A 126,591-nucleotide genomic window follows, 5' to 3' on the forward strand; every position below is an offset into this window, starting at 1 on the left:
TTTTTTTGTATCATATCCGTCACAAAATTTCAATACTGTTCTTATCGAAGAACTGAAGTGAGTAATTCGCATCGGAAAATTAATTGTCTGGGCTGTGTTGTACAATTTATTGTGCTTCATTCAAATTGCAATTTATTTGTAAAGACATCAGTTTTGATTTGACTATATCTACACGCTGCTCCTAAATTGGAGGTACAAATAAAAATGTCAGATTTCTCGAATCATTTCAAGTAAAAAAGTCCTATAACATGAGTCTGCAATCGCTTTGTTTTTGAGATACAGGTGTTTTTTTCTCATAGTACCTTCCCTTCACAAGATATTTGACTTCGATTGGCATATATAGGATGTTTCAAGTTCGACGGCCTATTAGACGTTTCTGGAGAACGGAACCGATTTGAAATCTGAAAATTCTGAATATGACATTGTTCATGATGCCCTATTCAGCTAAAATATTTTCGAAGTTCCGGCACTTCCGGTTATACAAGAATTAAAACAATTTTTTTCAAAAAAAAACTTTTTTTTCATTTTATGTCTTAGATATTATCGATATTTCCATTTTCAATTACTCTTTTTTAAAGTTATGGCGTTAGTCCTTATAGGTCTCAAAATATTAAGGAACAACCGAAAAAAAGATAGAATTTCCATAGTCACTATTACGTGAATTATTTTTAATGTGATTATCCTATGCGTATACTCAATTCACTTTCTCAAACTAGAGTAATGAAGGAATATCGTGCATATCTTGAACTTGAGAAATATCATCACAGGGTGTTTCAAAAATTGTGAACAAAATTTGATCATAACTTTCGATTTTCAAATTAGAACCTTATATTTTTGTGATTTCGTTGGATTCTACGGTAAGAAATAAGGGTATTATACAAACATGTTTATGCTCTTAAATTGAATAATTCAAGAGTTATTCCAGATTTTATGAATTTATATGTTATACGTAGGGTCAATTTCATTCGATCTGTTTCCAGACAGACTAGCAATAATACTCTATGACCATAGAAATTTAAATATCTAATTACTGATGGGAGTCTTGATAATATGTGGGGCATAAAATGGAAAAAAAATTTTTTTTGAAAATTTTTTTTTTAATTCGTATAACCGAAAGTGCTGGAACATCGAAAATATTTTAGCTGAATAGAGCATCATGCACAGAACACGTAAACATTGACGGCACAGAACTTGAAAATGTAGAAGAATATATATATTTAGGACACTCAATAAGAACCGGCAAAGAAAATCAAACAGCAGAGATAAAAAGAAGAATCAGGATAACTTGGATGGCTTTTGGAAGGATGAAATATATATTCAGGAATAACGACATCCCGATAAACCTTAAAAGGAAAGTTGTCGATGCCTGCATATTACCGGTATATGGCCTGGAAACTATGGCAATAACTAAGAGGACCGCAAACCAGCTAAGGGTGACGCAGAAATCGATGGAAAGAACTATGCTCAATGTCAGTCTTAGAGACAGAAAAAGGAATGAAGAAATCCGACAAAGAACTAGAGTCGTAGATATTATAGCGCGTGTAGCGGAATTGAAGTGGCAGTGGTTAGGACACGTGGCTCGACAGGACAAATCGAGATGGACATATAAAGTAACCTTAGAATATAGATAGAAAGTAACACACTGGCGACCAAGAACGACGAAACGCAGTGTAGGTAGACCACAGAGAAGATGGCTTGATGATATAAAGCAGTATGCGGGAAATAGATGGTTTCAGATAGCGCAGGACAGGACAGCATGGTGGAAGATGAAAGAGGCCTACATCCAGGAGTGGATGAGGGAAGGCTGAAGAAGAAGAAGAGCATCAATGTCATATTCCGAATTTTCAGGTTTCAAATCGACCCCGTTCTCCAGAAACGTCTAATAGGCCGTCGAACTTGAAACACCCTGTATATTCCAACTCTGGTTCAGTACTATATTTTTTTTATTGTTGAAGTTTTGTCGTATCTGTAATTGATTTCGAGAAAAAAATTCTAACAGCTCTCTATAGTAATTTTCAGGAAAATCCAAATTATCCTATGAAGATCCAGTTAGGTAGCTGATGTGATGAATAGATTAATTATAAGTTTTGGTATTTATTTACTAACTTTTATTGATTTTCCTAGAAGGTAGCGTACTGTTCAGAGAACAGAAGTCGAAAATTTTGATCGCTTGTTCAAATTATCATATTTTTTTCATTAGATTTTGCTCAGGTAAATTTTTGCATCAATAGATATATAAATTCAGTTTTCTGAACATTAATCTGAAGTCAAAACTTCCTGGTCTATGACAAGTCATTAAAACAGAATAAACTTCAAGAAAAATACCATTTTTGGAACAATTTTCTTGAAGGAACGAAAATGCTCATCAAAAAATAAATGCATATTTGAAAGGTTAGAATTTGCCTTTTCGATAGGTATGATATTGAATTTCTTCACCAAATCATTGAAGAAGAAAATCGGAATATGAATGGAAAGGAAACGAAAACATTGGGAACAAAATGTATTTCTGAATCACAAATATTAAAACAATTGAAAAAGCTTAATTATAACTGTGAACTTTATTCTTATATTGTATTAAAAAAATGTTACCTAAACATAACTAATATTGCGATCTATATATATACATATATACACATAACACACAAAATTGTAGAATCAAAAATTTACATATCGAATAATTCAAATGAATTATTTCATAAAAATACCTATAATCTAGAAAAAATAGTATCAATAACTAGATCTCCACATGCTGTTGCAAAAATTTCATTTTTTCTTGCTTCATCACTTTCTGTTTCTATTCAACAATTTTTCTGATTTTTCTTACTTCATTATTCTCGCTTTCTTCCAACTGGTTGGCCTTCCGTTTATTCGAAGAAGAAGCTTCCTCGGCGATAGTTTCTTGCGGTAGACATTTTTCATATTTATAGTATTCTTTTGTTGGAATGTACTTCAAAATTTCTTTCATGCAATAAAAATTCAGCCTTCCGTTCGAGATCACACTGAGAAATTTTAAAGCATTTTCTTCTTCGTGAAATCTTTTCAACCCAGCCTGAAATTTGTTTTTAAGTCTTCGACCGTAAATTGGAAATTCTTGTTCATTGAATGTGATCATAGTTGACCTCAGAATTGGGTTATTGCAGAGTTTGGATATTTGATTTCTATCCGAGGTGAGGATTCTCAAATAAGAACAATCCAATCCGAATATTTTTCGAGACTCCAAAATGTACAATTCTGTTCTACAAGCTACTTCCAAATAAAACAATATATAATTATTACTTGTAAGGTTGAAATCCATTTGGCACTTTCCACTGACATTTAAAAGAACTAGATGTTTCAAAACAGTTCGTCTTCTAAAGTGGCAGTCCATTATTACATCAAAGAACGTTTTATTTTGAGAATTAACTATTTTCACGTCAATTCCATTTTCCATCAGTAAATTTAAAAACGGGATGAACTTAAATATATCACAATTGTACATTAATGTGTGCAGAGCTGTATTACCGGATTCGTCTTGTAAGTTGATCTTAGCTCCTCTTTGGATCAGTAATTTGGCACAGGATACTGCTTTACGTTTGTAGTGAAACATGGCAAGCAGATGCAAAGGTGTGAAACCAAATCTGCCAATTGAATTGATGTCACAACCAATGTCTAATAACATTTTAAACATTTCTAAGTTTATTCTTTTTTCTTGACGACATAGCTTATGAAGAATAGTATCACCGTTTTTATCCCTCACTTTGAAGTCAGCTCCTTCTTCTAGAAGAATTTTTACTTGCTCCATCAGGTTGCCTTCAACTGCGATGAAAAGCGGTGTTTCCAAATTTTTGTTCTTCACTTCAATATCGACACCGAGCTTTAATAAAGATCTTGTGATGTGTGGTTCAGCCATTGCTACTACTATGTGTAAGGGAGTGTTACCATTGCAAAAGAATCGATAATGTTGAATAGATTCAAATCGAAGATCGTAGAATTTTTTTAAGAATGGCAGGAACAAAATGATCAAATCCTTATCTGAAATTAAATGAGTAAATTAAATATATGATATTTCCCTTATGATCAATTAATATTTTGTTATAACTTATAACTGTTAATAGCCATTCTTGTCTAATGGAGAATATAAAAAAATCCTACAACTAGTGTTGGCATAGGATGCAGAAACACGAGATTAATGATCTAAAACAAATATGAAGACTCTTGAAATGATAATTAGTTATACTAAGTGAGAAGATAATAGGGTGATCCACCGAGATGGTATTAAACGTTTATGGAATACTAATCATAATTTTGACCTGGAAATTTGCATATGGATTTGAGACAATGATCTTTCTCCCTAAAATATTTTCAGATCTCTACAACTCCCGGTTATAGCGGAAACAGATTACTACTTCCTTATTTCAAATGGAACACCCAGTATATTATTGCATCATTAGATAGCTTTTTTGATGACAATTTCGGCAATATGCCATACTTTGGGTGAAAACTTAACGGTTCATGATTTAATTATATTCTTATGAATAAAAATGGTGACGATGAGGACTCATATTTTTTCGAATATTTCGGCAGAAGAAGCTTTTTTAAAAAAAAATTTTTCTTTTTCGATTTTGCAATTACGTGTTATTATAAGACTGTTCGCGGTTTGGACCAAAATTGTATAGGGTGTCCATAAGAAGATCATGAAATTGGTCAACTCAAATTCATCAAAACTTAAGATTTTCAAATTGAAATATTTTTTATTATTTCAGTCGATTCTACGTACAAAAATGGTGGGATTTATTTAAGAAAACCCTATACCTAAAATGAATACTGAATCGACTGAAATAATAAAAAATATAGGTTCTAATTTGAAAATATTATGAGTTTTGATGAATTTGAGTTGTCCAAGTTCATGATCCACTTATAAACACCCTGTACATTTTCGGTCCAAACCGCATACAGTCTCATAATACTACGTATTTGTAGAATCGAAAAAAACATTCTAAAAAAGCCTTTTCTGCCGAAATATTGAAAAAAAGTTAGTCCTCATTGCCACCATTTTTTTCATGAGAATCCCATTAACTCATGAACCGTTGATTTTTTACTCAAGGTATGGCATGTTGACAAAATTGTCATAAAAAAGCTATCTAATGATGCAATAATATACTGGGTGTGCCATTTGAAATGAGGAATTAGTAGTCTGTTTCCGGTATAACCGGAAGTTGTAGTGATCTGAAAATATTTTAGGGAGAAAGATCATTGTCTCAAACCCCAATATGCAAATTTTCAACTCAAAATTATGATTAGATTTCTATAAACGTCTAATAAGCCATCCCCGTGAATCAGAAGAACAAGAAAAAAAAAGAAAATATAAAATATTTTCGAATATGCGAATATGGTTAATTAAATGGAATATCAAATAAATGGCAAAAAGGGCCAGGCTATTCTTTCTACATAAGAGGAGACTAGAGATAATAAGGACGTCTTGAAAGATTCGAGAGAGAAAACCGCCAGTTTTGATATTGCAAATGAGAACATAGTTCGAAATTCGTTTCATTTTAAAAAATTATTAATAAAAATATCTATCATATTGAACACTAACCTACGATGAGTACGATGGATCAAAATATTGATGTCTCATTTAAAGTTTAAGTAACGTTGAGTAGAAATGATGATTGACGATGGGACACAGTAACGAAATCTACACAAAACAAAACTGCTTTTTATAACTCGTACAAGCTCTAAGCTCTCAGAGGTCTAGGAGAGTCGGGATAGAAAACATAAAACAGAAAATATGAGAAGTGCTTCGCGATGAAATATTTTATTAATATTTAATGATATCGCAAAATTAAATTTGTTAAAAATATATCAACTCACCATTATCTTCTATTGCCAAATTGATTAATGTATTGTTTCTATTATCATCTATTGCACAAGTTGTCATTGGATCTGCTCCATTTTTTAAAACACAGGATATCACTTCGAGGTCTCTCTTCCATCCAACATTTTCTCTCATTCTTTTCTTCACTAACTCAACCAAATACCAATTCAAAAATTGATAATTCTTCTTTTCAGATTCAATATACTCAACAGCATTTTCAGCTGAACATGTATTTACAATAAAATCCAAAAAACAATTTTCTGAAATATTATTTATCAAATTCATGATCTCTCAATTTTTCGGCACAAATTCAGAATAGATACCAACTAGTTCTGGTTTAGATAGCAACTGAAGCTTTCAGGCAAAGTGGTTCTTATAATCCCAAGATTCAGGTAGAATTTTGAAAAGAAGAAGAAATATACTGGTAATGTTAATTACATGCAATTAAATTTCAATTTTGTACATACTAGTCGTTACATTTGAAGAAATACAGATTTTTCAAAAAGTGATCAATATTCAACGGTTAACTGAATTTGAAATAATTGTAAGATAATTCCAAAATGTTTCATAATTGAGAAAATGTCATTTTCACTTTAGCTACTCCCTCCCAAGAATTTTACATACTAAGGCTGAAATAATTACAAGATCAGCAAAAAATGAAGTTGTCTAAAAGTTCACCTCACCCCCCCAAAAGTCGGGTCTGTAACCACGTCTGAACATTTGTAATCCACAAAAGAAGTTCACAATTTACTCTTTAGAATGTGTAGAATCCATGAATAGAATCGAAAAAATCCATCGAAGGTTTTACACGAGAAATATAATTTTAATTTAATTCCTCCTATCTTGAGTACGAGATCCATAATTTTTTAAGATTAAATATCGAAAAAATGAAATCGTAAAAATTGATTTCTCAACTTGCCTACAAAAAAAAATTGAACATATTTTATGTAATAAATCAACTTATTTATATCGACTATAGTAAATTGACTACCACACCCGATGTCCTCGAATTGTTTATATAATAAAGCCCTAAACTTGATAGTTTTGCTGTAATTTTTCTTTGAGAATTAGATATATTCATTACGCGTATTTTTATATTTTGTTTATCATTTTGTCAAAAATCCATACATTTTTAATACGAAATACTGAAGTCAAACATAAAAATCAGTTGCAAAATAGTGGAACGAATGTTCGTACATAATTTCGTGAAGATCATATAGGTAATTGGGATTCTAAATTCAGTAGTCAGTTATACCAAAATTGAACACGGGAAACAATAATAATTTTTTTTTGATCTGACAACCGGTTATGAACCGCAGAATATCTTTCAGGGAACTGAGGGAACGGATCTATTTATTTCCAATTTTTTCGGTTATTACCGAGTAGGGAGAATCAAAGATGTGACAGTATGTAAGAAGATGCAAAAAGGACGATATTTCGTGAAAAAATTCCATAATGCTCACAAAAGCCCTTTCTCATTTTTTTTGGAAGAAAGAAATTTCTGTAATCCCTTATTCTGATATAGATTGAAAACGATACTCATTTCAATCCTACCTTGTCCTCTTCTCTTGTGTCTTGGAATTGTTGCCTCATCTCTATCAAAGATGATTTCTATATGTAGGAAATCTTCTAGTTCATTTTCAGATCAAATAATCCTCATATTGCTTAAATTCCTGCCTGATACGAGTAGATGATTCTAAATATTTCATTCTCAAGTCTTAATATTGTCCTTGTACATCTTTGTGTTTAAAAATCTCTCAAGTGTAAATTTTCATGTTTTAACTGAATGTTTCGTACAAATCTAGACTCCAAATGTATGAGCTCATAAAGGCTAGTTCTCGGTCATATTATTCACCCAAATAGCTGCTTATGGTGGAAAATTCAGTCATAACAATAACAATAATAACAATAATATTTATTAATCTCAAAAATTATTCACAACATCAAAATCAATGCAAACGAATAAAATAGAGACAAGTCAATAAAAGAGCTTATTTTCTACAAAATGAAATAAACTCATCAACTGAATAAGGTTCACAATCCAAAATAAAATTGTAAATGCGCCGTCTAAACAAGGTTATATCTTCAACAACCTGTAATTGCTTAGGAAGCAGATTAAATAAACGCATGGCCATATAAAGTGGCCCTCTTTCAAACCTAGTAGTACTGTGAATAGGAAGAAGGAAAGGATAAACCTGTCGAGTATTATTTTTATTGACATATGGCAAAAAATAGTTTTTCCGTAACTTAAGGAAGATAAATAGGCGATAAATGTAAAGACCAAAGACGGTTTGGATTCCATTGGATCTGAAAACTCCGCGACAGGACTCACGAAAGCCCAACCTATTCATTATTCTCATCACTCTTTTCTGGATGAGAAAAATTTCATCGGCACCAGACGAACTGCCCCAAAAAATAATTCCATATGCTAGCACACTTTGGAAACTAGCAAAGTAGAGAGCTCTCACCACAGCACTCTCCAACTTGTCCCTGATCATGAAAATCAAGTACGCCGAAGAGTTGAGAGACTTTCCCAACTTAGACACCTGATGATCCCACCGCAGGTGTTTATCTAGAGCAACTCCCAGAAAATTAACAGAATCCTCTAATTTAATTTGACCGTTACCATGACACAAAAAAGGAGGATAGTTCTTCACCGACTGGCTGTCATAAAAGAAAATACCTTGAGTCTTGCCATGATTTAGAATAAGACCACTTTCATTACACCATCTATCAATAGACAAAACCGTATCCATTCCAGCCCTGCTACAGGACTCGACATCACCTGATATAATCAAAAAATTGCTGTCATCAGCATAAAGAATCGATTTACAATTAGCAGAGGTCTTAATATAACAAAGGGAATTCACAAAAACAATAAAAAGCAAAGGGCCCAGTACACTTCCCTGAGGAACGCCCCTAGTAAGAGATCGTTCCCCAGAGAAGTGGACTGCACCATCTAGAGCGAGGGCAACCCTCTGACGTCGATTGCTTAGGTAGCTCTCAACAAATTTCAAAGAGATATCCCTAATCCCACATAACTCCAGTCTAGCCAATAAGGTTCCATGCTCGATGGAATCAAAAGCCTTGGTCAAATCGAACATCAAAGCCAATGGAATTTCATTACTCTCAAGCGCCAAAAGAACAGAATTTAGCAACTCAAATATAGCAGTCTCGGTACTTCTATCTTTCGTGAAACCATGCTGACTATCAGCAAGAACATTAAATTTCCGAAAAAAACTGATGAGTCTGACGGCAAAAACCTTCTCAAATACCTTAGAAAAACTGGATAAAATACTGATAGGTCGATAGCTGCTGAGCTCACAGCTATTTCCCTTCTTGAAGAGTGGTTTAACCAGAGCAACCTTCAGCTCGTCAGGAAAACAACCCTCTCGGAAAGCGCAATTAATAAGATGAGCAAGAGGGCCTCCTATTATATGAATGGATTTTTTTATGATAGAAATCGGAACTCCATCGTGACCTGAAGAGTTAGAGGTTTTCAGCATCTTAACAGCATCACTAACATCTCTCTCTGTGACATCAAAGAAATAGAAAGACTTGCTCATACGGTGAGAAGATTTTAAGGATGAGATTGCTCCTGGACTCTTAATATTCGTCTGGTTGGTAACGTCTCCCACGAACATATCATTGAAACTGTTGCAAAGATCAACAGGATTTCCTGACTGAAAAGGCAAGTTTTTCTCAGTGCTCCTACCTGATAGTGAATGAATCACCCTCCATGCAGCCTTTGATTTGTTCTGAGAGTTTGCTATGAAGTTGCTGTAATGAGATTTAATTGCTTGGGTAATTGAGTTGTCATACTGTCTCTTAAAAGATCGGTACAGATTTTTGAACTCTGGTCGTGATTCAGAAATAACAAGAAGGTTATCCAATATTTTCTTTTTTTCGACAATATGCGGACTTAATTTACAAATATCACTCCGTGATCTGTATTTGACTTCCTTCAGGGGACAATAAATATTAAAAATTGATTGAAAAATAGAGATGAAAGAGGACCACTTCGTATTGACATCTTTTGATGAATCATATATGTTATCCCATGAAACATTTGACAATGCTTCAAGAAAGTCATTTACAACTTCTTCATTCATTTTTCTTATAGTAAACTTCTGTATCTGACACTTATCAACTAATATATCAGGAACTGTCAATTTCAAGGCAACATGATCTGAAATATGGTACTGCAATGTTTCACAGAAACCGCTAACATCCGATAATATATTATCCAAGCATGATCCTGATAGAGGACGAGTAACACATGCAAAACTTAAGCTAAAATTAAACATTTCAACTAAAGAAAGAAATTCTCTAGAGTCGCGGGAGTATGACAGAACGTCAATATTGAAATCACCAGCAATTATAAACTTACAATTTTCAGATCGACATTTTATAAGTATATTGTTAAATTTTTCAAGAAAAATATTCATATCAGCTAATGGTTTTGAATTTGGTCTATAAATACAAACAATTACTAAACTACTTTTACTGAGGTTTATTTGTATAGCTGAGCACTCGATCACATTAACTACACTCAGTTTCACATAGTCTGTTCTTTCAAAAGCATTCAAGGACTTACGACAATAAATGGCGCTCCCTCCATGCCTGCCATGTTGACGACAAAATTGGGAAACCAATATATAGCCCTCAATCTGATATAATTTTATTTCATCTAAGGATTTCCAGTGTTCAACAATCATAAGTACATCGACTTCATGTTCAGAAGCTAATAAATTCAATTTATTAAATGCGGTGCGAAGACACTGCACATTCTGCAATATAAGCGATAAAGAATTTGAAGGTTTTAGTCCCTTCTTTCTTGAGGAGCACCTATTTCTACTGGGGGTGCCTTCTTCTTGAATAAAAAATATTTAGAGACTAGAGACCCTTGGGGCCAGATTTCTTTACGCCAGGCATCCTTGAAATGTTCTTGATAAATAGCAACTTTCATAGAAGAGTAGATCTGAGGATGTTTAGATTGAAGGGGCTCAACTTCAACCTCAGGAAATGACTTCAAAAGCAAATTCTTCAGATCATCTGGCTTAGTTGTTGGATGAAGCCTAGACACATGCAGATAACTGAGCTTAGGAACAGTTTTTACTCCTGAACTGAATGAAGCATTACCCATGACAACATTTTTACTTCTTTGTTTGCTTCGTTTTTTGACCTGCTGCCATTTAAACTCTGATGACTCATTGTTTTGACTATCTATATCAATAGTTTGCAGCCGTTTCATTGTTGCTTGTTGAGCAAACTCTATTGCAGAATTCACCATTTTTTTATCAATGATTTTTTCATTTTTAGTGCTACTTTTACTTAAATGAGTCTTTGAAGTTTTTTTATCATAGATGGAAATATTAGTTTCATGTTTATTAGATGGTATTCTTGAAACACTGCAGTTCAAAGTCTCATTAGAAGGATTATAATGTTGAAAACCCATAGCAGGCTCAGGAGCAGGAAAATTGGCACAAGCCGGCAACCCAGCATCTCCTTCAATCAAATTCAGATTGTTTGCATTTTTATGTTTTGCACTTTTTGTATCAGGATGGTTGATAACAGTATTAGCATCTGGTACATATTTATTAATTGAAGAGAGCTGAGCCTCGTAATTTTTAATTAATGATTTCTGCAAACTTACAGTATAATCAAGATCTACTACTGATTTTTTCATCAGAGAAATCTCCCGATTAAGGCATTCTATTTCAGTTTTCTGAATAGTTACATCTGCCTTCGTGGTGGAAAACACCGGTGCATTACTTAATACCGTGTTTAATTTATTATTACAGGTATCACAAAACCATCTTAAATTTGGGTTTTCCAAAATTATTTTCACACATGTGTCCTTTATCGACACACAAGCTGAATGATAATTATCATTACATAAGTCACATTTAACCGATTTAGAATTTACAATAAAGTTATCGGAGCAACTCCTACACACTTCCGCACCGTTCGACATATTTATTATATAGATCTATATATATATATATTTATTATATAGATCTATATATATATATATATATATATATAGATCTAAATATTGCTCCTGTTTACCCTTATGTTTGAAAATATCTACAATATGTAACTTGTCGAATCCAATCTCAACAAGAGTAAACCACTAAAATTGCAAACTTCAATTATATTTAAATAAATAATAATTTATTGATCCTGTTGGACCCAGTGTTGGGAATAGAACAAGTTATATCAATACAAATTTACAAATCACTACAACAGATTTCTGTCATCTAAATACTCCTTTACACTATAATATTTCTTGCTAATCAACAGCGATTCAACTATTTTCTTAAAACTTAATGTATTCATAACTTTCACAGAATCATAAATAATAATAATAAATAATAAACCCAAAAATGCAGACGGAGGGCTGATTATATACTAATTTACTACATATATAAAAACATTTGAACGGGTAGAAATTTCAATTCATACGATAAACTCTGAGTCACATACAATATCCCTTAAGGACGTCATCATAAATCATCATAAATTATTACAACGGGCACCAAAGTCCCATAGACACATCCGAAACTGAATAGCTAATGGTTTTGAGTAATAAAGTAATAAGTATAAGGAAAATAGTATAGAAGCCCTTTAGGCTCATTTAGTTTAGAAAAACCACCAAGCTAATCGATATATTATGTAAAATCTGATTACACCATAATATTAGGCTCACGTTTGAACCCATTTCCAAATTTCTGAATTTACGTTTTTTTCAAAAAACACTGGATTCTGCTAGCTTTACCCTTATTTAGCAGAACTCAATCCTCAGAATATTTTGAATGACATAATAATTTTAGGCTCTATTCAAACTAATTTATTACGGAATTTTTTGCCCCTCTGATTACCGAGAACTGATGAGTTCTACTACTACATTCATCCCATTCCGGCATTACGTGAAAAATGCAAATCTCAAATAAATATGGAAAAATTGATTACGCCATAATTTTAGGCTCTATTCTAACTGATTTATTATCTTATTTTGAAATTTTTGTCAGATTACCGAGAACTCATGAGTTTTACTATTACATTCATCCCATTCCGGCAGTACGTGAAAAATACAAATCGAATATGAATATGCAAAAAATTATTACGGCATAATTTTAAGCTTTATTCAAACTAATTAATTGCTCTATCCCAGAATTTTTTGCTCCTCAGAATACCGAGATTCATGAGTTCCACTACTACATTCATCCCATTCCGGAGATACGTGAAGAATACAAATCGAATATGAATATGGAGAAAATTATATTGGCATAATTCTAGGCTCTACTCAAAATAATTTATTATGCAATTCCATAATTTTTTGCTCCTCAGATTACCGAGATCTCATGAGTTTTATTACTACATTCACCCCATTCCGGCAGTACGTTAAAAATACAAACCGAATATGAATATAGAAAAATTATACCGGTTTATTGTAGGCTCTATTCAAACTAATTTATTACCCTATTCCGGAATGTTTTGATCCTCAGAATACCGAAAACTCATGAGTTCTACTTCTACATTATTCTCATACCATACGCCATAATTTTAGGCTCTACTCAAACTAATTTATTACCCTATTCCAGAATTTTTTGCTCCTCAGAATACCGAGATTCATGAGTTCTACTTCTACATTATTCTCATACCATACGCCATAATTTTAGGCTCTATTCAAACTAATTTATTACGGAATTTTTTGCCCCTTAGGTTACCGAGATTCATGAGTTCTACTTCTATATTCTTCCCATTCCGGCAGTAGGTGAAAAATACAAATCGAATATGATTATTGAAAAAATGATTACGGCTTAATTTTAGGCACTATTGAAACTAATATATCACTCTTCTCCAGAATTTTTTGCTCCTCAGATTACCGAGAACCCATGAGCACTTTTACTACATTCATCCCATTCCGGCAGTACGTGAAAAATACAAATCAAATATGAAATTAAATGAAAATGAATATGGAAAAAATGATTACAGCATAACTTTAGGCTGTATTCAAACTAATTTATTACCCTATTCCGGAATTTTTACTCCTCAGATTACCAAGAACTCATGAGTTGTATTTCTACATTATTCTCATACCGGCAGTACGTGAAAACTGCAAATCTCATATGAATATAGAAAAAATTACTTATGCATAATTTTAGGCTCTATTCAAACAAATTTATTACCCTATTCCAGAATTTTTCGATCCTCAGATTACCGAGAACTCATGAGTACTTCTACTACATTTATCCCAGTGTGGCAGTAGGTGGAAAATGCAAATCGAATATGAATATGGAAAAAATTATTACTTCATAATCTTGGGCTCTATTGAAACTGATTTATTACCCTATTTCAGAAGTTTTTTCTCGTCAGATTACCGAGAACTCTTGAGTTCTCCAACCCATTTCGGCGGTAGGTACATGAAAAATGCAAATCTAATATGAATATGAAACAAATTATTACGGCATAATTTTAGGATCTATTCAAGCTCTTTTATTACCCTATTATGAAATTTGGTGCTCCTCAGATTACCGATATTTCATCGGTAGTACTGGACTTTTCCTATAGGGGGAGAACGTACCTATAATCCAAAACGAAATTATGGCGTAATCATTTTTTCCATATTCATATGAGATTTGCAGTTTTCATGTACTGCCGGAATGGGATGAATGTAGTAGAAGTACTAATGAGTTCTCGGTAATCAGAGGAGCAAAAAATTCCGGAATAGGGTAATTAATTAGTTTGAATAGAGCCTAAAATTATGGCGTAATCATTTTTTTCATATTCACATGAGATTTGCAGTTTTCACGTACTGTCGGTATGGGAATAATAATAATAATATAATAATAATAATAATAAACTCCTTTATTTCAAAACATCTCTATGTACATGTACACGAGTGAAAAGAAATGACGTCAGCACAGAAATACATATAACTCAAATATAATTCATCAGATTATCACAATTCAAATAATCCCCAACTGAGTAAGGTTCTAAAACAATTAACATTTTCTTTATGACATTTTTAAACTTTGGAAAGGTTAACATTCTACAGCAATTAGGTAATTTATTATAAAGTCTTATATAATAGGGTCCTTTCTCTGTCAATGTTAGTCTATGTATGGGACAGTTCAGATCTAAAGTTCTCGTCTTATAATGATGAGTATATTCACTCTCGAATTTATTTTTATGCTTGAAAAGGAAAACCAAACACTCATATATGTACAGAGCATAAACTGTCATTATACCCATATCCTTGAAAACACCTCGGCATGAATCTCTAAACTTCATACTATTTATAGATCTTATAGTTCTCTTCTGTACAACGAATAATGCTTGTATGTTGGAGTTACATCCCCAGAAAATGATTCCATATCTAAGAACTGACTCAAAATTGGCTTGATAGAGTATTTTCGAAGTTTCCTTGTCCATATACCTAGCCACTACTCTAATACCATATCCGATGCTACTCAGTTTCAATCCAGTGTTGACCAAATGTGTACCCCAGTCCAGAAACTCGTCTATATATATCCCAAGGAATTTTGTGCCTCCGACAGGCTTCACCTCAAGATTTTCTATACAAATACTGTCTTCCGCACACACTTGCGAATTTTTTGTACGAAATGTTACATAGTTAGTCTTTGTATCATTTATTGACAATTCATTCCTGTCAAACCATTGAGCAACTTCTGAAAGAGTGGTCTTAGCTCTTTCTTTAACCTCTGGGAAATTCTTTCCGGATACCAACAGGTTCGTGTCATCTACATATTCCACCAGTCCATCCATAGTCAGATCATTAATGTAAATTATGAACAGGATTGGACCTACCATACTTCCTTGAGCTAGACCTCTATTTTTGGCTACTGTACCTGACTTGTTGTTATTGATAACCACTTGCTGCCTTCTATCAACAAGATATGATTGGATCCATTGATGTGCTCCACCTCTTATACCGTATCTTTCAAGCTTCATCAACAAATATTCCAGATTTACACAGTCATATGCCTTACTCAGATCTAAAAAGAGTCCTATTGCTAAATTTTTATTCTCGAGTTCTTGTAAGATCATATTAACAAACTGATAGATAGCTGTGCCTGTCGATCTTCCCTTCAAGTATCCATGCTGAGAGTTTGACAGCAGTCCACACCCAGCAAAAAAACTCACCAGTTTTGAACACATGACTAATTCAAACACCTTGGAGAAAGCGGGGAGCAGACTTATGGGCCTGTAATTATCAAGATTCTCTGGGTCTCCCTTTTTATAGAGCGGTTTTATAATAGCGAACTTCAGCATATCTGGGAAAACAGAAAATTTCATGGAGTTATTTATGATATAGCACAATATTGATGCAACATGTTTCACTGTAATTTTGACAATACATGTTGGAATATCGTCATATCCACTGGAATATTTATTCTTCAGGTTTAGGGATAGCTGTATTAGTTCTCCTACATTTACTGGTCTTAAAAACAGTGACTGGTTATTCTCCGCTATGTTACACTCAAAAGGCTCATGTTGCTTGTCCACTAAATTTCTGACTACCTCAATTAAATGTTCATTGAAATCGTTTGGCAATGACATCCTATGCCTGAATACCTTGTGATCCACCTGATTGTTCTTTCCTGTTAGTTCTCTGCATATTGTCCACATAGATTTCATTTTGCAATCAGATTTTTTGACACGATCTTGAAGCATTTTTTGTTTTTCTTTTTTTAAAATTTGATCATAATATTTTTTGGTTTCATTGTACTGAGTTCTATAAGATGGTTGAGTTGTGGAAAGCAATAATAAAATATCCAGATGTTGTTTGATTTCCTCAATTTCTTTACTTTTTTTGTATTTTTTATTTTTAGTTGTACGTGTCAAGGTAAGTGGAAAGCACTGGTTGAAAATATTTATATAGTTGTTGATGAAAATCCGCCACTGTTCATTCACATCTCTTTTGTCAATTGAAAATACATTCTCCCAGGATTGTAATTTAAGTTCCTCTATAAACTTATTCTTAGATTCATCAGAAAAGAATCTTTTGCGTTCAGCTTTGACTTTGTTGCATTTTTCTATAGTGAACTCTAATTTCTGCCCATAATGGTCAGATATATGAGCTACAAGTATTTTGGCTCTCAGATTATACTGTATGTTCGTGCAAATGTTATCCAAGCAACTTTTCGAATGATCAGTGACTCTGGTATCCTCCATGACTGTTGTTCTTATGGAATAAAAATTATGTAGGTTTAGAAGACGGTGTTTATTATTATTTTCCCTAATCATTTCAATGTTGAAATCCCCTGCTATGAAAATAGTCTTACCAGTCATTATATTGCTGTTTAATATGCTTTCTAGTTTATCGAAAAATACCTCAATATGACCACTTGGAGGTCTATAAATGCAAAGTATAATAACATTTGTTTTATTAATGCAACATTCAACAGCAGCAGTAGAACGCATGACTTCTCGGTAATCTGAGGAGCAAAAAATTCCGGAATAGATTGATAATTTAGTTTGAATAGAACCTAAAATTATTATGTTATTCGAATTATTCTGAGGAATTTATTTGCGATTGGGTTCTGCTAGCTTAACCGTAAAGCTAGCTGAACTGAGTAGTTCGCATAGAAAAATTGTATGGGATGTGTTGTACCATTTCGTGTTTCATTCGAATTGCAATTCAATTGTGAAGACATCAGTTTGGAATTGACTATATCTACACGATGTTCCTAAATTGGAGGTTCAAATGAAAATGATATATTTCTTGTATCATTTAAAAAAAAATGTCTATTACATGAGTCCTTAAACACTTTGTTTTTGAGATACAGGTGTTAAAGTTTGAGGTTTTTTTCACTCATAGAACCTTCCCTTCACAAGGTAATTAATTTGAATTGACCATAGATATTTCAATTTTAGTTTTCATCATGTTATATGCTCATTTTGAATGCAAATTCAAGGTGATATTTCTTCTGGAAGGGTGCCTGATTATTTCCTTCAAAACTTTTTTTGGTGAACCGCTGGTAGTTTAAAAAGGAAAAAAAAAACTGAGGTCCAATAATACACTTTTTAGTTTGTTATAATTTTATCGTATCTGCTATCGATTTCGAGAAAAATATTTCAATCAACTGTTTAGTAATCCTCAGAAAAATCCAAATTATTATAAAGATCCAGCTAGTAAGCTGTAATGAATGAATTAATTATAAGTTTTGGTACTTATTTACCCACTCCGTAGCGAAGATTAATAAAGATTTGATAAGCTGATATAAGCATCGCTAAAAAGTACAACACACTATAGAAACACTCCGTATTTCGAAAACAAAGCGTTTGCGGGATTATATTCATGGGACTTTTTATTCCTAAAATTATCCAAGAAATCTCGCATTTTCCTCTGTAACTCTAATTTAGGAACATCCAGTATAAAGTAAGAACAACCAAATTGGTCATAAAAAATTATTTCGAGTAATTTGGTTCAAACTTCATTATCAAACTTTTTTTATCACATTACAGATATGAGTAAACGTTGTCGTCAAAAAAATTTTTTCGATTACCCCCTCAAGAAAAAAAAAAGATCTACGCCTTTGCCTCTCCTGGAACTGTTCTTTTTCTTTCATTTGCTCTGTCTGGTCCCTCTGACGTTGGCGATCACCATGGCAAAAGTTGTACGGTACTCCGCCAAGCGAAATATTTCACCAGCCCCTCTTATCTCGGTCCAATCCCGAACTGATCTATCTTGATAACAAAAAATGGCCCCCTTCTGAAAAGGTACCTAGATAACTCAATTTTTCCCATAAATTTTCCTAGAAATTTCTATACTTTTCACCCAGCTAATCAAAGAACTCTGTCTACGACAAATTTCATGATAACTTTCAAATCTCCGAATCCTTCACCATTCAGATACTCTGACCAATATGCGATGATACCTAAAGTGAATACGGCATCGATGATTAAACATCAATTAAGTTTCTCAACAGATTGGGGCCAATTCAAGGAATCAGTATGAAATACCTAAACTTCAAATGGGCAATTAAATTCAGTAAATAAGGTAGGCAAATGCAACTTGACAAAAACTATCAAATCCAGCCTGTATAGATATTCTAATAAAAAACTTATTCTACCGGATAAAACCGAAATAGACTTTCCATCTTATGTGAGCTTAAAAAAATCTTCAACGAAATTATAACAAAGATTCTTACCGGACAATAAAGAAATTCAGTAAATCAAATTAGAGAAATAATCAGCTCTCTCAAATCAAATCAATGGAAAATTAAATTTGAATTCAAAAATAAATTTTTCTTTAAACACAAAATTTGCAAAAAACTATCGACCCACAAGCCTTTTATCAACGATGCCCAAAGTTTTCGAGAAAATTCGTTGAAAACAGAACTTGAATTAGAAAATGAAAGCTACAATAAATGATCTAATAAATCTTATCACATACAACAAAACCCCAGCAATGTTAAATTTAGATATTGGGAAAGATTTCGACACCATTTGTCACAAAGAATCGATATTCAAACTATTACAAACAATATAACCCCCATACATCATTTCAATTATACATTCATATCTGACAGGGGTTGGATATATAAAGATAATGTCATTGTTTCATTGTTGAAAAGACTCAATCTCCATCACAGCAGGGGTCCCACAAGGAGGTCTAGTATCCCCAGTGCTACATAATTACTATACTAACGATATACCGCAATCAATACAAACAAAATTGAGAATATTTGCAGACCATACAGCAATTATGTCAGAATCGTCAAATCCTAATTAAGCTAAATATATTCAACAACACAGACTAATTGATGAAATATAAATGGAAGGTAAAAGTCGATTCAAGTCAAATTACTTCTCCATTTCACCCATAAAAGAAAACTAAAAAAACTTGGAAATAACGTGTAACGCTCCTTTTTGCGTCACTGTGCGCCTCTGCCAATTGCCCTTCAGCACTTTGCAGTAGTATCTCGAGCGCCAGCCAATTTTAGGGAGAAATTGACAAACCTTACCAGGGTAGCTTAGTGAAGACAGGATTCGGTGTCACCTAGGATGGTAGCGGTGACCAAGTAACAATCAACGCAAAAGATTTAATAGGTTTACTGATTCAATTCTACAATACAGACAATCTCAGCAAAACGGGAAATCAGAAAAAGTATAAACTGTATCAATATGTATACTTAAATTCGGTTACTGAGATAATTTGTACTGTCTACAACTACTGTGTCCTTACCTCACCAATTTAATGTCAGTCAGAACCGTTGAACAAGTTAGTCGGATCCGGGAGCCGGGATATGATAAATGGAGATTGAGAATCGTGGATTTTGTAGAGTCGGGAAGGGATGTAAATAATCCTAACGCATTGAAAAACTCCACCGGTACACCACCCTCTCGTTGTCTCTATCAAATCAAACCCTTGGATGTTCACTCGTGAGAAAGTCACTAGTAAAAATTGGCAAACTCCCCAGAAAAATGACTAACAAGTAAGTTAACTGATGAAAATGGTGATTTTCGACCCCAGAAACGGATTTGTAACTATTGGCGTTCAATTACCAATTTTACTATTGTCCAATCACTTTGTAACTCCTTAACCAAAATGTCTTTTTCTAAACTGAATATCTAAATCTACTGCCTAAATCTCTAAATCTGAATAACTAACTACTGTAATAACTACTAAATATGAATCTCTATACCGCCTAAATCTGAATAACTATCTGAATGCCTAAACATGAATACCGATTTTGGGCCGGTTACACCCTTTTATAACTTCGGTGCGGGACGATGAAAGAATTCAGCCCACGTGACTCCTCATGTCGACAAAAACCTCGTTTTTCGAGAAAATTCTCTCGGCGGAACGCAATCTAACATCTGGAAAAAAAAATATATCGGCGGTAAAAACGCCGAAATAAATAATTTCTTATATTATTTCATTCGGATTATTCGAGGCCCTGGTCGGTTGAAAAACATGAGGCATGGACTTTTTTCATTATCGCGGTGAACAATTAATAAATTAATTCCAATATTTACGGAATATATCAGAATGATTATTTTAAACGGAAAACAATGAAATATTCTTTAGACGGAGCCTGATCATTCTTATTGGAATAATCAGACTTCGTTACAAACTTAATATTAATAAAAATCGAAAAAACACTTGAATGAATGAGCCCAACCCTAAGAAAAAATTTGAATTTCAAAACATTTGAAAAATATAGCACAAAGAGGATACAAAATTCTGTGTTACATATTTCCATTGACCAACAAAAATTGTAAACAATCCAATCCAAGAAAATATCTACAAACAAATACATTTTTCGAGTTTATGTACTAATATGTATAATAAATTAGATGAAACGAAATATTTGTGCACTAATACATCCCAAAACGCTAATATCAAAATTAAGCAGAAATTAACACATCATGTCACCTTGACGTGATAATCTTCAACTATAACTTAACCCCACCTGATAAGTATTTATATGTGTTTTATTTGGCCGATACACTTCTAGAAAAACATTAAAATTACATAAGAAAATCAATAAACAATCTAAAAATATAGTCCATTTGATATGACCAAGAGTTAGAAGCTAATTATAAATTAAATGAATATGTCCTATTTCCCCTTGTAAATAAACTTGTAGATATACTATGAAGAAATTAATAATACAAAAAATGCAGTAAAGCAAAAAAAAATTTTTCATGAAGCTTTATGAGTTGGTTTTTATCTCTGCAAAATATTTTGTGGTATAATCTGTGGAAAAAAAGATTTAGCAGGAGACAAATTTAAAGATATTGAAGTGGCTTCACTTTTGGAGGAGGCTTATAGTTTTTTTCCTGAAATGAGGCATGCACTCCCCATTTTAAATGTTTTCACATCCATTACGGTCACTGTTGGACGATCTTTCAATACACTTTGAAGTGTGAAGTCCTTGCTGAGAAGAACCGGGTTTTCACCATAATTTGACCCCCCCTTTAACTTTGTTACTGAAAGAGGTACAAAAAAATGTTTTCTACAAGAGTATCACGAAATCGACTAGTGTTTTTTAAAATGATTTCACAAAACGAAATATACAGGGTGTTTCATCATAAACTGGACAAACATATATATTCGTGTAGAGGACATCGGGAGAATCAGTTTTGCCTTATACAATATATCCCGTTTTCGACGCATAAGCGAGATACAGGGTGTTAAACGTCAATTTTGAGCAATATTCTTATGGGTGTGGTCAGTTTTGTATAACACTCAAAGAAACGGTTTTTGGTCAAATCTCAGTAGTTTTGGGTCCTCTATTCAGAAAAGTTGATGAAATCCGAAAAAAGAATTACAAAATGGCGGAAAACCTGCAACGTTCCTAATTTTTTTTTCCGGTGGTCAAATCGAATTTTAGTTTCTGAATGAACACAATTTTCTAAGAATTTCTGTGCAAAAATTTTTTCAAAAATCGAACACAAATTTTTTTTTACATGTCTACAGCGATAAAAAAATTTCACCCGAAATGGATGAAATTTTGTACAATTGTACTCCTTCAATTATCAATCACGATTATGAAAATAGAATTGTAAAATATTAAACGGTTCTGTTACTACAACCATTCAAATGCCATCTCGTTGGAAACGATATGGCATTCGTTTTCCACTATGAATTGGAATTCGATGATTTGGATGCAACTCCATATATTCTCTCCTTGTAGCTTTCTTATTTTTATTGTTCTTCACATAAAGTGAAAATATTTCAAATTTTTCCGCTTCTGTGTAGTGCATATTCCATGAATAGTTTCAATCAATGACAAACGTATGTCATATATCGTTGCCACGATATATAAATATCGAAAAATATACAGGGTGTTCAATTTGAAAAAATGAAGTTGCAATCAATATGTTAACCACTCTGTATATATTTCATTTTTTCAAATCATTTTAAAAAACACTAGTCGATTTCGTGATACCGTATTTTAAAATAATAATCTAATATACAGGATGAATTACTTTCGAATAATGAGGTCACCTTATTTTTTTTAAATGTAGCACCCCTTTTTTGTCTCAATTTTCCGATTACTCTAGCTGAGCTGATTCCAAAAATGTATCACATGTTGATTCCAATTGGTACAGGGTGGACAAAAATACCATAGTTTTGTGTGTGCTCATAAAGTAACGCGTAACATTCTCTATTATTCAAATTCGACCATGTACCAATTGGAATCAACATGTGATACATTTTTGGAATCAGCTCAGCTAGAGTAATCACCAGAGATTACTCTGAGAAATAGTCTGTTCCAGTTCCAGGCCAGGAACATGCGTTTGGAGATGAAATGTTCCTTTGCTGGGTGTCCAAAATTCTCACGATAAAGCTTGATGTTATGACCACGTAGCAGCAGATCATCGTTCAAGTGTTATGAGTGACCTGGTGTCGTAGAGTTCGGCTAAGTGAAGTTTCAAGTAGTGATCAGAATTAGTGATATACGTTACAATCCGTATCGAGGGTCCGCCCTCACAAAAAGCTCTGTTGAACGCCTAGCGCGTATCAACAAGACAACCAATATGAATAACATGACGTCTTTGACGGTGAACTGAAATGAAATTTCGGAGTTCCAAACTCCAACTAAAACGGCAAAACCTCCTTAACAAAATAAAATTATATCTTCAAATTCATTTGAGGTACTGGATCCCGAATCAGAAATGGAAGTTGAAATCTCGGCCTCAGTTCCAGCCCCAAAAATAATCCAAAATCCGGTAGTGAAAAAGTGTCCACCAGTGATAATCACACAGAAAATAGAGTCTTATACCAGATTTCACCAGAAATTGAAATCAGTAATGAACAATAAATACACAATAAGCTACAACAAGAATGACATTAAAATAACCAACTTAGAAGAAAGAGATCACAAAGCATTAATAGCAGGCCTCAAAGAAGAAGACATGGAGTATTTCTTCCACACTCCTAGAGATCAGCAGGGCCCCCGCAAGGGTCATCAACGCCCGCGTGCCGAACATATTTTGGCGCCCTTTCAAGGGGGGAGGTGGAGAAAAGCGCTGCTGGGTGATTATAGAATTTAGCGCAGAATGGTTTAAAATCTGTCAGCAATCTTCATTGCCTTAAGAACTCAATGCTGTCAGTTGTTACATAATACATTTTTTCAAATTTTTCATTATTTCATTTAAGCATACGACTAAAAGCGCATTATATTTTGATTTTATTATGAAACTACAGATGTTTCAAAACTTAAGATTTATTCTTCTATAAATTATTCATAAAGGCATAAACATTGCTCTATCTCCAGCAAGTTTTTCCTGGAATACATTACCTATCATCTCTATAATTTTTGAAATTATCAACTAAATTCTTCAAATAGTTTTGGTGCACTTTAATGTCAATCGCTACACTTTGCTCAAAATATTAATCTGGAATGAAACATCATATCAAATTATTATACTACAAATAAATTTAAAAGATTGAATATTTAATAAAAGAGAACTTGCTTTATGTCTAGTTTCTATGTTGAAAGTATCATTTTCTGCTATTTCTAAAAAGCTATCACATATTTGAATAAAATGAAACTTTAACATCAATTTTACTTGACCATTTAGTATCACTCAGGGGTTTTAGATGTAACTGAGGTTCATGCTTTTTTAAAACATTCCAATCTTTTTGTGGATGAAGAGAAAAAGAAGAGAAGAGAAGTTCTTGTACAATATTAAAAAAGTCCACTTTTTCATTTGGAACCTTAGCAGCATCATTTTCAGTTAAATTCAAGCTGTGTGCAGCACATGGCGTAAAAAATGCCCTAGGATTAGCATCGAGTGTGCGTTTTTGTAAACCAATATGTTTTCCGCGCATATTCGCCCCATTATCAGACCCTTGACCTCTCATGATTTTAATATCTAAATTTAATTTTATTTTGTATCTGGTAGCCTAAATAGGGTAAATGCACTGGTTCTCAACCAGTTAACAGAAACATCGATTTCGAGCACGATTTTTTCACACATAAACTTATCAAATTTTAATGGTGTTGGTGTTAATCGATTCTTTGGCGAGTTTTAAATGATTTGTCATATAATTTTAACCGTTCTTTCCGCATTTAACCTATGAAATGTGAAAACATATAGAAAATCTCAATAACCTTCGGTTCTCGACCACGCCGCAGAGTTCTCGACCATTTTTTTTTTTCGACCACTAATAATAGTGGCCGCTCCACTTAAAAATTGTATAAAAAACTTTAGAGCGAGATGAGTGATTAGTACTTACTTTCGTACCGTACCATCGACATCACTCAGATGGGTTTCAGATGAGTTAATCAAGTAAGAAACACTCGGAACGTAAAAAAAAATTATTTTGCAAAAGTTTCCACTTCCTATAAATATTTCAAAATAGCAACTCATACAACATTATTTGGTTATTTTGCTATTAATATCTATTAAGAAACTAATGAGTAAATAAAATATAAAACACCGTTCACCAGTGGTCGAGAATTAAGTACAATCAAATTGGTTCTCGACCGCGAATAAATAAAGGGTAGAAAAAGTGTTTCAACGTTAATTCGGTGGTCGCAAACTAATATTCAGAAAGTAGATATATAAATGAAATAAGGTATCGAAAAAAAAACGAAAATGATCAAACAGAAATATATCGGTTGAAATAAACAATTTTTGAAGTAACATATTGGTTCTTGACCACTTTGGTCGAGAAATAAAAGATACAAATTTTCCAATACCAGTTCGCGACCGCCGAATATTGAACAAAAAAATATACATTTATTTGCTTTTTGATTGAAATACACTCAAAAATATATCTTATAGTTGATATGGAACAAAAAATACACACCTAATTCATTTAAAATAAGGAATAATTACTATTTTCTGGTCATATATCACAAAGCACTTTTCTAAGAGAGGACGAGAAAGAACCCTATTCTATGATAGACGATTATAAACTAATTTTTAGCGCGAAAACTTTGACCTATACCACTACTATGCAAACTATCTTGGAAGGGTAGAATGGTCGAGAACACGTACCGCGAAAATATTTTGCACTATATGATATATTTTTATTATTATTTTATCTCAAATCACGGAATGGTCGAGGACCAGTGCCGGTCGGCTAACCAGTGCATTTACCCTAATGGGTCATTCTTAAAGAATTTTTTTGTGAGTTTTTCACTCGACTAATGTGCTCTCTCATCACAGGATCAAAAGACGAAATCATCTCAGACAGTTTTGGGAAAGTTCTCATTATCATATTCAAAAAGTATTTTAGAAAAACCTTGGAAAGGTACTTACCATTTCATAAAATTTTATTTGATCACAACAAAAAACAGTTAAACAAAACACAATTACACAAAACACAAATATTTTCAATTTTTAATTATTTCAGTATTTAAATTCTTGACTCTTAAACTTGGCGAAATAAAATATCTATTATTTAATTACGCCGCCTTTCGCTGTTATAGCGCAGCAAGTAGATTTTGGTAGTTTCAGAAATTCTCCGTAACTTGTAATATTTTTCTTACAGATGGTGTCGAAAGTGAGTTTGAGTAATTCCCCTAGCTTAAGGCCGTCGTTTCGGTATTTATGATTGTTTATGTTTACCATATGCGTGTGTTAGTGATAATCGAAGAAATGGTGCCCGCCGTCCGGTGCAAGTGGCCTATAAAGAAATCCCGTACCGACAAAGGGATGATTATTTATGATTCATTTACTCATAAAGAATCGTATAATAGAAATCTGGCTATTTCATACCGATTGCGACGTGAGGAAATTTGCATAAATTGCAAGAAAGAAGTTGGAAAAAAAATTGTGGAAAAAATTTGAAAGAATCTTTTTCATAAACCTTCGGTTCTTCATGAGGTCTATAATTGGATTTGGCGACCGCGTGCGGTGCACGCGCAGTTGCGGGGGACCTGGAGATCAGATAAGAAAAAAAAAATCTTAAAAGCAGCCAGCTTCATGACGGAAAATTACATCATACAAGAATTGGCCAGAGACGGAAAATTTATAGCCGAAGACATTCAATGCACAAATATAAGGGAGGAATCCAGATTCACACTCATTTTTAGTGAATATACCCAAGGACGGTCAAATCCAAGATTTAAAAAAATCAAGGAAATAGACCATGTGAAGGTACATTAGGAAAAATACACACAGCTCACTACTCCAAGTGTCCCGAAATGTTAAGGTACGTTGAATTAATGAAAACAAATCGTCTCATATTACGGAATCGAATTCCAAAATTACTGAAAAGCGAACGCCATCCCTTTCAATTAATTCTATCAAAAACCCAATCAAGAAATATCTTATGTAGACATGGTCAACAGAAACCTGCCAACATATTCTCAACAAACAAAAATTTCACCGGAATCTAATTCAGATAATGTAGATGAATTTCAAACGCTCCTGAAAGAAATCCACGAATTGAACTCAATATGCAATTTAGCTCATTTAATCTCAATCGTGAGAGAAATGAAAGAACAATTTAAAGCCATCGTTTCGCCATTAGACAAAATTATGATACTCCAAAAATTGGCTGAAAAATGGTTTATAAGGCCCAAAAGAAAGACATCAACATAATTTCCTGGAATGCCAATGGTATTACAAACAAAGTTAACGAACTGTAAATCTTGACTAATGAAATAAAATCGGAAATTATTTGCATACAAGAATCTAGACTTAATAAACGGAAACCGCCTAAAATTTCAAATTTTTACTTCATAAATAAACCCAAAACAACCAGTGGAGGGCTCTTTATTCATTACAGGAAACATCTCAAACCTATTGAAATTCTGAGTCACAGGCTATTCAAATTGAAAATGTTACCATCATAATTTTTTATAAAGGTCATCAAACACCAATGGATATCTCAGAAATTGACTATCTCTAAGGCCTAGGTAGCAAAGTAATAATTGCGGGCGATTTCAACAGTAGAAACCCTTCTTGGAATTGTACTAACTCTAACCGTAATGGCACCATCATTAAGGATTACCTACTTAGACAAAACAAATTTCATTTTAAACTTCCCAAGAAACTCTTTCTCTTATTATCCGACCCATCAAAGTTCACCCTCTACAATTGACTTGATGTCAACAAAGAACCTGCAGATTTCTCAACCTTTTTCTATTCAGGCATTATATTCAGACCATTTTCCGGTATTAGCAACAATTATATATATATATATATATATATATATATTTGGAATCTAACTGTTAACACGTCTTACGAGCTACTCCTTAATCGTTGCATATTTTCTTCAAGAAATACCGATCTTTTTATAGTGAATTTTTGAGTGATGGTTCCTGTGCTTCCCGAGGTATGGAAACCACAGATAATCTGAAGAATATAACCTTTTAAATTGGGTTTTTTGTATTCTATTTTTTCTTGTTCGCCCTGACTTGTTCATTGTTTACTAAATATACGCAGTTCCATTGCGTCGATAACCCCTCCAGCTGCGCGTGATACCTACGTTGCGTCGGTACGCTTCGCTTCGTTTTCCGCTTGGTTTGTTTGCCTGCCGCTCAGTACCTTTCTTGCTTTGACGGGAGAACTATACAAGTCTGCTTCCAAACTCAACAGCGTGGGCGTCGTAAGTCTTCGCACTGTTGGCAGGGTCGTTTTCACATTGTTAGGTCATATAAACTTAAATCCTTCATCTATTTACCTCCCTATTCCTTCCCGTGGCCAACCTTATCTGTGTAAGTCTCTCTTATCGGCCCAAGAGAGTGAAGTTCGTAAATTCCCTTTCCACCTTTCCATTTAACCCAGAATATACAGTAGGAAAATGGCTAAATGCCATATATGCTCGAAACAAACAGCCTCCACCAAATTCACAAATTGTTCTAAATGCAAGAAACATTTTCATGTGGAGTGCTTGTGTTTGCTGCCTGATGAGTTGGGTCTGATTGATAAAGATTGGATCTGTAGCTATTGTAAGAAGGAGGGTCGTTCACTTCGTAGTGGATCGGTATCATCCCCTTCCCAGCATCTAAATAAACCGGTCTCGACTTTAAACTCACAGCCTTCCTCGGCTTCCTCACTCAGTGGTGATCAATTCGCTGCCATTATGGCAAAATTAAACGAAATGTCTCTTGATATGTCTACCATAAAATCCACCCAACTAGCGATACAGTCAGATTTATCCGAGTGCAAGTCTGTTTTGAAGGAACATTCTGAGGATTTGCGCCGTCATGAGAGCCTTCTCGATGAACATTCCAACTCCATCATTAAGCACGAAACTGATATCAAGGCCTGCACTTCTAAAATGCGGAGTTTAGAGGAATCGAATGAACAACTTTCCGTCGCGATTGATAACGCCAGCACCAAGATATCCGAGATTGAGATTCAGCCGGCTGAAATGTTGGAACGCTTACGTAGGTCCCACAATATACTGATTCGCGGAATTCCTGAAGCTAGCCCCGCGGATGACGAGGCGAGTGTTTCTCAAGTTCTCGACCGCGTGAATCCAGATGCTAATTTGCAACGTACCTCCATCTCTAGAATACGAGTATCGACTAACAACCGTCCAAGAATTCTCAAGGTATCTTTCAACAACCCACTGATAGTCACGAGAATTCTCAAAGACAGGCGAGTCATCGCCAGCGTACGCGACTGGCGGAAATATAGCATTACTGACGATAAAACACCTTTACAAGTAAAAGAGCTCAATGATTTGCGTGCCGAACTAAAGCACAGAATCGACGCGGGCGAGTCTAACATCAACATCAAATATATCTCCGGTAAGCCTACTATCACAAAGATCTCCACTTCTAAGAGCGCAAAAAACTAGACATTCTCCATGAGTGGACCATCCTTTATACCAACGCACAGTCTCTGTTCTCCAAGTACTTGGAATTGTTAGCTTATGTGGACGTCCATCATCCAACTTTCATCTTGATTGCGGAATCCTGGCTTCATCCTGGTATTCCAGACTCACTGGTTTCCATACCCGGTTATTTGATTTATAGGCAGGACAGTACAACAACTGTGGGTCATGGTGGTGTTTGCATGTATGTGGCCACGAATATCTCTTTATCTTTTTCTCTGAAAGTAACTAACCTTGACCTGCCAGGAATTGACAATATATTCCTTGATCTGTTGGAGGAGAAGTCTTGCTTCTTTACCATCGGCTGCATTTATCGACCTCGCCCTTGCCAATCCGATACTTCACTGGCTGCTCATCTGGGTAGTCTTTCCACGACCAAGCGCAATCTATATATAGCTGGTGATTTCAACATGCCCGATGTTGAATGGCCTATGACATCAAAGACCTATAATTCGGCATCTAGCGTTTATGTAGACGCTATCCGCGACTACAACCTCTTTCAACTGGTGGAGTTTCCTACGCGCTTTCGCAGTTTGCAGACTCCTTCTCTTCTGGATCTATTGCTAACGAACGATACTGACCTTGTTTCCAAGATTGAACAATATCCACCCTTAGGCAAATCAAACCACATTATCTTACTCTCCACCATTCATATGAGATCGCGTACACCATCCAATAGGTCAAGAAAACATTTGAAAATCATAGACTATCATCAACTTTGTCTGAGACTGGGGGACGTCGATTGGAGTACACTTCTTGCGCCCAATACTGATACTGAGGAGATGTGGGCTGTTTTTACCACAACCCTTCTAAATTTGACCAATGAATGCTCATCTGTGAGAAATATTGTTTACATACCAGCTAAGCCCTGGATCGGTCAAAATATCCTTAGACTAATACGTCACAAGAAGTCCATATGGCAACGTTACCTACGTCGTAAGCAAGTAAGAGACTACGAAGACCACCGACGTTTCTCCAATTCACTTTCATCACTAATTGCCGATTCCAAAAGGGAATTTGAATCCAATCTAATACATTCTAAGAACAATAAAAAGTTTTTCAAATACGTCAGATCAACCCTTAATTCTAAAGTTGACATACCATTGGTTCGCAATTCTAGCAATACTCCCTGCTCCTGTCCCGAGGAGACGGCAAACGTCCTAGCTGATTCCTTTGCTGCCTCTTTTACAAGAGGAGCCCACCAACTTCCAAGATTGAACGTTGAGAGGAATTCTTCTGAAATAACAGAGTCTTCTTTCGACCCTGCAGTCGTTGAAGCCCATTTATCTTCACTCAATGTTAACTCCTCTCCTGGTGCGGATGGTATCACTGCTAAAATACTCAAGGAATGTGCCCAACCTCTTTCGTATCCTCTTTCTATTTTGTACAAACGTTCACTTCAAACATCCTGCCTACCCTCTGCTTGGCGTAATGCACTTGTAACGCCAATTTTCAAGAAGGGAGATAAACGTGACGCAGAAAATTATCGTCCAATTAGTCTGGTTCCGATTGTGGCAAAGGTGTGCGAGAAGATCATCTTGAGTGGTGTCCTTGAGTTTGCAATTAGCGGTAACCTTATTCCCGAATGTCAACACGGCTTCCTTCCTGGTAGATCAGTCATTACTAACCTCCTTGAATGCGTAAACTCCTGGTCCGAGTCCCTTGATAAAGGCTTTCCAGTCGACATTGTTTATCTGGATTTTTCTCGGGCATTTGACCGTGTACCACATGATCTTCTCTTACATAAACTCGAACATCTTGGGGTCCGCGGCCGCCTGCTTTCTTGGATTGAAGCATTTCTTACCGATCGAACCTTCCAGGTTCGAGTCGATAAATCTCTCTCTTCGGCGAGACCTGTTGGAAGTGGAGTTCCACAGGGTTCTGTTTTGGGTCCACTACTTTTTCTCCTCTACATCTCTGATTTACCCAAGATCTTCAACTCTCAGTGTTCCCAATTTGCCGACGATACCAAATTATTCGGTAACCCCAACGTGGCAGCTCATCTGATTCAGGAAGACATGGAGAAATTGAACCATTGGTGCCAGGAGTGGAGGCTGCCTCTGAACTACGAGAAGTGTGTTGTTCTGCACTTGGGTGCTCGCAATCCCCGTCGTCAGTACTATATAAACAACAACCCCATCGCTACTTGTAGTAGTCATGCTGACCTTGGTGTAATTGTGTCAGAGAATCTAAGCTGGTCCGACCACATTCTTCAGGCGGTAAACAAGGCCAAAAGAACTTTATTTATGGTTCAGAAAGCTTTTGGTAGATGTGATCCCTCCACCTGTGCTATCCTTTACAAACTCTACGTGAGACCCATACTGGAGTTTGCTGGCCCTGTGTGGAGTCCTTCATTGAGTAGAGACTCGGCATTGTTGGAGAGCGTCCAGCGACGGGCAACTCGTTTGCCCTACGGCATCTTACGTCCCAGTTATGGTGAAAGACTGTCCATCATGAATCTGTCCACGTTTGATGACAGGAGGCTGCGTGGTGATCTCATCATTACTTTTCGTGCTCTTCACAACTTTTTTGGAGTTGACCTCAGTGGTCTCTTCAAGTTGAACCTGGACGACCGTCTGCGAGGTCACGCTTTCAAGCTGAGGAAGGAAAGTTTCAAGACATCCCAAAGACAGTTCTTCATCACAAACCGCGTGTTTACCGTTTGGAACTCTTTACCTTCATCGGTGGTGAACTCAGTTTCTGTGAACTCTTTTAAAAACAACTATGACACCTGGTTTCGTCGCGAGTGAGTGCTACTTGTGGAGCTGTGAATTGCTTTTTTTTTTGTAATGCATTTTTTTAAGTTTCGGTGTATTTTTTCATATATTTCAATTTTTGTGAGTTTATAGGCTTGGCCTCAACTCTTTACCTTGTAATAATAATAATAATAATAATAATAATTCCCAAAATGAATTCAAGCCCGCTGCATAAAGAAGAAATAAGTTATTTCACAAACTGGAAACTTTTCAAACAATTAGTTGATCAAATTCTAAATTTAAATTCTAACATAAATTCCGAAAATGACATAAACAAAAAAATTTTCAATCTCACTAAAACAATAAAACTTTGTCTACATCCAGCGACAAACAAGGCTACTCACCCGGATAATAACCATTTAGAATTACCCCCGTATGTGCGGGAACTCATTAAAATGAAAAACAAGATAAGAAAAAGACTGCAAAGAAATTACAGTGTAGTTTTATATCAGGAATATAGAAATTCAGTTAATCTTATTAGAGGTATAACAAACTCTTTAAAAAGTGAAAAATGGGGAAATTTTACGAAAAACCTAACAAACTCCAACGAAATGTGGAAAATAATGCGTTCGATGAAAACAAATCAACCTTCGGCTGGAATTTCAACCTTGCATGGAGCACAAGGTCTAATTTTCGATAACTACTCCAAAGCTGAACATCTGGCTGAATCCTTCTCAAAAAATCGTTAAAGAAACTTTGGAATTACTAACTTCCTCAACCGAAATTCGTCATATCATCAGATCTTTCAAAAATAAAAAGCACCGGGCGAAGACAAAATTAATAACAGAACACTTAAATTCCTCCCAAGAAAAGCCATTGTTCAGCTTTGCTACATATTCAACAGCTGCCTCAAACTTAATTACTTTCCAAATGAATGGAAAAATGCCATAGTTCTCTCCTTTCCCAAGGCAAAGAAAGATCGTAAGTACGCGGCAAATTATCGACCTATCAGCCTTCTGCCAACCTTGTCAAAGGTACTTGAGAAAATTATCCTCAACAGGATTAAAGACCATGAAACTCAACACAAAGAATTGATTGATGAACAATTTGGATTTAGACCTTCCCACAGCACCATACTCCAAATTAGGAACAATAACAGATCAAATAACTAAAAATTTTAATTACAAAAAATTACAGCCATGTTAAATCTCGATATTGAAAAGGCATTTGACACACTCTGGCACGAAGGCCACAATTTTTAAATTACTCCAAACCAAGTTTCCACCTTTTATAATAAAAATAATAAATTCATATATTACTAGCCGATCATTCCAAGTTTTTGTAACAGAGAATGCTAAAAAATTGGAAGAATTGAAACAGATAATTGGACCGTCTTTCCCCATAGATATTATAAGCTCTAAGATTGATTTACCGGAGTTACAAGGAGAGATAGATGAAATTTGTAAAAAAAAATGTTTGGAAGCTAGTTCAATGGTGAAAGGTCCAGTAACTGTAGAAGATACGTGTCTCTGTTTCAATGCTCTCAAAGGATTACCTGGTCCATATATTAAATGGTTTTTAGGTAACTTAGGACCCGAAGGGTTATTTCGACTTTTTGCAGGTTTTGACGACAAAACTGCACAAGCTATATGTACTTTTGCATATCATTCAGGTAAAACATCAATATGAACTAACTCGTTCAAGATGCATTCGATTATATTATTCAGGTAATGCACTTGAAGAAGTTGTATTATTCAAAGGAATTACTGATGGTACGATTGTAAATCCAAGGGGGTCTAGAGAGTTTGGATGGGATCCTTGTTTTCAACCTGAAGGCTTTAACCAAACTTATGCTGAAATGCCAAAAGAAGATAAAAATAAAATATCTCACAGATTTAAGGCTTTAGATTTTCTTAGAAATTATTTCACTAAAGAATCAAATGTAATTAAAATCTGAAATACATGAAATATAATTAGAGAAGTGTGAGTTTCTTCAAATGAAAAAGCACAACATTTTTTGATGCTATCCCTGAAAAAATCATCATTGCAAAATTAAGTTTTTGAAAGAATTAAATCTTTAGAAATAGACATGTCCTCAATATTTTTATTGTAGTTAACTATGATATTCTAGGTATTTTATCATCAGAGTAGGTATCAGAGGAAAACAGAGCAGACACATAACCATGTGGCTACAAATAAATTTCTTGTATATACAGTATGTTTGTCAATGTAGTTGTTAATTTCAAACAAGCTTAGTACAGCCCGTACGTGGATGGAATGTATCCATTCATTATGTTTTGTTGGTGAAATGAAATAACCTAATTTATTCATACGAAGGAATATTTAGTTGTATCAATAAATAATGATTTGATTCAATTGATTACTATGAAATAAATTATTTTGAACCAATTAATACTGTATATGGTTTTAAAATAGCAATTTTGTGGAAAGATGTTATACCTAAAGTTCTCACAACAAAAAATTATCTCGCAATTCTTTTCAGAGGGATGATTGATTTCCTTGTTCTGATAAATATTTAGTGATCTAATGAACAATGATTTGTTCAGTACAATTGAATTTTCAACTGAGGGTAAAGATAGGCTATTTCAGCATAAAGTTCAGATATTTAGATTTACGAAATATCATTGAAAAATCATATAAAATAAATCATATTTATTAACCTCAAAAATATATACTTTTTCTTTTACATTAATTGTCATATGTATCCGTATACATCGATGTTTTTATGAAGGACTGGACTGCCGAAGGTGAAGCTCGTAATAATTATAACGGCCATATTATCGATAGGGTAAATCATAATAATAATAAACCGACTTTATTCAACAAATGTACATACATTTGCCCTGAAAAGGCGAATTGTAGATGTAATGATTATATCATCGTCCCTTATTACCATCTGTGAATTTTGCATTCGTCATCGGTATACACTTACCTGTTGTTTTCGGTTTTTTGTATCATATCCGTCACAAAATTTCAATACTGTACTTATCAAAGAACTGAAGTGAGTAATTCGCATCGAAAAATTGTCTGGGCTGTGTTGTACAATTTATTGTGCTTCATTCAAATTGCAATTTATTTGTAAAGACATCAGTTTTGATTTGACTATATCTAAACGCTGCTCCTAAATTGGAGGTACAAATGAAAATGTCAGATTTCTCGAATCATTTCAAGTAAAAAAGTCCTATAACATGAGTCTGCAATCGCTTTGTTTTTGAGATACAGGGGTTTTTTTCTCATAGTACCTTTCCTTCACAAGATATTTGACTTCGATTGGCATATATAGGGTGTTTCAAGTTCGACGGCCTATTAGACGTTTCTGGAGAACGGAACCGATTTGAAATCTGAAAATTCTGAATATGACATTGTTCATGATGCCCTATTCAGCTAAAATATTTTCGAAGTTCCGGCACTTCCGGTTATACAAGAATTAAAACAATTTTTTTCAAAAAAAAACTTTTTTTTTCATTTTATGTCTTATATATTATCGATATTTCCATTTTCAATTACTCTTTTTTAAAGTTATGGCGTTAGTCCTTATAGGTCTCAAAATATTAAGGAACAACCGAAAAAAAGAGAGGATTTCCATAGTCACTATTACGTGAATTATTTTCAATGTGATTATCCTATGCGTACCTATATACTCAATTCACTTTCTCAAACTAGAGTAATGAAGGAATATCGTGCATATCTTGAACTTGAGAAATATCATCACAGGGTGTTTCAAAAATTGTGAACAAAATTTGATCATAACTTTCGATTTTCAAATTAGAACCTTATATTTTTGTGATTTCGTTGGATTCTACGGTAAGAAATAAGGGTATTATACAAACATGTTTATGCTCTTAAATTGAATAATTCAGATTCCAGATTTTATGAATTTATGTTATACGTAGGGTCAATTTCATTCGATCTGTTTCCAGACAGACTAGCAATAATACTCTATGACCATAGAAATTTAAATATCTAATCTTGATAATATGTGGGGCATAAAATGAAAAAAAAAATTTTTTGATAATTTTTTTTTTAATTCGTATAACCGAAAGTGGTGGAACTTCGAAAATATTTTAGCTGAATAGAGCATCATGCACAGAACACGTAAACATTGACGGCACAGAACTTGAAAATGTAGAAGAATATATATATTTAGGACACTCAATAAGAACCAGCAAAGAAAATCAAACAGCAGAGATAAAAAGAAGAATCAGGATAACTTGGATGGCTTTTGGAAGGATGAAATATATATTCAGGAATAACGACATCCCGATAAACCTTAAAAGGAAAGTTTCCGATGCCTGCATATTACCGGTATATGGCCTGGAAACTATGGCAATAACTAAGAGGACCGCAAACCAGCTGAGGGTGACGCAGAAAGCGATGGAAAGAACTATGCTCAATGTCAGTCTTAGAGACAGAAAAAGGAATGAAGAAATCCGACAAAGAACTAGAGTCGTAGATATTATAGCGCGTGTAGCGGAATTGAAGTGGCAGTGGTTAGGACACGTGGCTCGACAGGACAAATCGAGATGGACATATAAAGTAACCTTAAAATATAGATAGAAAGTAACACACTGGCGACCAAGAACGACGAAACGCAGTGTAGGTAGACCACAGAGAAGATGGCTTGATGATATAAAGCAGTATGCGGGAAATAGATGGTTTCAGATAGCGCAGGACAGGACAGCATGGTGGAAGATGAAAGAGGCCTACATCCAGGAGTGGATGAGGGAAGGCTGAAGAAGAAGAAGAGCATCAATGTCATATTCCGAATTTTCAGGTTTCAAATCGACCCCGTTCTCCAGAAACGTCTAAAAGGCCGTCGAACTTGAAACACCCTGTATATTCCAAAAAACTCTGGTTCAGTACTATATTTTTTTTATTGTTGAAGTTTTGTCGTATCTGTAATTGATTTCGAGAAAAAAATTCTAACAGCTCTCTATAGCAATTTTCAGGAAAATCCAAATTATCCTATGAAGATCCAGTTAGGTAGCTGTGATGAATAGATTAATTATAAGTTTTGGTATTTATTTACCAACTCTTATTGATTCTCTAAGAAGGTAGCGTCGAAAATTTTGATCGCTTGTTCAAATTATCATATTTTTTTCATTAGATTTTGCACAGGTAAATTTTTGCATCAATAGATATATAAATTCAGTTTTCTGAACATTAATCTGAAGTCAAAACTTCCTGGTCTATGACAAGTCATTAAAACAGAATAAACTTCCAGAAAAATACCATTTTTGGAACAATTTTCTTGAAGGAACGAAAATTGCCATTTCGATAGGTATGATATTGAATTTCTTCACCAAATCATTGAAGAAGAAAATCTGAATATGAATGGAAAGGAAACGAAAACATTGGGAACAAAATGTATTTCTGAATCACAAATATTAAAACAATTGAAAAAGCTTAATTATAACTGTGAACTTTATTCTTATATTGTGTTAAAAAAATGTTATCTAAACATAACTAATATTGCGATCTATATACATATATATATACATAACACACAAAATTGTAGAATCAGAAATTTACATATCGAATAATTCAAATAAATTATTTCATAAAAATACCTATAATCTAGAAAAAATAGTATCAATATAGTAATTTACGTAACAAGTCCGGAAAATAGGGTTTTTTTGGACGAATAGACAAAATTCTAGGACGAGCGTAAGCGAGTCCAGGAAGTCTGTGAGTCCAAAAAAACCATTTTCGGGCGTGTTGCGTAGAATATTTTTTCGGCAATCATGTAAAATAACACTATCGCTGCTGCTTTCCATATTTTATTGCGATTGCGATCAAAAAACATGCAAATTTTTGACAACTAATTTCATATGAACTGTCAGCCGTTATCTCGGTTCCTATGGATTCTATGATTCTTTTCCGGCCTAGTCCGAGAAGTACGTACTTTCCGGACTAGGCCGGGAAATGCTACTTTCTCAGAGAAAAAGCGTCCGGGAAGTGAGCACTTCCCGGACGGTTGCCGAAAAACTATATTCTCACATGCTGTTGCAGAAATTTCATTTTTTCTTGCTTTATCACTTTCTGTTTCTATTCAACAATTTTTCTGATTTTTCTTACTTCATTATTCTCGCTTTCTTCCACCTGGTTGGCCTTCCGTTTATTCGAAGAAGAAGCTTCCTCGGCGATAGTTTCTTGCGGTAGACATTTTTCATATTTATAGTATTCTTTTGTTGGAATGTATTTTAAAATTTCTTTCATGCAATAAAAATTCAGCCTTCCGTTCGAGATCACACTGAGAAATTTTAAAGCATTTTCTTCTTCGTGAAATATTTTCAACCCAGCCTGAAATTTGCTTTTAAGTCTTAGACCGTAAATTGGAAATTCTTGTTCATTGAATGTGATCATGGTTGACCTCAGAATTGGGTTATTGCAGAGTTTGGATATTTGATTTCTATCCGAGGTGAGGATTCTCAAATAAGAACAATCCAATCCGAATATTTTTCGAGACTCCAAAATGTACAATTCTGTTCTACAAGCTACTTCCAAATCAAACAATATATAATTATTACTTGTAGGGTTGAATTCCATTTGGCACTTTCCACTGACATTTAAAAGAACTAGATGTTTCAAAACAGTTCGTCTTCTAAAGTGGCAGTCCATTATTACATCAAAGAACGTTTTATTTTGAGAATTAACTATTTTCACGTCAATTCCACTTTCCATTAGTAAATTTAAAAACGGGATGAAGTTTAATATATCACAACTGTACATTAATGTGTGCAGAGCTGTATTACCGGATTCGTCTTGTAAGTTGATCTTAGCTCCTCTTTGGATCAGTAATTTGGCACAGGATACTGCTTCACGTTTGTAGTGTAACTTGGCAAGCAGATGCAAAGGTGTCAAACCAAATCTGCCAATTGAATTGATGTCACAACCAATGTCTAATAACATTTTAAACATTTCTAAGTTTATTCTTTTTTCTTCACGACATAGCTTATGAAGTATAGTATCACCGTTTTTATCCCTCACTTTGAAGTCAGCTCCTTCTTCTAGAAGAATTTTTACTTGCTCCATCAGGTTGCCTTCAACTGCGATGAAAAGCGGTGTTTCCAAATTTTTGTTCTTCACTTCACAATCGACACCGAGCATTAATAATAATCTTGTGATGTGTGGTTCTGCCATTGCTACTACTATGTGTAAGGGAGTGTTACCATTGCAAAAGAATCGATAATGTTGAATAGATTCAAATCGAAGATCGTAGAATTTTTTTAAGAATGGCAGGAACAAAATGATCAAATCCACATCTGAAATTAAATGAGTAAATTAAATATATGATATTTCTCTTATGATCAATTAATATTTTGTTATAACTTGTAACTGTTAATAGCCATTCTTGTCTAATGGAGAATATAAAAAAATCCTACAACTAGTGTTGGCATAGGATGCAGAAACACGAGATTAATGATCTAAAACAAATATGAAGACTCTTGAAATGATAATTAGTTATACTAAGTGAGAAGATAATAGGGTGATCCACCGAGATGGTATTAAACGTTTATGGAATACTAATCATAATTTTGACCTGGAAATTTGCATATGGATTTGAGACAATGATCTTTCTCCCTAAAATATTTTCAGATCTTTACAACTCTCGGTTATAGCGGAAACAGATTACTACTTCCTTATTTCAAATGGAACACCCAGTATATTATTGCATCATTAGATAGCTTTTTTGATGACAATTTCGGCAATATGCCATACTTTGGGTGAAAACTTAACGGTTCATGATTTAATTATATTCTTATGATTAAAAATGGTGGCGATGAGGACTCATATTTTTTCGAATATTTCGGCAGAAGAAGCTTTTTTAAAAAAAATTTTTCTTTTTCGATTTTGCAATTACGTGTTATTATAAGACTGTTCGCGGTTTGGACCAAAATTGTATAGGGTGTCCATAAGAAGATCATGAAATTGGTCAACTCAAATTCATCAAAACTCAAGATTTTCAAATTGAAATATTTTTTATTATTTCAGTCGATTCTACGTACAAAAATGGTGGGATTTATTTAAGAAAACCCTATACCTAAAATGAATACTGAATCGACTGAAATAATAAAAAATATAATAATAATTATGAGTTTTGATGAATTTGAGTTGTCCAAGTTCATGATCCACTTATAAATACCCTGTACATTTTTGGTCCAAACCGCATACAGTCTCATAATACTACGTATTTGTAGAATCGAAAAAAACATTCTAAAAAAGCCTTTTCTGCCGAAATATTGAAAAAAAGTTAGTCCTCATTGCCACCATTTTTTTCATGAGAATCCCATTAACTCATGAACCGTTGATTTTCTACTCAAGGTATGGCATGTTGACAAAATTGTCATAAAAAAGCTATCTAATGATGCAATAATATACTGGGTGTGCCATTTGAAATGAGGAATTAGTAGTCTGTTTCCGGTATAACCGGAAGTTGTAGTGATCTGAAAATATTTTAGGGAGAAAGATCATTGTCTCAAACCCCAATATGCAAATTTTCAACTCAAAATTATGATTAGATTTCTATAAACGTCTAATAAGCCATCCCCGTGAATCAGAAGAACAAGAAAAAAAAAGAAAATATAAAATATTTTCGAATATGCGAATATGGTTAATTAAAGGAATATCAAATAAATGGCAAAAAGGGCCAGGCTATTCTTTCTACACAAGAGGAGACTAGAGATAATAAGGACGTCTTGAAAGATTCGAGAGAGAAAACCGCCAGTTTTGATATTGCAAATGAGAACATAGTTCGAAATTCGTTTCATTTTAAAAAATTATTAATAAAAATATCTATCATATTGAACACTAACCTACGATGAGTACGATGGATCAAAATATTGATGTCTCATTTAAAGTTTAAGTAACGTTGAGTAGAAATGATGATTGACGATGGGACACAGTAACGAAATCTACACAAAACAAAACTGCTCTTTATAACTCGTACAAGCTCTAAGCTCTCAGAGGTCTAGGAGAGTCGGGATAAAAAACATAAAACAGAAAATATGAGAAGTGCTTCGCGATGAAATATTTTATAAATATTTAATGATATCGCAAAATTAAATTTGTTAAAAATATATCAACTCACCATTATCTTCTATTGCCAAATTGATTAATGTATTGTTTCTATTATCATCTATTGCACAAGTTGTCATTGGATCTGCTCCATTTTTTAAAACACAGGATATCACTTCGAGGTCTCTCTTACATCCAACATTTTCTCTCATTCTTTTCTTCACTAACTCAACCAAATACCAATTCAAAAATTGATAATTCATCTTTTCAGATTCAATATACTCAACAGCATTTTCAGCTGAACATGTATTTACAATAAAATCCAAAAAACAATTTTCTGAAATATTATTTAAGAAATTCATGATCTCTCAATTTTTCGGCACAAATTCAGAATAGATACCAACTAGTTCTGGTTTAGATAGCAACTGAAGCTTTCAGGCAAAGTGGTTCTTATATATCCCAAGATTCAGGTAGAATTTTGAAAAGAAGAAGAAATATACTGATAATGTTAATTACATGCAATTAAATTTCAATTTTGTACATACTAGTCGTTACATTTGAAGAAATACAGATTTTTCAAAAAGTGATTTATATTCAACGGTTAACTGAATTTGAAATAATTGTAAGATAATTCCAAAATGTTTCATAATTGAGAAAATGTCATTTTCACTTTAGCTACTCCCTCCCTAGAATTTTACATACTAAGGCTAAAATAATTACAAGATCAGCAAAAAATGAATTTAACTCAATTTCTAAATTAAAGTTGTCTAAAAGTTCACCTCACCCCCCCAGAAGTCGGGTCTGTAACCACGTCTGAACATTTGTAATCCACAAAAAATGTTCACAATTTACTCTTTAGAATGTGTAGAATCCATGAATAGAATCGAAAAAATCCATCGAAGGTTTTACACGAGAAATATAATTTTAATTTAATTCCTCCTATCTTGAGTACGAGATCCATAATTTTTTAAGATTAAATATCGAAAAAAATGAAATCGTAAAAATTGATTTTTCAACTTGCCTACAAAAAAAAATTAAACATATTTTATGTAATAAATCAACTTATTTATATCGACTACAGTAAATTGACTACCACACCCGATGTCCTCGAATTGTTTATATAATAAAGCCCTAAGCTTGATAGTTTTGCTGTAACTTTTCTTTGAGAATTAGATATATTCATTACGCTGTACTGCGGCGTATTTTTATATTTTGTTTATCATTTTGTCAAAAATCCATACATTTTTAATACGAAATACTGAAGTCAAACATAAAAATCAGTTGCAAAATAGTGGAACGAATGTTCGTACATAATTTCGTGAAGATCATATAGGTAATTGGGATTCTAAATTCAGTAGTCAGTTATACCAAAATTGAACACGGGAAACAATAATATTTTTTTTTTTTGATCTGAGAACCGGTTATGAACCGCAGAATATCTTTCAGGGAACTGAGGGAACGGATCTATTTATTTCCAATTTTTTCGGTTATTACCGAGTAGGGAGAATCAAAGATGTGACAGTATGTAAGAAGATGCAAAAAGGACGACATTTCGTGAAAAAATTCCATGATGCTCACAAAAGCCCTTTCTCATTTTTTTGGGAAAAAAGAAGTTTCTGTAATCCCTTATTCTGATATAGATTGAAAACGATACTTATTTCAATCCTACCTTGTTCTCTTCTCTTGTGTCTTGGAATTGTTGCCTCATCTCTATCAAAGATGATTTCTATATGTAGGAAATCTTCTAGTTCATTTTCAGATCAAATAATCCTCATATTGCTTAAATTCCAGCCTGATAGATGATTCTAAATATTTCATTCTCAAGTCTTAATATTGTCCTTGTACATCTTTGTGTTTGAAAATCTCTCAAGTGTAAATTTTCATGTTTTAACTGAAATTTTCGTAAAAATCTAGACTCCAAATGTATGAGCTCATATAGGCTAGTTCTCGGTCATATTATTCACCCAAATAGCTCCTTATGTTTGAAAATATCTACAATATGTAACTTGTCGAAACTTATTTCAGTCGTTCGCGAAATGAAGGAAAAATTCAGAAGTTCAACCTACCCGTTAAATGGAGTATTGATTTTTCAAGATCCAGTTGAAGAATATGGTTTATAAAGTTTATAATGATATTAATTCAATTTAATGGAATGCCATCATTGCTAACGGCATTTTCAACAAAGTGAACTTGATATAACTACTAACAAAATGAATTAAATTAGAAATTATTTGTATACAAGGATCTAATCTCAACAAAAGTAAGCCACTAAAATTGCAAACTTTAATTATATTTAAATAAATAATAATTTATTGATCCTGTTGGACCCAGTGTTGGGAATAGAACAAGTTATATCAATACAAATTTACAAATCACTACAACAGATTTCTGTCATCTAAATACTCCTTTACACTATAATATATCTTGCTAATCAACAGCGATTCAACTATTTTCTTGAAACTTAATGTATTCATAACTTTCACAGAATCATAAATAATAATAATAAATAATAAACCCAAAAATGCAGACGGAGGGCTGATTATATACTAATTTACTACATATATAAAAACATTTGAACGGGTAGAAATTTCAATTCATACGATAAACTCTGAGTCACATACAATATCCCTTAAGGACGTCATCATAAATCATCATAAATTATTACAACGGGCACCAAAGTCCCATAGACACATCCGAAACTGAATAGCTAATGGTTTTGAGTAATAAAGTAATAAGTATAGAGAAAATAGTATAGAAGCCCTTTAGGCTCATTTAGTTTAGAAAAACCACCAAGCTAATCGATATATTATGTAAAATCTGATTACACCATAATATTAGGCTCACGTTTGAACCCATTTCCAAATTTCTGAATTTACGTTTTTTTCAAAAAACACTGGATTCTGCTAGCTTTACCCTTAAGCTAGCAGAACTCAATCCTCAGAATATTTTGAATGACATAATAATTTTAGGCTCTATTCAAACTAATTTATTACGGAATTTTTTGCCCCTCTGATTACCGAGAACTGATGAGTTCTACTACTACATTCATCCCATTCCGGCATTACGTGAAAAATGCAAATCTCAAATAAATATGGAAAAATTGATTACGCCATAATTTTAGGCTCTATTCTAACTGATTTATTATCTTATTTTGAAATTTTGGTCAGATTACCGAGAACTCATGAGTTTTACTATTACATTCATCCCATTCCGGCAGTACGTGAAAAATACAAATCGAATATGAATATGCAAAAAATTATTACGGCATAATTTTAAGCTTTATTCAAACTAATTAATTGCTCTATCCCAGAATTTTTTGCTCCTCAGAATACCGAGATTCATGAGTTCCACTACTACATTCATCCCATTCCGGAGATACGTGAAAAATACAAATCGAATATGAATATGGAGAAAATTATATTGGCATAATTCTAGGCTCTACTCAAAATAATTTATTACCCAATTCCATAATTTTTTGCTCCTCAGATTACCGAGATCTCATGAGTTTTATTACTACATTCACCCCATTCCGGCAGTACGTTAAAAATACAAACCGAATATGAATATAGAAAAATTATACCGGTTTATTGTAGGCTCTATTCAAACTAATTTATTACCCTATTCCGGAATGTTTTGATCCTCAGAATACCGAAAACTCATGAGTTCTACTTCTACATTATTCTCATACCATACGCCATAATTTTAGGCTCTATTCAAACTAATTTATTACGGAATTTTTTGCCCCTTAGGTTACCGAGATTCATGAGTTCTACTACTATATTCTTCCCATTCCGGCAGTAGGTGAAAAATACAAATCGAATATGATTATTGAAAAAATGATTACGGCTTAATTTTAGGCACTATTCAAACTAATATATCACCCTTCTCCAGAATTTTTTGCTCCTCAGATTACCGAGAACCCATGAGCACTTTTACTACATTCATCCCATTCCGGCAGTACGTGAAAAATACAAATCGAATATGAAATTAAATGAAAATGAATATGGAAAAAATGATTACAGCATAACTTTAGGCTGTATTCAAACTAATTTATTACCCTATTCCGGAATTTTTACTCCTCAGATTACCAAGAACTCATGAGTTGTACTTCTACATTATTCTCATACCGGCAGTACGTGAAAACTGCAAATCTCATATGAATATAGAAAAAATTACTTATGCATAATTTTAGGCTCTATTCAAACAAATTTATTACCCTATTCCAGAATTTTTCGATCCTCAGATTACCGAGAACTCATGAGTACTTCTACTACATTTATCCCAGTGTGGCAGTAGGTGGAAAATGCAAATCGAATATGAATATGGAAAAAATTATTACTACATAATTTTGGTCTCTATTGAAACTGATTTATTACCCTATTTCAGAATATTTTGCTCTTCAGATTACCGAGACTTCTTGAGTTCTACTACTGCATCATCCCATTTCGGCGGTAGGTACATGAAAAATGCAAATCTAATATGAATATGAAACAAATTATTACGGCATAATTTTAGGATCTATTCAAGCTAATTTATTAACCTATTATGAAATTTGGTGCTCCTCAGATTACCGATATTTCATCGGTAGTACTGGACTTTTCCTATAGGGGGAGAACGTACCTATAATCCAAAACGAAATTATGGCATAATCATTTTTTCCATATTCATATGAGATTTGCAGTTTTCACGTACTTCCGGAATGGGATGAATGTAGTAGAAGTACTAATGAGTTCTCGGTAATCTGAGGAGCAAAAAATTCCGGAATAGGGTAATTAATTAGTTTGAATAGAGCCTAAAATTATGGCGTAATCATTTTTTTCATATTCACATGAGATTTGCAGTTTTCACGTACTGCCGGTATGAGAATAATGTAGTAGTAGAACGCATGACTTCTCGGTAATCTGAGGAGCAAAAAATTCCGGAATAGATTAATAATTTAGTTTGAATAGAACCTAAAATTATTATGTTATTCGAATTATTCTGAGGAATTTATTTGCGATTGGGTTCTGCTAGCTTAACCGTAAAGCTAGCTGAACTGAGTAATTCGCATAGAAAAATTGTGTGGGATGTGTTGTACCATTTCGTGTTTCATTCAAATTGCAATTCAATTGTGAAGACATCAGTTTGGAATTGACTATATCTACACGATGTTCCTAAATTGGAGGTTCAAATGAAAATGATATATTTCTTGTATCATTTAAAAAAAATGTCTATTACATGAGTCCTTAAACACTTTGTTTTTGAGATACAGGTGTTAAAGTTTGAGGTTTTTTTCACTCATAGAACCTTCCCTTCACAAGTTAATCAATTTGAATTGACCATAGATATTACAATTTTAGTTTTATCATGTTATATGCTCATTTTGAATGCAATACCAGGGTGATATTACTTCTGGAAGGGTGCCTGATTATTTCCTTCAAAACTATTTTTGATGAACCGCTGGTAGTTTAAAAAGGAAAAAAAAACTCAGGTATTTGTCATATTCAGGTTTTTATAGTTTTATCGTATCTGCTATCGATTTCGCGAAAAATATTTCAATCAACTCTCTAGTAATTGCCAGAAAAATCCAAATTATAATAAAGATCCAGCTAGTAAGTTGTAATGAATGAATTAATTATAAGTTTTGGTACTTATTCACCCACTCCGTAGCGAAGATTAATAAAGATTTGATAAGCTGATATAAGCATCGCTAAAAAGTACAACACACTATAGAAACACTCCGTATTTCGAAAACAAAGCGTTTGCGGGATTATATTCATGGGACTTTTTATTCCTAAAATTATCCAAGAAATCTCGCATTTTCCTCTGTAACTCTAATTTAGGAACATCCAGTATAAAGAAAGAACAACCAAATTGGTCATAAAAAAATTATTTCGAGTAATTTGGTTCAAACTTCATTATCAAACTTTTTTTATCACATTACAGATATGAGTAAACGTTGTCGTCAAAAAAATTTTTCGATTACCCCTCCAAGAAAAAAAAAAGATCTACGTTTTTGCCTTTCCTGGAACTTTTCTTCTTCTTTCATTTGCTCTGTCTGGTCCCTCTGACGTTGGCGATCACCATTCACCATGGCAAAAGCTGTACGGTACTCCACCAAGCGAAATATTTCACCAGCCCCTCTTATCTCGGTCCAATCCCGAACTGTTCTATCTTGATAAAATTCTGAAAAGGTACCTAGATAACTCAATTTTTCCCATAAATTTTCCTAGAAATTTCTAAACTTTTCACCCAGCTAATCAAAGAACTCTGTCTACGACAAATTTCATGATAACTTTACAAACTTTCAAATCTCCGAATCCTTCACCATTCAGATACTCTGACCAATATGCGATGATACCTAAAGTGAATACGGCATCGATGATTAAACATCAATTTACTTTCTCAACAGATTGTGGCCAATTCAAGGAATCAGTATGAAATACCTAAACTTTAAATGGGAAATTAAATTCAGTAAATAAGGTAGGCAAATGCAACTTGACAAAAACTATCAAATCCAGCCTATATTCTAAAATACTTATTCTACCGGATAAAACCGAAATAGACTTTTCATCTTATGTGAGCTTAAAAAAATCTTTAACGAAATTATAACATAGATTCATACCGGACAAAAAAGAAATTCAGTAAATCAAATCAGAGAAATGATCAGCTCTCTCAAATCAAATCAATGGAAAATTAAATTCAATTTAAAAATTTATTTTTCTTTAAACACAAAATTTGCAAAAAACTATCGACCCACAAGCCTTTTATCAACGATGTCCAAAGTTTTCGAAAAAAATCGTTGAAAACAGAATTTGAATTAGAAAATGAAAGCTACAATAAATGATCTAATAAATCTTATCACATACAACAAAATCCCAGCAATGTTAAATTTAGATATTGGGAAAGATTTTGACACCATTTCTCACAAAGAATTCAAACTATTACAAACAAAATAACCCCCATACATCATTTCAATTATACATTCATATCTGACAGGGGTTGGATATATAAAGATAATGTCATTGTTTGATTGTTGAAAAGAAGCTATCTCCATCACAGCAGGGGTCCCACAAGGAGGTCTAGTATCCTCAGTGCTATATAATTACTATACTAACGATATAATAATAATAATAATAATAAAATATATTTGTACTTAAGCTGTTTACAAGAACAGATGTACACGTCAGTCATACATAAAATCAAATTAAAATCTATCACACATAAATTCTTCTACGGAATAATAACATTTAGCTATAAGGATCCTTCGGACAGCTATTTTGAACTTCCTAATATCAAGGTCAACAATTTCAGTCGGGAGTCGGTTGAACATTTTTACTCCCGCATATGTGGGTGACTTCTCATACATGGACAGCCTGTGTCCTTCCAACCAGAGTCTGTTTGCATTTCTCTTCTCGTACGGATGGCAAAAGGAATTTACTTTCATGGAAGATATATTGTTTTTCACATGTAGTAAAAGTCTGTAAATATATATGCAACTCATATTACTCTAAATCAATGCATAGTACATTGACATGAGTACATCTCTCTTTGATGTCCATTTCATTGTGTTAATAGCAAAGAAACCAGAGTTAATTTTTATGCACACATCATTCACGTGGTGCTTCCAGTTTAAGAACTCATCGGTCTTGACTCCCAAGAACTTCGTTTCAGGTGCAGTATGGATGCTCCCCAATTCTACCTCCCTAATATAGTTAGTTTTAAAATTCAGGCAAACGGTCTTACTTAGGTTCAATATGATATTATTACTGCTGCACCATGCATCGAAGTCACCCATTACAGTTCTCAGCTTAAGTTCTAGCTCCCCAGGCGACGCCGCCGAGACCACAACTGCTATATCATCAGCAAACATGGTGACCTTGCCGCTTTTTATTATTTCTGGTACTTCATTTATGAAAATTAAAAAGAGAAGTGGTCCCAGCACCGACCCCTGGGGGACACCTGTATCGATGTCGAAGTCCTCCGAAACATACCGGCCAACTCTTACACAAATCTTCCTGTCATTCAAATATGATCTTATCAGTTTCAGTATATTTCCCCTGAAGCCACAGGCATACAGCTTATCGATCAAAAAGTCATGATTAATTATGTCAAATGCTTTTGACAGGTCGAAAAAGAGAACAGCTACTTGATTACCGACATCCAGCTCAATATAAATCTTCTCAAACAAGGACGCAGCCGCACTCTCAGTCGACCTGCCAACACAAAATCCATGCTATATATATATAGCGCAATCAATACAAACAAAATTGAAAATATATGCAGACAATACAGCAATTATGTTAGCTAAATATATTCAACAACACAGACTAATTGATGAAATACAAATGGAAGGTAAAGGTCAATGCAAGTAAAATTAAATTGACTTATCCATTTCACCCATAAAAGAAATCAAAAAAACCCAAAAGAAATAACGTAATATTAATAAAAATTGAAAATAAGGTAGAATAGTTGGTCCTTGCACTTTAAAAAAATTAATTTTAAAACACATTTAAAAAATATAGCACAAAGAGGATACGAAATACTGTGTTGATCAACAGAAATAGTAAACAATCCCGTCCAAGAAAATATCTACAAACAAATTCATTTTTCAAGTATATGTACTAATATAATAAATTAGATGAAACGAAATATTCGGCGCTAATACTTCCCAGAACACTAATATCAAAATTAAGGAGAAATTAAGTTAATTCCACCTGATAAGTACATGTGTTTTATTTGGTCGACACACCTCTAGAAAGACATTAAAATTACATAAGAAAATTAATAAACAATCTGAAAATATATTCCATATATTCCAAACACCTGTATACCTCTCAGTGTAAATAACTCACAGTTTTATTTAGAGATGTTAGATAGTTGTGAAAAACTGACCAATAAACTCTTATATTATTATTATTATTTTATATGACCAAGAGTTAGAAGCTAATTGTAAATTATAAATTAAATGAATATGTCCTGTATAATTCCCTTGTAGTTAAATAAACTTGTAGATATAATTTGAGGAAATTAATAATAAAAAAATGCTGTAAAGCAAAAAAAACTTTCATGGCGTTTTATGAGTTGGTTTTTATCTCTGCAGAATATTTTGTGGTATAATATGTGGAAAAAGAAAGATTCAGCAGGAGACAAATTGAAAGATATTGAAGTGGTTGCACTTTTGGAGGAGGCTTTTAGTTTTTTCCCTGCAATAAGGCATGCACTTTCCATTTTAAATGTTTTCACATCCATAACGGTCACTATTGAACGATCTTTCAATACACTTTGAAGTGTGGAGTCCTTGCTGAGAAGTACAATGGGAAAAGGTAGACTGACTGGATTGAGTGTGCTGGGCGTCCATCGTAATTTTTTTAAGGAAAATCAGGACTTGATTGGAACGAGAGTTTTGAACAAGTTTTCTATGAATCCAAAAAGAAGGATAATAGTAAGAGACATGTAACTAGAAATTTTTTTTCAAGCAAATAAGTGTAATATCAGTTGATAAAGCACTGCTATAATTATTTATAATTTTCCAAAAAATTTGGTTTCATTCAATTTTTTTTTTATTAACAAAAAAAGTCAAGATAGAAACCTATGAAACTCAACAAAAACAAAGAAGAGTATACAAGTTAGAGTGTTAACAAATAAAGCAGTGTATACACTGTGTTCGTAAAGTATGGAACAAATTCATTTTTAGCTAAAGAGACCATTTTAAGAAATAATCCTGAAACGCGTCGATTTTTGATTTTAATTTACCGTATTTTGAAATAATAATCTAATATACAGGGTGAAATTGAATTACTTTCGAGTAATGACGTCACCTTGTTTTTTTTTAATGGACCACCCCCATTTTGTCCCAATTTTTCGATTACTCTAGCTGAGCTGATTCCAAAAATCACATGTTGATTGTTAATGGAAATTTATTTCATTTCCGAAATATTGCTATTGCTGTTTCAGTTAGAAATTTTTCACTTCAGTAAGAACATTCTTGTGGTTTCTTTTCAGTTAGAAATCAATGAGATCCATATTGCCCAAATTTACGAAATCCCAAGTCGGATTTTTCCATAGAGAGGATTTGAGATATAACTAATATTAAAAATTTCAATTTTCTGGGTTTTTCTGCTCTCGAGAGTTATCGTGTTTACGGACGGTCGACGTTACAAAGAACGAATTGTCATCGACACCAAATGATAGAGTGACTTGTTCGGGGAACAATCGCTCAAAAAAAAATGAATAGCTAACATATAATTCCAACGTATCATTGACCAATTCCCAGCACGTTTTGACTAGTAGCTATTTATCAAAATAAACTTTATCACACCAGTCAAACTAAAGTGCGACAAAACATTCTCAAAAGAACCTCAAATCGACAAACTAGATACACAAAACGTCTTTGATCATAGGCGGCTGTTTTGGTGCAAGTCATACCAAAACAGTATACAATACATTTAAATTCGTGAGGCAGAAACGCTTATCGGTAATCAATCAATAATGTTACTTGTCAGCAGATTGTCGCGTACAAATTATAGGAACTGATCTACACAATTGTATAGATTTTATTTGATTTTACCGCTAATTAGCGGTAGAATCAAAGTACATAGTTGAATGTTCCTGACATCCACTATCAAACAATCTAACTATTCTAACCCGTCTTGAGTCGGTCAAAATACAGGGGGTCCAGATTTCAATTGAATAACTTTGGCTTCGGATAAAACAACTCTTTTCATGAAGAAAGTTCAAATAAACATATTCCTAACAAGCTTCTTTTTCGATGTATTTCTATACATCGATATAATACCAGAGTTATAAGTAAAAAACTGATTTTTTTGTCAAACTTTAACATTCTTGTTAAAGTTTGACAAAAAAATCAGTTTTTTACTTATAACTCTGGTATTATTACATTCATTGGTCAAATTTTTAGGTATTCATTCATACATATTATTCAAGTTATTATTCAATTGATTTTTTGACTCTCGAATACACTAGTGAGTATAGTCTTCAATTTTATTGGAACATGGTGTCCCTAAAATGAATAGTTTTCAAAATGCTTCGCATTTCATATTTTGTACGATGATTGGCAGTTTACTTTCCACGCTTACATTTCAAAGGGATAATATTACTCAACACTATTTACTTATTACCTACTAATAATATCAATTAAATCAAATAAATCATCAAAATATTTGTAAATCTTCATTTTGACAAAATGGAAATGAAGACCACGTGATCAAACAAAAACATAGTCTGAATTCTTTTGAGAAGTTCGAAATGAATGCATATTTTCATCTAAAAAAGTCTCATCATTATTTATTGCTCATATGATCTTCTAAGATGTCTGTAAAACAAGGTGGTATCGTCTTTCACCGCTTTCGGAATAACCTGTAGAGTCAAAAATAATTCAAGCTTATGCGATGAGTACTGTCGATTCCGTCAAAATTTGATTCATTCTCCAATTATCTATTTCCAAGGGTTATCAACCGATCGAGCACCATTGAGTATTGACTCACCCTGTAGCTGAGTGAGTTGAATGTTGAACATCGTACCAAAGGAATTCCTACTTTTCCAGAAATACGGTGTGCATTGTGTGAAATTTCTGCATTGTGTGAAGTTCCTCTGCATTGATCTCTACATTTCGCGATCTGCTATATTTACTATGTAATAATAATAATAATAATAATGAACTTTATTTAGCACTCGGCTATTGAAAACAATACAAATATAATCCACTAACTTAATTAAATTCTTCATAAATATAACTCATTAAACATTTTTTGAATTCTCTATAATTATTACAATATTTGATCTTTTCAGGTAGATTATTGAAGATAACTAATCCCCTGCTAAATGTGGATTTATTCATTAATGTAGTATTCCCTTTTTCTATGTAAAAATCATCTCTACGTCGTGTATTATAATTATGTATCTCATTAGCAAATTTTAGGTTTTCACTCAAATATTCAGGTAACATTTTATTCCTTGCTTTGAATATTAAATCTAATGTTCTATAAATAATCCTTTGATTGACACTCTATGGCTTAGTTCTTCTTTTGGTACACACAATCGACTGGAATTTCATTCCCTACGCCTGTACTATAATTTTTCCAATATCCTACTTTTGTCTGATTGGGAGACTTTTTTCCCTTCTGCATGTCACTTTTCCTTCTTTTGGGTTCTTTGAAAGAGGTATTGCCTGTCTTTCTTATTGGGATATGATTATCCTTCTTAATTCGCTATTCTCATGTTCTTTCAGAGTCTCTATTGTCTCTATTGTCATTAGAACGGAACATGGTTCGATCGACAATCAATCGAGTATTGCTGAAGCATTTAACGAATACTTTAGCACATTAGGACAACAATATGCGGATAATATACCAGATATTGAAGGTTATAGAGAGATTGACACTTGGCAAAACACAACCTTTTTTCTGAAGCCTACAGACTCACAGGAAATAGAAAATACTATTGAAAAACTCAAAATAGGAAAGTCACCCGGAATTGATGGTTTGCGAGCAGAAACGTTGAAACTGATAAAAGTAGAAATCTCCAAACCTCTGACTTATGTGGTCAATTATTGCTTCCAGAATGGTACTTTTCCGGATATTCTAAAAGTGGGCATAATCAAACCACTCTACAAAACTGGTGACAAAGCTGAAATGTACAACTACAGACCTATATCATTGTTGTCTACTATTTCAAAAATTGTTGAAAAGGTTCTGAAGAATAGAATGGTCAGCTTTTTAGAGAAAAATAATGTTTTGGAGGACGCTCAGTATGGATTTAGGAGTGGGAGGTCGACGGAGGATGCAATAAGGGAGCTAACTGGTCGAATATATGAATCTTTGGATAAACGGATTCCTAGCTTATGCATCTTTGTTGACCTTGCAAAGGCCTTCGACACCGTATGCCATGGGAGACTTCTCGGGAAATTGTGGAGATACGGATTTCGCGGTACAAGTTATAAGTTACTTGAATCTTACCTGGACAAGAGACAACAAATTGTGGATATAAACGGAAATCAAAGTTCCCCAAAAATTGTTAATTACGGCGTTCCACAGGGCACAGTGATTGGCCCGCTGCTGTTCCTGATCTACATCAACAGCTTGTTGAAGTCCGGAGGCACGGGTGGAATACTCAGTTTTGCTGACGATACTGTGATTCATTACACGGCTCCCACGTGGCATGAGTTGAAAAATAAAGTAGAAGAGGATTTTGATGTTTTGGGAAAATGGTTTCAAGCAAATAAACTCACACTAAATTTAAAGAAAACCAAATACATGGCTTTTTCCTCTTATGATTCAGATCTGCCATCAATGGGAGATCTTGAGATTAATGAAATTGTAAGGATACCAGAAACAACATCAATAATATCTTGGAATAATGATTGATGCTAATCTGAAATGGGATAAACATATAATAAATACAGTAAGAAAACTGAGAGGACTTCTATATAAGTTCAAACTTATGAAAAAATATTTGAATGACACTAAACATCTAATGATGTTATTCAATGCATTAGTACAATCCCAGATCAACTACGGAATTATAGGATGGGGAGGAGTCTATGACACGCACTTGAAACATCTGAATACTATACAGAAATGGATATTGAAGATAATTTATGGAAAAAGCCTGAAATTCCCAAGTGATCAATTATTCCAATTAGCAGGGATTCCCGATATTAGGCAGACATATGCACTCCAAATACTCCTGAACATCTTTAAAGGAAATATCAGATTGAATAAGACAGAGCATTTGTATTCTACAAGAAAAAAAGAATATAGCTACCAAACACCAAGAGCAAAAAAAAGGATAGGACAAAGATCTTGTTTTTACCTAGCCCCAAGGATATACCAAAAAATTCCTGAAAATCTGAAAAAAATAAAAAATTATATATATTACAGAAGAAAGGCTAAACAATGGTTGATGGAAAAAGGAAGAGATTGTATAAGCAGAATAATCAATCAGGAAGATTAAAAAATAAATAAAAAAAAATAATGAAATTAAGACTTACATTTTGCGACATTTGATGAACCCGAATATGGACACCTACCTACCGATTGGACCTTCACCCCTGAAATATGTTCACCTAGAATGGATCTTGGAAACCCACCCGATTGGACTTTTACCCGGAAGTGACTTGAACTAGAACGCGAAGCAATATTGACTGGATGGAAAGAATTCACTTCTAATTTAAATATTAAAAATAATGTATATTTCTTCAAATATTTTAGAAAAACCTTTTATTTATAATTACGCACAGGTTAATATCTTACGAAATGGATACCTCTGTAATTTTTTTTGATGTTTATAGTGAATAAACATTATATTATTATTATATTATTTCAGAGTCTCTATTGTCTTTTTATTCGTTTGTTGACTATTTCCTCAATAGTTTCAATTTTCAATTCTTCTCTGATTTGTTGGTTGCTAATATACCATGGGGCGCCAACCGCTGTTCTGATCACTGTATTTAGTGGTATTTTACAACTGATCTTTCTTAATGACTTCCGTATTATACCAGGTTACTGTTACATATGTAATGCTTGGTATTAGCCCTATTTTTATTATCTTCAGCGTTGTTTCCCAAGGAAAGTTCATATTTTGGGTTGACCAGCGGGTAGGGTCTCCCGTGCAATCGCCTTAGTTTTTCCTATTTCTGTTTGCTAAAGATCATTCTCTCATCTAGAATTACTCCAAGATATTTTGCTCACTTTTTCCATTCTATCGTCTCATATTCTATTTTGACGTTTCCTGTTTTCTCTTTCTTTACTGTTGTTCCTCCGAATTAGATTACAACTTTTTTCGATGCATTCACTTTGAATCTCAATTTCTTGAAGTATTCCATCAGTTTATCTAGGTCTATCTGTAACTGCCTAGTAATTGTTTTCCATATTCTACTGTGATAGTAAATAGCGGTGTCATCTGCAAACTGGGCTATCTTGCATCTATTCATTTTTGGTACGTGTGCCATGTATAAGTTGAACAGCAGCAGTCCTATCACCGATCCTTGGGGAACTCCGGCTTCATTTTCTATAATCGTCGACCTGGTATTATCGATATTCACTCTTAATTTGCCTACGATTGTATTAATCTATTAATTTGGTTGGAAATTTCATCAACTTCATTTTGTACCACATCTTATCAAACGCCTTTTCTATATCCAAGAAAATTACACCGGTATCTGTAGAGAGGTTCATTTGCTCCTTCGGTTAGTCGTACCAGTTGGTGGATCGTTGAATACTCTTTGCGAAACCCAAACTGATGATCTGGAATCTGATCAACAATTGCTAGGGATCACTTATGAACTTCTCTTCATTCGTATTTTTTTCAAGTTATCTCGTGAATATCTATACATTATATGTTCTCTAAGGAAAAAGTAAGATGTTTTGAGTTGATTATATCAAAGTCTTCCTCACTTCATCGGCTCTTGTTCACAAAATCGATTATTATCTGTAGGCTGTTACAGGTGGAGTGAAAAGCAATGTGGTATTTGTTATTAAATAGGTTCATCCAAAACGACTCAGTAGCTTATGTTCATGGGGGAAGTCGGCAGCGCAGTACAACAGCTGCCCAAGATCGTCTTTTGATCCTCAATGCTAGGAGAAATCCCACTTACCCGGCGTCGCGGCTCAATAGATCACTGAGAGTTGCAACAGGTGTTCTAATTTCGAACCAGACTGTAAGACGACGACTACATGTTCGTGGTTTGAGAGCACGTAGGAGGGTACAACATCCCCGTTTGAATAGGGAACACCGGGTTCATCGACGGCAATGGGCTGAGGAGCACCGCAATTGAACACTTGAAGATTGGAGCCGATGTACGGATGAGTCTAGATTTCGTTTGGTCAACTCCGATGGACGTATTCTTGCTTGGAGGGAAAGAGGTATGCAGAACAGTTTATGGTACCCACAACAGCTTTTGGCGGAGGTTCTATATGTGTATGGGGAGTCATTTGTTTGAACCAACGCACAGAGTTGGTTGTTCTGCAGAACACCACCATGACCAGCCAGAGATATCACGATATGATTATTGAACCCATAATTGTTCCGTTTGCGGCTGCCGTGGGCGAGCATTTCATTTTAATTGACGATAATGCCCGTCCACACCGTAGTCGTCTGGTTAATGAAGCGCTAGAAACTCATGCTATGCTGGACTGGCCAGCTCGCTCTCCAGACATGAATTGCATCGAACATGTCTGGTCTGAGATGTCTAGACAATTGTCAACCTTAGAACAACCGATCAATAACCTGGAGGACCTTTCTAACGCTTTATGGGATATTTGGACGAATTTGCCCCAAAATTTTATAAATCGTTTGATCGAAAGTATGCCTCGTAGGGTAGAATGCTTGAGACGAGCTCGTGGGGGACTAACTAGATACTAGCTTAACCGAAACTTCAGCCTTCTTGTGGTTTCATCATAAAATTTTTATGTTATTCGAACACAGAATTTTGAGTGTTCCTAATAAAGTCTTTTTTTCTCTCCAACTTTCCATTTTTTCATTCTTTTCTCAAGTGAACCATATTATCAACACAAAATACTCTGATATCTGACTAAATTTATAATCTTGGAGCGAATATTTCAGAAATAAATTTAGAACAAGTAAGTGATCCCTATCAATTGTTGAGCAGTGTATTTCTTATCTTCTACGAAATATGTTAAACTGTTAATCTGTTAATATGTTAATATGTGAATTAATTTCTCTATCACTTTACTAATTGCCGATAATAGACTTATGGGTCGATAGTTCGTTGGGTCTTTTTTGTCTTTTCTTTCTTATTGTTTTCCATTTGTTTGGATAATATCATGTTTTTAGTATGAATCTGGCTATTTCAACGATTTCATCTCGAGCATTTTCTATGGATATTCGGGTTGAGATATAAATAATATACGGTGTGCATTGCACATGAATAAATTAGAACTTCTCGAGAGTCAATAGTTTACAGGACCAGAAGTAACGTTCTATGGAGGTGGAGGTCTGTTTTTTTTACTAGCGAATTACGAAGAAGCGCATCTTTGATAGAGTATTTTTCAATTTTTACAATCAGCAGATAAATTATGAAAATATTGCGTTTAATATAGCATTTTTAGCCTATTGTAACAAGGCCTCATATATCTGCTAGCCGTCTGTTACTAGCTCTAAAGTCTAGAACATAGGCTGTCATTCGAAAACAATAATATTTTATCGATATCTTGATAAATGCGAATAATGTTGGTTTATCAATGGCTGATAAAATTGCACGGTACGAAAAGAGGAAACCCTAATGTTGTTACTGATTAAATGATTAGCTTGATGATTTTATCTGATAAACTTGTTACTTTCTGATCAGATGTGAAAATGTTGTAGCGAAAAAGGCAGCAAAAAATACATAATGGCCGTCAAATTCGTTGTCGTAAGTAAAGAATAATATTGATGTTTTTTCTTAAAATATATGGAAATAATTACATACTTGGATAAGATTACGCATTGATGCTTTTTAAATTCATATTTTCATAAACTACATTCACATTGTTCGATAACCAATTATAGGTAATAGGTACAATAATCCATATTTTCTTTAAATTTTTAAGTTTCATTAGAAGAGTTCGTTATTTCTTGAATGTTTCTCCTTTTTATATGTGAAATTTTCATGATGAGGATAAATGAGAGAATAGTGAAATCAGTTTTTAGTATCTTCAATATCTTCCATGAAAAATATAATATTGATTCGGTGTTTACTTGATAGAAACCAATTTTATACAGGATGTATATGAATAGTTGCGAAAAAATTCATAGGATTATTCCTTGTCACAAAATAGGATGGATCTTTCATATAAACTTTTTTTTTAGCCCCTCCCCCTGCTTAGTTACAGCCACCTAAAAATGGCGACCGAAAAGCAGTTTTCAATTTTTTTTTTGGAAATCAAAAAATTCACAAGAATGAAATTGAGCTTATATTGACATTATATGTGGGCAAGAAGGCATTCAGAATAGTTTCTGGTGGTGTTCGTGTATGATTCCAAGGGGTAGAAAAAGCCACCCCTCAATTTTGTTTCCCAATAACTTTTTCTGTATGCATATTTCACAATAAGATAATTAATACTGGATAGACTGATCCATTTTTAACAAATAAGGTCACTTTTGCTAAAATTCACGGTTTTTGAAGAAAAAAATGATCAACAAATAATACGCCTGAGTTGTGGAGGCTGGAATTATTTACCTCAAATTTATCCAATAGGCGATGTTAAACTATATTTCATTGAAAACTGGTTCAAATGTAAAATAAATATAACAAAAAAAAAACTATAAGAAACTTTTCACAAATTAAAAAGTACTTTTCGGACGCCATCTTAGGGGGCTGTAACTAAGCAGAGGGGAACTCAAAAAAAAGTTCATATGAAAAACTCACTCCATTTTTTGACAAGGAATTGCCCCCTAAATTTTTCCGCAACCCTTCTTATAAAAATGATATCTATTGCTAAATTAAAATTTCCTATTCCTAAATTTTTGTATTCTCAAAAGTTTTCAAGATGAATATTAACTATAATATAACAATAATATGATTCACAGATTTGAATATATATCAACAGATATAATTGATCTCATGCGAATTCGGTTTATAATGATTGATATCCCAGATCCCAGATTTTTATATAGAAACGAATTATAATAATAATATATATAATAATAAGTCCTTTATTTCCAACAGGGTTGACCCCCAATTACAGGAAAACACAACTTCAATTACATTATTTTAACAATATAACAATCATTACGAATGGCAATGTACATAATCATAAAAAAAAAATACCTACATGAGTACCATCTGTGATTTTTTGACTTGATGATACGTGAAATAATTAAAAGAAAATAAAAAAGTACCGAGAATTAGTCATTGAAACAAAGAATATAAATTATTCATCCAGATTTGTATTATACATATTCGACTGTGTACCTACATACTAGGAGAACCTGCTGTTTTTTTAAGGTTCCGAGCATCTATATTTGTCTATCAACCTTAGACTTTTTTTCGGTTTTGTTTTGTTTTAATTTTTTCACCATTTATGTGGTGTGGTGTTCTTGTATACCTACCTACCTTTTATAATCGAGTCCTCTTCTTTTTATGTTTACAATTGAGTGTTACTCAATTTATGTGCCTTCGATGTTGAGCACCAGTGCTCTATCGTGTTAGATTGGTATCCTTATCACAACTTCAACAGGATTTTAGTCTATTAGTATTTGCACCTGGACTTTTAGATGTAGACTTGCTCTTTCAAAAAGCTTCTCGGCATTTCTCTTCAAGAAATGTGTGTTTCCCATTATTGATGGTTTTTCTAGCTTTACTAGCATCTTCCTTATAATATAGCTTTTAGCTTCATAGCCCCATGCTGCCTTTCCTTATGTTAATTGAGATCTTACAATTGTGATCATCCTCAGTTTCGTATTTTGGTTAAGAACTGGTTGTTCTCGTCCTACGATGGTATTTATACAGGGTGTTCAACCATAGATGCGAAGCTCTATTACGGTTAAGCACCACTCAAATTTTCGATGTTTTTTTCGACATTAGAGCTACATTCTTGAATTGGAAATACAAAGGATATAGCACAAAAATGTAAATGACCAATTTTTCCTATGGAACACCCTGTTTTTTATTGAATTTTCAGAATGTATGCAACGAGTTTGTTCGAAGTTTCATATGCTTAAAACTTAGAGCTTCACGAATATTATCAGGTGTGTGAATAAGTCTTTCCCGTTTTTTGTAATAGATGGCGCCACCTATACTGTGCGAGTATTTAATGGTTACATATGTCATAATCAAAGCTTATTCATCTGTCAACAATTCCACACTAACACATTAGTTGAAATTTTTTCACATCATAAATTTTTGAAATCGTGAAAATGTCGAAATTTGAGCCGAGTCGACGTCATTTGCGGGAAGTTTCACTTTATTGGTTCAATTTGAAGAAATCTACTGCCGAGGCGCATCGGTTGCTTCAGGAAGCTTATGGAGAAGGTTGTGTCGATGATTCAAGTGTTCGCGGATGGTTTCGACGCTTCAAAAGTGGTGATTTCGACGTGGAAGACAAGGAGCGTTCCGGGCGGCCGCAAATCTTTGAAGATCAAGAATTGGCGACTTTGCTTGATGAAGATTCGTGTCAAACGCAAGAAGAACTTGCTGAAGCATTGGGAGTTGACCGAACAACCATTTCCAAGCGTTTGAAAGCCATGGGAATGATCTAAAAGCAAGGAAATTGGGTGCCGTACGAACTGAAGCTGAGAGACGTCGAACGGCGTTTTTTCACTTGCGAACAGCTGCTTCAGCGACATAAATAATAATAATAATAATAATAATAATAATATTTATTTCTTATGTTCAATATACAGAGCGAGAGCATACAACAAAAGAAAACGTCAAAATAAATACATTCATTCAAAAAACTCAGAAATATAATAGCAATTCTTATCTAAAAGTAATGACTTAACCCTCTTCTTGAAAATAAATAAATTTGGAGAATTTTGTACATCTACAGGTAACCTATTAAAAATTTTACAACCCATATACTGCAGATTTTTTTGATAATACGCAGTACTGTGATTTTTTGGTGCTAACAAAAATTTTCCTCTGGTATTATAACAATGTTTGATATCATTAACAAATAAATATCTATTCATGAACACATATTTACAAACTTCAAAAATGTAGATTCCTACCAAAGTGAGTATTTTTAAATCTTTGAAGGATGACCTACATGATTCTCGAAAAGGAATCCCAGCAATTATTCTTATTGCATACTTCTGCAGTATGAATACTCTCCCAACATCAGTGGCACAACCCCAATTCAACACACCATATCTCAAGTGACAGTGAATGCTAGCAAAATAAATTGATCTCAATGTAGTATTGCTACAATACTTTTTCATGAACCTGAGTGAAAAACAACTACTACGGATTTTACCACACAAAAAATCTATGTGCTCTGTCCATCGACATCGAGAATCCATAACAACACCCAGAAGCTTTGTGTGTTGAACAAACTGAATCTCGCCATCAGCTATCGGAATTACATTGTCTATCACCCTTGGTACCCTCAATGAGAAATGTACCGCATGAGTTTTCGAACAATTGATCAATAAATTATTCTTTTTTGACCATTCAAAAATATCATTGCAAGTATTTGCAACAGAGATTTTGACTTGTTCTATATCAGCACCAGAAACAAGAATATTTGTGTCATCCGCATAACATACTATATTACAGGAAGGTGATTTCTTCTTCAAAAATTTTGGGAGATCATTACTAAAAATTACATACAGCTTTGGGCCTAGAATCGACCCCTGGGGAACACCTGCATTAGTATATCTCATGGTACTCAAAACTCCACCGATCTTTACAACCTGAGACCTACCTGTCAGATAAGATCGGAACAGGTCCAGACTAAGACCTCGAACACCATAACGGTACAGCTTATGCAGAAGTAGTTCGTGGTTAACAAAATCGAAGGCTCTAGAAAAATCTACAAACAGACCCACAACCTGCATACCAAAATCTAGATCTGCCACAATCTCATTATAAAACTCATAGAGTGCAGTTTCCGTACTACAGTTATTCGTAAACCCATGTTGGGCAGTTGATAATAAAGAATTTTTATCAAAAAATGAAGTCAACAGTTCATTCATCTTGAGCTCATAAATTTTGCCTATACTAGATAAAATACTGACAGCACGATAACTTTCATAAGAATTAGTGTCACCCCTTTTGTAAACAGGTGTTACTATGGCTAGTTTGAGTTTTTCCGGAAAAATACCCGTTTCAATTGTTAAATTGAGCAGATAAGTTAACGGCTTGCAAAGTTCTAGCTTACATATTTTAATTATTTTATTGGAAATATTATCAAATCCCGCAGAATTTGTATTTTTTAGCCTAGCAATTAAACTCAATATATCCCCCTCACAGACAGGAGTCATAAACATGGTGTTATCATTGAATTGGACATTATTATCTGCGTATTTAGTATCCACTCCAACTGGTAGTGAGGTAAAATTCAAAAAATGATCATTGAAATTGTTTGCCGCAGTAATCTCAGAAATTCTCACTCCATTTTCCTCAATAACAATGTTATTTTTAGTATGTTTCTTTTTTTTTATTCTATTAATAAGCTGCCATGTAGTTTTAGTTTTATTACTTGATTGTGCTATTTCAGCATCAAAATGCATTACTTGAATTTCAGATAGGCTTTTCATGTACATACTATTATAATACCGGAAATCCTCCCTGAAACGTTCATCTTGTTTGGCTAGTTCACCAAAAAGGCTAACAAGGTTTCTGATTTCTGTCAATTCAGAACAAAGGACCTTACTGTGAGTTGAATGAGAGTTGAATTTATTCATGGGAAACGACTTCTCATAATAATAATGAATAATTTGAGAAAAACAATTGAATGACATATTGGGACTTTTATGTTCAAAAACTTCATCCCAACTTTCTTGATATAAAAAAGATTTAAAAGTCTCAATATTTTCAGCACTATGCACTCTGGCAAAAATTGAACGCTTATGTTTTTTCTCTGAAATACTCGATTTCACATTTATCAAAATAGCACAGTGATCAGAAACAAAAAAATCTTTCACACTAGTACTGAATCCATCGTCAAAATTTATCAGAAAATTATCTATGCATGTTCTCGATGTTGAAGTGACTCTAGTTGGCAATGAAATAACCGACTGAAAATTAAAACACGCAATAGAATCCCTGAAAAACATTGAACTGTCGCTATGAACCAAAAGGTCTATATTAAAATCTCCTCCAATAATTATTCTACCTGACATAGTGGATAAGTAATTGAGAAATTCATTGAAAACTTGCAAGAACAAATCAAAATCTCCTGATGGAGGTCTATAACAAGCAGCAATTATCATACCCTCAGTCGGAATCCTAATGCAACAACATTCGAAAATGCCTTCAACATTTAAACTTTCGATATTTACAACAGAAATGTCATGAATGTAATTATCACTTTTATAAATGGCAACACCACCATGCTTCATAGTTACCCTACAGTAACTTGTGCAAAGAGTGAAATTTCTTAGTTTTAATATATTAATATTGACTTTTTCTTGCCAATGTTCACTAATTAGTAAAAAATCACAGTTAACATCAGAGAAAATATCATCCAGCATAAGTATTTTATTACTAATGCATCGCATATTTTGATGAATTATTTTGATATCATTCACTTTTTCACTTGAGAAGGTTACTGATTTAGATATGGAGGTGTTCAAGTCGGCTTCAGAAATGAAGCTCGAGGCTGAAAAAACCTATGAACGCTTGACCTATTTGGCCAGTTGGTACTGACAAGAACTTTCTCAAACTCACTTTCTTTTATTAATACTTTGAATGAAGCATAACTTCATTTTCTGCATCGTAACGTGACTGGCGATAAAAAGTGGATCCGTTACGATAATCCGAAGCGAAGAAAATCATGGGGACTACCCGGCCATGCATCATCATCGACGGCCAAGCCAAATATTCATGGCGCCAAGCTCATGCTCTGTATATGGTGGGACTAGCTAGGTGTGGTTTACTATGAGCTTCTGAAACCGAATGAAAGGATCACAGGCGAGGTCTATCGACGACAATTGATACGTTTGAGCCGCCCACTGCGAGAAAAACGGCCACAATACTCCGACAGGCACGACAAAGTTATTTTGCAACATGACAATGCTCGCCCACATGTTGCACAGCCGGTGAAAACATACTTTGAAACGCTCAAATGGGAAGTCCTACCCCACCCGCCGTATAGTCCAGACATTGCTCCATCTGATTACCATCTCTTCAGATCGATGACGCATGGCCTGGCTGACCAGCACTTCCATTCCTACGAGGAAGCCAAAAAATGGGTGGATGACTGGATAGAGGCCAAACCGGTCGAATTTTTTCGCAACGGGATTCGTATGTTGCCAGAAAGATGGGGAAAAGTTGTAGCTAGCGATGGCCAATACTTTCAATAATTCATTTGTAACCATTTTTTCACGATAAAGGCTCAAAATTTGAAAAAAAACGGGAAAGACTTATTCACACACCTTATAAATTGATTCATACAGAGTTGTTTTTCCAGGGAGATTATGTCTGGGTGGATCCAGGCAAAAATGGCGATTTCGAAATACCTATTGGAGGTAAAATAATAGCAACAGATGTGAAGAATACTCGAGTAACCGATGATGATGGGCTTGTACTGTCAGTTCCAACTAGTAATGTACTCAAGCAAATGCATAATTCTAGCATCAAGGGAGTTGAAGACATGATCAACTTAGGAGATCTTCAAGAATTCTCAATTCTCTCTAATTTACATAAACGATTTAAACAACAACAAATATATGTAAGTACCCTGAAAATTATTTATATACTTGGAATCTTTAAAAGAACACTTTTCTGCTTTTTTCACAATTTAAGGCAACCGAAAGTTACTACAAACAGGTGCAAAAAACGCAACAAGTTCATATTTGGTAAGATTTGTTGTGTTTTCTTGTTTCTAGCTTATATTTTTTCAGCAAACTTTTGTAAAATATTGGCTCATTAGTCATTATACAGAATTTATCAAAAGTTTGTTGTTAAACACCCTAGGAAATAATTTCGGGATCTAATTCTTCGAAATTGTCAATTTTTATCAAGAACTATTTTTTTCCAACATTTTGTTTTTTGGTTCATGCCCTTGAGTGCACTTGTTCATTTTTAAGGGACAAATGAACTCCAATCGACAGTTTACCCAATTTTAAGAAATGTTATTTTTTGACGATATGGCTTTGCTCGTCATTGTGTCATTATGTCAGTTTGCCAGCTCAGTTTATGAGTCTAGCAATAAGGAGGTAAAAATATGATATATTGTTCAGTTAGAATGATAAGCAAATATTTCAAAATGCAAACTTATTGAATTCAAATTCAAACTTCCAAATATACCAATTCAACTGCAACTTGAAAATCCTGAAGAATAGTAATTTACGTAACAAGTCCGGAAAATAGGGTTTTTTTGGACGAATAGACAAAATTCCAGGACGAGCGTAAGCGAGTCCTGGAAGTCTGTGAGTCCAAAAAAACCTTTTTCGGGCGTGTTGCGTACAATATTTTTTCGGCAACCGTGTAGAATAACACTATCGCTGCTGCTTTCCATATTTTATTGCGATTGCGATCAAAAAACATGCAAATTGTTGACAAATAATTTCATATGAACTGTCATCCGTTTTCTCGGTTGCTATGGTAATGATCAACTGCATTTATTAAAAATATACCTACCAAGATTTTCATATTCACAATGACAGAAACGACGTGATTCTTTTCCGGCCTAGTCCGGGAAGTACGTACTTTCCGGACTAGGCCGGGAAATGCTACTTTCTCAGAGAAAAAGCGTCCGGGAAGTGAGCACTTCCCGGACGGTTGCCGAAAAACGTATTTTTTACATCTAAATCAGCTTTATATTTTGTATAAACTCCTCTAAGTTTTCTTACGGCCTGCATTAGTCGGTTCATACTGTCAATTAGGTTACAAATAGCATCTTGAAGAGAATTTCATTTCAAAATGAACCAGTGCATTTGAAGCCATGAAGCAAAAAACAGAATGTTGAAAAGAAATGGTTCTAAATAAAAATTAGCAATTCCAATGAATTCGACTACGAAATTAAACCATAACAAACACTTATAAGCCAGCATTTTATAATAGACAATTAAAATTGATAAGTTCACAGTTTGCTGCAAAAATTTCAAAAATTGAGTTAAAAATAAGAAAATTATGAGACTTTTACCAAATAACAACTTGTGTTTTCTTGCACCTGAGAATCAAAGTCATTACCTATAATGAAATGAACACAAATACTAGTATCGAAAATTCGGAAAATAAAGCAATAGTCACTGAAGTGTTCCTACAATAGATTGAGCGATAAGATAAAACATAACATAAAAACACAATTTCATTTAATTTTTTTGTATGTCTTTATACGCTAATCCTCGAAATTATACTGTTGAATTGATGCTTCTTAAGGAAATTCCGAAGATTAACCATTGGAAATGATAGATCATACAATAATACATCAATCCTTCATGATCATCTTATAAAAAGAATAAGAAAAACATTGATAATTATTGTGAATAAATGATTTTCAGACATACACTGGATCATTGTTGGTTGCTGTGAATCCTTATGAGATTCTTCCGATTTATACCAATGCAATAATGAATCAATATAATGATAAAAAGTTCAACGAACTTCCTCCCCACATTTTTGCTGTTGGGGACAATAGCTATTGTGCAATGAAGAGAGACAAGACTAATCAATGCATAGTTATCAGGTATGAAAAGTTTTAAACCCCCTATAAGTGTATATAGAAAAAACATTTGTTAAGCGTTGATTTATTGATTTTTCATATCAACAAACAATATAAAGATTCAATGGAATTTATTGAATAATCAAGCGGACATTAAGGAATGAAACATTCAAAAAAAATCTTCTGTCTAAAAAAAACTGCAAAAATAAATTTTTGAATAATAAATTATATAGTTGAAGGAATTGAAAGCACGCTTCAATTGTAAACCGAACTAAAAGTAAAAAATAAGTTTTTAATATGAAATTGAAATATATTACAATAAAATGAAACCAAGTGAGATAATCTTAATTGATTTTCTTCCTTTTACTATTTTTCTCATTCTTCTTTTGGTTGCCACTACGATTATTTTGTTTATAATGAATTATTAATTATTAGTTTCAATTTTCAGCGGTGAAAGTGGTGCTGGAAAAACCGAAAGTACGAAATTAATTCTTCAGTATCTAACTTCCTCGAGTGGACAACACAGCTGGATAGAGCAGCAAATTCTGGAAGCAAACCCTATTCTTGAAGCATTTGGTAACGCTAAAACAGTTCGTAACGATAACTCATCACGCTTTGGTAAATATATGAACATAAATTTCGACCAACGTGGAGTTATAGAATGTGCAGAAATAAAACAATATTTACTAGAAAAGAGTAGAATCGTATCGCTCAATGAAGGAGAGAGAAACTATCACATATTCTACTGCCTTTGCGCTGGTCTTAGTAAAGATGAAAAGAAGAAGCTTGGTCTTGGAGATGCATCTTCTTACAGTTACCTGAATGGAGGAAAAACACTCAAATTAGATGGTGTCGATGAGGAGGAAGAGTTCACTAGCATTGTAAATGCTATGAAAGTTCTCAATTTTTCAGAGGCTGAAATTTCTGGTATATTCCAAATACTTTCGAGTATTTTACATCTAGGTAACATAAGATTCAAAACTGGGTCTGCTTCCAACTCTGACTCTTCAGAAATTAGCGATACTGGACCAGCCGAAAAAGTTGCAGAATTACTAGGTACAAATAGAAATGTTTTAAACGATGCATTAACCAGAAAAACAATTTTTGCACAGGGTGATACGATAAAAACGAATTTGTCGAAAGAACAAGCTGCTGAAACTAGAAATGCTTTCGTAAAAGGAATCTACGGCAAGTTGTTCATAAAAATTGTACGAAAAATCAACACTGCCATAAACAAATCGAAAGGAAGTTCAAAATATTCGATTGGTGTTCTGGACATTTTTGGTTTTGAAAATTTCACTCGAAACAGTTTCGAGCAATTGTGCATAAACTATGCTAATGAAAACCTTCAACAATTCTTCGTTCACCACATCTTCAAACTCGAACAGGATTACTATACCAGTGAAGGAATTTCTTGGAAGAATATTGCTTTCATTGATAATCAGGAAGTTTTGAATCTTATAGGAATGAAATCATTATGTGTTATGTCAATAATTGACGAAGAAAGTAAATTTCCAAAAGGAACTGACAGAACTATGCTGAACAAACTTCATTCTAATCATCAATCCAAGAAGTATTACATGAAACCCAAATCTGAAAGCACTCCTTCTTTTGGGATTCAACATTTCGCTGGAGTAGTGATTTATAATGTTGAAGGTGAATATTCAATTTTAATTTAATTATTTCATTTGACTGACTAATCTATCATTTCTATTATTCAATTATAATTTGCAAGTTTCTTCTATAACTTCCATATTTCCAAAAAACTGCACTTAAACACTGTATATTTTGAATTCTTAACTTCACATTAACATGAATATGACTGAACTTTTCCAATGAGAAATCTCGTTACAATATAACTACTTTCTCCTTACTAAAAGTCGACTAAAAAATATCGAATAAAATTTTCAATGAAAAATCTTAGTAAACAATACGAATAGCTCAGTAGAATAACCATCATCTTATCGATGGAAGACTGGATGGAAATATGTATAGAATAGTTTTTATTTCTCTAGAAGTTTTCAACCAACTTCAAAGTGGAATAATCATTTATCGTTATTGATATTATTATTTCCACTAATAAACCTACGCAAGTAGGTTTGAAAGTTTGGGAATGGGTAGAACCAAAAATAAAATCCACACATATATTTAGCTATAGCTTTCCTCGGAATCTTTAAGATTTTAATGGTTTCGGATTCCGAAAATTATATTCGGATATCGGAATATGATGTCAGGCTCTAATCTTAACATTTTATGTATATTTATAAAAACTGTTTATTTTTGTATTTTGTATAAGTTTCGAAAGCGTTGAGATATTTCATCAGGAATATGATAATTGTTATGTGAAATTTGTTTTAATTAATTGTGAATCTCAGAGCTCTTCTTAGTATGTTAAGACATCAGACAAATAGCTCTACGAGTACGTTTTGATTTAGATTCTATACCGTGGTAAGCGACATGCTATTAAGTTTGTTATTGGTATACATGTACCTACACTCGAAACAAGATTTTTCGAAGATCATTCTTGAGCATCAAATGATTATAATGAATGAAAAAGGTTTTTTCAAAATCAGATTCATAAAATGAAGTAATTTGAAATAATCTACAACGCTTTTGTCAATGAACCACATTAAGCCTTTTTTTCATTTTCAAGGTTTTTTGGAGAAAAATCGAGATACTTTCAGTAATGATTTGGAACAACTTGCCATCTCTTCCACAAATGATGTTTTGAAAACATTGTTTGAAGGTGAAACCAAAGGAGGTAGCTCTAAAAAAACCTTATCTTTGGAATTTAGGAGTTCCCTGGATTTACTTATGAAAACTTTGAATTCTTGTCATCCCTTCTTTGTGAGATGCATCAAACCAAATGAGAAAAAACAACCTAAAGTAAGTAAAACTCATGGAAATTATATCTTGATTCTACCTCATCGCCGATGACTGAAGATAATTTTTGATTATCTCAACTCAAGCTTGCTAAAACTGTACTCACAGATTGCTAATACGAATATAGTAGGAAACGTAGAGTAAATTCTCGAAGCAATAAAAATCTTGGAAAAACGCATCCTGCAAATCATGTGTTTAGATTGTTTCCAAGAGATTAAAAGCGTTAACATTTCTCATATTCCCTAATAAAAATGAAGCTTGCTTTTTAAAAACGTTGAGTTCCTGGCAGAATGTGAACGAGTTTAAATCTTGCTTATATTTTCTTACCGCATCTGCTCCATGGTTCTGCAGCTCTTCATATGATATATCCAAGATTTCACCAAACCTTATTTTTATTTCTGATAAGATTCGATCAAAAATCATAATTATTCACTTAGAAAAAAGTAGAATCGGTTGAAGTGTTATTGCTTCATCATCACACATCTTATCGATTTTTTTTGCACTTCGGAATTCGCTTATATTGTAGATTGTTCACAGCAACTGATTCAGCTTTTTAATCTAATATTCAACTAATGTTCTCCCAATATTCATTTGACCATTCATTGAGGAGCCCGCTATCTGGGCAGCTGTCACTTTTGTTATGTTTTGTTTGTTATCTGTTGGCATTTGACCAGATAAAAACTACCCTATTACTAAAATTGGAAGGATACATGCTTCAAAAACACAATGAAATTGTTAAAACTCACTACGAAAATGGTGAAACTTTTACATTCACAATTCACAAAATTAAAGCACTTTTGGGTGTCTTGAAGCACCTTCTCGGCCAGCAGTATAATGACTCTGGTGGCAACATTTGAGCTGTCGAGTCATGTTAGTGATGTGAAGAATCGAAACCGTGTGCAATGTTCGATACAAATGAGAATATTGCTGCTGTAGCCCTTAGTGTTGATGAAAACCCAGGTTCGATTCCTCGTCTATCTTTGGAATTAGGCATTCTATTCTAAATGATATTACATCGTGATTTGCATAAAGACTTAGATTTTAGGTTAGCTTCAGATTTAAGGGGGTCCCTTTGCTCTGCGAACTAATAGTCCATTATGTCCCACATCAGAGTTATCTATAATAATAATAATCTTTATTTCTTATGTTGGATATACAGAGCATATATAACCAAAGAAAACGACAAAATAAAGATATTCATTCAAAAAACTCAGAAATATAATAGCAATTCTTATCTAAAAGTAATGACTTAACCCTATTCTTGAAAATAAATAAATTTGGAGAATTTTGTACTTCTACAGGTAACTTATTAAAAATTTTACAACCCATATACTGTAGATTTTTTTGATAATACGCATTACTGTGATTTTTAGGTGCTAACAAAAATTATCCTCTGGTATTATAACAGTGTTTGATATCATTAATAAATAAATATCTATTTATGAACACATATTCACAAACTTCAAAAATGTAGATTCCTATCAAAGTGAGTATTTTTAATTCCTTGAAGGATGCCCTACATGATTCTCGAAAAGGCATCCCAGCAATTATTCTTATTGCGTACTTCTGCAGTATGAATACTCTCCCAACATCATTGGCACAACCCCAATTTAATACACCATATCTCAAGTGACAGTGAATGCTAGCAAAATAAATTGACCTCAATGTAGTATTGCTACAGTACTTTTTCATGAACTTGAGTGAAAAACAACTACTACGGATTTTACCACACAAAAAATCTATGTGCTCAGTCCATCGAGAATCCATAACAACACCCAGAAGCTTTGTGTGTTCAACGAAATTAATTTCGCCATGAGGTATCTGAATTACATTGTCTATCAGCCTTGGTACCCTCATTGAGAAATGTACCGCATGAGTTTTCGAACAATTGATCAATAAATTATTCTTTTTTGACCATTCAAAAATATCATTGCAAGTATTTGCAACAGAGATTGTGACTTGTTTTATATCAGTACCAGAAACAAGAATATTTGTATCATCCGCGTAACATACTATAGTACATGAAGATGATTTATTCTTCACAAATTTAGGGAGGTCATTACTAAAAATTAGATATAGCTTCGTACCTAGAATAGACCCCTGAGGAACACCTGCACTAATATATCTCATGCTTCTCAAAACTCCACCGATTCTTACAACCCCGCCTTACAAGCTCGCCTTTCAGTTCCATAGTTCTAATGAACTTCAGTATCTAGGATGGCTCCAAGGACGCTACTTCCTCACATTTTTTTGGTCCAAAGCAGATTTTGCGTTGGGTAATGATGGCGAGTCCGGGCGAGGCATTCCGTCACCTGGTGACCCGTATAGTTTCCTCCTCCTCCTCCTCATAGAATCTGAATTCGTTGTTTTCTGCTAGGCCCATTCTTATAAGTTGCTTCCTGGAGCGACAATTCCCTATAAGAAATCCAGTTAGGAGCTGTAGTAGGTATATTTCCAAAATCTTCTCAGATCTCGCAGTGTCAAAGTTCCGAAAAAACATTCTGGATAAAGACTTAAGTCTTAAGGTTTTTCTCAACAAGTGGCACTACGTCCCACACAAGAAACAATTTAATCGCAATTTTGCTAGAGGAGTTTCCTGGCCTTGTTATTTCACGAAGAGGTGATCACAATTGGGGCCATGTAAAAGATAAAGTCTATGCCTGTGATCCACAATCGATTCAAGACCTTAAAGATGGAATTAGTAAAGAAGTTATCGAGGACATACAGCAGCAAATGTGAGAATTGGTCATGGAAGATTCCATGAAAGGATAAGGTGCTGCAACCGTTTGGCTGAAGAAAAAGAGATATAGATAGGTTCCCAATAAATTTAAAATTCTCAATAGTTTGTGTGAAAAGGTTATCGAGGGTCAAAATGCTAGATGAGCAACACTTGAAGAAAACAACAAACAAACGGAGTCCACAACAGAAGCCAGCCGTCCATTTGTGGTTTCCGTAGGAAGACCCCTACGTTTATTTGTTGTTTTCTTCAAGTGTTGCTCATCTAGCACTTTTTCACCATACTGATGAGGGCCGAAAGCCCGAAACACGTGTCTACGGTTAACACCTCTCCTGAGGGCATGTCCAATATTAATTTTCCTTCCTTTCTCAATAGTTTTTTATAGATAGTCTGTCTCTTACTCTGCTGCCGGAGCATTAGACATTTGGCCAACATTTCTGCCCGACATTTCCCCAAAATTTTGATAGGTAGTTACTTGGATGGACTCCTTATAAGCAGGATTCTTAACTTATATTAATTTTGTTTTTCAAATGCTATTTTTTTCAGGTTTTCGACAGAGCTCTATGTTGCCGCCAGCTACGATATTCAGGTATGATGGAAACAGCCAAGATAAGACAAGCTGGTTATCCCATACGTTACAACTATGACGAGTTCGTGGACAGATTTCGATATTTGGGAAAAGCAATTCCTCCTTCGCATAAGGGTAATAATAAGGACTCTTCGCAAAAGATCTGCACAATGGTCTTCACTAAAGGAGAAGATTATCAAATGGGACATACAAAATTATTTTTGAAGCACCAAGATAACGAGTTTTTGGAGAATAGTCGAGCAAATATTCTCTCGAAATATATAATTGTTTTACAGAAAGAAATAAGGGCATGGTTATGGAGGAGATGGTTCCTGAAACATAGAAATGCTGCAATAGTGTTTCAGAAATATTGGAGAGCCAGGGGATACAGACAGAGGTGATCAAAATAATTAGTTATAATGTTACTATTGTTGTCCTTATTGAAATTGTTATTAGTGGCAGCTCATGAATACACTCACCGGCAAAAAAACTCGGCCACCTAATAGTTTGTCGAAGTTCGTTGTTGAAGAACTTTCGTAATTTTTCATCGATTTCAATTGTTTCTATGCCAAATTGAAGATAATTTCCAAAAATGTTGCTAGCTATTTATACAGGGTGAAAAAAACATGTAATTGTAGTCCAATTTCTTAACACCCTGTGGAACAGTTCGGGAAATTTATAGAGTTTACGCTCAGTTTATAACAAGGACCATCCTTTTCACCATCTTTCAGCTCAGTATTTCACCTTGATATCTTTTTTTATTTTGAAGATACACGTATTCAAATAAAAGCCTAGAATTTGCGTAGCTAGAATCGATATTTTTGTAAAGTGTTATAAATTGTTGAATTCGTAATTTTTTTCGTTATCTCCTCATAAGAAGAACCAATATGGCTCCCATAAGAAAAAAATGACTATCGCGTCTCTTAAGAGACGCTATAGTCATTTTTTTCTGTTTTTCATTGTTTAATTAAACAATGAAAAACAGAAAAAAATTTGACGACACCATTAGAATCTCTATTTTGGATAATGGCTGCATACCGAATTTCGTGAAGAAACAAAAAAGAAACAAATGAGAACAGAAAAAAAGAAAATCTTGATTTTTTTCGAGATATTTCAGGAAAAATTGGAGATATTTCGAATCTGTTAACACCAACACACTAATCCTTGAATAACGCAACTTTTTTGTAATTTAAGCTACCCTGTATTTCTAGCGGATTCCGATATCCCTGTAGTGCCCCTCTCAATAGTTCTTACTCTGTATATAATTTTCGCGCGATTTGAATTAGTCCAACCTCATCTTATCTTGAAAAATCATTGCATCTACAGGTATTTGATCATACGGAATGGATATCAGAGACTTCAAGTTCGTGTAAAAGTCAGAGAACTGAACTACATCTACATGAAGTTGAGAAAGAAGACCATTGGTCTCCAATCATTCTGCAGGGGCTATTTAGCAAGAAATGACTCCCAATTTGGAAAAATCTACAAGGCTGTTCAGCAACGAAAAATTGATGAAATATCATTGAAAAAGTCTGGTAATAGTAATTACAAGCAGATAGCTGAAAAGAGGATGCAAGAAACGCTACAAGAACTAAACAGAGAATATGCACTGAAAGAAACACCATCAGTCGAACAAAATATCAGTGAATACATTGACAAGCAGTTCGATTTCTTTAAACGTTCGAATGAATCGGAAGACCATGAAGAAGCACAAAAAATACTGGTTCGTATTTTTTTTTTCGAATTGAAGATATTTTTTTTCAGTTTTCAAATATTGAGTCATTAAATCATATAACAAATGTTCCGTGAAGATCGTATAACCATTGCATATATTTTGATACAATGGTATCATTGTGATCTTCAGTGTTTCAGATATCTACAGCGAGTCATTTTCTTTCATTATTTGAGCACTCTATGTATATTCCCCCTTCCCCCCGACATAACTAACAGTCTTCAAGTTTCAAACATTTACGACTCTTTTGGAGATGCGATTTGTTGGGGAAACTATATTGTTGGTGAGAGACTACAATTGTCCAAAATTTTTTATAACCTTTAGGTTATAAGTTCAGGAGATTCAGAACGTTGGTCAAGTCGAAAATTTCTTCTGGGTATGACAGTTACCTTGCTGAAGTACATCAGAGCCAGACAAATTCTGATATTTCTGCGTGTGAGATAGAGGCGATGTTCTACAAGAATACCTGGACGTCTTTATGATGATCCCAGTGAAAATGTCCGTTTCTTTGGCCTGCACCTTTCTGATGTTGGATCTTGGCTGGAAATTTATAATAGTGACCCCGATAGATTGGCTCAGCTTGACCAAAGATGAGATCGGGGCGATATTGGATAAATTTATTGATAAGCTGACATTTGTTGATAATCAGATCCTCTCATTGCTCGTTCGAGAGTGCAGCTCAGCACTTGGCAAGCCCCTCAAACTTATTATAATCATGAGCCTTCCTACTTCTACCTTTCCCAATAGATAGAAAAGAGATCTGGTTGTTCCAATATTTGAAAAAGGTGATTGATCTCTTGTGGAAAACTACCTACCTATAAATGTGCTACCACATTTCGCCAAGGAGTATGAAGAGATTTATATTCCATTATTTACCTCCATGTTAAGCCACATTTGTTCTCAAGGCAGCGTTGTTTCATACGTGGTAGGTCAACAAAAACTGACTTGACCACATTATCACAAAATCTTGTTAAGTCTCTCGATGATGGAGGTCAGGTAGATATCATCTATACAGATTTTTTACGTGTACTATCCATCACGTATAGCTTTTGAAGAAACTTACATCGTTTGACGTCGCTCCTTCTTTTCTGAGGCTGATGAGAAAGAATAATATATTTTACAATAGCTTGTGTTAAAAAGCTCAAAATAAGATGCTTTAAGAACTTTAAGTTGTTAAAGGCCGGAGAGAATTAAAGTGGACTGATTGGACCTCAATCCTCGAGATTTCCGTTGAAAATTCAATAATAGCGAATAGGACCCCTCACAAATCAATAAATTAAATAAATATTGAAACAAAACCAACGATTTGCGACTTACCCTTAAAAGGATGGTTCTGCTGCTGCTTGAAGGGCCCTTCTTTCTGGAGATGAACACAACACTATGTCCTTTGGTGTGTATTCACGAACTATAGCGGCTTGATCACAAGTTAAATAGTTGAAATGCGTCCAAACTTTTGGAAAATAGCGAAAATAGAAAAAAATAGAATTTAACTGCGTGGCGGTTTCTTAAGAATTGTCTTCCTGTCTTCTGCTTAACCACTACGCACATGCGCCAACAAAAAAAGGTAGCTGTACGCAACTCGTTGGCAGAATATTCAAAACTTGAATTTAAAAATAAAGAAAAAACTTGTGAGAAGTCCCTCATAATGAAAAAACAAACAATATATTCTCGTATATATTTCGTGATTACGAAACAGCTTGAAATCTTACAAATATGAGCTCAAGACTGGCGTTATTCAAGGATCTAATCTAGGTTCATTATTGTTTCTCATCTTTATGAATGATTCTATGTTCTCTTGGTTGCAAGGCTTTGGTCTATGCGAATGAAGCTTTACTTGAAAATATGTCGAGTAATCTTTTCCTTCTTCAATCGAGTCTGATTGGAGTCCACAGATGATGCTTGGAAAGTGGTACCGTTTGAATTGGAAAAAGTACTCCAAGTTTACTTACTTGAGAAAAAAGCAGCAGCACACCTTTAACTATCCTATTGGTGACCACCTGATTGCTGAAGGAGATCGCCTTCATGATCTAAGAGTCATATTCGATAGTGAATTGAGTTTTGTTCCACACGTTGTAGAGATCTGTGCCTCTTCTTGTAGGCCACTGGGATTAGTCTTCAGAAACTTTAAGGAATTCAATGATTTGTCTGCTCTCAGGAGCGTTTACTTCTCCCTCGTCAGTAGTAAGTTGGAATATGCTAATTTGATACTGTTTCTAATATAAATGCAACTCATCTCACTCCAGTTGAACGTATCCAGAGAAGGTTTTTGAAGTATGTCGCATGTTCAGAAAAACAGGGATACATTTCTACTCGCAAAAAGCATTTCAGATAATTATGAACAACTTTGCTTTTGAAATCCTGAGTCGAGTTTCAATCCATGACCGAGAAACCTTTCGATGGATATTGTATGTACAAGTTTTCTTTGAAAAACTAAAAAAATTTTTTTCACAGGAAGATGTACACAAAAATTATGAAGTTAAAGTGAAGAAGACTAAGGAGGATCTTTCTCAATACACTTTCAATATATTCGCAGCAACATATTTTTTGAAGAATACGAGTCCAATTTACTCAAGGAAGCCATTGAAAGAAGCACTTTTGGAACTACCAACTCCTGATGACGTGTTAGCTGCGCAAACAATTTTCATAATGATTTTGAGGTTCATGGGCGATGCTCCAGAGCCCAAGTATGAGAATTCCCAGAGAATAAAAGAACCAGTCATGAGCAACCTGAAGGAAACCCTTGGGAGGAGCTTCATCAACAGGAAAGAATATCAAGTAAGTAGACACCCCATTTTTATCTTTGAAAAGTTGATTGCTAATTTCCTTTCCATTGGGATTCTATTTGGCTTTTTTGAATCTACTCAAATTCAATCTATTATTGTCAGTAAGTGAATAAAATTAGTTGGAAGTTGTTATTTTATATCTAAATGCAAAAATGTTATCCAAACCGAATTCATGATTTTGAAATTATTAGAAAAGCCTCGAGAAGAACAAACACTCAAATGACCATATTTACAAAGTCAGAGAGTCAAACCTAATGGTTGGAGACCATTCCCGGTTCAAAATTCGAAAAATACCGTCATCATTACGAAATTATATAGGTAGCACTATGTTCGAGGAACGAGCGTTCAAAAATTGATCCACGTTTCGGTTTTCATTAAAATCTTGTTGACCAATCCCCATTTCAGCAAATTTTAAAACACGAGGAGAAAATGGCCACCATGACAAAAATGCAGAGACAAAAACTGATAAGTATGACATTGAAGAAAAAACATAAACTATTAGAGGATTTGAGGCAAGGTCTAGTGGAAGATACTTTCGCTTCTGAAAATTACAAGGAATGGATAAATAGCAAGAGAACCAATAATTTGGAAAAAATACATTTTATAATTGGACACGGCATTCTCCGAAAGGAATTGAGGTTTGTATGAGAGTAAAATTATGGCTTAGTAAAATAAAAATTCCGGAAAGTACTGACTTGGTTACGGTTGCACCAAACTTCTTTGCAACTTTTCACTTTGCAGTTTTTAAATGAAATGCGATATACGAAAAACATTCTAAATTGAAAAGTGGCAAAGTAGTTGAACTTGGTGGAAGGATTTCTCAACCAATATTTTAGTGCAACTTCTTACATTACTTTTCCCTTTGCAAAGTACCAGGCACCGCATCCATAGGAAATTGGCTTTCAGTGAATCTTCTTGAATTTTAAATATGTTGTAGAACTTGTGATGATGATGAATTGATCTCATTGCATTACCGCTCGAAATTCGACCGTTTAGATTATAAAGGGTGCTAAAAATAACTTATCTAAAATTGCAAATGGCAATTGGGCGAATTGGTGATGGAAAATTAAAATTTCATGAATAAGATATGGTACTGTAGCCATAGCCGTGGCAGCATTTGACTGATTTCATTTTTCATCGTTAATGGCTTCCTCTAATACCTTCCTCTTTACAATAAAATAAACGTCCATTGATTCCTCTTATAAAATATATTCTTTTTTTCTTAAATATCAAAATTAAACCTCTTATTGGAAAAACCTTCAATATATACTAACTGAAAAAGAAACTGAAACACCCAGAAGTAGCTGTTTAAATTTAAATTTTTTTTGGTAAAACAAAGATAGTATCAAAGGAGTTTAGAGAAAAAAAAATGAGAAGGTTTTTTCATGTAAACAATTTTTGTTACTTATATATTTTTCGTTTACTGCAAGTTTTCTGAATTTTAAAACAAACCAGTTGTTCGAGGAGATCCAAAGTCGATGTTGAGTTGTTGTTAAAATGCCTAGAGACAACTCGATCTTTGTTTGATGAGTGGTTAGGAGAACAAGGCCATCCTGTAACTGTCCGATCAGTTTACCGCCGGATAAGGTCTTATGGACTGCAGCATTTTCGACCCCATCTTGTGTTACCTCTAACGGTTGAGCATCGCCGGCAACGATTACAGTGGTGCAGAGAACGTCAACATTGGAATATGGAATGGCATCAGGTTGTTTTTCTGATGAACCTCGATTCTCCTTGGATGCACATGATGGCAGAAGAAGGGTTAAACGACGTTGGGGAGAAAGACGTGAACCTCAATCCTCAGTTTGATGTTGAGCGTCATGTACACCGGACAGTAGGCGTTACGGTATGGAATGCTATTGCACATGCAAGTAGTTCATCTTTAGTCTTTATTCGAGGTAACATGACGGCGCTGCATTACCTTCAAGAAATAGTAGAGCCATATGTTCTCCCTTACCTTAACCGACTTGAGAATCCAATATTTCAGCAAGATAATGCCCAAACGCATGTTGCCAGAGTAAGTTTAAACGTTTTCTAAGCGACCCATGTGAATCTTTAGCCATGGCCGCCCAGATCCCCCGATCTTTCGGAATGTTTGGGACATCATGGGTAGAAGGCTTGGAAATTTACCCCAGCCCCCACGAACTTTGGCGGCTCTGAGACATGAAGTACAGGTAGCTTGGGATAGTATCCCTCGAAATCAATGCCGAGACGTGTTGGGGAGTATATGTATAGATAATCGCGGTGGACAAACACATTATCGAATTTATTTAAAAGAATTGTAAACTCTTCGTTTTTTTCTCCAAATTTGAACCATTTACTCCTTGCTATACTATCAATGTTTTACCAAATAATACTTAAAATTTGAACAGCTCCTTTTGGGTGTTTTTTTGTCAGTTAGTATATTTGTTTCATCAAAAAGTAGCACGGTGTCGCGGCAAATACATCGCTCTCTCCCTACTTAAAACTAAGAAACTGATTCTATATAAATTCTTAATTTTTCAGGGATGAAATTTTCTGTCAGCTCTGCAAACAACTCACTTCCAATCCAAGCAAAGTCTCCAGAGCACGTGGATGGATCTTACTGGCGCTCTGTACAGGCTGTTTTCCGCCCTCGGATAGATTTATGAACTATCTACGAGCATTTATACAAGACGGACCTCCCGGTTACAATCAATTCTGCGAAGAAAAACTGGAACGAACCGTCCAGAATGGCCCTAGAACAGAACCACCGAGTTGGTTAGAACTCATGGCGTCGAAAGATAAGAAACCAATAGAGGTTCAAGTAACTTTTATGGACAACCACGTTGAAAGTCTTAATGTTGATTCTGCCAGTACGGCAAAGGAAGTTTGCGATGATATCAACCAAAGGTTAGGATTGACAGATTCGTTTGGGTTCTCTCTACTGATTTCAATACGTGACAAGGTAAGATCGATCTACAGTATTTTATTAACGATACGTAGATTGTTGATATCCAATGCCACAATTAGAAATTAAATTCCATTAGTTAAATAAAGATAGTACGATATGGTAATTTGAACAATTCCCTTTCCAGCATCTCTTTGAGGGAAGGGGTACATGTAGGCGTGTACGAAATGTATATCTTGCAATATCTGCCTAGTCACGTGATCTGAGCTGCCTAATTGACCAAATATAAGTTTAGTCGAGAAGAAATCGAAAAACTTTTGGTTTCTTAGCCTTTTTTAACGCCACTATAAAATTCCGAATGGAAAGTCATACATTCAAATACTTATAAGAAAAATAATATTGAAAATCAATTCTTTTGTTTGACATTTAATGTGCGGTCATATTTCTTATATGGTAGAGAGATTTGATTTGAATATTAGGTGTAGTAAAAGAAATCCATTATTTTTCCAACTAGATTTTTCCACTAGATGACGTTATAAAGATGAGACTTCGTACTACAAAAACTTTTCTGACAGTTTTGTGATTAGTTGACTCAATTTAGTTTGAGCGCGCGTCAAGGATGGACACTAGCAAATAAAAAATACGCTATATTATACAGTTTTTCTTCGATGAAGGCAAAAATTCAAGACAGGCCGTTGAAAATGTAAATAGGGTTTATGGTCCTGATAATGTAACAGCCAATCATGCACAATTTTGGTTTCGTTGATTCCGTTCCGGTAAATTAGATGTCAAAGATGCACCACACATTGGAAGGCCAATACGCTCTATTAGTGATGACGTCACACACCGCCATTTTAGTTCTCCTGTCAGTGTTCGGAGTCCAAACAAACAAATTGTCATTCAAATTAGTACGTTGTCGTTGAAGAAATTGGCTTATTTTGATAAATAAGATTATTTAAGGAACGATTTTACTATTAATTGATAGACACAAGGCACGAGATTAATGCCAGTAAGTTCGAACTTGAAGTTCAACTAATAAATACGGCTTTTCACAAAATCTGGGGAATGATACAGGATTCAAACTTACTGGTATTAACCTCGTGTCTTCTGTCTATCGATTAATACTGAAATCGTTCCTCAAATACTCTTATCTATGAAAATAAGCCAATTCCTTCAACGACACCGTACTAATTTGAATGACAATTTATTTGTTTGGATTCCGAACACTGACAGGAGAACCAAAAATGACGGTGTGTGACGTCACACTAATAGAGCGTATATTGTCGAAAATGTCGATAAAATCATGGACATTGTCGAGACCGACCGTCATGTTAGCACTGTTTCGATTGCACAAGGGCTAAAGATTTCACAAAAACCATTTGGAACCAGTTACCTTAGGCTGGTCTCAAGAAGAAACTTGTATGGGTATAGTATATCCAAAGTCACCTGAACTAGTCCATAAAAATACTTGACCATAGATGTCCCTTTGAAGTGGACACCGCGATCCGCTAAATACCGGGGTTTATTTGAAAGTATTGTTATTGTTAAGCAATAAATTCACTGGCCCCAAAGAAATTTCTGGAAACTTGGACAACCCTTGTAAAATCTAAATATTCTGGCTTCCTCCAAGTGACTTTGGATATACTATACCACACGAGTTAACGCAAAAAAACCTCATGCACCGAATATCCATCTGCAAATCGCTGCTGAATCGCAATAAAATCGACCCATTTTTGAAGCGGTCAGTGACTGGTGATGAAAAGTGGATCACTTACGACAACATCAAGTGAAAACGGTCGTCATCGAAACGCGGTGAGCCGGTAGAAGCTGAGCTGCTCTCCTACAACACAACTGTTAACTTGGAACTGTGCTGTCAGCAATTGGACCGTCTGAAGAAAGCAATCGCCCAGAAGCGGCCAGCTTTGGTCAATAGGTAAGGAATTGTGTTCTATCAGGTCAACGGCAAACCACACACATAGATAGTGTCTAGCCAAAAGCTCCAGGAGCTTGGTTTGGAGTTTCTTATGCATCCACCTTATAGTCCGAACCGGGCACCAAGTGATTATCATCCGTTTCTGTCCATGGAGAAGAATTTTGCTGGTGAAAAATTCGCTTCAACAGCGGCTTGTGAAAATCGACAGTCTCTATATTTTGCCAATAGGGATGAGCGCTTCCATGAGGGACGCATTATATTACCTTCGAAATGGCAACAAGTTATAGAACAAAACGGCGCATATTTGACCGAGATCGGATCATTCTGGCTATGGTAATTAAAACCTTGATTCTCATGCAAAAATAATGGACTTTTTACTACTCCTTATATTTTCAATTATAGATTTCAAACATGATTCCATATAAAAATTCAACACCTTATCCCAAATGACTTAACTATTTTGCTATCCCTTTCCAAATATATATTGAAATAATAATCTAATTACTTTTCTTCATTTATCACAGATAATGTCAATCGGTAGTGGACTTGACCACATAATGGATGCAATATCCCAATGCGAACAATACGGTAAAGAAGTTGGAGAAAACGAGAAGACGGCTAGTTGGAAATTGTATTTCAGGAAAGAAATATTCACTCCATGGATGAACATCCCAGAAGATGATGTGGCGAACAATCTCATCTACCACCAAATCATTCGAGGTTTGAAACATGGTGAATACAAATGCCGGAATGAAAATGATCTAGCCACATTATTAGCTACACAGTATTACATTGACAATGGAGCCCAATTCAATCAGAAAATTCTGGATTCACGATTAGGGGAATATCTGCCAACATATCTTCTCAAAACGACAAACAACGATCTGACCGATTGGAAGGAAAAAATAAAAAATTCCTTCTTTTTGTTATCTTGCGTGAAACAAAAAGTTCCAGTGGCAAAAGCCAAAGAAACCATGGTTAAATACGCTAAAATTTCATGGCCAATACTGTTCTCCAGATATTTCGAGGCAGTTCAAATCTCGGGACCAGAATTGAATAAAAAAAATGTTGTAATGGCTATAAACAGCACCGGAATTTATATGATAGACGACCAGGAGCAAATACTGCTTGAACTTAGTTTCCCAGAAATAATGTCTGTTACATACGAACCAATAAATCACCCTATATTACAAAGAATTCACCTCCCTACAGTGAAAAATGATGAATATATTTTCGATAGTCCGGAAGGACAGAATATAGTTGAACTAATACAAGAATTAATCGACGGTCTGAAGAAAAGATCGAAATATCTTGTAGCTACGCAAGATTACAGGCATCCAACAAATGCAGAATCCTTCATTGCTTTCAGAAAAGGTGACCTTATTGTTCTGCAAAACGCTACAGGACAAGATATAATGAATACCTCCTATGGTTACGGAGAATGTAATAATGTTTCAGGAGATTTTCCTACAGAATTTATTCACATACTGCCTTGTCTCAGCCAACCCAAGCAGGAAGTGTTAGCTGCATTCAAAAGAAAAGGCGTAGTAGCTGAAAAAGTGGTGAAAAATGAAATATCCTCAGAACAGATTATGAGATTGTACACTTTAGCATCTTATGCCCAAGAGCACTTTAGGTCTAGCAGAAGAATTACACGAAGAAAATCGGTCTTAGTTGCAGTTAGGAGAAATTCAGAAAACGAATTATGGAAATACACCAACGAGCCTATGCATCAACCTCTTTTCCAGAAATTACTCTCTGACGATGAACTATCAAAAGAAGCCTGCATGTGTTTCATGGCTATCATGAAATACATGGAGGATATACCGGCACCAAAAGCGAGATACGCTAATGAGTATACCGATGAAATATTTGGACCTCCCTTGAAACATGAACCATTGAGGGATGAAATTTATTGCCAAATCATGAAACAGTTGACCTTCAACAGGCTATTGAAGAGTGAAGAAAAAGGTTGGGAACTAATGTACCTCATAAGTGGGCTATACGCACCTAGTCAAAATCTCTATGCGGAACTGAAGAAATTTTTGAAATCTAGACAACATCCGGTTATAGAAGCTTGCTTGCAACGTCTTCAGAGAACTCTGAAAATTGGCTCCAGGAAGTACGCACCTTATGCCTTCGAAGTGGAAGCCATTCAACGAAAGAGCCTTCAAATATTCCACAGAATTTACTTCCCAGATGACAGCGATGAAGCTTTCGAGGTGAATTCTCTAACTAGAGCTTCTGATTTATGTAGAGAGATTGGCCGCAGACTTGACTTGCAGAACATTGATGGGTATAATCTTGTAGTACATATTGAGAAAAATAGAGTTTTCAGTATACCTAACAACGAATTTTTCTACGATTTCCTACATGAGATTATGAGATGGGTCCGACAGCAAACGGCTCATTGGAACAGTGAGTATATTTTTATCATGTTACTTTACTCAAATAAATCCCGGCTCAGTGGCCCCCTCCCTAAAATTTGACATACTAAGGCTAAAATAATTACAAGATTAGCAGAACTATAATTTCAATTTACTTTGCCCCCCCCCCCCCCCAAAATATATCCTACCCCCCCGTGGCCACCCCTGTTTTTGAAAGCTGGCGTCACCACTGTCACGGGTCCGACCACTAAAGACACATTTTTTCTTGAAAAATCATCTTAATTCATCAACATCAAGAATTGCATGTCGACGTCCCAAATTCTTTGTCTAGAGAGGGTATCCTAGAACCCCTTCGAACTAGAAAAAAAATAAATGGCACATTTTCACGCTCGATTTTTGAGCGAATTAATTTGGTAAAAACCGCAACCTCATAAATTCAACAGTTTCAAAGCTATAAGAGAAAATTGGAAAATGGCGTGAAATGAAAAGTTCTAATAACTTCTTTATTATTGGAGCTATAAACATGAAACAAACACATCCTTTAGACACTTTTTTCAATAGAATTCATTGATGTTATGATTTATTTGTTATTGCCCTTAGTTTTCAAGTTATAATACAAAACTGTGTTTTTTTAAAAGTAAACAATAACAATTTCTACAACAAATAAAATCGCTTTCTTTCTTCTCTTTTCATAAATATATAACATGCAATATAAATGTATTATCAAACTATATGAATCATCAAAAGTTTCAGTTTTACACGGCGAATCAGCCAAATGCCTATCTAAACTAATGTGTGGATCCTACATATAATTAATATATTCGGTGGCCACCAAGATCTCCGGATTTAACACATTTAGATTTTTTCAACATTTTCAAATTGATAAATGTTGTTCTTAAAATGTGACCAAAGGAAAAAATTTAATGATGTTAAATCCGGAGACCTTGGTGGTCATCAAGCCAATAGAGATCTAAAGAATATACGCATACGCACAATTTCTATTGAGCCACTCGCTCCAATCCTAATACCATTTGAATATTAAAATTTTGAATTCAGAGACATTATTTTCATTTCAAAATACAGCCTCTACCTTCAGTAAGTCAAATGATTTATTCCGGTAGTACCTATATCCAATTGTTATTAATTATTTTTTTCCGCAACAGTATGAACAGAACAATAAAAGAAAAATAAAATTTTATTTTCAGGTGCAGCAACACTTCATGTTGATTACAAAATATTCTTCTTGAAAAGAATATGGATGAACGCAATTCCCGGAGAGGATCCTATAGCAGATCAAATGTTCTATTATCCTCAAGAAGTGCAGAAGTATCTTTTAGGTTACCACAAATGTAGTAAACAGGATGCCGTCAAATTAGCTTCCTTAATTACAAGAGTAAAAAGTGATAAAATCAATAACAATCCGCAAAAAATCAATGAGCATTTACTCAAAGAAATAATACCAAGAGATTTGATAAAGGCATCTAGTATGAGAGAATGGCGAAATTTGATTGCAGAAAAATATAATTCAAAAATTACAGTGGAGAATGCAAAATTAGAATTTTTGAAAATTATTTATGAATGGCCGACGTTTGGAGCTACATTCTTCGAAGTCACAGAAAATGGTAAAAGCAATGAGAGAAGAGTTGTTGCAATCAATAAGAAAGGTGTTAATATTATTCATCCAGACACGAAGGTGAGTGTACGGTTTCATTACTTCTGTAGGGACCTTTGCTTGCTCGGGAGATGGCATCGTAGGCTGCGCATCTCAGAAGATCGGAACCATTTTTCGGGGATTCCCCAGTATGCGAAATTATGGAAATGTCAAACAATAGGTATTCAACGCAGAACACTTATATACCAGTTGATTTTTATTTTATTCGAACTGAAGTGGGAAAAACAGAAAAATCAAAATGACAGAATTTACTTTTGTTATAATATCTGAATAACCGGCCCTGATAATCTCGATTTGTTTGAACTCTTGATAATGCTTTTATGAATACAACTTTTTCTCGATTTGACCGACCTTCTAACTCTTATGGTTTAAAAGTTACTAATACAATTCCATTAAAAAAGTGGCCACTCTGAATATATTGTAATATAATTATTAAAAATGTCTCCAAATGAGTACATATAAAGCTGTAAATGCCCAAATGTTCATTTTATGGCTCAATAAACATTGATATTGCTACTGAGTACTGAAACACAATTTTTTTAATATACCTTTAATATTGTTTCAGGACATATTAGAAACACTGGAATTTTCTGAACTGAATAATTGGTCTTCAGGCAATAATTATTTCCAATTGAAAGCTGGAAATTATGTAAAGGGTAGGAAACTACTTTTCAACACATCAATTGGATACAAGATGGATGAACTTTTGACTTCATACACAGATTACTTGAAAGATATTGCTCCAAAAAAAGCCAACAGAGATTTTATTTTTGAAAAATATGGTCTGTAATGAATTAAATTCGAGAACTAAAGCTTATATTGTTCACATTAATGTATTTTGAATCTAGAATAAATTATTTTCAAACTTCATATTTACTTTTATTCAAATTTGTTACTTCATCAGTTATGAATTGCATAGTTTTTGCCTTTTATCATTCACGACTATGTTACTAATGAATTGTTGAAATCAACATTGAGAAGCAAATTGTTAATAATCTTTTGAACTTTTGTCTATAACAGACAAAATTCATATTTTTTGTTTTATCTAATTTCTCTTAGGAAATATTAGCCTTAGAGATAAAACTAATAAAATTGAAGAGATAATGGGCTCCATATCAATTTGAATTAATTTATAGGCAAGGCTTTTTATCCTTGGGAAGGTATCACTAATAGACGAGAAAATTACAAATCAAAGTATATATATTTTTTAACCTTGGGAAGATGTCACTAATAGACGAGAAAATTACAAATCAAAATATATATATTTTATCAGTAACAATTTGCGAAGTTCAGAATTCTACAGATGTAGTATTTCTATTCTATAAACAAATTAAATATAGTAATAGAAGTATCCCAAACTGTCCACTAAAATAGAAAAGCTCATAAATCACAAAGAGTTTGACGACAAATTTTTCACTTAATTTCCTGGTGTAGGAACATTCAACAACAAATTCTGACCACCGGGAAGATAAGCAACTTGTCTAGATCTTGATAATTGATATGCAATATCTTCTGCTGCTTCTATTCTTCTCAATTCAACCAAACCTTCTCCAGCATCACCAAAAGCTTTAGCAAGTAAAGTTGCTGCTTGTGCATCTCCCTCTGCAGAGATTATAGCTGCTTTTTTGTTTTGTTCAGCTTTTTCCACCAAAAATCTAGCCTTTTCTGCATCTTGTTGAGCAACTTGTTTCAATTCAACGGCTTGAGTGAATTCTCTGCCAAAAGTTAAATGTGTGATAGAGATATCATCTAAAATTACACCGAATTGTGCTGCTCTTTCTGTCAAATCTTCACTAACTTTCTGAGAAACAAGATCTCGTTGTGTGATTAGTTCTCCTGCATCAAATTGAGCTACTACTGCTTTAAGAACTTCTGTTGTAATAGAAGGTAACACCCTCTCTTCATAATCTTGACCAAGAGTACTATAAATTTTGGGGAGTTCATCAGGAACCGGTCTAAACAGAATTCTGAGTGTAATATTCACATTCTGCAAATCTAAATTGGGTAAGGTTACAAAATATATCGTTTCATAAAAGTTATGTAAAATTGAACTTACCTTTACTTCCAGTGATAACAGGAACATTCCTAGGTCTTGCCCTCACATCAAAAATGATTGGTCTTTGTACCCAGGGAACGAAAAAATGTGTACCTTCGCCAACAACCGCTTTTTTGATACCGGTAAATCTATCGAAAATAACTGCTCTATGACCTCCATCAACTGGAAAGAAAATTTGTTCGAATTTCAAATGAATATTTTTTATATCTAGTTACCATTGTATAAAGCCGAATTTATTACACCTCCCGTAAGAGCCAAACCTAGACCTAATTGGCCAATCCTATTGAATATTTGGCTGGCTGACATCTTTCTACAAGAATTGTTTCATATATGGTTATGAAAAATCACGTGTTAAATTGATTTAAATATTAAATACTAACCTATGCTTGGGAAATTCCAAATAATTTTTAGTTGATCTTATAAAAGTCAAAAATTTGGTTAATATCTCAAGTTTTCGCCCCGGGATATTTTTTTACTATATTTTTCTGGAATAAGTTTATAGCGGCGAGTATATCTGTGACTCTATAATCTGTGATCAATAATTAATTGAAAGGTTTATTTCTGTCATCACTTGTCATTATGGTAGGTCTAATCGACATATGGATCAAGCAAGCCGAACACACATTAGGTTGCTTAGAACTACAACTCAAACAACCAAAAATATATATTTTATTTACTTTAAGGCCGGACTCTAACCCTCAAATATTAGTATCGATCATATTTTAATCCAATTGAATCCTGATAGGCGCCTGAAATGTCTCCATATTGTTTGAGTAAGAATATGGAGACAGTTGCGTTAAGGTGCATTCACACCAGATCGGTCGGAGAAGGAATTCCCGCCCCGCGAAATTTTTGTCGGATAAATATGTTTTTTTTTAAATATGTTTGCTTTTTCTGTTCAACAAGTAGGACATAAAAAATGATTAACAGTTATGCAATAAATTCGTATATTATAATTTATTATATTTCATATTTTGAGTATCATTAGCCAGTTCCTCCTACTTTTTCATAATATTCGATTCTTATAGATACTTCTACCTTAAATTAACTCAATTTCAATAATATAGGATATGTAAGGGAACAAAAAAAAACTGATGAATATAACATTGTAAATATTCACAATTTTTTATTCATAAAAATACATTATGTTCATTCAACTTTCTGGGAATTCTAGGCCACTTCAGCGCCAACTTGAGAAGGAGGAGTTCCTAAAACAAATTAACATAAATATCAGAATCAACTAATATAATGAGGGGGGAGGATATCACTGACCAATCGCAAACAACCTGCAACGTTGTAATATGATAGGTCGAAGAGTTTCCCCCACTACGTGCGTTCAAATTCAAATTTATCAAACGACGGTTAATGAAAGGAACAATAAAGAATCGGTAAATAATAGTTATTTCTTTAATTCTGTGATAAATACGTTCATTCTGGCATGACTTATAGAACAAAATGGTGCGAGAATATCTGATTTCATGGTTATATTTATTATTATATGTTGGTTCTTTGAACACTCCTGCCACGAATTTATCTATAATCTGTCAAATTTTGTGATAGAGAAAATTGTTCGGCCAAGCCAACCCACATTTTTCAATGCAGAAATTACTAAAGGATATTTATGGAAATAAATATTCAGTGAATTAGACAATGTTATTTATCAAATTTTGTGATACAGAAAATTGTTCTGCCAAGCCAACCCACATTTTTCAATGCAAAAATTACTAAAGGATATTTATGGAAATAAATATTCAGTGAATTAGACAATGTTATTTATCAAATTTTGTGATACAGAAAATTGTTCTGCCAAGCCAACCTACATTTTTCAATGCAAAAATTACTAAAGGATATTTATGGAAATAAAATTTCAGTGAATTAGACAATGATATTTGTTATACAAATGCAGAACACGTTGGTTGATATTCTTCCACGAGTTCAAAATTCAAAAACGAGCCACGAAGTGGGGAGTTTATAATTGAAAAATTGTAATGAGCCTTCTGTACTAGTATTTTACATTTTTTCTCTAATTCACTCAATTTTTTTGAGATTAATGGAATATTTCCATAAATATCGTTGAAAATTTGAAAAATTTTGGTTGGCAGAATTGTTTTCTGTATCACATTTTTGACAGTATGGAGGGTAGAGATAAGGAGAAGAATAATCTCTTATGGTAGGATTGTTGAGAAATTGTCCAGCGGAAAAGGAATTTAGGAGGCGCTAGTGTAACTAGACGGTAACCAATCCAAGAAGGCGAACTGCTGGTTTAGGGAGAGGGTAACCAATTAAAGCAGGCGAACATACTTTCATCCTTGTTTACTTCTTGCTTTATCTGTATCAGTTCTTTATGACGTTTCCTATGAAATTCACCCTCTAGTTACACTAGCGCCCCCAATTTATGTCAGTTCAACGGACACTTTTGAAACGAGAAGATTATTTTCTTTAGTTCTCTACCCTCCATATTTGACAGGTAATAAATAGTCACAAGTACCAACATATAATAATGAAATATAACCATGAAATCTGAACGACACTGAAAAATTGTTGCACGATTTTGTATTACAAGGTATGGCAGAATGAAAGGTTTGCCACAGATTAAGAGAAAACACTTTTTTAACATGACGCGTGTAGACAATTAAGATGTCTAGAAATGCTGATGTCCCCACTCACTCTTGAAAAAGTTCCAGTTGGCTTTAATTTGAACCTCATATTACACTAGACCTTTTTCGTGTCTTATGCCTATTTTCACGATTTCTGTCACTATTACAATATGATTCTTTTGACGCTTCTTTCAAGGCTAATTAAAGAGCTGCAAAGTTTGAAGTTATTTTGAGGTTATGTTCATGTTTTGATAATAAATATTTGAGATATTATCATCACATTTCCTGTTTAATATAATTATTAATTAATATAAAGTAATGATTACTTATGACTGTTATACGCAGGTGCCGAAAATAGGCATGAAGGCATGCGCATTTTAAGCATAGGTTGTCATGCTACAAACTAGAAATACGAAAAAGGTCTAGTAACTTGAGTAAACAGGATTTTAGGAGATTGCAGACTAATTTTTTTATTGTTTCCTTTGTTGTACACGTCATCAATTCTCTGTTCTTATGTTTTTTGTAGGCATTACTTACAAAATCAACTCTTGCTTATTATCAACACATGAAATATTTTTTATAGGTAATATAAACGAATTCAATAAAATTATTATTGCTCAACACTTTCACTTTGGGTAAAAAAATTAAGAATTTGGAGAATTGCTTAGACCGTTTTTGAATGAGACATTTTTCACATAAAAACCATTATCATATCATTTCATCCCTCTACGCGGTAACCTCAACACCTTGAATTTGAATAGGAAAAATGGGTCGTGCAATATATTGTTTGAAAGGTCTTTCTGCCTGAATATGAGAGTGAACATTTTTTGAAGATCTGATCATTCGTTTAAACAATATTCGGTTCTGAAAAGAAAACACCACTCAATTTGTTTGAAGCATAAAAAAAGCCGAATATTATGTAAACAAACAATAAGATCTTTAAAAAATGTTAACTATCATATTCAAGAAGAAAAAGGCCTTTTCAACAACATATCGAACAACCTTGTTTCCTACTACAAATTAAGGAGTTGGGCTTGCTGCGCAGATGGATAAAATTATATGATTATTATTTAATAAAAAAACATCTGCCTCCAGAATAAAATTAACGGCATGTAATACCATGTATTTTCAGTTAATTGTTGTTTTTCTTACCCAGAAAATGGAGCATTTTGCCCGGTATTATTTTGTTGTGCTAAATTTCCAAATCCAATCGTGTTTTGGGTGGCAAAACTCCCAAAACCTGAAGTCTGTTTTGCATTTTCTCCTTGATTATTGGGCTGTTGTGCTAAACTTCCGAAGCCCAATGAGTTTTGATTGCCGAAACCTCCAAAACCAGATGGTTGATTGTTGGATCCAAAAATTGTTCCTAGAGCAGGAAAATATTATCATTATTCCATATAAATTCTGCAATTTTAATGTATTCGTTCATTATTGAGATTAAAATTTTCAAAAGGTCTGTTGAAAAAAATAATATATGCTGCAGTAGGTTAGAAGCTGGTTATTATTCTTCAAAATAAACTAGTTAGCATTATTCAACTCTCAAATTATAATTGATATTAAAAATAAAAAATATTGTTTTTAATATTAATAACAATAATCTGGCTAGAAGGACCAAAAAATTCAGAGGATTCAATAAAGATCAAATATTGTACTAACAACTAAAGCTGGACCGCACCTGTTGTATTTAAAGTCGTCTGTTAGAGGTTAAGTTTAATTGGATTATACAACATTTGAATAAGGTTGGATAAAGATGTGTCAAAGAAATTATAACAAACAGTCAGTTTTATTTCACTTGATATCATAAACAGTCAAAGTGAAAAGCACAAAATTGCTATGAGCATCTCAATTTATATTTTTGAGGAATATTATGTTTTAAGTTTATTACTTTCAGAATTACAATTTATAAATCAGATGTCTTTAAAAGTATCAGTGTAGTATAGCAATTTTCTATCGAATGTTTTATGATAATGATATAGCTTGGGGCAGAAATATTGTACGATTTTCATGAAATCCTTAAGTTTCCTAAGAAAAAAAGATTCTCGGGTTTGTTTTTAATATTATTTGATAAAGTGTTTTTTGTATTCCATAACAAATACTTAATTTTTGTTTGAAGGAGAATTCCCCATTGGCGAATCAGAATCTGCCAATAATTTTTTTTTTTTGGAAAGTTATCCATTGTAATTGTCCAACATTTTTCAGAGATCTCATTTGTTTCACATATGTTAAATACTTCAAGCAGTAAAATTTTTATAGAATGATAACGTTATTAAAACTGATATGACAAAATTATTATATATCATATTTACCAGTAGATGATGGATTTGGTAATCCAAATATTTTACTTGGACTACCAAATGATGCTGTACTACCAAATGCTGGTGCTCCCCCAAATGTTGGAGCGGCTCCAAAAGCAGGTGTTCCTCCATAACTTGGAGCACCTCCAAATGCTGATGGTTTTGGAGAATCCTGTGAAACACCGAAGCCCGTCTGCGCTATTGATCCTGAACCTCCACTGAATGATCCTATCTGCTGAGCACTGCTAAAAGGAGCATTGTTTCCGAAGGCGGATTTACCAAATACACTATTGCCATTATTATTTCCAAAAGTCGACGCGCCAAAGATAGATCCTGCAGATGCTGTAGGATTGAAACTTGTTCCTCCGAAGGGAGATTTAGTTTCGTTGGTTTTTGCAAATGAATTTGGTTGGTCAGAACCCATAGTAAGACTTCCAAATCCAAATGATCCCTTTGCATTATTATTCTCGCTGGATGTACCAAATGTTCCAAACATTCCTGCTGACTGAGTTCCGACGGCTGAGTTTTGAACAAAGGGTGATGATGAATTTTCAGTTGAAGTAACAAATGTAGAGTTGGTGACATTCGAACCGAAAGCATTGGATGCTGTAGAAACTTGACCGAATGGAGATGATTGTGCACCAAAAGTTGGTGTACTACCAAATGGTGAACATACAGATGGGGCCACACTTCCAAATAGAGAATTAGAGGAACCTGGTTTTGCTCCAAAAGGAGATTCCTCATTAGTTACAGCACTACTAAATGGTGAATTTGCTGTTGCTGTATTGAAAGGTGATCCAGAATTAGCTTGACCAAATACTGAATTAGAACTTGTAGTCCCCCCAAAAAGAGATGAAGTGAGTTGTGATTGTGTAACTGTAGCACTAGAAGATCCAAAAAGTGATTTAGCAGAATTATTCGAAGGTTCAGTTGTTGATGCAGTATTTCCAAATATGGAACCTGTACTAGGAGCATTTGAAGCACCAAAAGATGAATTTGCAAATAAGGATGAGCCTGTGGATGAGCCAAAATTCGATTGACTACTTATTGCAGGAGTTTTAGTTTTCAATATTGATTCAGATTCCTTAGGATCATTCCTGAATATAGATTTGGTTAATGGTAATGCTCCATCATTTGTGACAGAAGCACCAAATATAGATGCACTACTTGTAGATACACCTGAATCACTTGATTTAGATGCACCAAATATTGATTTTGGTGTTGTTTGTACCATTCCATTTCCAAATATAGAATGAGTAGATACTGGCATTACTCCATGACTTGACGATGGAGTATTGAATAAGGGATTGGAAGCAGTTTGTACCGAATCATAACTTCCACTATTTCCAGTTGTTGCCGATGGCACCTGTCCAATGTTTTGTTCTGAACTGAATAGTGATTTGGTAGTAGCTGATCCTGATTTAGAGCTTGATAACGGTGTACTAAGTGGATCAGTAACTGGTCCTTTAGTTGTGATTGAAGGACTGCTTATTGATGTGGTGGTAGTCGTCACTGAACTTACAGTTGTAATAGATCCAAATATTGATGTTGAATTTTTGTTAATGATGGATGATGTTGGTTCATTACTTGTAGGAGTGCCAAATAAAGATCCACCACTGTTGCCAAATGAAAATCCACTTTGGACAGCAAAAGGAGATCCACTATTGGTGGGGAATAAAGATGAACTTGTTGAAGGCTGTTCTTTATTTGACGATGAACTGAATATGGACGTTGCAGGTGTGTGGGCAGATTCAGGACTTGGTTCGACATTACCAAAATGGGACAATGTTGTTTGAGGTAACCTACTTTCCCCGCTTGTCTTAGCAGATTGTATTATTGATGTATTAGTTGTAGGAACTGCAGAACCACTTGTAGAAGATGTACCAACTATTGATGAAACGGAGAATGCTGAAGGAAGGCTAGTTTTTGTTTCTGTGTTGACAAATGAGAATTTAGAGTTGGCTGAATCTCCACTTTTATTAGTACCAGAACCAAATATAGACGTTGCTGCAGCTGTTGATGTTGTTTCACTGCCAGTTCCAAATGAAATGCATTTGGGAACTACTCCAATATTTTTGTTGAGAAAACCAAACGCAGAAGTAGCTTCACTTGGAAGTGCCGCCTCAGTTTTCACATCAGAAGCAAATGCAGATAAACCTGTATTTTTTGAGAACAAGTTTTGCGTTGAAGCAACGGAGTCATTATTAGTAATAGCAGAACTACTCGTATTGTCTGTTGTTGAAATTGTGTTTGATTTGGTTCTCATAAATGAGAATGTAGAAGAAGCAGCCGTCGTATGAGGTATAGATCCATCATTATTTGAAACTGTTGTTGGTAACAATTTTGTACTGTGACTGCTTATGCCTGCAATAACTGCGGATGGAGATGTTACATTGGCTGAATTGATAAACTGATTCGAAGGAGTCGAAGAAGGTGCGAAAGAAAATAAATTTAGTGAAGGACCACCACCTTGGAAAGTTGATGACGAATTTGATGGTTGTCCAAAAATATTGGACGTTTTGCTATTTTGAGAAGTTGCAGATATCACATTGGAATTGAAAGATGATGTACTCGAAATTAATGGAGATGGTTTGTTCGAAGTTTTAGAAGTAGATGTTTCGAGTGAATTGGAAAATGGAAAACTCGCAGTTGAATTTATGTTGCTTCTGAATACGTTTTGATTAGGTTCTTGGTTAACTGATGAGTTTGAGGAGACACTAACATTCATGTTCATTGTCGGCGTTTTAAACAAAGAATTCTGATTCGAAAACGGAGATTGTTTATCCACCGAAAATGTAGGATTGGCAGAAGTTATAGGCTTTTCTACGGAAACGTTTTCTTTGTTGGTTTTCGAAATTGGTAGTGATTTTTGTGATTCGGTTAAAAGTCTAAATGATAGTTCTGGTTTTTCATTAGAGTTGATATTATTCATGGAAGAAAATTGAGTCATTGGTGTACTCGAAATTTGTGGTAGGGGTTCAGATGATACATTCAGTGGCGAAGATTGGAAAAATTCCGATTTTTCAGCTTTTTTTCTATTTGGAGTTCTAACTGAGATATCTATTTGTTGATTCAACCTTGAACTCAAATTCGAAACTGACGTGGACAAATGAGATTTAACTGTTACATGGGGCACTTCCCTATTGTGGAGTATTCTTCTCAATTGATTAGTTTTATCTGTAGGCAGCGACTTCACCCTATTGAGTATTTTCTGATAATATATATGGTATATACTTTCTGGTTCTAGTTTGAGATTTCTAAAACAACTTTCCAAGTTATCATTTTTATCAGAAGGGTTAAAAAGTGCAGCATGGTTTGAAGCTTTCTGTTTTCCTTTTATTTGACTGGTAATATCCTTCAGTATATAATTCTGCAAATAAAATAATGAAAAAAAATGAGAGAGGAAAGCACTAAAGTGAAGTCAGAATCATTGCGCGATTGTTCAAATTGATAATCATATAATTTTCTCAAGAAATTTCACATGTAGGTTTTTTCTTGCATACACTTAAATCAGTCTTTTGAATACCTTCATATATCGGTACCAAATCATTGAAGAAGAATTCTGCATTCAAGTTTGTCTATTTCAGATGAAATAGAACTTATTATTGAAATTTACAAATTTTTAAAAATAAATTATGCGTCTTTTTGACATGAACACAATATCCCACAAAAATTCCATCCTCTTATATCTTCTACATCATATTAGCATTTCTCTGACCTTTCCTACAAATAACTGAAAAAATTCAGAAAGAGTAGTACTAAGATGCATAGAATACCTGGTGTGTTTACTGATTCGATTTTGTTTCAGACTTTTTGAGAGACCCACCTGTTGCTTTGGTGGTCTGCTTCACCAGAGTGCTGTAAGGTGGCGCTCTTTAAAATTTTTCGAATTCCCACATCTGCCTGATGCCGTTTAAAAAGGAAATACTGATTTTAGACACTGCAATCATTCACAATAAATTACAATTCAGTTCATATCGAATTTTTACTCAAATGAATGACAGACCATAGGATATAAAATATTATTGTTCTATACTCAAAGTTCACGACAAGAGCGTAGAAATAGGGGGATACTGGGGTTAATTACACGGTGTTCCTAAATTGGAGATACAAATGAAAATGACAGATTTCCGGATCATTTTAAGAAAAAAAGTCCTATAACATGAGTCCCCAAACATTTTGTTTTGAGATATATGTGTTAAAGTTTAAGTTTTTTTCTCGTTCAACCTTCCCTTCACAAGATATTTAATATGAATTGGCCATAGATATTCCAGTTTAAAGTTTTCACCATGTGATATGCTTATTTTGAATGCAAATCTACAGGGTGATATATTTTCTGGAAGGATGCCTGCTTCCTTCCTCCAAAACTATATTTTGGTGAATGGCTGTTAGTTTAGAAAAATGTAGAAAAAAACTCTGGTCCAGTACTACACTTTTTGTATAGTTTTGTCGTATCTGCTATCGATTTCGAGAAAAAATCTCTAGTTATCCTCAGGAAAATCCAAATTATTATAAAGATCCAGCCAGTAAGCCCTAATGAATGCATTAATTATAAGTTTTGGTATTTATTTACCTAATCTGTAGCGAAGATTAATAAATATTTGAGAAACACTAGAAACAACCTGTATATTGAAAGCAAAGCGTTTGTGGGCTCATATTCATGAAACTTTTTTTCTCAAAATTATCCAAGTAATTTCTCATTTTCCTTCGTAACTCTTATTTGAGAACACCCAGTATAAGGTAAGAACAACCGAATTAGTGACAACAAAAATTATTTCGAGTAATTTGGTTCAAACTTCATTATCAAACTTCTTTTTCTAACATTACAGATATGAATAAAAGTTGTCGTCAAAAATTTTTTTTTCGATTATCTTTCCCCAAGAAAAAAAAGATCTACGCCCTTGGTTCACAAGAGTCGAGAATTGAGAGAAATGTCAAATGTAAACGATGCATGCGCCATCTGAAACAGACCGCGATCTCTCGAAATCCAGTAGGTATGTATAAATCTGAAAAATCTCCTGTTTTGTCTGAAAGTTTTACAGGTATAAGTAGACACACCAGGTTTTCTATGCATCTTAAGTAGTACCAATAGATATTCTATGGTTCAAAGGTTACCAGATCAGAAAGTCTTGATTATTTTTACCCATTTAAAAGCTACATAGTTAAATTTTCCAAAAAAAAACACTTTACGGATCAACTTTATCTACATGCAAAATTTCAGTGAAATTTGACAGAAAGATTCTGAGATGTTAATAATTTAGTCAAATTGAATTATTCATCAGTGAGCCAAATCCAATCCTTGAAGACTATTCTCGACTCAAATTTAGAAAATCACAGAAATTTGATCCCCTAGGCCTAGAACAAGCGCGCAAAGAGTTCGGATTTTAAATGAACAAATTCATTACGTGTTTTTGGAGAACAGCATTCTGTTTCACCATTGTCTGGAAAATCGCTTCCATTGTCGGTAATTGGACTCTGCTAGTTTTACGGCAATAATCTTGAAATTTGTCCCATTGCTCGTCAAGCGCCTTATGTGATTGTGTCAACTGAGAATTCAAATAGTATTGCATTTGTTTCAAAGTACTCAAATGCTTCTCTGAAACAGAATCTAATGGTTTTGATTTGAGAACATTTTTGAGTTCCTCATCTTTGGATTCTTTGTATCTTGATCTCGCTTCTTCTAGCCAAGCCCATGATTGGATAGTATTCTGCTTCAAAATGTGAACCTAAAATCAATTGAGCATATCACAGATATTTCACTCTGAAATAAAAAAAAAAAAAAAAGGAAATGCTACAGAAATTTTTGTGACCTTGAATCGAACCTATTTGCCAATTAGATTCCAGGATTGTTTCTTGCGATCAATCCCAGTGAACCATGAATTCGAAGTTCGGAAGAGTTATATTATTATTACAATTTACATGGGTGTTGAAATTATTATGAATAATTTCATATTTCCGTTCCTGCTTGATTTAATTTTAGCTTTCTTGGTATTCTTGGTGGAAACTGTCAAGTGTTAAATCAATCTGACAATTTAAATTCATTTTGAAGACGGTAATCTGAATATCTTTGCCATTTTTATTATGTCCAGTTATCTTGGTAATTCCTTACAAAACTCAAGGTCAGAAAAATGTGTTGCCCACAAATTGGAAAGTGATTTGTCTAGTTGGTCTGTGTCAATATATTTGTAAGGACATTGCTACCTCAGAATAATGGCAAATAAGATAATAAATAAGACTATTTATTCAATCAATCCCTATTGAGATACAGCAGAAAAACCAGTTACTTAATTTCTTCCTGGAGACAAAAAGTTACAAAAAATAAAAATTAGGCTGACATATTCTATATTCTGCTAAGAATATTTTTCTCACCCTGTCCACATCAAATTTCATGATTATATTATGTAGAATTGTTTTTCTGCATAGATTTTTTTCCAAAATTGATCTAAATTCTATAGATTGGCTATTACTGAGAAGATCAATAAGAGTTGAGAACTTCACCTGCATGCCCTAATAAAAAAGTTTTATAACTTATAATTGCACTTACCTCAGAAGTTTGAATTTCACATGTCTCAACTAACTCCTTCAAAAATTCGCTAATACTCTCAGTGAGATGTACAATTTTGTCCATTTCTTTTGAGTCCAAATTGATCCTTAGATGCTGACCTTGTATGATCAACTCTCGAATTTCTTTATCTAAAGCAGCGCATTCCATCTGGAGTATCTTTGTCATCATATTTTTTATATCTGAATTTTCCTCTTCTTTCAAATTTCTCTGCACTTTATTATAGTTCTGAGATTGACTTGCATTAGACACTGACGAAGGAACATTTGGTTTTTCGCCCAATTTTTGTGCTCCTATAGAGGAAAATATAATATTATTAATACATATACAAAATTTTCAAAAACCAATGGCGTAATAGACATTTCTGGAGAATGGGACTTGTTTTTTTTTTTGTATAATCAGTTCTGTTCTAAAGTACTAAAATATTGCCAATATTATCCATATATTGAAAAGTAGAAAGCAGTTTGACTATGTCCCATCTATCTGTTATGCCTAAGGGAATATGTTTCCCAATAAACAAATACTATAGTAATAAATTTCAATTGAAGCTTTTATGTAAATTAAAAAAATCAAAAATCAATGAATCACTGAAAAATCTTTTGAAACAGGAGTGGAAACGTATAATAATTATTCGAGAAACTAATTTACAATTTCATTTTCTGTCTATACTCTGTTGAAGTGATGACAGCAGGGAATATACCGAATGGAAATTTAAATTTGTATGCATTTAATGAATAAAATCCACCAATTGAAACAGCATTGATGAAGGTATTTCCATCTAAACTTAAAGAAAAGTTTGAATACATTTTGAAGGAGGATAACCCTGGCAGTCAGAAAGTGTGGTCAATGTGTTGTATTATTCATTTGTTGCTATTAGGTAGGTACCTACGTTTTGTTTTTCATGTTAGTGATGCGTGTATATCTTTGTTTGCTTACTCTACTATAAATAAAAATCACAACTGAAAATTATCCAATTGATTCTTTTTTTATATGGGAAATCCATTGCCTTTTAACAAAAAAATCATCATTATTTGATGTTTTAGTGTTTTTTTAACATTTCTAAACATCCTACCTACATAGTATCATACATCATTTTGAAGGGAAAAAAATAAAGAATTCAACGAAGTAATGATATATAGGGTGTTCCATTAAAAAAGTATAGGTTTGTGTTGAATCTTCAAAACAATATCCCGAAAAAAAATATTGAGTACGCCACTGGATTTTACGCAGAATTCTGATTCAGACGTACTTTTCAGCTCAGCATTATTTCTAATAACTTCGGAGATAAAGGAGGGGTCCGAAAAGTATCAATTTCCAAAATCGCCCTGTATCTTTTGAACGGAAACAGTTATGCAAAATCTGATTAGACCAACTTGAGTTTCACGAAAAAGTAGGACAGGAACGTGAAAACCGCAAGGCTCTATCTTAAATAACAAGCGAGAAACCTGGCAGTCTCACCCAAAATGGGATGCACTGTACAATGATTTTTAAATACCTACTGCATTATTGAAAAATTTGCAATTTTTATTTTTGGAAATATTTAGGATATAATACTCACCAACTGAAACATTTTGTGAAGATGTAACTGGAGGGATACCTATTGGCACCTGAGTTCTTCCAAATGAAGAAGGTGGTAAAGAACTTGTAATGGGGTTGTTGCTTGTTTTCATCAAGCTATTTCCAGATAGTAGGTTTTTCAATGTTGAACCTGTTGAAGATTGTTCTTCTGCATTTTTAGTTTTACCTAATGTATTACTCTTAGTTTCTGCTGATGCAGGTCCAGCCGAAAAATTTGTAAATGAGATAGCTTCTGCTGGTCCTGTTTCAAATGGCAATCTGTTTTCTTTCTTTTCTTCGATGCCTTTATTATTTATACCAGATAGAAGCATGTTCCCAATTGAAGCTGTTGGAGTTTGCAGTGTTTCTTCCTTTTTTTTTACTGGTGTGATGGAAACTTGACCGCCAAACAGAACTGTTGGTTGCGGAGGAAGAGTTGCCTTAGGCGTTGGAGCCTTAAAAATTGACAATGGCGTTGTAGGTCTTTGTGTTCCTGGAGGTGTTGCAACCAACGTTGAATTAGCTAATGGAAACATGCTAGGCGAGTTAGAATGTGCCGCTGAAAACATACTGCTAGTGGGGGTCGAATTGGCTTGGTTATGCAGATTTGTAGGTGTCTTATCTACCTAAAACATAAAATAAATGCTATATAAATTCACTATTGTGAAAAACTTCTTTTATAGTACAAATTATGAAAATTATAGCTTCCTATTCAAATCATAGAATTAAGATGTCTGGAAATATGTACTGGTATGTCCAATGATTAAGATTTTGTTCAAAAAATATCGAGATTGGCTAAACCTCACTTTACTCTCATAGTTGGCGCTACTATATCTATATTGAAACTACAGTGAAATTTAATGTTAGCAACATAGCAAATGAAGCGAAAATTATCTAAAGTTTGGTGAATCTCTTTTAAACCAAGAATGCTGGTTGCTACAAAGGTCATTAGTGAAATTTTAATCTTTTTCAAGAGTGGGTTGGGTAGCCCAGTGTTTTACACATTTTACTAAGAATTACACGATTTTCATCTGGAACTAATTTGAAATTACATATTTGTAAAATGAGTAGCAAGAATCCAAAATGAATAAATAAGAAAACTGATAAATGATGATAAGACCTATGTATATATATTGAGGGAATTTATATAGGTTTCTAGGTCAAAAATTTCATTCATAAAACCAGCTTTTCAAAAAAAAGTACTAGTTTCTACTTTATTTTAGATATCAAAATTTTAATTATTAACAACAGAACCAAAAAAAGAGAAGATGAGAGTTGAAGATTTTTTTTTAATCTAATTATGACAGTTCCAAACCTGTTTCTTCACATATTAATTAGTGTATTTTGGAAAAAATAAATGAATGAATTTTTTAATAATTTTTAAAATAAGATCGTTTTGTTAAAGTTTTGAACATAGGAGCTATTATTGTAGTTCTTGTGTATTAGTGTGACTCTGTAAAGGAATTTCAATAGTTTTAAGATAAGATTTTAATGTCAAACATCTAAATTATTGTTGTAGTTCATTTCAGATTCCTAATAAAGACTTAATTAGAAACTAGTTGGTTTTATGATTGAGATCCTTGACATAGAAACCTGTAACAATTCCCTCAAAATAAGAAATAAGCTAAAACCTGTTGATTAATAATGCAAAATATCTACAGAAGCATTAAATTTCTCACCTGAGAACTTTGTTGAGCAGTGAAAACTTGTGTGGCTTCCGAAGGTTGTGCTACAAAATATTTTACACCACTCATATCATTAATTTTTTCTGGAGGAGAATTAATATTAGGAACATTGTCCTTTAAATTTATTATTCGGAAACAGCATAAAACTCCCTCAGTAGAAAGTAAAAGCAGACTAGGACAAGGTTGTATATACGACTCTCCCCAAAGTACAGGTTTTACTGAGCTATTATCTACAGTCATGCCTACAGGAAAAGTCTCATCTTGGTTTTTATCCAGAGGTAGCTCAGCTCTTGCTGAATCAGGTAATATGCACTGTGTCCATATTTCTCCAGTACTGGATAAAACTCCAATTTCCATACTATTTGCAGATCCAACTAATAAAATATTCCTAAAAGTTTTCATTTGTAAGAACAACAAGTTGATTACATATTGTGGAAAAATAGTATATTGTGCAACAAGTGGGGAAAGTCCAACTTTTCTCGCGAGTGTGGAAGTTTGTGGCACGAGCCTGAAAGGCGAGTGCCGCAAACACACGAGCGAGAAAAGGACTTTCTCCACATGTTGCACACTATACTTTTCCTACAACTGCACAAATTTCAATAATTCAAGTAATGGACTTGATTCAAATCAAAATGACCTTCGTTGACAGTATGTGCTAATTTATTGCGTTTCCATGGAAACGACCCAAAAGCCCAATTTCATTGGTCTACCAAGCGAGGTGTGGGCAAAGTGCCGTGGGGAATAATATTTCCCACAGTATGCGCAATACATAGTTTTTTAATTGACTAAGCTATGCAGAATTCGCTACTTTTCATAGCAGTTGTAGGAAAAAAATTTTAAACATTTATAAGTGCAATAATTAGAACACAAAATTTGAACTTTCATAAATCGAGTCATGCAATGAAAATTCATAAATATGTATGTATTGATATATCCTCAATACTGTCAACATACACAATTCATTGTATCTAACATCTTGATAGGCCACTTGATAAACATACAGTTTAGTACAACGACCTTGGGGTTAAGAACTTGCTAACTATATGTATGTGAGAACATTGTCATTTCGGGGTTATTGTTGCCAAGTTCTGCAGAAGACTCATTCACTTGAACTTAAAGTATATGGTTTCAAGTAACTCTTCTCTTTTTTAGACCTTAAAAACAAGAAATAGGGATTTTTGCTCATGGTGAAAAATCTTCAATTGCAGAACTCTGTCAAAATAACCCCAAAATAAAGACAAGTAAATTCATGAAATTTCATCCGTGATTCACGGGTAGGTTACACCATCTATTAACAAAAAAATAAATGGGTCAAATCAACTGATCTCCAAATAATTGCCAATTATACTGAAGCGTTTTTGAACTCATACTTGAGATATTTAAATTTTCATCCAAATAGCAAAAACATATCAGAAAATGAGGTAATATAAAATATTTTCCCATCTCTACTTGAATAATGAATTTAATTCATATTTTTAATTTAACTTTTTGATTTCCCTCATTCTCTACTCATTTAAACTAATATGAGGAACTTTGTCTTCGCCAACTACTTAATGCAGTCTAGAGGATTGGTGAAAATAACGTCTTTCATCACTAATTTTGCTTGTATTTTGTCGTTACTATTATTTGAGTTGGATGTACAATTTGTATAAAGCTAAACAATTATTGCCTTGGATCACCCAGTTTGATTCTGGCTAAAATATAAATAACTCCAGAAATTATTGCACTATTATAACATTTACTCATAAAAACTTATTGCACAAGTAGAGCAGTAATATGTAATAATGTCCAATGCTGAGAATATGGAGGTATTTTTGAATTGATATCGAATTAATATATTGAATTAATTTCCATGCCACAGGCTTTAACGTCTTTATACTAAACGGTACATTTACCAGAAACTAGGTCAGTAAACTAGTTATTTACCATTGCTGCTCAGCTATTAAATAAAACTGTGGTGGCCTTGCTTCGCCATTGCTATAACAAATATCATAAAAATTTGTGAATACTGGGTTTCCAGTTTTTGGTGAATCAATTACAACCACACTACATTCTGGATCTAATTCTTGACATGTCTTAAAAACTCCCACAAATTGATAATTGGAGATCCATTGTAAGGACAAAACACTGTGTGGTTTATCAAATGGAGGAGCATCTATACTTTTAACAGCTTTGAGATCCGGTTTGTAGTGAATAATTTTACCATCCTGGGAACCCACTGCAATCTGTTTACCTTTAGGGCTCCAACAAAAACAAGAAGCTTTTGATTCTGCTGGGAGTTTTTTTACATCAAATGACTTATCTTTCAGCTCATAAATTCCTAGAAATTTTATAATTTTCAAGAATATGAAAGAATTAGATTGTATTTTATAATACTAACCAAGTGTCCCATCTGACTTTATTTCAGTAAAAATATTGTTTATGGTAGGATGCCAATTTGCCTGAACTATATTCAATCCAGATGTGTTAGTTAGTTTAACTTCATTCAATAAAACAATATTTTCTTTATAAAAAGATAATATATCATAAAATAATACCGTAAGACAACTGTCTTTCTCAAGAACAACTCCTAGAATTGTATGGTCACAGTTAACACAAATATAATGAGGTTGTGAAATGAGATTAACTTCTCTTCTCAAGTAATTTGTTGTCGCTTCTGTTGATAAACTTTCTTCAATATTCTCAAAGCGAAATACTATAAAAGTAACAGATTAAATATTCAATATTTAATGACTTGCATATGACTTTACCTTTCAATTTGGATGAACTACATCCTACAAAAACCAGCCCATATCTACTAGCGGATGCTAATAGTGCTTTAGGAGTTTTAGTTAATACTCCCTCTTTTTTGTCAAATATGGTCAATCGGCATTGAAGTTTGAATTGCAGATCCTGTAATTTTTCATATCAAATGAAGTTTCATGTTATATTAAACATTATTCAATACAAACCTGAACGTCAACTGGTTTAGATGCTGTTTTCAACATTTTCAAAGGGGAAGTAGATGCTGTTGGAGTTAGGTGAAATATTTGTTGAACATATAGATCTTATAGTAATAAAAATTCCAGAATCATTGCATACTATTTCTAATGATTTATTCTTATTTATTGAGATGGTAACAACCACCTATGCTTTTGTTTGAAAGTTCAAGTTTAGAAAAATGACAGTCGACAGAACAAATATTTGTTAAGAACACAGAACACTAATGTTGAGAAGATCCCAAACACAGAAATCTAAATCCATAAAATTAAATTTTAATGAATTTATTTTTCTTTGCTTTTCCATTTTTGGGCTCTACAATAAAAAAATAACGAGCTTTCATTTAAAATTCATTTAAATTTCATTTAAAATTCATTTCTCTTAAGAAATCAGAAGGTAATCAATATAATATAATATATAATATAATATATTCATCATCAAAGTTTACATATACATAAACATACATATGAGGGACTAATGAATATTCAAAAAGTTGAGAAAACCAAGTAAAATGGTTTTCTGTGAGTAAAATCACAAATATTAAAAAAATTTACATTAGCCTTAATGTGTAGGTAAGTAAATGCAGAGTATCATTCCATTTTCGGTCTTTTTTCAATCCAGTGTGAATAGTCCAGTTCAGGTTCAGTGTCGCAATTCGGTGATCCATATCCATATCCGTGTATTATGTCAATGGGTGCATACATAGAATTAATAAATTATTAGTTCAATGGGTGCATATTATTTATTAGTGTTCTGTGGTGTATATGTCTATGTTTTCTATGGCTTAACTGTCATTCAATTTGAAATTCATTTCTTGTTTGAAACAGTTTGAGTTTTGAAATTGAAAGCGGGACTCCTACCAATGAGAAATAATTTTTTTATAGAGCATATGTTTGATTAAGTTTTTCTAAATACACTTGCTCTTATTTTAACATAATGTCTCAGACCAAGAGCTTGCGTAAACGCAAGGCCTTAATACCTAATGAAATTTCTGTTGCTATAAAAACTCCGAAGTCCAAACAATATTTATTTACTGAAGGAACAACTTCCAGTAATACTAAAGAAAGTGAATATGAAGATGAATATGAACAAGTGAAAAAATCTAAAAAGAAAAAACTGAGAAGAACTCAGAATTGTTCTCCATTCATCAATAGTAGCAAAAATAAATCTAATTCAAGGGATTCAAATAATGAAAAACGAAAAATGAGTTCGTCTAACAATTCAGACGTTGAGGTAATTTGTGAATCCAAGGAAAAATTAAAATCTAAAAAGAAAAAGAAATTTAAATTGCCCCTTGTGAATCTTAATGACCTTGAAGTTTTTGATGAGTTATCCGAAAACTCTAGAAGAGATGAATCCTGCAGAAAAAAAGATTCTCCCATGGATATAATTGGTCGCATATTGCAGGGTAAGTGTCAAAGATGTTGATTTTTATGATATTTAACCCTTAACCACAGACGTGAAAATATTGCCACGCAGAAACAGACGTGTGGTCATTTTGATCCCCTCAATAGAAATATCGGATTATCTCAAAAATCTAAAATTTTTTATCTATCAGTATTCAACATTCCGTCACTATCTAATATTCAATATCCTTTCGTTTCAATAGATTCAAATCAATGCATTTTGTCAATAAAATAGGTGATAGGTACACATAGTTAAGGAGAAATATAAAATCTGAAACCTGGACGGGTTGAATTTGACCTTTCGTCTGTGATTACGGGTTAATCTTATACACAAGTACTTGTCAATTTATTGAAATCAAATAATACTCTTAGTTGAAGAAGTGGCCTCTTCTAAAGGAGGAAAATCGAAATCTAAAAAGAAGAAATTTGAAGTACCTCTTATGAATCTTGAAGATCTTGAAGTTATGGATGGTAAAGCTCAAAGTAAGAAGAATATATCGTTTGATTCACTAAGCTCCGAAATAGAAGGTGAGCTAAAGAATTTTACACAAAATCATGTTACTAATAAGGAAAAAACTGTCAACATCACCTTAATTTTTGACTAATGAAACACTTAAATCCATTTCTCAATATCAATTTGTTTTATACGATTGTATATGAATTTTTATAGTAAATGAACCAATTTCGAGGAATTCAACTGATGTAAAAAGAAGATTGAGATCATCTAACAATTCAAACATTGAAGTAATTTGTGAGCCTAATGAAAAAGCAAAATCCAAAAAAAAGAAAAAAGTTAAATTGCCTGTTCGGAGTCTTGATCTTGAAGTTAGGGATAATTTACCTGAAGGCAAAGAAAATGATTCACCAATTGATTCAATTGATTGTTTATCACAGGGTAAGTTTCAATCATCTCGATATTTAATATATCCAGACTTATACACATGTGTCAATATATTAATGTTAGAAATGTTTTATGATTTTCAGAAATTGACTCATCTAAAAGAGAAAAATCAAAATCGAAAAAGAAGAAAGCCGATGTTAAAGCCAAACAGAAAACTTCTTTGGAAAAGAATATATTATTTGATTCACAGAGTAACAAACTAGAAGGTAAGTTATACATTTTTATTGCATGTACTAATATAACAGAATTATTTGGCTATGGAACCAAATTGATATTAACTAAAATTTTGAAGATTTGGATCCTGCATTAAATTGAGATCTGATCCAGCTCGTCATACTTGGAAGAACTTAATCTGTCGTTTCATTACCAATCAATAGAATTATCAAGATCAAAAATTTGATTTACCATCTGGAATATTTGAATCTTACGGGTACTTCACCTCTGAAATTAAAATATTCATTATATGAACCCAAATTTTGATTAGTAACTTGGTATTTAGTATTATGACGTAAAATGAGCATGGTATATTTTCAAATTAACCTCTTTTCTTAAATATAAAATGTGGAATCTACAGGATTAATTTTAATTGAAGTGAAATATCTTTTCAAATACGCATATTCATTATTATAACATTTTATAACTGTAACCCTTAAAATTAGAATATTAAAGAGGTATCATGCAATGAAATGCATTCTGAAAATGAAAATTATGTAATTGGTGTGGCTTTGAAGCCATAATAAATATTTCCAATTTGGTATATTTTTTAATTTCAGCAAAAGAAGATATCAATGTAAGAAAAAATAATAAAAAAAGAAAAACATCCCAACGAGAAGAAAACTCAAAATGCTCTGATCAAACTGGAGAATCAGATGGAAATGATAAAAATTCAAGTATCTCTAAAAGAAGTAGTAAAAGAAGCACTGTTTTAAATTCTAGATGTTCTGATAAAGCTGAAGAATCAGAAGAAAGCATCAAGATACTAAGCGTTAAGAGGACCAATAAAACTAAGAACTCTAAATCAAATGATATATCTGAAAAAACCGAAGAAAATATCAATATTTCACGAGTCTCTGAAAGGAGTAGTAAAATTGGGAACTCAAGATTTACTGATCAATTTGAAGAAGCAAATGAAGGCTCAAGTGTTGACAAGCCATTGACTAGAAAAAATAGCAGAATTTCAAACTCTAAATGTACTGATCCAACTGGAGTACCTGTTCGGTTTTCTTCTTCTTTCAAGTCAAACCTTGAGGAAGTAAGGAACTCCACAAATGAAGACCAAACTTCAAACTTATGTTCTGACCATTCCAATAAACCTGAACAAAATGTCATAAATAATGAGAATGCAGAAGGTATTATTTCCATTAATGAATGTTGCAATTCAATTAATGTAGTTGATTGTGATAAAAGTGGACAAAATGAAATCAGGTCACGGAATAATTCGTTCAAGCTATCATTTGAAAATGGAATTGTCATGTCAAATCAAAAAAAACGAAAAAGGTATGAAATCAGTAATTGAAAAGCTTATCAGAAGAGAATAATTATTTAAATTGTCAACATTAAATTAAACATTATTTTTTGAGAAGCTCATTTATTTTATTATCAATTTTCTTCAGGTGGACAATCGACCCACTAAACACTGTAGAAGTAAAGAACGACATAAAAAAAATGTCCTTAAGTGTTAATTTAGGCAATAAGCGTGTTGCCAGAAAACGTTGGTCAACTGAATTGAAAAAGAAGTTGGCTGAGTCCAATAATTATTCAATAATTGAGATCAATGAATCAGTAACCACCAATGAAATCTCAAAAAATGGCCATAGTAAAAATCTATCCAGTTCAAGGTGAGAAAATTTGATTTTTGCTGTATTGAAGTAAAAAATATCAAATTCATATACAGAACTGTAATTTTAAATATTAGCTTCTAGTGATGAAATCTAATCAGAACTACTAGATTTATCTGGTACTGCTTATCCAGATACATGTTTTGTCGTTAAAGTATCTTTCATTATTTCATCATGAATAGTCTCAGTATAAGATTTATAAATGATGCTAGTGCCTAACAGAAATTTTATCAATAATATTCTCTACTAGTTCTTCCAGTACTTCAAGAAAATCCAATGTTTCAAATCGAGAGGTCGCTGCTTCTATTCTCGATTCACCTCTTCCAAATAATACAAATCTTAGAGATGATACCATAGGTAAAACACAACAAACTAGTAAGGATGAAATCCTTACTAGTGATTCAAATACAACAAAGCACAAAGACAATTCCCAGGAACTTTCCTTGAGACGTTCTAAAAGGTGAATCATATAGATAAAATCATCTTATTTGGTTCTTACTAATATTTAACTGATCTTGCAGGTATTCAAAATCTCTAGATGGAATTTCAGTATTAGAAGAAACAATAAAACTTGAGAGCACAGGAGGTGCAATGCTTGAAAATGATTCGAGAAATTCTGGAAATAGGTAATTAAATAATGTGGCGTGAAGTCATAAGCTGTTGCGCTTGAATTTGAATTCATGTAGTTTTTCACGGAATTTTACATATAGATTTTTGCTTCAACAAATCTGAAGTTAAAACTTATCGTTCTGTGACATGAAAACACAAAATTTTCATAGGAAATTGATCAATTTTTAAAATCTCTAATTGGTTAAAAGTCTTAATGCTCTGATCAAGTTTCTTACGGATTAAATCAATCCAATGATTGAGTCAGGGTCATAAAAGTGTCTTTATAAGACTACAATCTGGCCTGTCCTGGTGTACTATTCCCATGTTTGGAGTGCACCTAACATGTCCTATAAAACTGTTAGATTCTGTACAAAAAAGGACAATTCGTCACTCACTTCTCTGGAGCACTGTAGAAAATTTGTTCGATCTGGCTCTATTTTATAGTCGATGGGCAATGCTCTTCTGAAATAACAGGAATCGGTCCTCTTCTAGCACTCTCTTCAAGATTATCCTTTAGAGTTCAGTCTTCACGCCCCTTCATGGTAATTTTGGGACTCCAAACATATTGCCTAGGGAGGTGTTCCCCAAGGCAAATAATATCCAAAAATTCAAGAACACCAATTCCTACCTTCTCTGAACATTACATGGTATCATTTTTCATGAGTACCAGAACTTTAAAAAAAAGAACCCACTTCAAAAACTGTTTTGCCCCTATGAGTTAAATCGTTGACTTATGGTTTGAAGAAAGAGGTTGTACTATTAATTATAAATATTATCATTTCATTCTAGATATTTGCCTATTTAATTGTCAAAAAAATGAAATTGTAAAATTATTCAGAAAGACAAAAAATGTTTATTACTAATACCAGGTCTGAGATCAGGCAAAAAATATTCTGACAACAGTTAAAAATTTTTTCCAGAAACCTCAAAACTCCATGTTCCATTTTGAAGAGACGGGGTACTTATGATTTGGATGTTAGTGTTACAGATGTGTCTGTTTTAAGATCACTCTCAGAAAGCAATTTATCCAATAATGAATCCAAAGATGACAGAAAAAAAGTTAAATTCCAGCATGTCAATATAAGAAAAAAGTGTGACGGGCCATTAACAAAAAAATCTGAATCACAAGGTATAGTTTACATTTGCTTAAAGTATTTCCATATAATCATTATAAAATATCTTTGCAAAAAGTATATGATGATTATATTTCATTTATCCTGTGAATTGTTCAGTACAATATACGACGAGTTTACAAATAGGCACAAAAGACAAAACCAAAAAAAATTCACTACTGCACAATATTCCAAAGGCAGGAAAGATACTTAGTCGACGCAGAGCAGACCGACCTTACGCACCAAAATCTGAAGCACTGTTTTCCCTATTATCAAACATACTAACATAGCTTGACAACGACCGTCGACTATCGATCTGGAGGATCCAGATTTTTGTCGGGATCATTCACGCATTGAATTACATTAAACATGTATTGCCATTCTCTGTTTCACATAATAATTCGACCACATTCCTCATTATTCTGAAAGGGTTCATGTACCAAATATTTTTTATGGAAACATTGTAGTAACACAGCTACTGTTGCTTCTTCTAACTCCTCATCACAAGAACTACTGAAAATTGTGATTATTGTGTTCTCGTAAGAATTTGAATAACCTACATATAATTAATATTTGCAATCTGTACTGCAAGGCGAACTGGTGTGCTCACAAAAGTGAATTGATGCGTCGACTCTAGTATGTTTCAGCCTTAGGGCTTCTAACTGTATTTTCAAGTCACAAACCCAAAAGTTTCATTTTATGTTATGTGCTTTTTCCTTTCATTAAATTATATGTGACTCAGTGATATTGTTCATTCCAAATTGTAAAAACTTTCTTCTCTTTATTCAAGTAACAACTTTTTTCAATAATTTCTGGGTGCACATGATCACGTTTTTACAGGTTTCTTATTCTTTGGAAGTTGGTATCAATTTCCAATAATTGATAGTTGAATATTTCAGAGTGAATGAAAAAAAAAAATTGTAACTCGTTCAATTGATTTTCGTATAAAATAAATTGTGTCTTTAAATGTATTTTCAACACAAATCTGAAATTTATAGGATTTATCAAATTTAATATTTTCAGTTGCAAGTGCGAAGAAACTACCTTCTATATTAACTGCAGCAAACAAATCAGTAAGCTTTGATCAGACTATGTTTTCTGCAGTATCATGCCCAACGAGCACACCATTACATTCCTCAAAAATGAATAGTCTTCTGAAAAAAACTCTTACAAAAGAAAATTTAGGAACCATTTCCAACAAAAAAAGGAGTGTAGAGGAAGAAAAAAATAAGGTTGTAAGACGAATAAGAATGCCGAACTTCACAAAAATACATCAGGAGAGGATGAACAGAATGGAAGACATATCACAAATGGCTGAGAGAAAGGCAGAAAGAGCAAAACTGTTATTATCAGGTCTAAAACCAGCGTCACAATCTACTTCCATTAATAATAAAACACCAAAACAAGTTGATAAAGAACAGCCTAAACAAATTAAGTTCACGAGGAATAATCAGTTAGCAAGTACCTCAGCAAAAATAGTAACAGCAAATTCAAATATAAAGCACAAAGAAAATGAGTCAAATTTGAAATTGCAGGAAAAATCCAAAAATACGATAAGATTTGGATTGATCGGGAAATCTGGAATTCCAAGGAAACCTCCTATTCTAAAAACAAAAACAACACAAATTGATGATATTCTGAAAAAATCCGAACAAATAAAAAGTATTGCTACAAAATCTAAACCACAACGTGACACTAGGGAAGATAGAAGGACAATTCTGAAAGGTGTTAGAGGAAACAGAAGGTTTGATTTACTGATGAAAATGAGAAACAAGTGATTTAAGAACTATGTTGTTGTGCTTGCTGCTTTTTAATTAATTTTATTAATATGATCAATGAGCCATTTTTATTCTTCTGATTATGTAGAAGGGAACTCATGATTCATAATATAATTTTCTAATAAAAACTTTTTGATAAGTACTATATTTTAATCTGCATTCATATTTTATTGAAAGTTTCCCTATTTATTCAATTTCTTGAAATTGATGAGGTTTTCAACTGGGTTACTGACTATGATGCTCTGAATTTATATTGAGAAATGGACAAAATCGGTGTAAATTTAATATTCACTGAAAAGTAATGGAAAAAGCTCTACTCGAAAAATTTTTTTAGATCAATTGGAAATGAAGGATAAGAATTTTCCTGAGATAAGTATCATCACAGTGTCCCAACAAACATTCAAGCAAATGTTGAAATATTAAATTAATGTACTTTTTTTCAGTTCAACTTAATACACAATTTAGAAATAACGAATTTTCCATTCCAAATGGAATTGCTTGTATTAAAGCACCAAAAATCTTATTTAATTCACTGAAAAGACGAGATTTGTGAAAAGAATCTTAAAAATTGCATCATAACGACTTTCTGATCAAAAACTTAGAACTACTTGTGTATACCTTGAAATGTTTCGTCCTACTTAATTTTTTTACCAAAATTACCATCCCAGCAAACTACTTTAGACAGTATAAAAGAGGATTCTACTTTAACTTCACATTGACGATTAACAGAATGTAAACTATTCATCATATAAAGATAAAAATCATTACGACAGTATTGTTTTTCAATTAGATATACGGTTATATTCAATATCAAAGATTAATTTTTTTGTTATAATTGAGAATTAATTTTCAATCATAATTGACACTTTCTAAATATTTTCAATTGAGCAAGAAAATTTTAGCGTTTTCTTTATCATTTAGTTCATATTTGCAGGGTATCTCAGCAAGAATGAATAAGCAACTTTGAACCAATTTAATCTTACAAATATAAATAGCAATTCTAATATATACAGCTTTCTTAAACTCACACAAAAGAACTTAACTGATATCTAATGTAATGTTTACTGAAGACAAATTAATACATTCTCTCAATTGAACACAATTTAATTTGGATATGTTCTAATAAAGAGTAATATAGTCCACTAATGCAGATCTTAATGAAAACTAAACAAACATTTCAGATATATTATACAAGATTCTTCTGATGAAAAAATAAAATTTCAAATTATTGGTTATGGAATAGTCAAATATCTATTTAAAACTATGTTCATATATATAACAAATGTACAACCTATCAGAAAAATGGATAATGACATGAAAAATATAATATAAAGGGTAAAATTTAAATACATGTGAATTTATTAGGAATAAATGTATGTGAAAAGAAATGATACAAAAATTTATACAAATATCACGACTTCAAATATAAACTAGAATTAAATACAGGGTGGAATGATAAACATCACTGGAATATGTAGTGCTACTTTTTGCATACCTAAAGTTATGCTAATTTTTGGTTCATTATTTTCAAGCAGGTGATGCACAAATCTTGATGTTAATTACCCCCTGCATTACATATCAGTAGAACATCTAATTTTTTGAAAATAATAAATTACAAATCAATTAGTATCTTTGGAAGTTGAAGGTTGTGTTGAATCAGGTGATGGGGGACTATTCGACCTACTACTTTCATTAGTATTCAAGTTTTCAAATACTTGAGAACATAACATACAGATATAGTCTTCATCTTCATTTATATCTCCGGCTGATAGTCCTACACAAGCCATATGGAACCAAAGTTCACATCCACCATCACACTGTACCCAATCCACGTTGCCAGTGGGTACCTGGCAATTAGAAGCAGCGCATGTAGCATACTGGTCATCTTCATCCTCTTCATCAGAATCGGCAGATTTTTTTTGCTTTGATTTTTCACTGCACTTTTTTCGTCCGGGTTTTTCCCTCTTTTCACGGATTTTCTTATCACCAGGTTTTTTGGCTGGATTGGTCTTTATGCTCTTTAATTTACGGGCAGCTTCACATTCCTCTGATCTTCTCTTTCTACCTCTTTTAGCTGGGAAAGACTGCGATTGTTGGTCAAAATCTATCAATATAGGTTCTTTTTCTGGGTTTCTGGTAGATTGAACAAGTTTCCACAACTGAAGAGTCTCATCAAGGTGCACTTCGAGTAGATCTCCTTCCATCAATAATTCTGAAATTTGTTCATTCAAATCAGCACTTATTTGAACTCTAAACTCCTCTTCATTGATTTTGGGTAGATGTAACGAATATGCATGTTCATCTATATGATCTTCTTGAAGTGAACTTGACGTACACTCCTTAGAATCATCTGATTCACCTGAGGATTCCTGCAACTTGCTAATACTACTCTGATTTGTAATTTCTCTCACTTTCTGTTGTAAATCTGGTTTTTCAACAGGTTTTTTCAGTTCATTGGATATTGTTTCTTCAGTCCTTTGATTCGCAGCAGCTTCCATATATCTTTTGTGGAAATCACTTAAAATTTTTTTAGCTTCTTCCAACTCAGAATTTTGTAATATGTTTCTGGCTCGATCTTGCCAATTCATTGCTCTCTCAGTCAAACACTGCAATGCTTCCCCTTCCGGTAATCGGCAATACAATTTTTGAAGAGACATCAACAAGCCAAGAATAACATCCAGTCGTGGACGTTTAGTTCTACAGCAATTTGGACATAAAAATTTGCAGTCTTTAAAACCAAAATGCATAGCGGCTATGGTAAAATTACCCTTGAAATTTGTGGTAGCAATTTTTGGGAGTTGAACACAAACAGAATGAAACCAATCTTTACAAAGTTCACATTGCATCATAAGTCCAAAAGCTCCTCTTTGACATGTGCAAAAGGATGCACAATCGTTAGGATCTAAACTTTTTAAGGAATTCTCTTTCCTCAAATTTCTCATCAATTCCATTTCCTTTTCTTCGGCTTGCTTGAAAGCAGATACAATGGAAACAGGGTCTCCATTTTCAAAAATTGGAACTTGATCATCTTTATCTTTCTTTTTTTGCTTTGGTGGAGTTATGTAATTTCTTGGACTAAGTGCTTCTATGAGGGTTACTGAGGAATTTTTCCGAAGAAATACTCTGCTAGTCTTTTCTTTCCATATAGATGCTGATTCTAGAAAGCAAGATAAACGGTTCACTTCAACTAAATACAAAGGCAATGCACGTCCTTTCTTAACCAACTCTTCCATATCATCATAATAGGGATAATATTCTGCTGAATTCATATCTTCTTGTAATCGAAGCCAATCACGTGCTTTATTAATTGCATCAAACAGATATTCTTCTGTTGGGAGGTAAGCATTGATAGCTGCTGCTTCTGCTAATAGTTTATCCACTTCTATAAGAACATCATTACCTTTATCTTTTAGTACAGCTTGAGCTTTTGTTTCCCACTCCTGACTGGCAATGAGAAGGCCCTGAAGAATTCCTAATTCTTCCTCCATTTCTGGATGAGGTGGCAAGTCCATTCCTCCTTTAATTAAGCTGTTAATTGAATCTATTGCCAACACTTCAGATCTTTTTTTGTATGACAGTACATCTTTCAACCATGCAGTCTGTTTTATTCTAATAGCAATTTGTTTTAAAGCTGGTAGTTCAATACATAACGAGTTTCCTAAACTATAACAATTTTCCAATTCGGTGAGGACACAATCTGATAGTTTTGAATTCAGTAATTTTTTACTTTCTTTTTCGAAAGCTTTGGTCTGTTGTAGTAACATTTTAATATTTTTGCTCTCATCTAAATGACAAGCTAAGCTGTCTAGTTCCTCACAAAACAATGTAAGTTCTTCAATTGTCAATTTGTATTTATTATCTGTTGAATTTCTAGTCCTGGTTCTTATTTTATTCAAATCAAGTTGATGGATAACACTAGCACACTTTTCTGCATCTACTACTGCATTAGTGAGTGTTTGAAGTAAATCAGATTTAGGGAATTTCTTGCCATTAGCTTCATTCAACAAAGCTTTCAAATCTGTAAGGGATAAGGTTTTTGGAGTGTTAGGATCCAGAGCATCTTTTACTCGATTTACCCAATGATCAAATGATTCAGCTTTCAACTTGAGTCCTTTCAACATTACGGGCAATTCATCTAAAGTATAACGATACCTCAGGGTATGTGCTCCTGGATTACATTTGCATAAATCTTCAAAATGTCTCAAACAAACTAAGACATTAGTACAAGTACATGTTAATGCTGATAAGAAACATGTTGTTTTGCATATTTCACATTGTCTTTCATCATCTGGTAGTAATTCAAAAGCTTCCCTCTCCGCACTTGTAACACCCCATTCCAATAAATTTTTACGAAGTTTCTTTTCAGTATCAACCATATGCAACATATCTTGGTAAGTGGCTGCAGCTATTGTTATATCTAGTTTATCTGGTACAAGGGCCATCTTACAGACAAGCTCGTCATGTGAGAACACACAGAATCTTCTCAAGTGTGAATAGTGAAGAACACATTCTCTGCCCATTCTCAGCCAGTCTGCAGGAGCAAAATTAACTGCTTCTGCGAAATTATATCCTTGATTGAAACCTGCGTGGTAGGCTCTTGGAAAAGTAACAACAAATTCTCCGGCACACTGATCAGTACGATATACAGGAACTCCAGCATTCATTAACACATTGGGGTTCATTATAGTAACCAATTGATGCAAAAGATCGGGTTGAGAATGAAATAATTCAGGTGCTGCTGATTTCATAGTTTCCTCAAACAATTCTGCCTTGCTACCAGGAACACCATACCATGTTTTGGCTTCTCCCCAGTGCAAATAATTGATGGAATAGCTCCAGTGATCTTCATTATGCCAGCAAAATGTTGCAAAGCACATTCCTACATACATCCATGGAACTTTCATGCCAGAAATGTCTGCATTTATGTATCCCAAAACAGATCCTTCGAGTACAGGCAGATTATTTAAATTCCAACCTGAATCAGCATATTCTTTATCGCCAGGATATAAGTTTATAGATGTCTTAGTTGGGAAACCTGAGCCATGGTCCATAGTATGTAAATCTGCTCCATACTCTACTGTTACGTCTTCATCTATAGAAGAAACAATTCTCCAAAATTCTTTTTCAACCATTGGAAGTGGTACCATATGAACTGGCATGTTGAAATATTCTGATTTAAATTGATCCGCCATTTCACCAAACTGCTGTAATGTATATTCTCTTTGTGCTTGTTCAAATCCAAAAGCTTCCATAGGTTTAGAAACTTCTTCTGCTACACATTTAGGACAGCGCCAGTCTCCTTTAGGGACATCTGACAATGGAGGCATCAGACAAAATGTATGATAACTATCATCACATCCATCACATAATAACATAAATTCTTCTGAATCCCCTCTACCACAATTATGACATACATATTTAGCTAAAGGATCAAATTCTGTGCTGAAATTTTTAGATCTCTTTTTCTTATCATTATATCCAGCCATCTTAGGTCCTGCTCCATGAATTTGTAATCTTTTTAATTCATTACTATCTGTATCGTCATCATCATATTCAGTTTTTGCCTTATCCTCATCTGCATTTTGATTTTCAAACCTTTTAGATCGTCTAGCTTTCTCACAAGGAGGTTTTATCGCCATTCTCCCTACAATTCCATGAGGTTTATAATCCTTATCTGTCTTTTCATTACGTTCTGGAATATCAGGATCAACTTTGATTTCCATGGTTTTACCTTGCTTGAACACATCGAACGGATAAAGTAATCTTTCATAATGTTGTTTTAGAATGGTACCAATACTTTTACCTGGAGGGTAGCCTAGTCGAATTGAAATTTTTGACCATTTACGTTCTTTTGATGCAGACTCAAATCCACCTTCCATTTGCACAACTCTATGCAATGTATATAAATCCAAAGCTCTTTTCTCAACCATGGGAATTTTCAGAGAAGAACCTTGTAGTTCCCAAAATTTAGCTATTTGATCCAGAAAATTCAATTTTATTCTAGTTTTGGCTTCTAATTCATTCAAACGTTGGATTCTAGGAGTAAACCTTAATTTATCTACATCAACAGCAAATGGAGGCTGCCAATTAGGAGGAGGCTTAATTTTGCATATACCTGTACTTTCAGCAATTGGACGAATTTTACCAATGTAAGCTAAGGGATCTGCAAATTCTTCTTCAGTAGGATGAAACACTGGAACCTCTTGGGGTACACTAAATTCAAAACCTTCATCTTTAAAGAGTTGGTCAGATTCAACTTTGTAACCCAAATCTGTCTTAGAGCTGCTAGACAATAACTTCATACTAGTAATTTTTTCCTTTGAAGTCGCCATTTTGTCAAAACACCACAATTGCTAAAAAGCAATTCATTTATGTAGATAAGTAAAATACATCAGAAATGTCTTTTCCACAATATTTTTAGATATTATTCATGTTGAATAAGAATCTGGGGTATACCAAAACTAGAGTGGGACAAGCTTAAATTCAATTCCACTCAATAATCAACAAAGGTTTTTACAAATCTCTCTTTAAAAACTATATAATACCAATACTTGCTTCACGTCTTAAAAGAACTTCTGCGACATTTTTCCAGTTCACTTAATGTCTTCTTCGGGCATAACTTTTGCAATGAATGTTTTCTCATACACAAACAATGTTCGCTTCTATAGCAGTAAAATGTTGTTTACAGGTAACCCACAATTTGCACTAAGCACTCTTTATTTCACTTAGTCTTGATGTATATAAGTCCCATATATTCCAACATGTAAAACAGTTCTGAAGAAAATTTCAAACAATTCCAAAACAGGTGAATAGTTTCGATATTTGTATTAGTTCAGAATCAATTCACGTGCAAATCTAACACTATAAATTTCTTGAAGAGCGTTTTCTCTATTAGAACAACCCATACATATAGGATACTGAAACCATACACTTCTTGTCAAGAAATCAAAATACTACAAATTCATAATTGTAATTATACTACCGACAAAATAAACTCGATTTCTAAATTACGTGACCAAGTCACAGAACAAGATATGTATGTATATTTTGTAGACACATAGATGATATGTCAAACATCTCAGCTCTTCTATACTTTTTCGTCCTTTTCTTTTTCTATCCTCGAAAAATTATTTTGTACTTTTTGTTGATATTGATATCTAGAAATACTGGTTATCAAAGTGACTCTTGAAAAAGTTTAAAATTTGACTAGCGATTTTTGGGTTAATTTGAAAGAAACTGGTAAATTTTTAGTTGATCATTTCTTATGGCGCTCAAATCAAACATACATGTAATTTGGGCCGGCCAAACCTAAAATTTTTAAATGCAACGACTGAATCGAACGACCGGACCTGAAGACCTGTGATCTGACAATCAAAAATCTGTCGGCAATCGTGAATTTCAATAGGTACACACGTTCAGTTCAGATCTTGTGTCTTTCTGAAGAGAAGAATTCAAAAAAACAGAGGGCTCGGTGTCGGTCCTAAATCGGAACATGTCGATTAGAACGTTCAATCCAGATTAAAAGACACGTCCTTACAATCATCTTAACGTGAGTAGTGCTCAGAAAACTATAACGAAATGCAAAACGACAGTTCTGATCGACAGGTCGCCGGTACGTGTAGGCCATCGAGATAGGATTCTATTCTCTCTTCTTTCTGGATGTAGGCCTAAGTTTCAGTCATTCTCAGTGATAAAGGGAAAAATGGCCCAATTCTTTGGAAACCGATTACGAAAAAAAATTGTATTTTCACAGTTTACATTTTAGAAAGAGAGGAATTCGAAATTCATCTAATATTAAGAGAACCGCTAGAGAGATCTTCGCGTGAAATTTGACACAAAAATTAGAGTCTATATATTTGTTTATTTAATATATACAGGGTGTTCCTAAATTGGATGTACAAACGAAAATGAGAAAAAGTCCTATAAATATGGCCTCGTCAACTTTTTATTTTCGAGATACAGAGTTGTAAAGTTTGATTTTTATTTTCATTGCAAATGCATTTCACAAGATATTCAACTGAAATTTGTTATAAATATTTCAATTTAGAGGTTCCATCACGTGATATTCCAATTTCGGTTGAAAATCTACAGGGTGATAATTTTTTCTGGAACAGTGCTCGATTTTTTCCTGCAGAACTTTTTTTTTTAAAATCACTTGTAGTTTAAATAAATGCAGAGTAACTTTGTAACTAAACTATCATGTAGGTTTAACGTATCTTTTACTGATTTCGAGAAAAAAATTTCAAACAATTCTCAGGAAAATTTGATTATCATAGAAATCCAGTTAGTAAGCTGTGATGAATAAATTAATTAACGAAATCAAGATATGATAAACTCGTATAATTATCACAAAAAGTAGGACTACAAGAAACACCCTGTATCTCGAAAACAAAGTATTTATAGGATTTTTTTCCCAAAATTGACCAAGGAATTTCTGATTTTCGTTTTGTACGCCCAATTTAGGAACATCCTGTTCCAATGTTCTACATTAGGGCTGGGACTTTTTCGCCTTTTTGTATTCGAATATTCATCCATAAATTTATTCGATTATTCGAATAATTCATTCAAACAAATATTCATGCATATTATTCACGAGTAGTCATGAATATTCAACTATTCGTTGATTATTCAGTGATTATTCAGTGATTATTCAATGATTATTCAGTGATTATTCAATGATTATGCAGTGATTATTCAATGATTATTCAGTGATTAAACTCATTTTTTAATGAACCAATAAAATCCGAGCGTTTTGATGAGTAAATATACCTTTTGCGACGTGGTATAATCGTTTTGGTGTTTTGCCTCTCGCCATATACGCTCTATTAGTGTGACGTCACACATCGCCATTTTTGGTTCTCCTGTCAGTGTTCGGAATCCAAATAAATTGTCATTCAAATTAGTACGGTGTCGTTGAAGGGATTGGCTTATTTTGATAAATAAGAGTATTTAAGAAACAATTTCAGTATTAATTGATAGACAGAAGGAACGAGATCAATACCAGTAAGTTTGAATCCTGTATCATTCCCCAGATTTTGTAAAAAGCCGTGTTTATTAGTTGAACCTCAAGTTCGAACTTACGGCATTTATCTCGTTCCTTCTGTCTATAAATTAATAGTAAAATCGTTCCTCAAATAATCTTATTTATCAAAATAAGCCAATTTCTTTAATGACAACGTACTAATTTGAATGACAATTTGTTTGTTTGGATTCCGAACACTGACAGGAGTTCATTTATAATTTCAATTCAATTGTGTCTATCAATTTCAATATTATGTAATTTCCAGTAATTTTAATATTAATGAAACGATTTGTCGGTATTGAATCACTAAACCTTGTTTTAATCATTCCTGAATAGTGAGTCAAGTGATCATTCAAACTTTCATTCGTAACTTCATAAATATCCAACTACTCACTGAATAGAAAACTATTCACTGAATAATCAGTGAATACTGAACTATTCACTGATTATTCATGAATAGTAAAGTAGTCATTGATTATTCAACTATTCAGTGAATACTCGACTATTCGCTGATTATTCATGAATAGAAAAGTAGTCATTGATTATTCAACTATTCAGTGAATATTCATGATTATTCGAATAATGCAAAATGCAATTATTCGAATAATTATTCAATGATTATTCGAATATTCAAATCATTCATTCATGATTCCCAGCCCTATTCTACATATTGATACCCAATTACAGAACAAGGAGCGTAGGAAAAACAGGGTGAGCCACTGTCGATTCGATAGTTATCTGGAATTTCAAGAAAAACGATACGTACGATTTTTTCAAAAATTTGTTTATTGGGTAGGAACCAGTGGCGACGCTAGAGGGGGATATCTTTTTTGAGAATTCTAAGAGAAGTAGTGAAAAATTGTTTTTAATAGGATTAATTATCCTTTGTTTCAAATGGAAGTAGCAATAGAGAAGTAGATACCATGCTAACGGATTTTTTTAAGGATAGTTGATGAATGATGGGGAAATAGAGTTCTTTTTCTGTGGCCTGCTCGATCACTGGATCTCACTCCTTTAGATTTTTATTTATGAGTCGGAAAATAAGCATTTTATAACAGTAGTATTACACTTATAAACTATTTTTTGGTGTAGATTTCACCGACTAAAAAAAAATGGGTTCTAATTTGAACAAAATGCGTTTTGGGGGTTTTTGTCATGGCTGACTTTGACACTGAAATCTAAACACTATGTATGTTCAATTCTTAGAACGTTAAAGGTTCAATTGAATTTTTTATCAACAGAGGAGAATCATTGATATGCTAGAAGCTAGAAATTTAGAAATTTTCATGCAGAAATCTCAAAGTTATTAACATTCAGTGGCGTATCCAAGAAGGGGGATGAGGGGGATAAAGCCCCTCGACAGAAGGATTATCCGTAATTTAATAGTGAAAAAATTGAATCAACGAATTCATCAACCAACGGTTATATCAAAGGGCTCGATCTGATCCGACTGGCGTCGTCACACCTGATAGTAAGTTCTTTAATTTTTTAGGCCTCTAAAGTAAATAAATAATAACATATTATATCTAATTATTCTTTTTTCGCAAAGAATCTCTTTGTCGGCACTTTGAATTCCATTACTGACTGTATTCACATCCTCACTCACAAAGATAGGTCAGCAGATTTTTAGTATATTCTGTTGATTATAATCAACAGTTTGATTGGAATTACGTGAAATTTACTATACATTCTCTCTCGTGTTTAACTTTTAATGCGTGTTGCATGATCTCAAAACTGGTCATAATCTTATCACGAGTAAGCAAACCCCTTTGGCAAACTTCTTCAAAAAGAGAAAAATTGATGCAAGTTTTTCGTGTTTGAATACAAAAGCTGAAACTTTGACAGGTGAAATCAATCGCGAGAAGTGTCTTTAAATTCGAAGTGCATTTGGAAACGAATAGCCAACATTTTTTTCGTTTATAACTCTTTATCTCCCAAGGCTTATGTCTGGGTACGCCACTGTTACCATTGAAATGAAGCCCTATTTGAGAAAATTTGAAATTTTTTTTTTCAGATATCAGATAAAATTTCTGGGAAAAATATGTAAATAATACATTAAAGCATAGTTATAAAATTTCCAAAGAGCCCACACATGACATATACTCACATTTGAAAGTTTGGTAGTTTGCAGCCAAAGGGTTGTAGGAAAAAAACATTTTATTATCAAAAACTGGAGAAAATTAATAATCGATTAACGGGTTTACGCATTTTTATTCTCAGTTATTGGTTGAAGAAAATGAATTTTATTCCAGACTAACGCCGAAACAAAGTATACAATATACATACATGCGAATAATACCAGAATTGAGAAAACAATCAATCATTAATTTTTCGATATAATCACGTTCGAAAAAACTTGAAGAGGCGATTCAAATCCGCCCAACTTTAGTATCCGCCACTGGTTTAGATTCCAGGGTAGATTTAAAATACAGCGACATCTATATCTATTGGGTCAGCACCATCTGTTATCGAGGTACGTCTTGTCCGAAACCTAAGTATGTACCAGAATCAAGCTACGACATGCTTCGTCCTGAAATAAGCTAAGACGTGCACTGGATGGCAAATCCCCAGCGACATCTATTGGTGCACTCCACGCCGTCAAATTTTAACCCCGTATGGTTGGATTACTATCCTTCTTTATACTATGATTAAAGCAATGTAGAATTCAATGAGCATTTCACATAAATTATTATTATTATTACATTATGTTGAAGACATAATGAAAATAAACGTATATAACACTTGATTGTTTGTATATCAAAGTGACTTCATGCAGAGTGAGTCTGCTCTTTTACGGCTTCTGAATTACGATCGCGACTGGTGGAAATTAAAAAAAAATGAGATACATTAAAAAATGCTTCTTGATTCATATTATATGTATGATAAATTTCATTGAAATATCTGAAGTGGTATTGTAGATATTAATAATAAATGATTTATTTTTGAAAATTTTACCACCCTGTATCTCAAAAGGTAAG

At 33.6% G+C, this 126,591-nt stretch overlaps 7 protein-coding genes across 8 annotated transcripts; 3 read left to right on the forward strand and 4 right to left on the reverse strand.

Moving 5' to 3' along the window:
- Positions 1-2,583: 2,583 nt before the first annotated feature.
- On the reverse strand, positions 2,584-6,162 carry LOC123678178 (putative ankyrin repeat protein RF_0381). The gene is made up of 2 exons (XM_045615047.1): positions 5,851-6,162; positions 2,584-4,011 (listed from the first exon to the last, which is right to left on the reverse strand). The coding sequence occupies exons 1-2, from the start codon at positions 6,137-6,139 to the stop codon at positions 2,795-2,797; spliced, it is 1,506 nt and encodes a 501-aa protein (XP_045471003.1). The 5' UTR covers positions 6,140-6,162; the 3' UTR covers positions 2,584-2,794.
- A 25,732-nt stretch (positions 6,163-31,894) lies between these two features.
- LOC123677941 (inosine triphosphate pyrophosphatase-like) lies at positions 31,895-34,509 on the forward strand. Its single transcript, XM_045614678.1, has 3 exons — positions 31,895-32,394; positions 33,667-34,016; positions 34,072-34,509. Exons 1-3 carry the CDS (start codon positions 31,895-31,897, stop codon positions 34,299-34,301), a joined length of 1,080 nt encoding a protein of 359 aa, XP_045470634.1. The 3' UTR covers positions 34,302-34,509.
- A 24,133-nt stretch (positions 34,510-58,642) lies between these two features.
- LOC123677415 (myosin-VIIa-like) lies at positions 58,643-88,087 on the forward strand. Its single transcript, XM_045613916.1, has 13 exons — positions 58,643-58,754; positions 65,458-65,718; positions 67,493-67,677; positions 68,102-69,309; positions 70,307-70,539; positions 73,820-74,238; positions 75,168-75,564; positions 78,025-78,348; positions 78,762-78,994; positions 80,862-81,282; positions 83,683-85,576; positions 86,751-87,238; positions 87,783-88,087. Exons 1-13 carry the CDS (start codon positions 58,734-58,736, stop codon positions 88,005-88,007), a joined length of 6,309 nt encoding a protein of 2,102 aa, XP_045469872.1. The 5' UTR covers positions 58,643-58,733; the 3' UTR covers positions 88,008-88,087.
- A 312-nt stretch (positions 88,088-88,399) lies between these two features.
- Positions 88,400-89,816, reverse strand: LOC123677416 (protein l(2)37Cc). Its single transcript, XM_045613917.1, has 4 exons — positions 89,654-89,816; positions 89,489-89,583; positions 89,274-89,435; positions 88,400-89,212 (listed from the first exon to the last, which is right to left on the reverse strand). The coding sequence occupies exons 2-4, from the start codon at positions 89,577-89,579 to the stop codon at positions 88,635-88,637; spliced, it is 831 nt and encodes a 276-aa protein (XP_045469873.1). The 5' UTR covers positions 89,580-89,583; positions 89,654-89,816; the 3' UTR covers positions 88,400-88,634.
- Positions 89,817-90,374: 558 nt separating this feature from the next.
- Positions 90,375-107,159, reverse strand: LOC123679357 (nuclear pore complex protein Nup214). The gene is made up of 11 exons (XM_045616935.1): positions 106,920-107,159; positions 106,719-106,860; positions 106,349-106,663; positions 105,895-106,288; positions 103,963-104,356; positions 102,285-102,909; positions 100,709-101,019; positions 99,570-99,890; positions 94,177-97,534; positions 93,023-93,236; positions 90,375-90,481 (listed from the first exon to the last, which is right to left on the reverse strand). The coding sequence occupies exons 1-11, from the start codon at positions 106,953-106,955 to the stop codon at positions 90,454-90,456; spliced, it is 6,138 nt and encodes a 2,045-aa protein (XP_045472891.1). The 5' UTR covers positions 106,956-107,159; the 3' UTR covers positions 90,375-90,453.
- Positions 107,160-107,744: 585 nt separating this feature from the next.
- LOC123679240 (putative uncharacterized protein DDB_G0282133) lies at positions 107,745-114,744 on the forward strand. Of its 2 annotated transcripts, none has more exons than XM_045616722.1 (10): positions 107,745-108,355; positions 108,726-108,881; positions 109,024-109,248; positions 109,338-109,460; positions 110,028-110,751; positions 110,868-111,092; positions 111,352-111,552; positions 111,614-111,718; positions 112,622-112,830; positions 113,837-114,744. In XM_045616722.1, exons 1-10 carry the CDS (start codon positions 107,884-107,886, stop codon positions 114,589-114,591), a joined length of 3,195 nt encoding a protein of 1,064 aa, XP_045472678.1. In that variant the 5' UTR covers positions 107,745-107,883; the 3' UTR covers positions 114,592-114,744. The 2 variants fall into 2 exon arrangements, with proteins under 2 accessions (XP_045472678.1, XP_045472677.1); XM_045616721.1 differs by having other exon boundaries at positions 107,746-108,355; positions 111,343-111,552.
- An 805-nt stretch (positions 114,745-115,549) lies between these two features.
- LOC123679239 (lysine-specific demethylase lid) lies at positions 115,550-121,628 on the reverse strand. Its single transcript, XM_045616720.1, has one exon. It carries the CDS (start codon positions 120,921-120,923, stop codon positions 116,211-116,213), a length of 4,713 nt encoding a protein of 1,570 aa, XP_045472676.1. The 5' UTR covers positions 120,924-121,628; the 3' UTR covers positions 115,550-116,210.
- Between the last annotated feature and the right edge of the window lie 4,963 nt (positions 121,629-126,591).

The sequence above is a fragment of the Harmonia axyridis genome, chromosome 4 (genome assembly GCF_914767665.1).
Source record: "Harmonia axyridis chromosome 4, icHarAxyr1.1, whole genome shotgun sequence".
Lineage (NCBI taxonomy): Eukaryota > Metazoa > Arthropoda > Insecta > Coleoptera > Coccinellidae > Harmonia > Harmonia axyridis.

Bases quoted from the DNA above. Each gene is read 5' to 3' on its own strand.
- LOC123679239 (XM_045616720.1), bottom strand. From the start codon at position 120,923: ATGGCGACTTCAAAGGAAAAAATTACTAGTATGAAGTTATTGTCTAGC.
- LOC123679357 (XM_045616935.1), bottom strand. From the start codon at position 106,955: ATGTTGAAAACAGCATCTAAACCAGTTGACGTTCAG. The intron at 102,910-103,962 runs GTGAGAAATTTA...TTTATGTTTTAG, and splicing joins CTGCTCAACAAAGTTCTCAG to GTAGATAAGACACCTACAAA. The intron at 99,891-100,708 runs GTAAGTGCAATT...AATTGATTTTAG, and splicing joins GTGAAATTCAAACTTCTGAG to GTTCACATTTTGAAGCAGAA.
- LOC123679240 (XM_045616721.1), top strand. From the start codon at position 107,884: ATGTCTCAGACCAAGAGCTTGCGTAAACGCAAGGCCTTAATACCTAAT. The intron at 111,093-111,342 runs GTGAGAAAATTT...ATTCTCTACTAG, and splicing joins AAAAATCTATCCAGTTCAAG to TTCTTCCAGTACTTCAAGAA. The intron at 111,719-112,621 runs GTAATTAAATAA...AATTTTTTCCAG, and splicing joins TCGAGAAATTCTGGAAATAG to AAACCTCAAAACTCCATGTT.
- LOC123678178 (XM_045615047.1), bottom strand. From the start codon at position 6,139: ATGAATTTGATAAATAATATTTCAGAAAATTGTTTTTTGGATTTTATT. The intron at 4,012-5,850 runs GTGAGTTGATAT...ATTTAATTTCAG, and splicing joins TTTGGCAATAGAAGATAATG to ATAAGGATTTGATCATTTTG.
- LOC123677416 (XM_045613917.1), bottom strand. From the start codon at position 89,579: ATGTCAGCCAGCCAAATATTCAATAGGATTGGCCAATTAGGTCTAGGT. The intron at 89,436-89,488 runs GTAACTAGATAT...TTTTCTTTCCAG, and splicing joins AAATTCGGCTTTATACAATG to TTGATGGAGGTCATAGAGCA. The intron at 89,213-89,273 runs GTAAGTTCAATT...TACCCAATTTAG, and splicing joins TGTTATCACTGGAAGTAAAG to ATTTGCAGAATGTGAATATT.
- LOC123677415 (XM_045613916.1), top strand. From the start codon at position 58,734: ATGGCCGTCAAATTCGTTGTC. The intron at 67,678-68,101 runs GTATGAAAAGTT...TTCAATTTTCAG, and splicing joins AATCAATGCATAGTTATCAG to CGGTGAAAGTGGTGCTGGAA. The intron at 81,283-83,682 runs GTAAGATCGATC...CATTTATCACAG, and splicing joins TGATTTCAATACGTGACAAG to ATAATGTCAATCGGTAGTGG.
- LOC123677941 (XM_045614678.1), top strand. From the start codon at position 31,895: ATGGTTCAGAAAGCTTTTGGTAGATGTGATCCCTCCACCTGTGCTATC. The intron at 32,395-33,666 runs GTGAGTGCTACT...ATATATTACTAG, and splicing joins GACACCTGGTTTCGTCGCGA to CCGATCATTCCAAGTTTTTG. The intron at 34,017-34,071 runs GTAAAACATCAA...TATATTATTCAG, and splicing joins TACTTTTGCATATCATTCAG to GTAATGCACTTGAAGAAGTT.